Source organism: Panthera leo, chromosome B3 (assembly GCF_018350215.1).
Source record: "Panthera leo isolate Ple1 chromosome B3, P.leo_Ple1_pat1.1, whole genome shotgun sequence".
Classification (NCBI taxonomy): Eukaryota; Metazoa; Chordata; class Mammalia; order Carnivora; family Felidae; genus Panthera; species Panthera leo.
In genome coordinates this window covers 19,704,679-19,826,574 of record NC_056684.1, presented here as the reverse complement: position 1 = coordinate 19,826,574, position 121,896 = coordinate 19,704,679, and the positions used below count along the sequence as shown (strand labels likewise).

General features: G+C 41.7%; 3 protein-coding genes and 1 long non-coding RNA gene across 5 annotated transcripts; all 4 read left to right on the top strand.

Moving 5' to 3' along the window:
• Positions 1 to 938: 938 nt before the first annotated feature.
• On the top strand, positions 939 to 64,261 carry TARS3 (threonyl-tRNA synthetase 3). Its single transcript, XM_042941194.1, has 19 exons — positions 939 to 1,382; positions 2,382 to 2,450; positions 3,082 to 3,278; positions 10,163 to 10,286; positions 15,232 to 15,353; positions 17,242 to 17,359; positions 23,137 to 23,201; positions 26,098 to 26,176; positions 27,040 to 27,186; positions 28,024 to 28,122; positions 43,032 to 43,198; positions 44,067 to 44,229; positions 50,320 to 50,457; positions 53,943 to 54,020; positions 54,105 to 54,205; positions 56,721 to 56,825; positions 60,906 to 60,978; positions 61,955 to 62,069; positions 63,331 to 64,261. Exons 1-19 carry the CDS (start codon positions 1,065 to 1,067, stop codon positions 63,477 to 63,479), a joined length of 2,427 nt encoding a protein of 808 aa, XP_042797128.1. The 5' UTR covers positions 939 to 1,064; the 3' UTR covers positions 63,480 to 64,261.
• On the top strand, positions 19,508 to 19,975 carry LOC122221701 (microtubule-associated proteins 1A/1B light chain 3B-like). The gene has a single exon (XM_042941197.1). It carries the CDS (start codon positions 19,561 to 19,563, stop codon positions 19,933 to 19,935), a length of 375 nt encoding a protein of 124 aa, XP_042797131.1. The 5' UTR covers positions 19,508 to 19,560; the 3' UTR covers positions 19,936 to 19,975.
• Positions 64,262 to 66,246: 1,985 nt separating the features above from the next.
• TM2D3 (TM2 domain containing 3) lies at positions 66,247 to 79,513 on the top strand. 2 transcript variants are annotated; one of them, XM_042941192.1, is made up of 6 exons: positions 66,247 to 66,367; positions 66,807 to 66,899; positions 68,477 to 68,634; positions 74,256 to 74,430; positions 76,365 to 76,440; positions 78,601 to 79,513. In XM_042941192.1, exons 1-6 carry the CDS (start codon positions 66,277 to 66,279, stop codon positions 78,764 to 78,766), a joined length of 759 nt encoding a protein of 252 aa, XP_042797126.1. In that variant the 5' UTR covers positions 66,247 to 66,276; the 3' UTR covers positions 78,767 to 79,513. The 2 variants fall into 2 exon arrangements, with proteins under 2 accessions (XP_042797126.1, XP_042797127.1); XM_042941193.1 differs by lacking the exon at positions 66,807 to 66,899.
• Positions 79,514 to 98,115: 18,602 nt separating this feature from the next.
• Positions 98,116 to 101,620, top strand: LOC122221139. The gene is made up of 3 exons (XR_006203097.1): positions 98,116 to 98,307; positions 98,911 to 99,131; positions 101,191 to 101,620. It is a non-coding gene; the product is annotated as an uncharacterized LOC122221139 (long non-coding RNA).
• Positions 101,621 to 121,896: the final 20,276 nt, after the last annotated feature.

Sequence of the window (121,896 nt, the reverse complement as noted above, 5' to 3'; positions counted from 1 at the left end):
GAGCATGGAATAGTGTATGACACATTCTAAGTCCTAAGAATGTTAATAAAAATCAATTTGTGTCATGGGGCAGCTGGGTGGTTCAGTCAGTTAAGCTCCAACTCTTGATCTCAGCTCAGGTCTTGATCTCAGGGTCGTGAGTTCAAGCCCTGAGTAGGGCTCCGTGCTGGGGGTGAAGCGTACTTAAAAAAAAAATCAATTTGTGTTCCAATTATACTAAGGTTCATGCTCACAGTCACGGGGTATACAGAGTGTCTGTGGCATTTGCCCTGGTCTCCAGCGAGAAGCTAACAATTGCTAGCCGCCTTTTCTTAGAGATCTTCTGTGCCCAGCAGCCTCTGCACTTGGTCAGCCTTGGCTTGAAACCCAATGGCCACTATTCAGAACCTAGATGCAAGTTGGAAGAATAGTGACCGGCAGAATTCCAGAGTAAAGACAGAGCCATGCTGAGAAGTGAGATATTAGCCTTCCCAGGATTTTGGATAACTTGCGTTTCAACCAATGCATGGTGATATGTGGCTAGCTATGAAAAGCACTGTGACCCTATTCAGTCCCCACGCCGCTCTCCAGGCCCTAAACCACCGCGTGTGTCCCCACCCCAGCAGTGTGCCCGGCCTCAACTCCACCCCTGCAGTCGCCCCGCCTACCCACAGCTCCTACAGTCCCAGCCCTGAAGAGAGCCCCGCCCCGCCCCTTCTGCCGCCACTCCCCCCCTCGTCGGCCCTCCCCACCTGTCGCCCCGCCTCCTCGCACCTCCTGTTGTCCCTGCTTGCAGATAGGCCCGCCCCTCTACGTCGCCCCGCCCCTCACCGTAACCCCGCCCCCCGATAGTCCTTCCCCTCCCTGTCGCCCCGCCTCGTCGTAGCTCCTACAGTCCCACCCCACGACCCGCAGAGAGCCCCGCCCCGCCTCTCCCTGTCAGCCCGCCTCTCCCCGTCGCCGCGCTCCCTCAGCTTATATATAAAACGGCCGCTGTCTCGCTCTGCCGGTCTGGGGTATTGCTACCCCCTTGGCCGTAGAGGCTGCACACGGAGCGGCGTCGGTGCGGTGCAGAGCCGGCTGCCATGGCGGCCGAGGCCCTGGCGGCCGAGGCCGTGGCTTCACGCCTGGAGCGGCAGGAGGAGGACATCCGCTGGCTGTGGGCGGAGGTCCAGCGCCTGAGGGACGAGCAGCTGAACGCTCCCGACCGCTGCCCGGTCGAGGGGCCGTGCCTGACGCGGGAGGTGGCGCAGCTCCGGGCCGAGAACCGCGACCTGCGCCACCGCCTGTCCCGCCTGCGGCTGTGCCTGGCCGAGGAGCTGAGCCAGCAGGCAAAGCTGGAGAGCGCGGCGCGGGCGGCGGCGGCGCAGGAGGAGGCCGGGCGCGCGGCTGCTGGCGCGCAGGTAACGGGGCGACAGGGCTCGCTGCGGGGAAGGCGGGCGGGTGCCGCCTAGAGCCCCGGGAGGGCGGTGCCGCGGGCTGCGACGGTGTGCGGGTAGCGACGGTGTGCGGGTAGCGGTGGTCCCGCAGGAAGGACGGGTGCGTTCCCTGCGCGCTGCAGGGCCCGCCCCTCGCGGAGCGCTGCTCTGTGCACCTGCTAAGGCCTGGGAACCAGTGAGTAGCCTGGATACCCTTTGGAGCCCCGGATTTCCAGCAGTCGCCAGACTGACTTAATGGTGTGATTTCGCAGTTCTTCCAGTAAATTGTCACACATTTTCTTCAGTAGCAGAAATAGCATTTTCCTTTGTTTGAAAAAAAAAAATGCTGGAGCGTTTAAAACTCTCTGTTCTTTCCTTGAGCAGGAAGACCAACAGTTACATATATAAACTCTTCCATTCCCTCTAATGAATGGCTGGTTCTGAGCTATTGACGACAGGTGGTTTTGTTGTTCTCTTGGTACGGTCTGTATATTTAACGTTATTATTTAACAATATTTTAATATTTTGTTTCGGTGAAGGACAAATTATCTTCGTGCCACCTAAGTTGAAGTGTTGTGTTGAAAGCTTTCTCAGACTGTTCTCAGGGGTGTTCTTGAGTTATTCACCAAGGGTAACTGTGGTGCACTGGCAACATCTTCCTAAAATAGTGCATTTAAAGTCTGGCGGCAGCTACACAACCATTTTACAGCGACATTATCTGTTGAAAGTTTAGGGGTGAAACTTTCAAGAGCCAAACATATTAAGTGTACTTAGCAAGAGTGTGTGAAAATGCACAGACAGGAAGGATGGAACCCCAGAAAATGATTTGCCCGCTGAGAGTTGTAGGTGGTGGTCAGGGAAGCCCAGCCTGCAACATGGGACACTTGCTGACTGCTGGCATGTGCCTCTCTTCTGCACATTCCAAATGCGTCGCTCTTTCCTGTCATTGCTGTGAGTTATTTATAATTCACCTTTATTTCTCAGCCTCCTTCTAGTCAAAGCCAAGAAAAGAGCACTAAAATGAAGGAGGAGGAAGGTGGGCCTGAGAGTGAGGTAAGCTGTTGCTATGGAAATAATGTAAAATACGACTTGTAATTTAAATATGCTTATACAGTTAATTGCCCAAGATCTTTAATTAAAACATAATTGCTAATTTGGGCCACAGTAGTATATTTAAAACCTTGCTAGCTTTAGATGCAAGTTGTCTTAACTTCGAGATGAGCTAGACAGTCAGCTGTATTCAAGTGCTGTTTTGTCTAAGTTGAGATAGCCCAGCTGTTCTTTTGTGTTAAAGAAATTAGCTACTGTATAAATCATCAAAATAGCATGTTTCCAGCATAAATACTTGGCAAGAGCTAAGGAGGAATACCTGGCCTCGTCTGGTTGAGATCAGACAAACAGGAAGGACAGTAGAGAACAAAGGGGTGTGGTGTATAAATAGGTGCTGAATCAGGGGACTGTGCACACACAGGTGTTAAACATGTAGTGTAGGGAGACATGCTAGTTAGAAAAGGTGGGCTCTGAGCTGGACCCTGAGAGCTAAGAAGGAGGAAAGAAGTGACTGGAAGGAGACTTGGAAATGACCTGTGGTGTGCAGAGTATGGGGTGAGACTTACTGGAGGTTGAACAGTTAGAACAAAGTGGGCTGTGTATGTTCACTTTCTTGTATTCTGATGACTTTCAGGTGAAAAATCAACCAAATTTCATAAAGGAAAGGTTGAAGCTTTTTGAAATATTGAAGAGAGACCATCAGCTCTTATTTGCCATTAATGACAGAAAGGGGAATACAAGCAATGTGATCACAGTGAGAGTGGCTGATGGGAAAACAGTGGAAGGGGAAGTTTGGAAAACAACACCTTATCAAGTAGCTGCTGAAATTAGGTAAACCATAATTTGGAGAAGATATTCTTTATTCAGTATTGTGCCAGCGCTTGGTAACACTGTGTTCTCAGGGGCTGTGAAAAGTGTTTTTTTTCTTACTCAGTTGAATAAATTAATTTTTTTTTTTTTTTTTTTGAGAGAGAGGGAGAGAGAGAGCGTGAGCGAGCAGGGGAGGGGCAGGGGAGACACAGAATCCTAAGGAGGCTCCAGGCTCTGAGCTGTCAACACAGAGCCAGATGCGGGGCCTGAACTCGTGAACCACAAGTTCATGACCTGAGCTGAAGTCGGACGCTTAACCAAATGAGCCACCCAGGCACCCCACTCAGTTGAATAAATTAAATGTCATTAGTTATTTCCCTCTGGCTTCTAAAGAGGGCATTTAAATAAGTAATTGAATATCAGAATAAGACCTCTTCCTCTTTAAAATGTCCACATTTTAAAGTTCTGATAAAAATATACAGTAGAGAAAAACGTTTAATCCTTGACAGGTCCCATTACATTGACGCTGGTCATCAAGATTTTTCCATGAGATTTTACAGATCTTTTGCTGGACTTGACTTCAAGTCAAGTTATTGTCTCACCAGTAAATAACCATGGGTGGTTCTTCAAACTAAGTGGGGCAGATCTATCCAAGCCTGTTTCCTTACATCTTCTGTGGAAATGATACTTTTCCCATTTACCTAATGAGGTTGTTAAAATTAACTGAAATACTGCATATGTAAAATACTCTGAAAATTAAAGTGCCTCCAGAAATGTACAAAATGACTTATATACAGATTGAAGATGTATGTGAGGGTGTATGTATAAACCCTGGAATAAGTACTTTGACTGTCCTAGAAATTAGATACATTAGTGAAGTTATGTTATTTTGAACAATGTTAATTCCTAGCATTAAATATAATTCCATGGAAGCTAAAGCTCAAAACTGCCATGTAAATAAACTTGCTATATAAAAAGCAAGTTTTTTCAACAATTGAAGTACTCAGGTTTCCTTTGAAAACTATGGTTAAGATTGTGTGGTTTTTTGGGTTTGTTTTTTTTTTCCCATCCTATCATATCCTGTACTCTGCAGCCCCCTCCCAACCTGTTCCCATGTTTTTCAGGCTCTCCATGAATAGATGTGCTGGGAAAATGGGCTTTGAGGCTGAGGCAAAATAAGTTTATGTTTCTTCATGAAGAGTCAGTTTTCATGTTAGCATATTGGAGACTGAGAAGTCCTACACTGAAGAAACCAGCTCAAACTTGGGAAACAAAGTTACTTGATTGTAGAAGATGTTCTTTGTTGTAACCTTAATAATATGCATTTCTGCAGGGTACCAGTTTACAACCCCTACAATCAAGTTTCATTGTAGAGGGGTTGTAAGAGTGCCCAAAAGTAAAGTTATCCCAAACTAAAAGATTAAGCAAAGCTTGTATCAGGCAAACCTGGTAAGAAGAAAGCAGTGATCATAATATTACTATCAGACCTCAGAATTTCAGGGCCAAAATCATCACATGGGATACTGGGACTTATTTCCAAAGTAGACAAACAGTATAATCTGTAATAACTATTCGTCATGAACCTTTTTGAGTTACGTAATGTAGCATCAAATCAGAAATAGAAAATTATAGACACTCAGGAATGGTATACTTTTAACCTGCCTTTCTCAGTTCTGAAAAGGTCATGTGTCTGAATAGTAACACTGTAAGGTAGACTTAGTGGTTGCTCACCAGCCGCTGTGGTCTATAGACAGAGGTCTCTCAGACCTGTGGTCATGTTTTTGGTTCCTCAGAACCTTAATAAAAAAATGCAGAAACATACCGTTCACATTCAATGAGTAAAATGAAATCAGTTATGAACTCAGTAAACATTAAATGACAAGGCAAAACAGAATAAAACTTGAAAATTAGAAAGAAAAAAAAAAACCTCTTCAAAATAACTCCCGTGAAACAAACTAAAAACAAGCACAGAATTTTAGAAAGTACTTCTAATGAGGAAAAAATATATATCAGAAATCTGTGGAGTATATCTAAAGTAGTGATCATTCCACAGAAATCTGTGGAATATATCTAAAGTAGTGATTTATAGTGTTGAAGTTTTTTCTGATAAGAATAGAAAGAAACAGACTATGAGTTCAACTCAGGCAGTTAGAAAAAGAACAGTTTAACAAGGAGGGAACTCTAAAAAAGTGAATTAGAGATTAGTATTAACTGAAAAACTATCTGAATACGTAAGGGTTCAGTGAGATGTCTGGATATAAAATAAATGAGAAACTAATAGCTTTATTAAATTATACTGCCTGTTGTCTTGGTTAACTGAGAGTTGATTGCATAGATGACTGTTCCTGCTCTGAGCAAGTGTATGCCTTTCTAAGCATAACATGTAAAGTGAAATCATTAAGGAAAAGATGGAAAGATTCAAACTGCACAAAAAATAAAACAAGAAAAATGGCTATGTGTAAAAAATGACACATAAAACAGAAAATGACAGATGTGAAAAAAATGTACCATATAGAACAAATGATTGTTCTCGAAGTATTTTTCAAATTAATAGGAAAAAGAAGAAAACTTCAACAGAGGAATAGATTATCTGAGAAATGTAAACAAAATTATTATGTGTTACTGATTTGTCCAAGATGTATGAATAGCCGTTAATACTGATACAGTCTTGGGGAAGTGACTCTGGTGTAGGGCAGATAAATAGGTCCAGTCTCTCAGACTTTTAAAGCCTTTAAAAACGTGCAAACCCTAACCCTTGGACCCAGTAATTCTATTCATAGCCATTTATCCTAAGAAAATACCTAGTAGAAAGAAACGGGCAAAAGACAGTTCATAGTAGTTGGTGAAAGAATTCTTTTCAGAATATGGTCCCCTAATCACCAGCACTAGCACCATCTGGGAACTTAGAAGAGCAAATTCTTGGGGCCCTGCTCCATGCCTCTTGAATTAACTAGCAATCTGTATGTTTATGAGCCCCTCCAGGAGTCTCTGATGAAGTCCAGGTTTGCGCACCCCTGAGTTAGGCTAAACTGCTGTGGCAAGAGACTCCCGATGACCATGGCTTAAATGAGGTAGACATCACATTCTCTCACTTGACAGTCCAGAGATGACCAGCCCAGGCTGGTGGAGGATGTCTCTGGGCCATGCAGTCCTTGGTGGACCTGGGTTCCTTCTGTCTTGTCACCTGCCATTCCCTAGGCAGGGTTTGTCCACGGGGAGGGGTGGAAGCTGAGTTCATGGACCCACGGACTCTCCTGCAGGGGGTGGGGGGGGGGGTAGGCGGGGAGGAGCAGCTGAAGAACAATGATGCTTTGAGGCCCAGACCCCTGAGTGGCGCACTTTCATTTCCACTTAACATCCTATTGGCTCACATTTAGTCACATGGCCACCCCTGGCTGTAAGAGAGAATGGAAATGTAGCTCCTGCCTGCCAGCCGCATGTCCAGCTATAAAGCCTTCTCGCCATGGAAGAGAGGAAGCATAGTTTAGGGGACCACATCTGCCACAGTGTGCCCCTGTGACATCCAGAGATCTCTGAGACCCTCTTTTCATCATCCCACATGCTCAGTCCCTCCCCAGGTGAGACAACTCTGGGTCCCATCAGCTGAAAGCACAGGACGTCCAAGTGCGTTGCAGAACACCCCCGTCAGGCTGGCTCCTTACACTCTGGCAGCAAATACACTACTTGACGAGGCCGCCCATCCCGCACGTATACGCAGTGGTGGGGTACTCACAAGGCCATCACAGGGAAGCGTGTTTGGAGGAAAAGAAGGAATAACACAGACAGCAATGTACGGAAGGCATCAGGTCCTGCTGGCAGGGACTGTGAGGCCCACAGCCTGGCAACGGGTAGTGCCGGATCAGCCCACCTGGCCACCCCTTGTTTTCTGCGAGCAGCCCGCTTGTCCACTGTCCTCCAAGGGCCCTGATTTTGCTCTGTGGGAAGGTCCTAGTTGTCCCTCATTCTCATTAGTCACACTGGGGGGCTCAGAGCTCCTCCGAGGAGCTAACAGTCACAGGTGTTTGTAAGCTGGGCTTGTCACTGGGCAGCACAGTTGTCTCCAGTGTGGTAGACTTCCAGTCGGTCTGCTTCTAATCAGTTCCAAGAGAAGTAATCTCCGAGAGTAATCCGAGAGAAATAATCCACAAGAAGGAATTCTTCTAGATGGAGACTTCTCATGCTTTTGTTCCTTGGTTTTTGTGCTTGACTCTTTCCTCTCTCTCCCTCAATTTAATGGACTGAGGTCCTAGGAAACAACAGGCTGTGGGAGGGCAGCACCCTTTAATCCGTGTGGTTGGCCTGGCCCCTCTTGTCTGTCTTGATGTGTGGCTTTTGAGAGGGGTTTTAAGTGCCAGTCCCTCCTGCTGTTTGGGACAATAGACTGTTTTTCCAATCTTGCACAGCCCCACATTTCTGGACTCTTAATCAGTTTGAATTACAGGCCACAGGCACAGCCTCTTGGCGGAGGCCTTGGCCCTTCCATCTCTGCCTGTGAACGGGACAATCCTCCCTGGAGCCTATCTCGGTCTGGTGGTGTTTACAAAAACTGCAGTAGCTACCCAGTGTTTACCAACCTTCTGCCTTTTTGTTACTGCTGCTTTATATGCTCCAGGCATTGTAAGCACATGAGTTTGCCTGCAGGTTGTATCAAATATTTTATCAAATATCTACCAATATTTATATTTTTCAAATATCAGATTATCTGCCAAGCCAGTGCCATGTGTTTTGTTTTTGCTACTTCCAAGTTCTTACTTTTTTTTTTAATTAAACTTAAAAATTTTTAAGCTTATTTGTTTTGAGAGAGACCTCTGTCTTATGCTCTCTAGTGAGCACAAGTGGGGTAGGGGCACAGAGAGAGAGGGGTACAGTTTCTGGAGCGGGCTCCATGCTGATAGCAGAGAACCCGATGAGGGGCTCAAACTCACGAACCGTGAGATCATGACCTGAGCCAAAGTCGGATGCTTAACAGACCGAGCCACCCAGGTGCCCCTTTACTTTTTTGTATTAGTTAAGATAGAAGCTAGGCTGCTGCAACAGCTTCAGTGGCTTAAATATGATCAAAGTCTCTCTCAGGTAGGTAGGTAGCAACCTGGAGGTGCGGGGTCCAGCTTGACAGGGCAGCAATTCTCCATAAGTCATTTGGGGACCAGAATTCCTTATGTTTGGTTGCTGGACCATCTTTATGTACAACGTTGCACTAGTGTGCATGGTCCAGGGAACCCCACCAGCGTGCTGTAGTCCGCAGAAGGCGGGGAGAGGGTGGAAGAGGGCTCTCCACTGCCTTAAGGCTGAGATACGGAAGTGCTACAGGCCACTTTTGCTGGTACCCATTGCTTCCAAACTTCCAGGGGAACCTGGAAAACTATACCAGAAGGAGGGAATGGATTTGAAGAATCCTTAGCAGTCCATCACAGCCAGTAAAAATGAAATAAAATTCTACTTCCTTAATAACAATATCTAACATTTATTAAGTTTGTATTATGAGAGTGCACCTTATTTAATCCTTAGAATAAATGTATGAGGAAGGTTGTATAAATTCCCATTTTACAGATGAGAAACTGAAGCTTAGAATAAATTGCCCAGTGTTCAAGTCCAGGTTGGTCTAACATGAGAGCAGGTGCTCTTAACCACAGCACTGTACTGCTGCTCAAGTTGCTCACAGAAAGGCAAGTTAAAACATTATATTGTAAAGATGACACAGTTTAGTAGTACCTGACGTTGTGAGGACACAGAGAAAAGGTATTCTTGTGCCTTTCCTGGAAGGAAAATTTGGCAGTGTATTCCAGCAAGGTCATTAAAGTGCATTGCCCTTGACCCAGCAGTTTTACTTGACCAATTTTTCCTGGGAAAAAATAATTGGGAACTAAGATGTGTGTTCAAGAATGTTCGCTGCAGTGTTATTTGTTATTGGCAAAGCAAAACAAAACAAAACATTCCTGCCAAGAAATGACCAAAGTGCCTAGCCATGGAGGATCCATTAATCAATTCTTGATTCTGCTGCAGCTATCAACCAGCATGATTTTCAAGTCTGTCTACCATCCGGGAAAATGTGTGACTTACTAAGTTTAAAAAGTACATTACCAAGTAACATATACAGAATGGTACTATTATGATTTTTATATTGGTGTATATATTTACCTAAAAACGTGGAAGAACAGGGGCACCTGGGTGGCTCAGTCAGTTGAGCGTCCAACTTCAGCTCAGGTCATGATCTCACGGTTTGTGAGTTAGAGCCCCACATCGGGCTCTGTGCTGACAGCTCAGAGCCTGGAGCCTGCTTCAGATTCTGTGTCTCCCTCTCTCTCTGCCCCTCCCCTACTCATGCTCTGTCTCTCTCTGTCTCAGAAATAAGTAAACATTAAAAAAATTTAAAAAAAAACATGGAAGGACATACAGAAAAATGTTAACAGTAATTTCTGGGTGGTGGGATTGAAGGTGATATGTTTTTCTTTGCTTTTCTGTGCTTTCTAGGTTTCTTAATGTGTTATTTTTGTCAATAATTTTCAAAAAACTGTAAGTGTGTGTGTGTGTGTAACAGAGAGAGAGAGAGAGAGAGAAGAAGAAGGAGGAAGAGGAGGAGGAGGAAGAGGAGGAGGAGGAGGGGTAGATGTATAAAAAGACTAGAAAGATGTACCAAAATGTTACGATCATTTATTTCAGGGTGGTTTTATTCTTTGTCTTTTTCTGTTTTCCAAGTTCTTCTTTTTTTTTTTTTTACAGTGAATGTGTACTATTTTTTTATTTAAAATAAATGTTACAAAATTTGAAAAACCTGTTCTTTTAGTTTACATTTGTACTTTCTATTCACTCAAAAAAAAGCCCTAAAAATAATTTTAATCTTTTGTTTTAACAAATCATTGCAGCATGTGATAAGGTTAACTCTCACATGACTCTTCTTTTACCAGTCAGGAACTGGCTGAAAGCACAGTGGTAGCCAAAGTCAATGGTGAATTATGGGACTTGGACCGTCCATTGGAAGGGGATTCCACTTTAGAGCTGCTTATGTTTGATAATGAGGAAGCCCAAGCTGTAAGTATTTAAAAAGAATCAACTAAACTTTGGATATTGTGAACTATGTTATGTACAAAGACACACATTGAAGTCAAGAATGATGAGTTTTGTAACCTTCTAGAACTTAAAATTTCTGTATTGGTGTTTAGTAAGTATTTAGTGAATTTTTGTGGAATGAATACATACAAATATATATTAGCTTTTAAAGTAGCCCTTATTTATCATTTCTGAAGATAGTTGTGTCCTTATGCTATAATGCTTTAATTATAAAATCAATGTACATTTGACATGAATTTTTAATAGATTCTTAGAAATGGGTCTACTTTATAATATAATATGTGCAGGAGAATTGGGAAAAGTTATCAAAGCTTAGATATCTTTTTATTTATTTTTTTAAGTTTATTTATTTTGAGAGAGAGAGAGAGAGAGAGAGAGAGGAGGACAAAGCAGGCTCTGTGCTGACAGTAGAAAGCCCTTTGTGGGGCTCAAACTCATGAACCACGAGATCATGACCTGAGCCAAAGAGCCACCCAGGCACCCCTTAGACATCCTTTAAATACTTATTAATGTAATATTCTATAAAATAGATACCACATTTCATGTAGTTCTCTGATATACATTGTTACCTTAACTTTGCAATTTCTCTTCAGGCAGTGTCCATTATCTGCCTAAAACCTAACCTAAGCTTAGCTTAGTTTCTATTAATCGTGACACTTGATTTCTTGATTTGTTAATCCAAACTTATAAGAACCATACTATAATTACTTTCCTGTTTAAAATATGCAAAGCATAACAATTAAGTAGCTAAATAATACAATATTAATAAAATCATGTTGAAAGTGATTCAGAAAGAGCAATTTTTAGGAGAAACACAAAACATATATGTATTATTTAGTTTTTCTTACTAGTTGTTAACAACTGTCGCCTAGCATCATCCCGGATGTCATCCCTAGACTTTACAATTGTATATATTCCCTTAGTCACCTGACCAGCATCTACAGTGCTGGACGCATGTGCCAGACCCTGTAGGGCTGCAGTGGACAGAACATGGAGACTCCTGTTTCAAAGAGTTTACCTCTAGTAGGAGGAGGTATTAAACAAGAAAACAACCAATGAGAGGTTTTCAGATAGTGTCAGTTTCTGGAGAAAGTCAAATAGGGGCTGGAACCAAGAGCAGCCATGATAGTTGGTGGGGCAGTTAGTTTTGATCCTCAACTAAAGGCCCAAATCCTACCCAAAAGCCTTGTGCTTGCCTACACTGGCTGGCTCTTGGTTTGTCTGCAGGTGTTGTTCCTATGACTCTTTTTTAATAGCTGGCTATTGAACTTTTTCAATGTGTCAGGCATTGGGGTGTTCGGGGAATGGGAGAACTACCAAATTTAATGTTCCATGGAGGTGTTGGTATCTTTGGAGTCCTTTCCTCCTGGCATTCAGTAACATCATGAAAAAAGAAACATTCTTTATCATGGGAAATCTTTCTAGAGTGCCTAACCAGTCAGTGTTTGCTTGCCATGCTCGTAACATGGTATCTGACATCAGATTATAGGGCTTTCATAAATATCTGTGGTTGTTGATGAAAATGATAATAGTAATAAACATTTACCAGAGCCAAGCACTGGCCTGGCCCATTATGCGCACATGTATTATCTCCTTGAGTCCCAAGTTACCCTAGCACACAGGTACTGTTTTAATCCCCATTTTACAGATGCAGCAACCAGTATCAAAATAGTTAAGTAACATTTCTAAGCTCTTGATGCTTCTTTTCATGTAACTTAGTAACAAATATTTTTTGTTGTTGTTCCTGGAATTTATTTTCCTGTTACTGTGAATATACTAAGATATTGAACATAAACTAATTTATAATATTTAATACATATCCATGAAAAAGAAACCCTATAGGAAAACAAATTTTGAAAACTCAGATCTAAAACAATGATAAATTGGGTGGGTGGGTGACTTAGTCAGTTAAGGGTCCAACTCTTGATTTCGGCTCAGGTCATGATCTCAGTGTTCGTGAGATCGAGCCCCACGGTGGGCTCCACATTGAGAGCACAGAGTCTGCTTGGGATTCTCACTCCCTCTCTTTCTGCCCTTCTCCTGCTCATATGCACACCCCCCACCCCCCATCCCCCACCCCCCACACACAATCTCTCTTTAAATAAATAAACTTAAAAAGTGATAATGATTTTTTAAAGGTTTTTTTTGCTGTATGGAAACATTCAAGACACCTTTCTATTTTAAAAGGTGATTTTATTTATAAGACTATTTTAGTGCATAATGTAACATACAGAAGAAATACTCTCCACCTTCTAGATAAATTCATGTAGAAAATGACAGGAAGAATATCCACATAAAGCTGACAAACATGCACAACAGAAACAAGGGGAATTTTATAAAGTGACACAGCTTGCAGGTTTAAAATATATCTCATGATATTTCCTTTTGTAAGCCTAACATCTGGTAAAAGAATATACATAGATATATATTCTACTTTAAAGCTTTGGTGAAACCCCGGGGGAAATCAGTGATGTGCTGCGGTGATCTCAGGCTTAAGCAAATGTAGGGCACTTTATTTAGAGGTGAACAAAACAAGCAGATTCATGTAGGAACTGAAGCCGCTAGCTCTGTGCTTGTAGTCCATTCAGTGGTCTCTTCCACTACATCATGGCGTGAGTCAGGTTCACCCCCAATTTCAGTGGCTGCTGCCCCCTGCATCCTGTGTATTATCTCAGCAGTCATGACAGTTAACCACACTCTTCTTTTAAGATTCTTTACGGCACCAGTGTTTTTCTGGCTTTATTCCCACCATTGGATCTTTCTCAGTCTTCTTTGCTGGCGTTTTCTTCATCTTTCTCCAGAGTGAAGAATTCCTCAGTGCTCAGTCATAGTATCCTCTGTATTTATGCTCCTGTTGTAAGCTGTCCTGTCTGCTAACTGTCTGCTGTCAGTTCTTCTGTCTGTAGCTAGACAGGCCTCAGTCTTGTGTACATTACCACCCATGTAATATCTCCATCCAGATATCATACAGGAATCTGTAGTATGTCCACGGTGACAACTCTTGATTCTAGCCCCAGAACTTACTCCTTCCCTGTCTGCCCATCTCAGGGCACAACTCCACCACATACCCAGTTACTCAACCTAGAATCTTGGAGATTGTATGTGATTGCTACCTGTTCCCTCAACTCCAAGTCTCTAATTGGTAAGCCATTACTGTCCTAACATATCTGGAATCTGTCCACTTCTGCTGCCATTACCGAGATTCAACAATGGTGTTATTATAGTACTGCCCAAGAAAATGTCCACCTGCTGTTCCATTCCCCTGAAATCCATTCCTGCTACCAAACGATGTTTTAAAATGTAAATTGAATAATTTCTTTTCTGCCTGAAACCCTTCAGTGCATCTCATTGCATTTGGAATAAAACCCAGATTCCCCCAGAAGGCCCTCAGGGTTACTGGCCCTTTCTTACCTCTGCAACTTTTCTCAAGTTACTTTATCCCTTACATGTTAGCCATACAGGCCTTCCTGACTCCCTGTGAATGCAGAGCCTTCTCTGTTATTTATCATTACAGTGCTCCGTTCATCTCCTTTTACACCTTCTTCTTCTCTCGTGATTACGCACTTACTGGTTTGTTTCTGCCTGTCTCCCTCACAATGTGCGGTAAACTGCATGAGGCCAGTGACTCGTTTCTTTCACTGTTGTATCCTCCGCACCCAACACAGTGTTTGGCTCAACAAACATCTAGGTGCGGACAGTGCGCCAAAGAAGACACTTGGGTTCCTGTTGACAGTTAGCCTACCCTCCTGGCGCCATCCAAAGCAAAGGTCTGTGCCAAGGACGGAGGCTCTGGGGCAGTTTGTGGATCATATCTCTGCTTAATGCTATGGGTTGGGATTGCACGTAGCCTGCTCAGAGGACTCCCTGTGCTTTGACTTATTTGTCAAACAGCTTTCTAATTGTAAGGTTTTTTTATTTAATAAGGGAAAGAAAGGGCTGCCAGGGGGACTCCATTGTCTTGCTTTTCTGGTACCTCTATGTATCCAGTGACTTCAGTTAGTTTTAGTTTATCCATAAACCTTTGATTCCTTAGGAATTCAAAACCAAACTTTCTGAACTTGTAGATGTGATGACCAGCCCTTGGACTATGAATTAACTCATGTGTGTCCTCCTGCCCAGGGGTCTCAGGCAACCAGCAGGCATTCCCAGGCTATACTTTTCTCCCCCCAAAAAGTCATTCTGTCAAAAGCATGTGGAGACTGCTGTGGAGACAGAAAACTACTTCGGCCCTCTGCGTTCAGCTTAGCTGCTGCCTCTGGAGAAAAAGAAAGGAAATCAGTGTCTGTCATGCCTGGCTTCCCTCCACTCTGGGCTGAATTGGGCTTGCATGCTGCTGCTTCCCCCTCAGCGGTCCAAGCCATGGTTGAGGCTGTCACATCTTCTCTACAAGTTAAGATGTGCAGAAGGAAATGGTGTAGGAGCAGCTCAGAGCAGCAGTTTCACGCTAGAACCAAGCATATGGCTCTGGTATAATTGCAAAGCACTCAGAAAATGTTCTCTTCTCAGTGGGCATTGAAGATTTTCTTTTCAAATTGATGTCTTTTTCTTTGTAATGTTTATTTATTTTTGAGAGAGAGAGAGAGAGAGAGAGAGAGAGAGAGAGAGAGAGAGAACGAGCAGGAGAGGGGCAGAGAGAGAGGGAGACACAGAATCTGAAGCAGGCTCCAGGCTCCGAGCTATCAGCACAGAGCCCGATGCAGGACTCAAACTCAGGAACTACAAGATCATGACTTGAGCTGAGGTTGGACACGTAACCAACTGAGCCACCCAGGCACCCCAGTGTTACTCTATGTCTTGATGTTTATACCCTTAAAGTGTATGCACTTGCTTACTTATGTTACCGGACTAATAAGTTTCCATGACATGATTTTGATTGCCTCTGCCCTCTGTGTTTCATGCCCTGCAGGTGTACTGGCACTCCAGTGCTCACATTCTTGGGGAAGCCATGGAGCTTTACTATGGGGGCCACTTGTGCTATGGTCCACCCATTGAAAATGGATTTTATTACGACATGTTCATTGAAGACAGGTAATACCACTGAATATTCACTTCCGGAGGCATGTGTTTACAGTCCGTTGTTTTATGATGGTTACGTATTATTTTACTGAATGTGTGTGTTATATGACATGGCTGTAGATTGGCTGTGTTTGAAAATTAATTTTTTATGAGTTAAGATTCCAGAGCAACGTCTCCAACTTTCTTTTCCTCAGAAGGAAGTGATACAGCATCTATCTGATCCGGGACTTGCTACATCATAGTAGTAAATTAAGACCAGAATCACAGATTTAATCCTTACAGAGCAGTGGGTGCAGTTCTGCTCCACGATAACCGAGGGCGCTATCTGCCTCAGCCAGACATCTCACACAGATAAATACCAGGCAGAGTGGTGCACAGAGGCCTCACATTCGAGAGTTCTGTGCCTAGCCCCAGCCCACCTCCTTCCCTGTACTCCCCATAGTCCTTAAGGACCAGCTGCTAAAACTGAAACCTGAGGGTCCTTCCAATTCCTGTTCCTCACTGTCACCCCACACTATCCAGTCATTCCATCCGGGTCTTCCTGTTCTATCTCCTCAATAGTTCTCCTGTCCTCCCTTCCTCCCTTCCTCCTCTGTTACTTCCGCCTCAGTTTAGACCCATAGCATCTCTTGCTGGATGACTATGGTGCATTCTGTCCTTACCTGTTCCTTCCCCCCACCCTGACTGCTTAAATGGTCTCCCTAACTGAGCATCCGACTCTGTAGCTCCTACGTACAGGCTTGTCCAGCTTTATCTCCTGTTACCACTACCCAGAGAGTCATTCAACAAGAGTTTTTGACTGCTTCTTATGTGTTCTGTGCTTGGTGCTGTTGATTCATAAGTGAGCAGATCAGTCTGTCCCCATGGAGCTAACAGTCTTGCTAGCTTAGACAAAAGCAAACAGCCCTCTGCTGTCAGGTGGTGATGAATGGTGTGAAGGAAAATAAACCAGCTGTGGGGAGGTATGTGCCATGACAGTGGTCATGAACGGGGGAAGTGATGTTGAAGTGGGGACCAGGATGGAGGGAGCAAGTTCTGAGGCAGTTGTGTGTGGGGGTGTATTTTGGGACATTTGGGGGAAACATTCTAGGCCTCTGGGACCTCCCTGGTGTGGGCCTATGCCTGACTTGTTTGAGGAAAGGTAAGGAAGGCCGTGTGCATGGAGGGGAATGAGGGCAAACCAGGGAGTGGCTGAAAGAGGTCAGCTGATGGCTCACAGTGGGCCATTCCCTGTGAGTGCCAGACTGGACTCGGCAGTTCACACTCACAGATCTTTCTCCCAACCTAGATTCAACAGTCAGCGAGGGCCGGGATGTGTGAGCACTTACCACAGCCCTTTTTTTTTTTTTTAAGTTTATTTATTTATTTTGAGAGAGCAAGCAAGCAGGGAGGGGCAGACAGAGAGGAAGAGAGAGACAGAACCCCAAGCAGGCTCCACACTATCAGTGCAGACCCGACATGGGGCTTGAACCCACAAACCATGAGATTATGACCTGAGCCGAAACCAGGAATCAGATGCTTAACCGACTGAACCACCCAGGCACCCCTACTATAGCTCTTTTGAACAAAAAATGTAGATGTGTGATGTGTAAGGTAGACCACACAGAAGAACAGGCCTCAAAGGTGCTTACACTCTAACCAGCGAGTATTTTAACAGGGTTTTCAAATTGCACACTTCATCTCAGAGAAGATTTGTAGGCAAATCACTTCATCTGTTGCTGCCTCCGTTTTCCTCCTTGAGAAGTAAGATTATCGGCCCTGCATATGAATGTATGACTTTCTGAAGTCCGGGTACAATAAGGCACAAATTCCTCAGTTAATGACGAGCGTCCACAAAAAGGAACATACATGCGTGATGTCTGAGAAATCTGTGTTGACTATCACTTGCTCTTCTTTTTAGAGCCGTGTCCAGCACAGAACTGTCGGCCCTGGAGAACATATGTAAGACTATCATAAAAGAAAAGCAACCCTTTGAAAGACTGGAAGTCAGCAAGGAAGTGCTCCTCGAAATGTTTAAGGTAATTTCAGGAAACTCTTTGGAATAAGAAAACGTTTTGCCAGGAATAGTAAAAACAATTAATCAACATAGACAGCTTTTTTTTTTTTTTAAACAAATAATTGGATGTTGCTTGCCACATTGTTCCAGGTTGGCAACCTGTTGTGAGGTTGTCACTAGTCGCTCAATGTGATACTTCCCTACTTTTTCCAGAACATTAAAAAAATTTTTTTTTAAATGTTTATTTACCTTTGAGATAGAGAGAGCAGAGGCAGAGTGTGAGCAGGGAGGGGCAGAGAGAAAGGGACACAGAGAATCTGAAGCAGGCTCCAGGCTCTGAGCTGTCAACACATAGCCCAACATGGGGCTCGAACTCGTGAACTGCGAGATCATGACCTGAGCAGAAGTCGGATGCTTAACCAACTGAGCCACCCAGGTTCCCCATTTCCTGAACATTTTAATGTCAATATATGTAGGTAAATGACCAGGGGAATAGTTTTCATATATGTGTTTATAAATCTGATTCATTCTGAGTATTGTTAATATCCTGACTACTAAATTCAACAATACTTCTGTTTTTTTCTTTATACTGTTTTGACCAATGTATGTAAGCATATGTAAATTTAAGAATGCTTAAATTTAGGGGCGTCTGGATGGCTCAGTTGGTTAAGCGTCCGACGTCAGCTCAGATCATGATCTCACAGTCCATGAGTTTGAGCCCTGCGTTAGGCTCTGTGCTGACAGCTCAGAGCCTAGAGCCTGCTTCGGATTCTGTGTCTCCCTCTCTCTCTGCCCCTCCCCGCTCATGATCTGTCTCTCTCTGTCTCAAAAATAAATAAAAACATTAAAAAAATACTTAAATTTACATTTTAAATCATATCAGAGAAAGCACATAATTTGAACACACAATATTGTTAATTTTGTGAGCTTGAAATAAAAGATAGATTTCGGCTTGGTAAAGTTGCAGCTACTCTTTTTGTGTGTGTGTGTGTGGTAAAATACCCAAAAGGGAAAAAAAAAAATTTATGCTGACCATTTTTTTTTAAGTTTATATATTTATTTTGAGAGAGAAAGAGATGGAATCCCAAGCAGACTCCATGCTGTCAGCTCAGAGCCCGACACAGGGCTAGAATTCCCGAACCATGAGATCATGACCTGAGCCAAAACCAAGAGTCGGACGCTTAACTGACCAAGTTCCTATTATGTCAATCATTTTTAAGTGTATAGTTCTGTAGCATTTGGTGCATTCATATTGGGCAAGCATCACCACCATCCATCTCCAGAGCTTTTTCATCTTCTCCAACTGGAACCCCACACCTAGTAAACACTAATTCCCTGTTCCCACTTCCCCTTTTTCTGTCTCTATGAATTTGATGACTCTAAGAACCATATAAGTGGAATAATACAATATTTGTCCTTTGTGACCTCCTTTATTTTACCAGTGTAATGTGCTCAAGGTTTGTCCATCTTGTAGCAGGTGTCAGAATTTCCTTCTTCTTAAGGCTGAATAATACTTCATGGTGTGTATAGACTGCATTTTGTTTATTCATTCATCTGTGGATGGACACTTGCGTTGTTTCCACCTTTTGACAATTGTGAAAAGTGTTGCTGTGAATGTGGGTGTACAAATATCTGATCGAGTCTCTGCCTCTAATTCTTTTGGGTGTATCTCCAGAAGTTGCATTGCTGGATTATATGGAAATTCTCAGTTTTGTCAACTGCCATACTGTTTGCCACAGCAGCTGTTAGCATTTTACATTCCCATCAGCAGTGCACGAGCATTCCAGCCGCTCCATATCCTTGCCAACACTTGCAGTTTTCTGTTTTCTTGGTAATAGTCATCCTAATGGGTGTGAGATGGCATCTCATTGTGCTTTTGGTTTGCATTTCTCTAATGACTAGTGATATTAAGCATCTTTCCATATACTTATTGGCCATTTGTATATCCGATTGGAAGAAAAGTCTATCCCAGTCCTTTGCCCATTTTTTAATTGGGTTGTTTGTTTTTTGGTGTTGAGTTGTAGGAATTCTTTACATACTCTGGATATTAATCCTTTATTGGATATGTGATTTGCAATTATTTTCTCCTCTTCGTGGGTTGCCTTTTTGCATCTCCTCTTAAGAATTAAACTCAATCAGACAAGGGAAGTTGCTGTCGCCACGGTCGGAGTCTCTGCCACTACCGTCTGGAACAGCCGGACCCTCCGCCTTGCCTCCCGCGCCATGCTGTCGGAGAAGACCTTCAAGCAGCGCCGCACCTTTGAACAAAGAGTAGATGTCCGACTTATCCAAGAGCAGCATCCTACGAAAATCCCAGTGATCACAGAACGATACAAGGGTGAGAAGCAACTTCCTGTACTGGACAAAACCAAGTTCCTTGTACCTGATCACGTCAACATGAGTGAGCTCATCAAGATCATTAGGAGGCGCTTACAGCTCAACGCTAATCAGGAGTTCTTCCTGTTAGTCAATGGACACAGCATGGTGAGTGTGTCCACTCCGATTTCTGAAGTGTATGAACGTGAGAAGGACGAAGATGGGGTCCTGCATATGGTATATGCTTCTCAGGAGACATTTGGAATCAAAGTGTCTGTGTAAGACTAGAAAAATGCATCTGTTCTAGAATTTTTTTAAGCCCTTACCAAGGAAAAAAAGGGGATATAACCAACTGAGATTGATCCATTCATCCAATCACAGACCATCAAAATCAGTAGTGTTCCTGCCTAGGAGTTGTAGGAAGTTGTTTTGTGCTGCAAGCAGAAAAATGGATCTCCACGTGAGCACATTCAGCTTTGGAAAAACCATTACTTAACCTAGGCTGTTTTGTTTTCAAATTTAGAAGTTTAAAAATAAAATACTTTGCATTCTAAGTTGCCGATAAAATAGAACTTCATGTTATTCTAAGGCTCTTTCCCTATGAGGAACTTGCAACATAAGCATTCAGAGAGAAATTCGTTTCCAGGTTCACAGAACCGGCCAACTTTGTGTAGAAGAGTTTCCACTCAACTAGAGAACTCTCTTTAAGAGGATCTTGGAAAGCATAAGTTGTCAGGAGTAGCCCCCTTCCCACCCGCCCACATTGGCCATAATAGTGGGCAAAAAGCAGGAAAAATTGAGGTGGATAAAACTCTGAACTGCTGCTCAAGGTTCTCGACTCCTAGTTTAGTGTGCCCCGAGTCCACGCCTGTGCAGTGCCATTCTGGGGGGGGAGGGGGGGCGGGGTTCATTTGCTTCTCTAGACAGTAAAGCGCCACTGCTCAATAAGAACCTTGAATAACTTAACATTTTGGTCTAGTTTCTCAAAAGGCCCAGGGAAGAAAAATGTGACATTTCTTCTGGTTTGCATATTCTCTGAGAGGTCAAACTGCCATCTGCTTTGGTAGAGAAATGAGCTGTTCAAGCAGTTTTGTTCCTTAGGTCAGTGGTAGAAACTACAGAACGTGGAAAGTAAAGCATTAAAATTCAGATACACTCCCTCTTAAAAAAAAAAAAAAAAAAGAATTAAACTCAATAAAAAAAAACACCTCAAAGTTTGTGAAGAAAAATAATTTTGTTTGAACATAAAAGTATGAGACAGTTCAATCATACATATCTATTTTTTTCTCCCAACAACTATCTTCCTCAAGTAGTTATTTAATATAAAGTACCTGTCTCCAAGGCAATAGTGATGAAAGCAGGAAAGAAAGTGTCTTCTGAGTTTTTAATGTAACAATATGATCATTTATTGTAAACTTAGTTTTTGTTTATGTAAATTAAAAATGCAGCTGTGTACTCAGAATTTTATTTATTTCATGTAGTTCAAATTGCAATCTTCTAACCTAAATGTGAGACCCGAAACCAATAAAATCTAGAAAACTCAGGCAATATCTTCTTTGACATTGGCGGTAGCAACTTCTTTCTAGAGATGTCTCCTGAGGCAAGAGAAATAAGGGCAAAAATAAACTATAGGGATTATATCAAAATAAAAAGCTTTTGCACAGCAAAGGAAGCAATCAGTAAAACTAAAAAGCATCCTATGGAATGGGAGAAGATATTTGCAAATGACATATCCAATAAAGGGTTAGTATCTAAAATATATGAAGAACTTATAAAATTCAACACCTCAAAAATAAATAATCCAATTAAAAAATGGGCAGAAGACATGACATTTTTCCCAAAGAAGACATACTGATGGCCAACAGACAGATGAAAAGAGGCACAACATCATTTATCATCAGGGAAATGCAAGTCAAAACCACCATGAGATACCACCTCTCACCTGTCAGAATGGATAAAATCAACAGCACAAGAAACAATAGGTGTTGGTGGAGAAAGGGGAACCCTCTTGCACTGTTGGTAGGAATGCAAACTGGTGCAGCCTCTCTGAAGGACAATACGGAGGTTCCTCAAAAAATTAAAAATAGAATTACTGTATGATCCAGCAATCGCATTACTAGGTATTTACCCAAAGAATACAAAAATACTAATTCAAAGGGATACCTACACTCCAATGTTTGTAGCAACATTATCTACCATAGCCAAATTATGGAAACAGCCCAAGTGTCCATTGACTGATGAATGAATAAAGAAAAGGTGGTATATATATATATATATATATATATATATATATATATATATATATATATATACACACACAATGGAATATTATCCAGCCATAAGAAATAATGAAATCTTGCCATTGAAGACGTGGATGGAGCTAGAGAGTACTAAGCTAAGAGAAATAAGTCAGAGAAAGACAAATACCATATGATTTCACTCATATGTAGAATTTAAGAAACAAAACAAAGGAGCAAAAGGGGGGGGGGAGAAGGAGCAAGACAAACCAAGAGACAAACTCTTTAAAAAAAATTTTTTTAACATTTATTCATTTTTGAGAGTGAGAGAGACAGAGCATGAGTGGGGGAGGGGCAGAGAGAGAGGGGGGACACAGAATCTGAAGCAGGCTCCAGGCTCTGAGCTGTCAGCACAGGGCCCAACACAGGGCTTGAACTCATGGACCGCGAGATCATGACCTGAACCAAAGTTGGACGCTCAACCAACTGAGCCACCCAGGCACCCCAAGAAACAAACTCTTAACTGTAGAGAACAAACTGATGACTACCAGAGGTAGGTGGGGGTGGGGATGGGTTAAATAGGTGACAGGGATTAAGGAGGGCACTTGTGATGAGTACCTGATATATGGAAGTCATGAATTGCACTATATTGTACACCTGAAATTAGTATTACACTGTATATTAACTAACTGGAATTTAAATAAAAACTTTAAAAAGTACACTCTAAAAATGAGATAAAAAAATTGGAATCTTCTAGAACAGTGCCGTTCAATAAAAATATAATGTGATTCACAAATCTGAGCCACGGGTATAATCTTTTTCTGGTGGCCACATTTTAAAAGTAAAAGAATGGCAAAATTAATTTTTATAATGTCGTATTTAACCCATTATATCAAAAATATCACTGTATCATGTAACCAACATAAAAATAGTTACTAAACTATTGTACATTCTTTCACAGCATGTCTCTGAAATCCAATGTGTTTTGCATTTACACACATCTCATTTCAGACTGGTTCCATTGCAAGTGCTCAATAGCCACACGGGCTTGTGGCTCCTGTTTTGGACAGTACAGCTCTAAGCTATGAGCTCTTGGTATTCCTGGGGTCTCAGCACTAGAACATAGTAGACACCCATTCAGTGTTTGTTGAAAAAAAATAAGTTTTTTTCCTAAAAAGAAAAATTTTTCCTACTTAAGCATTTTACATAATAACATAATAATATGTAAATATGTTTTTCTTTATAGTACAATAAATTTAAATGCCGCATCCTGAATGAGAAGGTTAACACTCCAACTACGACAGTTTACAGGTAAAGTGTGTGTAGACTGTATTTATTTATTTATTTATTTTGAATTTTTAAAAATGTTTATTTATTTTTGAGAGAGAGAGAGACAAAGTGCAAGCATAGGAGGGGCAGAAAGAGAGGGGGACACAGAATCTGAAGCAGGCTCCAGGCTCTGAGCTGTTAGCACAGAGACTGATGCGGGGCTCAAACTCAGGAACCATGAGATCATGACCTGAGCTTAACTGACTGAGCCACCCAGGCACCCCAAAGTGTGTGTAAATTTTAAGTGGTGCTCAGTGGTAAACTTTAAGGCATTAGCAGTAGAAGCAGTTGGTCCTTGGGTGGGTGGTCTCTTTGTCAATTTGCATAGTTGGTATACTATGTTAGCTAGAGACTCCAAAATGTTATCAGCAAAAGGAAATTATTATGTCTTCATTTGTGTTTATCAGTCTGCTGCTGAAACCCGAATTTCATTTTCAAGATGTTAGCTGTAGCAGCATCTTTCCCCATGTGGGTGAGATTGTGTTTGCCCAGTGCTTTACATTTCAAGGGGAGCTCTTTAGGAACGGAATTTTGTTTCATCCTCATATTCTTATTAATGTGGCAGTGGGAGCTGTTAGGGACCATCCCCTCATGCACTGATTTCCTGCCTCCACTATATATACTCCCCGTTTCCTGGAGTCCAAAGGTGTTGTTAGCTTTCATGCGTTAGCAGGATGTTCATGATAAAACAGAAACACAGTGTTAGGAACCGAAGGCAAATCAAGTGATAGGAAGAGGCAAGTGAAATCAATATCACCACAACTCAGTTCTGTTTGTTTAACATCTGGAGCCCCTATTTTATTCGTGTGGTTTTAAAGCTGCCTTGTAGGTAATTGCTGTTCCCCATTTCTGTGTGTTCTGGATGTCTGGCTGATGCTATGACCTTCATGGTCCAATCTTAGGAGATCTGGTATCAGAAAAACCCTCCACAAAGCATTTACTTTCCATGGTCACATAGTTACAGGTCTGTAGTTTCATTGTACTGTAAGAGAAGTCATCTCCCCTTTAAGCAAAGATGTGCTCAGTGCATTTCTTACATTATAATATGAACTCGTTGCCATTTGACATTGAAGTGGGATACCATGCTTGCCTCATCTTTGCTATTCTCCAGTGACCTGATAAGGTTTTATTGGTTATTACTTATAATTCAAATAAATGTTACTGTATGCATTTTGAAGTTTAATACATGAAGAGATAGAAAAGACATGCGAAGTTTTAAAATTCAGGCTCCTAATACTTGAGCTCTTGTGGCTATTTTTTGAACCTTCCTTAGGTCAATATTGACACTTCTTACTCTGTCAATTTAATTTTTAGAAAATGAATTGTATTTTCTTCTACAGGGTTATTTTAAGATGAGCGTATTGAAGTCTTCCATTCTAATTAGGCATTCCTTCCACACCTGTGAGCTTTGATTTACCACTCCCATCTTGGGCAGAGAACAATAAAGCCTGGCCATTCAAATAAATGACATTTTCATATTTAAAGCATATTTATCCACTTTGGTGAATAAACCAGCCCCTTTATGTATTCATTGTAATTTTAACTCTTTAACCAGTGAACTTTAAAAGTATTTAAAATTGGTTGGAATAGTTAAGGAAGAATTTACTTTCTTTACTAAATTTTCCTTAAATTAGTTGATGTTAAGTACCTTCCCTCTGACCAGTGTCATTAGTATTTTAATTTTTTTAAGTGTCTCTGTGCTTGAAAAAAAGTCTGTGCTTATTAAGGTTTGGGGGTCCTTCGTGGTTAGAGGTGCAAGTGAATCAATCCCCAGCAACCGCACCATGTGGTTTTTTTTATTTAATGTTATTTGTTTTGAGAGGGGAGGGGCAGGCAGAGAGAGAGAGAGAGACAGAGAGAGAGAGAATCCCAGCAGGCTCCACACTGTCAGCACAGAACCCAACCCAGGACTCAGGTACTGTGAGATCATGACGTGAGCCAAAACCAAGAGTTAGATGTCAGAAGCTTCACCGACTGAGCCGCCCAGGCACCCCACACTATGTGTTTTAATAATGGTGTCATCTCTGACCTGAACTTGTGCCTGAGAGTTGCACTGAAGTCAGTGTTCCATTTTAGTAAACCAAAAGACAGTTAAGGCTTTTGTCATAACACCAGAGTACCTAAAAACAAATACACAAAAGACCCTTGAAATTTATTTATTTATTTATTTATTTATTTATTTACTTACTTACTTACTTACTTATTTGTTTATTATTTATTGAACAGACCTTATTTCTCAGGGCAGATTTCAGTCCACAGCAAAATTGAGAAGGTACAGAGATTTCGCACATACCCTCTCCCCCACTCGTGCACAGCCTCCGCCACTACCAATGCCCCCCCGTGGAGTGGCTTGTTAGTGACAGTTGATGGACCTGCACTGACCATCATAATCACATAGAGTCCAGAGTTTACATTATGGTTCGCTCTTGTTGGTGTACATTCTATAGGTTTGGTGAAGTTTATTTTTAAAGTATCAAGTTAGCACATTTTATATAAGTTGCAGTTAATTTTGGCTTTGCAGATCAGTGTAGAACAGGGAAATGGCTTTTTGATTTTATGACAGTGGAAGGTTTTCAATAGCCTTGGGACATGACATTGAAAAGTGGTGGGTGACTGCGTGGTTTCTGTCAGAAGATTCTGTAACTTTTTGAATTTGAGCAAAGGAGGCAAGACTGGGATCTGAGGCCAGATAAATTGCCTCTTTCTTCATCCTAAATTAAGAATTAAATTATTTTAAATTGCCCCCCAAGTTAAAAATTGCCTCAAGATGTACGAATAAGTAAGATCCTTCACTTAAAACATATGAAAACATGATTTGTAATGAACGGTCCAAAAAGCTATAACTGTGTCTGGGCATGTCTGAAATATTTCATTATAGGTGTGGTCCACTAATTGACCTTTGCAAAGGGCCCCATGTAAGACACACTGGAAAAATTAAAGCCATAAAAATTTTCAAGGTAAGCATTTATTTTTTTAATACAGCAAACTTAAGATAAACCAGATAATGAGGAATTTTCAATCATATCTTTTATAATCTGAGTATCACAGTATTTTAAAATACCTCATTATTTGATTTTTACAGAAGCTTCTTTTTTTAATGTTTATTTATTTATTTTTGAGAGAGAGGGAAAGAGAGAGAGAGAGAGAGAGTAAGCACACAAATTGGGGAGGGGAAAGAGAGAGAGGGAAACACAGAATCCCAAGCAGGCTCCAGACTCTGAGCTGTCAGCACAGAGCCCAATGAGGAGCTCAAACCTACAAACCATGAGATGACCTGAGCCGAAGTCGGATGCTAAATCAACTGAGTAACCCAGGCACCCCAATTTTTACAGAAGCTTCTAAAAATACTGTAATTTTTGAAAATTAGGACCTTACATGTAGCTTTTAATTGTTTATTATTTAACATTACTATACATGGTACAGTGCCTTTCTTTCTCATATATTTTAAGATACTGTTCTGCACTTGATGACTTCCTTGAATCACCCTAGTAGTGTGAGCAAGAACATTTGGCTGGGATCTTCATGTCTCTGTACTGTATGCTGTTCCTCTCCTCTGTGGTTCAATTACTATTGGCCCCGCCCACCTTCCCCTTCCTTCTCACTATTCATTCCTAGAATCCATGGCAGACTCTACATAATTTTCTGATGTATTTGGGCTGGGGAGGTTTAATTAGAATCAGTTTAAGAGTCTTCCTGGTGCTACAAAAAGTCATCGTAAGCTATGTGGATGGCGTAGTGGAAACTTGTGCACAGATTTAAGAGTGGTTTTATTTATAACCAAATGTTTGGTATGTTTACCCAACTTTTGTTTGATGCTTAGAATTCCTCAACATACTGGGAGGGCAACCCTGAAATGGAAACACTGCAGAGGATCTATGGGATATCCTTTCCTGATAACAAGATGATGAAAACCTGGGAAAAGTTCCAAGAGGAAGCCAGGAACCGTGATCACAGGAAAATCGGAAAGGTACACCTGCATCCTAATCACTAGCAGGATGAGGACATTCTTTGTTGGCCTATGATTTAATTGTTTGGAAAATGGGATCTCTTCTTCCCTTGTCCTATCTTCTGTTTTGCTGGCATTCAGAGTTTGCTATTGCAACCTCATGTTAATACTCCAAATGTCTCCTCATAGCTTTCCTTCTTGTGTCTTTTATTAGATTTTAAAATTACAGCTTTCCGTCACTCATACCATGATGTAAAAATAATGTTGTAAAAAATTGTATGTACTTAACAACATACTTTGTTTTGGGGGAACAGAGCAGAAAGACAGAATGAGATTTAAGAGTGTGTGGACCTGGGTTTGAGTGTCAGTTTGGCCACTTATGAGCTATGTTATATGGTGGGCCATGTGCTCACTTATGGAACTGCACGTGCTCGTCTCTTGCTCGGTGGCGTTGTAGGGCTGATGGGGAGGGCAGATGCTGTATGGTGGCAGCAGCATGGGGCAGGCATTCAGTAGTGACAGCCATGATGATGGCCACCGCCACGTGGAGCCTTCCCCCTGGAGTGAACTTTTCTGATCTTTGGCCATGTTCTCTCCCCATGAGATCCACATTCCAAGATGCCACGTCAGAAATTAGCAGTGAATAAAAGGTGAATGAAGAGCTAAGTAACCATAAATATGAATTGTAATTTTACATGTGGTAGTAATTCTAGTTAGAGGTAAGTATTGAGGGGCTTTAGTTGTTAGAAGATGGAAGTCATAACTGAGTATAAGTCTCATTCCTTCAATGTCATATGCATACAGTAAATATTGATCAATGGCAATGAGATTTGAGATGCAGTTATTGTTTTAATCTAGGAACAAGAACTATTCTTCTTCCACGATCTGAGTCCTGGGAGCTGCTTTTTTCTTCCCAGAGGAGCCTTCATTTATAACACACTTATGAATTTCATACGAGTAAGTTAATTTTTAAAACATTTTTTTATTCAGCTCCATTGTACACTTTATTATTTTCCTACTTTCGTAATAAAATAGCCAAGCATTTTCATTAACTTTATTTTAGTAATATTAATAAGAATTTTGAACTAAAGAGAAATACTGGGTTGTACCTCAAAAAAATTGAAATAATTTCTGTATTTCCTAAATAAAATGCATTCTTGAATTTCAGTAAGTGCACCTATTGTCCATAAAAGTTTCTAGAGCATGAACAATACAAAGATAAGAATTAGACTAAGTGTGGACTCCCTGGGAAGGAGAAGAAAGGAGGAAGTGTCCTATCTGGCACAGAATGCTAAATGATGAACTGTTGATTCTCAAAATGTGGTCCATGGTCTCCCTCCACTGTCCCTGACCCAGGGGTCCATGGTGTCCCTCACTGGTATGACTCCCAGGTAGCTTGGCACCTCCATCCAGAGCAAAGAGTAAAGACAATTAGGTAAAATACCTTCTTGTAATAAAGTCTGTAGATGAGAAAGTCTTAAGTGTTTCTCTCATTTGAACTCCAGATACTGTTCAGTGATGATCCATGTAACTACTAGGATTATGTTTCCTTTCTTGTGTTTTTTTTCTTTCCTGTAACTAGTAATTACGTAAAATTGTCATTTACTCAGTTTTATGTCACTAACTTAGTTCCTATCACCAATTCATCCTCAAACTTTTTCTCAAAACTGCAAAACTCCTTACAGCATATTCTGAGTATTCAGGTAATCTCTCAGTAATTTTTGAAAATTTGGTCCCCTTTTTCCAGAATTAACTTGCTGCAAGGATTCTTGCCAACTGATGTCTCAGTACTTGTTTTCCTCATCATTCTGGCTACTCCCCTCATGTCTCTGCTATGTTGGTTCTCTTCTTCCCTGATCCCATGCCTTACTCTTCTTTCCTTATCCCTCTCCTTTGGGGAAGCACTTTCTTCAGCAACTTCCTGAGAAAAGGTTACTGGCATGAGCTGGTTATTCTCTGTCTGCCTCACCTGTCTCATCTCCATTCCTTCTTTTCTTGTTTTGTGTCCCTGGAGGCTAAGCTCTGTGGACTTTGTCACCTGGGCTACATACCTTCCAGTAGGGATCAGCCAGTGTGAAGCCAAGGGAGCCCAGAGGGCCTGAAGAATCACTGAAGATTATCCGAGACTATAGCAGGTGGTGATGACCATCACAGCTGCTGTTTTGGATAGGCTGTCTGCCAGAAAATCAATATAGCCCCTGGCACCCTGAACTCTCGAGGTTGGTCATTGAGTATATGGAAAATAAACAGAAAGTCTCTGTGGTAGCCTGATAGGAATCTCTTATCTTTATAGATGTAAGACGCACATGGCTGATGATTAGGCCCAAGGCCTGATTGTATGGGCTGCAGAATTGTAAAGCCATTTAAATTCACAACCCCAGTGGTCTCTTATGCTAAGGTAAGGGCACTTTTGGGAAAGAGTGGGTCCTTGAATTTTGGAATAAGAATATTTGGCAGACACGGATGAGGCAGAGGACTTTGAACTCCCAGATACCTTTGTCTGAAGAAACTGGCCTTTCCATGCAAACAAAACAAAACAATAACAACAAAAAAATTCAGAAACTTTGCCTGTTTTTTTCTCTTGGTTTTCAGTTATATGGTCTTGCCTTTCCCATATTTGGTAATTTTTTATTATATGCTAAATACTGTATATAGAAATAACTTCAGAGGCTTTAGATGATGTCATCTCCTACAAGAACATTTACCCTCTGTCAAGATCGAAGCCTAATTAATCCATTCAAAGATGGAGCTGAGTTAGGGCTGGGCTTCCATTTTGATAAGACAGAATCTGCCTCTTATTCATCCCTGTTACTAGGGCATGGCCCTGTGGGGTTTCCAGTTGACAGTCTATGGTTTCTTCAGCTCCAGAAAACTGGAGGAGGTCCAATTCTGCTCTTCAAATGTGTTCTACTGTTGGCTAAGCAAATGATTGCACATCTCATCCAATCACTGCATTGGCTCAAAATCTAATAATATGTCATCTGAATCAGGTCTAGGTATAGATGAGGGTCTTTGGGTGCAAAGTACAGATTACCAAATGCAGTTCTGCTCATCTTAAGATCTGTGAATTAAAGGGACAATTGTCTCTGGGTCAACCCCACCCTAACATTATAAAATGATGATAGAGAAATAGGAGGCAGTACATATTGCCATTCAAAAAGGGGCGCGGGAGAGTAGTTGTCACTGATCTGCAGATACCCTGACAACCTACTTGTTCTTTCTCCCTGGTCAAAAAGTGCACTTTGGGTAGGACTTAGTTTTGTCTCTTCCTGGGTTATGGTTCTGCCCTTTGAATCATCCTTCCTTTACCATGAGCAATAGCCCACGCAGACCTCTGAGTAGCTTTCTCAGTGTTCTCAACCTGTTTCTTTCAGTAGGACTTTGGGCATCCCAAGGCCTCATTTCATTTTGTGCTGTCTCTATCCATTTTACTCTAAGCCAGGACAATTCCTTTAAAAACTTTGTGGGGTCTTTTATATACATTTGTAATCAAGACTTCTATAAAAACCACAGCTGTGCCTCTTTATGAACCAAATTCTTCTCTACTTAAGGCTGCCTGTGAGGCTGCTGCAAGACTATACACTTAAGATTCTTAAAAGCCTTAATGCTTAGCTGACAGAGTCTACAAAGCACCATCTTAAGACTCTCATTCAGATCACTGTAGATACTCATTCAGATCACTGTGAGGTCTTCATAAATGGCACACCTTTATACCCTCAAGAGCTTTACTGTAAGGCCATGCTTTATTGGCTGTACGCTGTATTTTATTTTTGTGCTAAAGCCATTCTTACCTTATGAGTCTTTTGCTGGATGAGTCTGAGGACGCAATAGTTTTATTTTTGAACCCAACAGGTCCTGGCATTTTGATATCTCCTCTCCAAAAATAGTACCCTGTTTAGTTTTTGTCTCTCTTGTATTTTATCGTAGGCAGCTCTAAGTAGTCAGTTGTTCCTTTGTACTTTCTGCCTAGACACATCCCTAGCTACAGTCCGTGAATTCTTTGGGTACTCTTTCTGTTTTTCATTTACCTCAGGTGATGGTGTTACCAGTTTTCTGGCACCACAAGAATCCCCTTTTCTTCATCCTCCAATATATTTTCCTCGCTGCCCTTCAAGTTCCCACAGGCTCTAGCCACACAGCTTCTGCCCACCACCTGGTCCCAAAGCCAAGGCTGCCTGTTTTAGGTTGCTATTATAGCAGCACCCACAACCAGAACAAATTCTGTTCTGGCTGTCTGTCGCAGCATAACAAAATATCCCAAAGCTTAGTGGCTTAAAATGGCCATTTTTTTTTTCATTGTTATCTCTAATGGTTCCAAGTGTTAGACTTAATTGCATGGTTCTTACGTTGAATTCCTTATATGGCCACATTCAGGTGGAAGCTGGTGCCAGAGTTGCTGATTGGAGGTTCAGTTACATTTGTTAAAATGCATAAATCTGAAGCATACAGGTCAATAAATGTTCCCATGTGTGTACATCTACACAGTCACCACCCAGATCAAGACATAGAACAGCTCCATCCTATAAGGTCCTCTTGGGTCTTCCCAGTCAATACCCACCTCCCCTCTTTTCACCTGGGATAATCTTGCTGATTTCTGTCTACCATAGATCAATTGTTCCTGGTCTTCAAAACTTCATGTAAATGGACTCCTACAGTATTAGCTATTTATTGTGTTTCTGGCTTCTTTTGTTCAACTTAATGTCTGAGAGTCATCCAGGTTTTGCATATAATTATTTTTCTATTGTTTGAGGTATTTCATTTTGTGAATATAGTACAGCGTATTTATTTGTTCTCCTGTAGGTATACATTTAAGTTGTTTCCACTTTGGAGCTATTTGACATGAAACTGCTATGAACATTTTTGTACATGTCTTTTGGTGGGCACGAGTACTCACTTCTCTTGGGTATATACGTGGAAGTGGAATTGCTAGGTTGTAGAGTGTTATTGACTAATTTTTTTTAAATTTTTGTTTCAACGTTTATTTATTTTTGAGACAGAGAGAGACAGAGCATGAACAGGGGAGGGGCAGAGAGAGAGGGAGACACAGAATCTGAAACAGGCTCCAGGCTCTGAGCGGTCAGCACAGAGCCCAACACGGGGCTCGAACTCACGGGCCGTGAGATCATGACCTGAGCTGAAGTCGGACGCTTAACTGACCAAGCCACCCAGGTGCCCCTGTTATTGACTAATTTAACAAAATGCTGAAAAGTTTTCATGTGGTTGAACCATTTAATGTTCCTTCTAAAATATATGAGCTGTCACTTACTCTACATTCTCTTCAACACTTGGTATTCAGTTTGTCATTCTGGTTGGTACCGTGGTATTATTCTGCATTTCCCTGGTGAATAATGATGTGACAACCTTTTCATATGCTTGTCGGTCATTTGGAATCCTCTTTTGTGAAGTATTTTGTCAATTAAAAAAATTGGATTGTTAGTCTCTTAATTATTTTTAGGAGTTCTTCTGTATTCTGATATGAATCATTTGCTAAATGTACATATTATGAGTATATTTTTTCAGGCTACAGCTTATTGTTTCACTTTCTTAATGATGTGTTTTAACCAACAGTTCTCGTGTTTAACAAAGTCCTGTTTTGCTTTTTTTTTTTTTTTCCTTTCTGGTTAGTGCTTTCATGCTGTGTTTAAGAAATCTTTGCCTATTTTGGAGTCATGAAAATATTCTTCTTTTTTCCATTCTAGAAGCTTGGTTGAATTTGTTTTCAGACTTAAGGACATGATCTACCTTGAATTCATTTTTAGGTTCTGTGCAGTAGAGGGATCAAGGTTCAATTTTTCCATAGGGTTAGCCAGTAACTTCAATACCATTTATTAATACAGTAGAGTCTTTGTCCTAAACTGTATAATCATATGCATATAATAGTCATTATGTATTTCTGGATATTTATTCTATTCTTTTGTCCCTTTGTTGTCTGTCCTTGCACTAACACCACACTGCTTTGATTACTGTACTTATTTTAACTATATTTTAAGTCTTTTTTTTTTTTTTAATTTTTTTTCCAAGTTTTTTATTTATTTTTGGGACAGAGACAGAGCATGAACGGGGGAGGGGCAGAGAGAGAGGGAGACACAGAATCGGAAACAGGCTCCAGGCTCCGAGCCATCAGCCCAGAGCCTGACGTGGGGCTCGAACTCACGGACCGCGAGATCGTGACCTGGCTGAAGTCGGACGCTCAACCGACTGCGCCACCCAGGCGCCCCTTAAGTCTTAATATCAGTTTAATTTTAAGTTTTTCAGGATTATTTTGGCTATTCAAAATTCTTTGTGTTTCCATATAAATTTTATATGATGCTTATCAAGTTTCTAAAAAATAACTGCTGGAATTTTTATTGGAATGTCCTTCACTCTATAGATTAATTTGTAGATAATTTACATCTTAACCACATTGAGTTATGAACATGGAAATTTTGTCAGTTCATTTAGTTATTTTCCTTCAGCAATGTTTTTTAATTTCTATTTTAGAAGTCTTGCACATTTTTCATCAAGTTTATGCCTAGATATTTGATTTTTTAATAGAAATGGCAGAGAAACAGATAAAAAAAGGTGCTCATCATTATTAGTCATCAAAGAAATGAAAATTAGGGCTGCAGTGAGGTATAATTACATGTGCACTAGAATGTCCCCCTCCACACACACACTCCCCATGGCCAACAAAACAAAACAAAAACAAAAACAAAAAAAACCCTGAAAACACTAGAACTTGGCAAGAATGTGGAGAAATTCTAACTCCCATTGCCTGTATGCAAAATGGTACAGCTACTTTGTAAAAACAGTTTGGCAGTTTCTTACACAGTTAAACATATGCTTAACTGTGTGACCCATCAATTTCACTCCTGGTTATTTACCCAAGAAAAATAAAAACACATGTCTATACAGAGACTTTGAATGTCCATAGAAGCTTTATTTATTGTAGCAAAAAAATGGAAACAACAGAGAGTCTCATCAGCTAGTGAACAGATAAGCATAACCGTGATATGTAATGGACTACTCCTCGGCAATAAAAAGGAATGGAGTACTGATACATGCAACAAGAAGGAATAATCTCAAAGGTTTTATGCTAAACCAAAGAAGTCAGTCAGAGGCCACATGTGGTATGATTCCATTATATGAACTTTTAGACATGGTAAAACTATAGTGATAGGAAAGACAATTAGGGGTCCTGGGGACAGGGATAGGGGGTGACTACAGAGGATCTGGAGGGAACTTTTTGATGTGATGGAAATATCCTATGTGTTGATTATGGTGGAGATTACATGACTGTATACATCTGTCAAAAGTCATTAAGAATCATGTACTCAAAATTGGTGAATTTTATTGCATATAAATTATACCTAAATAAAGCTATTTTGTAGTAAAACATATATAACATAAAATTTACTATTTTAACCCTTTTTAACCGTATGGTTCAGTTGTGTTAAATACATTTATATTGTTTTGCAGTTATCACCACCATCCATTTCCAAAACTCTTCTCATCTTGCAGAACTGAAACTCTCTAGAACCTTTTCATCATTGCATAATGAATCTCTGAACCCCTTAAACAATGACTCCCCGTCCCCACCTCCCCCAGCTTCTGATAACCACCATTTTACTTTCTGTCTCTATGAATTTGGGTATTCTAGGTAACTCATGTAAGTGGAACCATACAGCATTTGACCTTCATCAAGCTAATTTTTTTAAAAGTCTACTTGATATTAATACTGGCAAAACTGCTTTCTTATGTTAGGGCTTGTGTGATATATCTTTTTCTTTCCTTTTATTTTCTGCCTATTTCTGTTTCTATATTGAATGTACATTTCTTGAAAACTAGAATATTGTTGGGTCTTATTTTTTTGTTCAGTCTGATCATTTGTGTCCTTTTTTTTTTTTTTCTGTACCCCTTCTCTGTGTCTCACAGTCCTTCAACAGAGATCCAGTTCTGGTTAATCACCAGGCAGTAGAGGGTGTACATGTGGGGCAGATTCTCATTCACATCAGGCCACCTCAAGGGCCATTGGCCCGTCCAGTGTCAACAGACTGTGGCTTGGTGCCAGGTCCTGTCAACTGTAGCCAGAGTAGTGGGGTAGGTGATACTGAGCATAGTGCAGAAACACTCCATCGTGTGGGGCCATTTTTCTCAGAAATAGAACTGTTGCCTTTCTGTGGAAGGTCATGCAGGAGGGCATATTATTCCCAGTAAGAAGGAAATTCCAAAGTTTCTGAGTCTTTGATTCTGGGGTGAGATGACCTCCACTTACGTTCAAGCTAAGGTGGGTGAACGTTTGGATGTATATTGGTTACTGACTGTATGGAAAACTGATAGTAAATAAATAGGGACATCTTGTTGTTACCCTACTTGAAACTCTTCCCCCTGTATTCAGGAACATGTCTATCAACTGGTTCTCTATCTTTCTTACTTTCCTTAAATTTTTTCATTCTAGAATTTCATACAATAAAACTCATACTTTTTCAACAAATGTGCAGAATTGTATTATCATCACAATATTCAAGATACAGAGCAACTTCATTACCCAAAAAATTTCTGTTATGCTACCTCTTTAGAGTCAAACCCTTTCTCCTTTGATCAAACCATTGATTTGTTCTCCATCCTGAAAATTTTGCCATATAAACAGAATCATCACTGTATATAATCTTTTGAGACTCGTTTCTTTCCCTCAGGCTAATAAGTATATTAATGGTAGTCTCCTTTTATTATTGAGCAGTATTCCATTGTATGGACATAACACAGATTCCTTAGCTGAGGGACATTTGGATTGCTTCCAAATTTAGAAAATTATGAATAAAGCTGTTATAAATGTTTATGTACAGGTTTTTGTATGAATATAGGTTTTCAGGTTTTCATTTTACTTGGGTAAATATGTAGGAGTGTAATTTCAGGGTCATATGGTAAATTTATGTTTATCTTTAGAAGAAAAATCATGGAGTAGAAGGGAGTGGCTTCTCTTGCTTTTTATTCTAATAACCCATTTGGAGAACTTGTGCTTCCTGTTGCCACAACCTTGGATTCAGTGGATTTCCAAACCAAACTTGTCTTTGCAGACATATAAGATATCAAAACATTTAGCCCTGTGCAGGGAGAGTCCTGACAGTGCACTCAAAGGATTTAACTCTAGGGAATCTAGAGAAGAAAATATTTGCAGAGGTGTGGGTCCAGTTGAGGTAACTAAGAAGGTAATGTAGAGTACCCAGGGATTACCAACATCAGGCTCCCTTACCTTCCACCCCTAGGCCCAAACAGGTGAGGAGAAAGTGTTCCAGAACTTAGAGAGAGCTTGAAGTGTGAAAGAGAGGCTGTAACTGGAGATTACAGCCAGAGACAGAATAAACCCAAGGCAAGGAAGAAGTAGGAAAGGAGGGAGTAAATACCCTGACCACTCTCTTCTCCTACCCTTGGGATCCTTTTGGAACCTCTCCTTGGTCAAACCCAACTAGAACTCAAGGCAAGTAAGCCTGGTGATGGAGTCCATAGAAGTCAACTTTGGGGAACACAGAGCAGAGCAGAGAAGGGAGGCAGATATCCCAGGATGGGGTGGCTCGGGTTTGTAAATGGAGAAAAACCAACACAGCCCAATCCCTTTGCTACTGGTGTCCACTTTTGTCCTTTGCTTGCATGAAGTTATTTATTTCCTCACACAAAGTCCCATCAGCCAATGTGTCATTTATATCAGTTCAGTCTCAGCAAAAATTAAAATGTGACATTAGCCACCATCAGTGTTCTTCATGTATTCAGAGAAAAGAAATAATTCAGTGTAATAGTTCCAGCCCTAGGCTCTGTAGATGGACACAAGGCCTAAGTTAATAAATCAGAGCTTCCTTCCTCCACCACCCATTCCATATTCTCCTTGTCCCGCCAATATCTCAGATGGACAGAGCATTTCATTTGGTGAATGCATTAGTTTCACAGAGTGCCTAACAAAGCACTGTAACAGAGTGGCTTAAAACAACAGACATGTATTGTCTTGCAGTTCTGGAGGCCAGACGTGTAAATTAAGGCATTGGTGAGCTATGCTCCCTCTGGAACCTGTGGGTGAGTCCTTCTTCCACTCTTCCCAGCTAGCAGTGGTTTGTCAACCATTGCTGGTGATGCTCAGCTTGTTGATGCCTCCACCCCAGCCCTCACATGGCCTTCTCCCTGTGTGGCTTTGCATCATCTTCCTTCTATATGTGTCTGTTTCTGTCCAAATTCCCCCCTTTTATAAGAACACCAGTCATATTGGATTAGAGCCCACTCTAATGACCAAATCTTAAGATGATCACCTCTGTAAAGGCCCCGTTTCCCCAAAAGTCCGCATTCTGGTGTCCTGGGGTTAGGACTTCAGTGTGCCTTTCTTGAGGGACACCATTCAACCCATAACAGTGGATGACCCAAATTGTCTTCCCACAGGATCCAAGCTCTTCATGATCCTCTCTTATTTAGGTTACCAGGGTTTCCCCACTGACTATCACTGTTAGATGTGGAAATGCTTAAGGCTCCTCACTGATTCCAGACACAGCCCTTATTCCGTTGTTTAACAGTAGCACAATCCTCCTCAATAATTTGAGTCAGTCATCCTGGCCAGAAGAGCAAGTCATTCTTTGCCTTTTGGTTAACTAGCATAGGGGACCCCAAATGGGCCAGGGACAGTTGCAAATCCCAACAGAAGTATGTCTGGGATTTTTGGTGAAAGCATTCTTTCCTTGGGAACTAAGGTACCTTACTGAGAGATTCCAAAACTTTATGGATAAAGAAAAGATCCTACGTCTCCTGAGAGAGAAAGCCATAGACATAGGACTAGGTATCAGAATGGAATGACATTTTCAATGGAACACTAAAAAACAGAAGACAAAACAATGCCTTAAAAATATTAAGCCTAAATGGGGCTCCTGGGTGGCTCAGTCAATTAAATGTCTGATTCTTGATTTCAGCTCCGGTCATGATCTCATGGTTTGTGGGATCAAGCCCCTCATCAGACTCCATGCTGGCAATGCAGAGGTTCTTGGGGTTCTCACTCTCTTCCTGTCTCTCCCCTGCTCTCTTTCTCAAAATAAACAAACTTAAAAAAAAAAAAGGGAAACCTAGAAATCTATACCCAGCTAAAGCAGACTTGCTTCTGGGATTCTCCCATTCAGTTTTCAGCTTCCCCAGGTCTGCCAAGGCAATTGTTCATCTACTTTACAGATTCTTAACTATATAGCTTTCATCTCTCCTCCTTTCCCCTTGACCTTGTAGATTTTTGCTTTTATAAAAATTCTGTTATTTTAGTGTGGCTTGGGGAAGGAGTCATTTAAGTGGAATTTCTGTAGTTTTTATGATGAAAATTGCTGGGAAGCATTGCTCTGTGGCCCTGATATTTAGGTGCTTTCAGGTAGCCAGATCACCAGGTGCAGGTAGAGATTCAGTACCTTCAATGGCCTGAAACTAGTATTTCAGGATGAAATATGATTTTTTTAAATCAAAACTTTATTTTTAAAACAGCTTTAGGTTTGCAGCAAAATTGAGAGGGAGGTACAGATTTCACATATACTTCCGGCCCCTACACATGCATAGTGTGCCCCATCACAACAGCCCCCCACCCCCAGAGTGATGTATTTGTTACATCGATGAGCCAATATTGACACATCACAGTCACCCAAAGTCCCTCATTTACATTAGGGTTCTCTCTTGGTGATATATATTCTATGGGTTGGGCAAATGTATAATGACATGTGTTCAGCATTATGATATCATACAGGATTATTTCCATTGCCTTAAAAATATTCTTTACATAAGGAATTAATTTTAAAATTAGGACTGTTTTGTTAACATGGAAATATACTAAAATTTGATTCCTTAGTTCCAAACTAAAAGTTTTCTTCACTTCCTTTTCCCACTTTATGTCAGACAAATGTACCAATGTTTCACTTATTAAGTGGCCTCCCTTGATATAACATATTTAAGCTTCTCTGAAAGCTCAAAAAGGGTCAAATGATTATAGTATTTTCATCATCACATCATTCCTTGCTCCATTTCTCACCCCACCCTCCCCCACCATCCGTGTCTCTTTTATGTTAGGGAGATAATTTCCAGTGTGCCATTTTATGTGCTCTGTCGTGACATGTATTACAATTTTGACTGAAAAACTCAATGTGGAACCAACAAAGTGGACATAGAGACGCTTTAGATAGCAACTTCTACCTCTCCTATGCAGGCCCTCATTAAACTCTAATAATGGAATTGTATCTTTTTTCATCTGTCCCCCACCAGAGGACAATGGTGAACTGTCCCTATGGATGGCACAGATAGGATTGTTTTGCTCACTCTTGCTACCCTGGCAACAATGCCAGACCACAGTGGAAACTCAATCAGTGAATAAGCTGCTATTTGAGACTTTGTCTTTGAGTAGTATAGTTGACACACAATGTGACATTAGTTTCAGGTGTACTACATAGTGATTGCACAAGTTTAGACTTCATGCTAAGCTCACCACAAGGGTGGCTACCATCTAGCCAATACATTGTTATTACAATATCATTGACTATATTCCTTAATGGTGCATCTTATTCCTATGACTTATTCATTCCACAACTTGAAGCCTGTATCTCTCATTCCCCTTCATCCATTTTGCTGTTTGTGAGATTTTTATACAGGCATTCTGAACAGCGCAAGTGTGTCTCTTTGGCCAGCATTCTGATTGCCTGGTCAGGACCTGGGGGAGGCAGGGTGCCATCACTGGCCATGAGCTACTCTCCCTATAGTGAGGAGGCCACATTCAGTTACTGCTTTCTCACAGATAATGGAAGTTTCCCTTAGAGGCCTGAAGTAAGTCAAAGACATGAAACATTTTTAAGCTGGAAGAAATCATGATCTACATTGGCTACATAAAGCAGCAGCTGAGTATAGGGCTTCCTTCTTTTTTTAAAATTATTTATTTATTTTTAATTTTATTTTTTATTTTTCAAAAGTTACATCCAAATTAGTTAGCATATAGTGCAACAATTATTTCAGAGTACATTCCTTAGTGCCCCTTACCCATTTAGCCCTTCCCCCCTCCCACAACCCCTCCAGTAACCCTCAGTTTGTTCTCCATATTTATGAGTCTCTTCTGTTTTGTCCCCCTCCCTTCTTTTATATTATTTTTGTTTCCCTTCCCTTATGTTCATCTGTTTTGTTTCTTAAAGTCCTCATATGAGTGAGGTCATATGATTTTTGTCTTTCTCTGACTAATTTCACTTAGCATTATACCGTCCAGTTCCATCCACACAGTTGCAAATGGCAAGATTTCATTCTTTTTGATTGCTGAGTAATATACTCCATTGTATATATATGCCACATCTTCTTTATCCATTCATCCATTGATGGACATTTGGGCTCTTTCCATACTTTGGCTATTGTTGATAGTGCTGCTATAAACATGGGGGTGCATGTGTCCTTTTGAAACACCTGTATGCTGTGGATAAATGCCTGGTAGTATAATTGCTGGGTCGTAGGGTAGTTCTATTTTTAGTTTTTTGAGGAACTCCATACTTTTTTCCAGAGTGGTTGCACCAGCTTGCATTTCCATGGATGAAATATGATTTTTAATCTTCAGAATAAGCGATCAGGGTTTCTTCAGGAGACCAGACTGAGCTGTAGACTTCTCAACCAGCATGGCTGTATTCTTTGCCAGCACTTGATATTCTTTACTCTTTAGAGAAATAAATTGATGAAATGGTATGAGATATATTTTTCCCCAACTTTTTCTTTTGAAAAATTCAAATCTACAGAAAGTTAAAGTGCAGTACACTGAACATCCATGTATCTTTCATCTAGATTCATCAATTTTTAACATTTTGCCAGTTTGCTTTATCTTTCTCTTACATGTATGCATGTGTGTATAAGAAAGACAAAACAATACATATATTACATGTGTATGTTATAATATATAGAGATGAGGCATGTAGATGGTAGTAATAATTGGTTTTTGCTAAACTAAGTAAGCAGTAGACATAATGACATTCCCTTCATAGGACATAGTTAAAAATTTTTTTTTTAAATGTTTACTTATTATTGAGAGACAGAGACAGAGCATGAGCGTGGGAGGGGCAGAGAGAGGAGGAGACACAGAATCCGAAGCAGGCTCCAGGCTCTGAGCTGTCAGCACAGAGCCCAACGCAGGGCTCAAACTCACAAACTGCGAGATCATGACCTAAGCCGAAGTTGGACTCTTAACCAACTGAGCCACCCAGGCACCCCTAAGACATACTTTAAAATCATTCCCAAATACATGAATTGTGAACATGAGTAGCAATTGTACCCAGAGTGGTTTAAAAGTCGATTGATCATCATCTCTGAGCCAAGCTTTAAACCAGTCTCTAGTAAAAACAAATAAGCAAACACACCAACAGTTCTTCAATTTTGGGGACCTTGTTTAATCTGAATATATAGAGGTATCTGACATAGCCACAAAATAATTAGTGCTATTTGTTATAACCTATACTTTTGTTAAAACTTTCTCATTTAGTAAAAATGAAGGCTAGGTAAAGCAGCTTACTGAATGGCTGACACCCAGCTATCCACGAGTGGCTGAAAAGATGCTCTGCCAAAGAGTAACAAATAGCATCCTTTTAAGTGTTAGTAATTTTAAAATGTCATGTTTTAGACTTTTTTAATTGTGAAAAATATTTTTTTTTACTTCATTAAAATATGGTGGTCTAGATTTGTACCAAGTATTTCTTAAGTGATTAACGGATGGTAAGAACCTAGGAAACCAGCAACAAAGGTCATCTGATTGCTATCCGGAAGAAAAAAAAAATTAAAATAAGTACTTCAGCTGACTCTCTTTTCCTGTCCTCAGTGATTGAAGTAGGGAAGCCATTTACAGGGAGGGAGGGAGAAAAGCCAGTTCATGACTTTATAGATTTCAACCACTTCATGTGATAAAAATTAAAATTCTCAGCTTCATTTCTATTTAAAACTAAATAGATCAGAGGCACCTGTGTGACTCAGTCAGTTAAGCATCCAATCTGAATTTCAGCTCAGGTTATGATCTCAGTTTGTGGGATCAAGCCCTGTGTTGGGCTCTGCCCTGACAGCCTGGAACCTGCTTGGGATTCTCTCTCTCTCTGCTCCTCCCCTGCTCATTCTCTCTCTCTCTCTCAAAATAAGTAAATAAACTTTAAAAAATAATGATAAAACTAAATAGATCAAAAGTAAATTTTCATGCAATGTAGCATTCAGGCTTATTGAGTTATGAAATTATTTTACCTCTTCAGTATAGAAAAAATCCTGCTGTTTATCTAGAATGTAGCAGGATTTGGGAGTTTGTAGTTATAGAAAGCTTATATATACATAATAATATAATATATAATAGTATATAATACATATAATAGATGTTATATGTAATTATATATAATTTCAATTACTAATTTTCAAAGAATTAAAACATGGACTATGTGCAGTTTTATAATATAAAATAAAGATACTTAATATGAAAATTATACTGAGAGTACATTAATCTAACCTTCATGACCCAGAGAGTACGACACCTAAAACTGAGGGCACCTTAACCAGGAATTAATATAAGATGCAATCCCAGGGGTGCCTGGGTGGCTCAGTCAGTTGAGCATCTGGCTTTGGCTCAGGTCGTGATCTCATGGTTCGTGAGTTCGAGCCCCACTCGGGCTCTGTGCTGACAGCTGGGAGCCTGGAGCCTGCTTTGGATTCTGTATCTCCCTCTCTCTCTTTGCCCTCCCCAGCTTGCACTCTGCCTCTCCCTCTCTCAAAAATAAATAATAAACATTAAAAAAAAAAGGATGTAATCCTAAGTTAAAAATATTTGCATCTAGTGTTACTTCGCGTGGAATTGTGATCTGTTGTGCCACATTTTAACATTCAACGCATTTATCTTAAAGGAGGAATATCACCAACGTAACTTCACAGAGGTGCTCTCTCCCAACATGTACAACAGCAGGCTCTGGGAAACCTCAGGCCACTGGCAGCATTACAGTGAGAACATGTTTACCTTTGATATTGAAAAGGACACTTTTGCCCTTAAGCCCATGAACTGTCCAGGGCATTGGTGAGTATTAAAAGTGAAGCAAATCTGGGGCGCCTGGGTGGCTTAGTCGGTTAAGCATCTGACTTCGGCTCAGGTCATGATCTCACGGTTCATGGGTTCGAGTTCCGCATCAGGCTCTGTGCTCACAGCTCAGAGCCTGGAGCCTGCTTTGGATTCTGTGTCTCCGTCTCTCTCTCTCTGCCCCTCCCCTGCTCGCACTCTGTCTCTCTCTGTCTCTCAAAAATAAATAAAAATGTTGAAAAAACAATTAGGTTCAGTGCCAAAATAATGGCACATTCCAGGTGTTCTTGGAGCCTGAGGGCAGACTGCCCAGCCCTGCCTACGGAGGTGTCCGAGAGGGCTTCACTTAAGAAGTAGACTTTGAGGGGGCGCCTGGGTGGCTCAGTCGGTTGAACATCCCACTTTGGCTCTCATGTTTTGTGAGAGGTCATGCTCTCATGTTTTGTGAGTTTGAGCCCTGCATTGGGCTCCACACTGACAGTGCGGAGCTTGCTTGGGATTCTCTCTCTCCCTCTCTCTCTCTGCCCCTTCCCCACTCACTCTCTTTGTCTTTCTCCACATGAATAAACTTACACACAAAAAAGTAGACTTTGAAGTAAATTGTACACAGTAAGTGGAAATTCATTGGGTGAATAAGAATATGGAACAGAATTTCTGGAAGAGAGGACGGACAGGGTCCTTTCTCAGAGTACTGCAGTAATATAAATTCAAGGTTCAATAATTCCTAGAATTTGTTTTTAAGCTGGTGATCTAAGAACCAGAATAAGGTGTTTACAAGTCTTGAGGCTTCATTGTAACTTATTATTTAGATAATTACTTAATCTTTGCTGTGCTAAGTACAAGCTATGTGTCGTTGCATCTTTTCTAGTTTAATGTTTGCCCATCGTCCACGATCATGGAGGGAAATGCCTATAAGATTTGCTGATTTTGGAGTTCTTCATAGGAATGAATTGTCGGGAACTTTAAGTGGCTTGACTCGAGTTAGACGCTTCCAGCAGGATGATGCCCACATCTTCTGCACAGTAGAGCAGGTAAACAGTAATACAGGATGAAGCATGGTTGGCATAAATTCAGTGTGTTGCCTTGGACACATCTCTTAGTTTCAGAGTTGCTGTAAAATAAGATCTTTGGTCTTGTCTCTGAAGTGTCCTTCAGATCTAACATTTTGTGATCCTCTAATTTGGGTAACAGATCAGTAATCTCTAGTCATGAAATGTATTATTTTTTTCTTTAAAGTTTCCTCCAGTTTTATTAACTTAAATACACTAAGTGAAATATTTTAAGGGATTTGGTAGAATTTTGTGGTTTTTTGTTTGTTTTTCAACATTGTGTAGAAGTGAGAGTTTACTTTTTCAGGTTTTCAGGTCACTTCAAATAAAAATTGTCATGAAAAAGGCACTATCAAATGATTTGACCTAATTGACATTCATAGAACACTTCAACCAATAACAGCAGAGTATACATTCTTTGAAAGTGCACACAAATTACCAAGATAGACCATATTCTGGGACTTAATAAATTCTCAACAAATTTAAAGGGATTCAATTCACACAAAATATGTTCTCTGGTCACGGGAGAATTAAAGTAGACATCAGTAACAGAGAGCTATCTGGAAAATCCTCAAATATTTAGAAAGTAAATAACACACTTCTAAATAATACATGGATCAAAGAAGAGATCAAAGAGGAAATTAGAAAGTATTATATATCAAATGAAATGAAACACAATACATCAAAATTTATGGGATGCCATTAAAATGATACTTGGAGGGACATTTGTAGCACTAAATGTCTATATCAGAAATGTGTATATCAATGACATCAGCTTCCACTTAATAAACTAAAAAAAAAAAAAAAAAAAAAAAATCCCAAATTACATCAGAAGTAAATATTAGAAAATAACACAGAAATCAGTGAAGTATAAAAAAAGAAAAACAATGAAAATATCAGTAAAAACCAAAGTCTATTTCTCAGAGAAGATCAATAAAATTTATAAACTTTTAGACTGATCAGAAGAAAAAGAGAAGGTACAAATTAAAAATACTAGAAATGAGAGACATGGCATTATTTCAGGTTCTATAGATAGTAAAAGAATACCAAGTCAATATTATGAACAATTTTATACCAGTAAATTTGACAACTTAGATAAAATGGACAAATTTCCTTGAAAGACAAACTACCAAACTTCATTCAAGAAGTAGATAATCTGACTAGCCCTGTGTCTATTAAAGAAGTTGAATTGGAACTGAACAGCCTTTGCACAAAGAAAACTTCAAGCCATTATGGAATCACTGGTGAATTCTACCAAGCACTGGAAGAAAAAATAATACCTATTCTTCACATTCTTGCTGGACGTTAACAAAGACCTCCCACATACCTTATAGTATCAGTGGAGTATCATGTGGGCATAGACTTCCACCCTCATCTGGCAGTAACAAGGTGCCTCCCTGCTTGAGTGGTGTCAGGGAAGGTCTAGTGGAAAGATAGGACTTTTACTACCACCCCACAGTAATGAGGCCACGAACTCAATGTGGTCAGTAATGGCCACAGTAACAAGATACTCCTCCCTGACAAGGTGTTATCAGAGGAAACCTAGTGGAGTACCAGAAATCCTACTGTCACCAGCAGTCATGGCCCCCCAGTGGGAAACCTAGACCATCTATTCCCACTTTGCAGTAACCAGGAAGTATTTCATCCTCTAGTTGGAGTGAAGTCTGTGGAAGCCAGCTAAAACAGAAGGTTTAAATAAAATTAAAGGTCTTATACTGCCCAAACTTTAAATTTTATAAATCAAAAGTCAAACATCATGCCAAGAACTAGGAAAATCTCAACTTAATGAAAATGGACAATCTATGAACACTAATGTGGAGATGACAAGGATATTAGCATTATCTTACTAAAATATCTCATTTAAAGGAGCCATCATAAGAATGCCTTAGCAAGCAATTACAGACACACTTGAAACAAATGAAAAAAAAAGTTTCAAAAAAGAAATAGAAAATCTCAGGAAAGAAATAAGAGATCTAAAGAAGAACCAAATGGAAATCTTAGAAGTGAAAAATATAATAACTGAAATAAAATAGTAGATGGATTCATGAGCAGAATAGAGGGGACAGAGAAAAAAAAATCCGTGAACTTGAAGACAATCATGGAAATTACCTAGTTTGAACAACAAAGAGAAGAGGCTGAAATAAAAATGAACAAAATTTCAGAGACTGGTGGAACTAAAACAAAATGCCTAATATTTATGTTACCAGAGTTCTGGAAGAAGAGGGGAATAAGGATGTAGGTGAAATGTACTCAAAGACATAATGGCTGAAACTTCCAACTTTGGCAAAAGACATAAGCCTACAGATTCAGGAAGCTGAGAAAACTCCCAAAAAGATAAACCCAAAGAAATCCACACCAGGGCACATCATAGCCAAATTTCTGAAAACTAATGATAAAGAAAATGTTTGAAAGCAATGGGAGAGAGATCAACATTATCTTTAAGAAAAATTTTTTTTGCACAAGAGGAAATTTTTTATCAAAAACCATGGATGTTAGAAGGAAGTGAACAACACTTTTTAAATGCTGAAAGAACTGTCAACCCAGAATTCTGTATCCATAAAAAATATCCTTCAGGAATGAAGGGGAAATCAAAACCTACCTTAAAATAATGGCTCCAGGAAGTACTCTAAGAAAGATAAATATATTTCCCTTTGCCTTTTGAGGTTTCTAAATTATGCTTGATGGTTGAAGCAAAGATTATAACACTGTCTGATATGGTTCTCAGCATATATATGAAGAAACATCTAAGAAAATTATACTATAAATGGAGTAAAGGGATGTAAGATTTCTGTACTTGAAGTGATAAAATGATGACATCAGTAAACTGTTATGTAATATCTAGAGAAACCACTGGGGAAAAAATACACACAGATAGATATATGCTAAAAATAGATAAATAAAAATGGAATTCTAAAAAATACTAAATTAGATGATAGAAAGGCAGGAAAAAGAAAAGAAAAATGAATAATAAGACAGTACAAGAAGGAAACAATATAAACAACAAAAAAGACAAAGTTAAGTCCTAACATATTATATTAAATGTAGATGGTTAAAATAATCTATTAAAATGGAAATATAATTTCAAAATTTGTGGGGCACAGCAAAAGCAGTACTAAAAAGTTAATAGCATTAAATACATGTATTATAAAAGAAGAAAAGTCTCAAATCAATATCTAGACTCCCACTGCAAGACCTAGAAAAAAGGAAGGGCAAAATAAACCCAAAATAATAAGAAGGAAGAAATCAATAAAGACAAGAGCAGAAATCAATGAAATTGAAAACAGAAAAACAATGGAAAAATTAATGAGTTAAAAACTTTTTTTTAAAAGATTAACAAAATTGGCAAACTTCCTTCAAGACAAAGAGAGAAAAAAACTGGGAAGACAGAAATTACCAGCATCAGGAATCAATAGGGGATATCACTAAAGACCTTGAAGACATCAAAAGCATAATAAATGAATGTAATAAACTACTCTACATAAATCAGCTCGACAACATAGTTCAAATGAGCTTACTGCTTAAAAAGTACCAACTACCATAAAATCACCTGATAGAAATAGATCATTTGAAAAGCTTTGTCACTATTAAAGAAATTGAATTTATAATTTTAAAACTTCCCCAAAAGAAATCTCTAGGCTCAGATTTTTTCACTGAATGCTATTGAACATTTAAAGAAGAATTAGTACCAATTCTGTATACTCTGTTCTGAAATAGAAGAGAAAATACTTCCTGGTTAATTTTATGAAGCTACTTTTAACCAATACCAAAACCAGACAAAACTACAGACCAGTATCCCACATGGATACAGATGTAAAAGCCCTTAACATAATATTAGCAAATAGAATTCAACAATATATAAAAATAATTCCACATCATGAGCAGTTGAGGTTTAGCCTCCAGGGATGTGAGGCTGATTCAGTGTCACAACACCTGTCAATGTAATCCACCATATGACAGGCCTATTCATAGGAATGTAAAATGGTACAATCACTTTCAAAAACAGTTCACTAGTTTCTTAAAAAGTTATGGGGCGCCTGGGTGGCTCAGTCGGTTGAGTGTCCGACTTCAGCTCAGGTCACGATCTCACGGTCCGTGAGTTCGAGCCCCGCGTCGGGGTCTGGGCTGATGGCCCAGAGCCTGGAGCCTGCTTCCGATTCTGTGTCTCCCTCTCTCTCTGCTCCTCCCCCGTTCATGCTCTGTCTCTTTCTGTCTCAAAAATAAATAAACGTTAAAAAAAAAAATTAAAAAAAAAAAAAAGTTAAATGCACACCTCCTGTATGACCCAACCATCTCACTCCTTTTTTTTTTCCCCAAGAGAAAAAGAAAGCACACATCCCTACAAAGACTTGAGCACAAACATTTATTGTAGCTTTATCTGAAATAGCCACAATATAGGAATAACCCTAATGCCCAATAACAGGTGGAAATAAAAAGAAACTGTGGTACAATGGAAAACTACTAAACAAGAAGGAATGATGTAGGGGCACCTGGGTGACTCAGTCAGTTAAGCATCTGGCTCTTGATTTTGGCTCAGGTCATTGTCTCATTGTTCCTGAGATTCAGCCCTGCATTGGGCTCTGTGCTGACAACAGAGCCTGCTTGGGATATTCCCTCCCTCTCTCTCTCTGTCTCTCTCAAAATAAATCAATAAACTTAAAAAAAAAAAAAAGGAATGATTTATTGATACTTATAACACAAGTGTATCTATCTCCAAATAATTATTCTGAGTGAAAAAAAGCCAGACAAAAATAGAGCATCTACTGCATGATTCCATGGATAAAACATCTGAAAAATTCAAACTGATCCATAGTGACAAAACGCAGATCCTTGCCTGTCTCCTCTCTCCTAAATGTGTCTGGTTTTGGGGGCAGCTATCCCGTTTGCATTTAAATGTGCCCTCCTTTCCCCACACCCTCACAGCCCCTAGCTCTGATCTCACCACACTCTCTGGGGCCTCAGTTACTTCGTAGGCTCAGCTAGCTGCCAGTTTCACCTGCATCTCAGCTGTCCCTCTGGAGCTCCAGATCTCAATCTGACAGGGCCTGGTAGACGTGTCTCCCTGGCCATCACAAGCATCCTCACATTTGCCATGTGTAAAATCAGTCCCCGCTTTTGCCTTCACACCACTGCCTCACCCTTCCCTGGTCACTCATTCAGCGGATGCACCAACGTCCTGTCCACTGCCCAGGCCAGGAATCCGGGTGCCCTTTACTTTTTACTCCTCATGTCCAATTAACCATAAGCCCTATTGATAGCTCTCCCTAAATGTATTGTTAATTCCTGAATAATTTTGTTCATCCATTCCTGAATTTCCAGCACTTGGCACAAATTCCTTGCATTCCAGCTGCTTCTCTTTGGTTCAAACTACCATCATCTCCCTCCTAAATGACCCTGCCAGCTTCCCAATGTGCCTGGCTTCTAGTCTTGCCAGTCCACTTCCCATGAAAGGAACTGATGGGATTGTGTGTGTCTCTTGCTGAAGAACCCTTCATTGGTTTCCCATTGCTCTCAGGGTAAAAAGTGCAGACACTACCCTGACTTTGAAGATCCTTAATTTTCTCTGGTCCCTGTCTGCCCCTAGACTGATCACCTACCAACTTCCCTTCTGTGCCGCTCTTCCGTCTCATACACAACGTGGTTCCACAGCAGCTTCCTGGAGCTGCCCTGCCCTAGCCTGCCCCTCTCTCCTGTAGGCCCTCACTCTTAGCATTTCCTCTGCTCCAGAAGCTCCTCCCCTCGCTTTCCATGGAGAACTCTTACTTATCCTGTTGTCGCATCAGCTTGGCTATCACTCCCTCTGTACAGCCACTCTTCCCCCTTTTGTGTGGCATTGCTCATGGTGAGGTAGCCTTGTCTGGACTGGGAGCTGCTGGTTGCCTGGTCACGCCTGGAGTGTGGTGGACATTTCTTGAGTATTTGAGTAAGGAATGGATAAACAACCAAAACAGTGTCATCAGCTGTGTAGTAAAAACATGCCTTATTTCTATCTGACACGGAGAATTCTTTTAAATGCCAGAAATTGATTTGATTTGGTGTTAACTAGTTAGAACATGTCATTTGCTCTCATTTCAGATTGAAGAAGAAATAAAGGGGTGTTTGCAGTTTTTGCAATCTGTTTACTCAACGTTTGGCTTCTCCTTTGAATTAAATTTGTCAACAAGGCCTGAAAACTTCCTAGGAGAAGTAGAGATATGGGATGAAGCTGAAAAGGTAGGGAGAGACAAAGTGCGCCCCTTCATTTACGTGAGCATGGAAACCACCCGAGTTTCTGCAGGTACCCTGCATGAGGAGGTAACAGTGCTTTGCAACAGAAATGTTTAAATTGGAAGTTACAGGATATGAAGATTGTCCAGTTTTCTTTGTAACAGTGATAATAACAATACCTCACGTTTGCTTCAAACACTTTTTATTTGTGCTCTTTCAATGTCAGTCACTAATACCAGTTTCCCGTGTTTTTAAAGGAATCCTCTGCTTTGCAGGCACTCTTGGTGTGTGTGCAGCTTATTTTAAGCTATTGCTTGTTGGTCCATCTTAGTGTGACTCATAGATGTAGATGCACACACCCAATGCTTGAATCCCCTGCAAAGTCACAGCCTCTAGTGCCGTCCTCTAGTGCTTCGAGAGGCACCCAGAGACTCACATATCACATCTCAGCTTTGGAAAACAAAGATTAAGGAGCTCACCATGCTGCTTATTTTTTCTCACCAAACTTGAAAAGGCTATAGTGTATCTCCTGTGTCAGATTTTACTAGAAATGAATACGGTATTATGGCCAGACACCCCAGGAATGCCTAATCCCTGACCAGCCTTTTGGTCCACCTCTTCATGGAATACTCATAAATGCTTATCACACAAATCTTTAAGGAATAAGAATCAGAGGAGCACTGTATGATAGTGTAACAATTAGTTTTCTATTAGGCACTGAGGCAGGCAGAGACTGGGTAGAAGCATTTTAGGCATGAGATCTGATTAGACCCTTCTTCTCCCCACTGCCCCATGCCCATCCTAAATAGACCTTTTTCCATGTCTTTTGCATGGAGGAAGAAAGTCAAATTAGACACCCTGCCCCAGGATGCTGACTCAGTTTACCTGCCTAGCCACATGGAAGTAGGAAGAGGAAATGAGGCCACAAAGCTTGGCTCTGGACCCTTTTTTGCCTAGTTTCAGAGGTTAGCTCCATGAGTAAATTATAGAAATCTTGAAGCATTAAGGTCTGTGAAATGGTGATGATGATTATGATGATGATGATGATAATGGTGATAACACCTACTTCATAAGGTTATGATGGGCTTAAGTGAAATAATTTATATGAGAAGTTTGTCATAGTGCCAGCCACATGTAGGTGTTCAGTAAATGTTAGATGTTCGTTTTATTAATTGTAGTAGTAGTATCATCATCATCATCACTCCATTCATGGAGTGCAGGGGGCTAAAAGATGGATGGACCAGGTGTGGGCCTGGCACAGGGAGAATGGGTGGGCAGTTCCACCATTGTTTTGCTCTTTTAGCTGACTGATTGTTCCCTTAGGAGATGAGAATCCTTCCACTCTGGGGGAATTTCTCTCATGATGTCTACCCCTGATCTGGGAATCAGTGAGATGAATATATACTTATATATATATTCATATATATATTTGTCTTCAGAAGTCTCTAAAATGCTTTGAAAGAGACATTAGTTAAGTCAGCCCCAAGGCCAAATTGTTCCTGGGTCAGCAATTCACCATTACCTTATTTTCTGTCTCAGATTGTGTGTAGTTATGGAACCCAGCAAAGATCACTAGGGAGCTATATAGCATGACCATCAGATGAAAGCTTGCCCAAATAACCAAAATATAGGAGCAAAAAATATCCTAGATTTAAATGATGTGAGTCCTGCTTCCTATTAAGTTTCATCAAGAAATCTGTGACCTAAAGGAAATCAACTTTTTCTTGTGGAAATTAAAATCCAAAAGAAATGGGAATTGAATGTTCTATCTCCAAATTTTTAATTTAACCTAAATTCAGCTGTAGAGTTCCCACTCAGATAAGTCTGAAGGGAGTCTGGGCTGATGCTTCAGCAGACCTGGTCTGGCCTCTGCTACTGGAACTTATGTAAATCTACAAGCTCCGGGGAGCTAGAACCACTCCAGATCTCTCCTGCATCCCACTTTTCCAGAGTTTCCAGGGTCATTAAGATCCTTAAGAACATTACAAGCCCACATCACAGTTCCAAACAAATCAGTATGTGCAGAGCCCAGCACCATACCACAGTGTATCGGGAGCCAGAGACTTGGTTTACCTGGAAAAGGAGAATAGAGAGCCATCAAGAGAGAGAAGGAGATCTTGATTTTTCCTCTGCCAGGGTGCAGTCAGTGTCCACATATGTGAATTACAATGGTTCAGTCTCCTCTCAGACAGACACTCCCTCCCATACCTTGCATAAACAGAAAGCTTTCTTAGCCTTGGCTATTCCTGTCAGGCCTTATGATTACTGTGTCCTCAGAGGCTCACCGAGGATCAGTGCCACCTGCTTTATGCTCTTCCCCAAAACCTGGCCTTTCTTTCTCCTCCCTGGGAGCTCCCTAACTTCTCCCCATCACTTAGTTGCCTGCTGTAGCAGGGCCTCATTTTTTCTGGGAGGATATTCCAGTGTCTGTTCTCCTTTCAGAAACAGAGTAAGGCTGAGGCTGGCTTGCCAGCCTGTGAAGTGCGTCTGTGGTGGTATCCCTCTCCAGTCCAAAGTAGAATGCAAGCTGCTGTGGTAGGATCAGGCCCTTGAGGGAGCCTCCTGGGATCTCAGCCAAGACCAGCTCCTGATGCACTCTGACTGAGATCCTGGGGAAGCCTGCTGGGACCCCAGGAGTCAGCTTTGTTGATTACTCTGGCTTTAGCCCCCCAGCATCACCACTGCTTTGACTTCTCTCAGCAGCATTTTACTCCCAGATGTTACCCCCTTCATGGGCACCAATATCTCAAGGTGTTGACAGGACTTTGGGTAGTGGTTTGGTGGTATGCTGGGCAGGGACTTAGGAATGCACAGGTGCTTCTCAAGGAGGCTGGCATAGGGAATATCCAGAAGACCCAAAGACACTTTTATTAATACTTACATGTATACCCAATCACCCATAAGTACTGAGGGTCTTCACTACAAGCTACAGTGAAAGAACATATGTGTCAGGCTGAAGATCCAAGTGGGCCTCCTGCTCCCACCCCTGCATAAATCATAAAGGATGCCTGTCCCCAGCCACACATATGGAGGTAGAAGAAAAGCAAGACACCAGTGGAAGGCCCTTTCCTTTGGCCTTTTTATCCACCTAAACACAGAGCGGATGAAGGAGAAAGATTAAAGCTTTCATGCCTTTTAATGTGTGGAGGACTCACCTACAAAGAGCTGGGAAGTGTGTGGGCGGGGTGGGCTGCACTGGCAGGAGGGTGAAGTAATCCCTCCCTAAACACTTGCCTGGAACAACTTAGTACATTATCTTTTAATTTTCCCAGTTACAGTGTGTATAAGAGCAAGTACCAACTTAATCGTCTTTATGTAGTCCTTGCTCAGTAGTTTATTGGATATAAAACATGCCCAATAAATATATGTTGAGCTAAAATAGAATATAATTAAAATTTGCAATAACTTACTTTTTTGAGCTATGTGGCCAAAAAAAATGTACAATGAAATGGAAGTTTTAAATGTTCTCTTCTTTAAAAAAAAAAAAATAGCAACTACAAAACAGCTTGGTGGAATTTGGAAAACCATGGAAGATGAACCCTGGAGATGGAGCATTTTATGGCCCTAAAGTAAGTAGACTCTATGCCTCAAAAAGAGTAAAATTTAAAGGAAAAGTAAAAGCTGTCTTTAAGTAAACACCATTTAATTTACAGATTGATATAAAAATCAAGGATGCTATTGGCAGATACCATCAATGTGCTACAATTCAGCTGGACTTCCAACTACCAATGAGATTTAATCTTACATATGTTAGGTGAGTAATTGAATATGATAAATAATGTAGTACTAATATGCTAATTATTTGTCATTTGAATATTAGCAATATAAAAATAAACATTAATATACAGGCTAGTGAATGTCTAGTAGTATATCTGCAATATACTCATTTTTTAAAATTATTTTTTAAGTTTTAAAGTCCAGTTAATTAACATAAATGTAATATTAACTTCAGGTGTACAATATGGTGATTCAACACTTCCATACACCTGGTGCTCGTCACAAGTGCCCTCAATCCCCCTCACCTATTTAACCCATCCACACTCTTCCTTCTGGTAACCATCAGTTTGTTCTCTATAGTTGAGAGTATGTTTCTTGATTTGCCTCTCTCTCTTTCCCCCACCTTTGTTCATTTGTTTTGTTTTTTAAATTCTGCATATGAGTGAAATCATATGGCATTTGTCTTTCTCTGACTGACTTATTTTGCTTAGCATAATACTCTCCAGCTCCATCCATGTCATTGCAAATGGCAAGATTTCATTCTTTTTTATGGATGAATAATATTCTATTGTGTGATTTTTTTTTTTTCTTTATCCATTCATTGATTGATGGACACTTGGGCTGTTTCCATAATTTGGCTATTGTAGGTAATGCTGCTGTAAATGTCAGGTTGCATGTATCCCTTTGAATTAGTATTTTTGTCTTTTTGGGGTAAATACCTAGTAGTCTGATTGCTGGATTGTAGAGTAGTTCTATTTTTACCTTTTTGAAGAAACTCCGTACTGTTTGCCAGAGTGGCTGTACTAGTTTTCATTCCCACCAACAGTACAAGAGGGTTCCCTTTTCTCCACATCACCAACACCAATTGTTTCCTGTGTTATTGATTTTACCCATTCTGACAGGTGTGAGGTGATATCTCATTGTAGTTTTGATTTGCATTTCCCTGATGGTAAGTGATGTTGAGCATCTTTTTATGTATCTGTTTGCCATCTGGATGTCTTCTTTTGGAAAAATGCCCATTCATGTCTTCTGCCCATTTTTAAACTGGATTATTTGGGGAGTTTTTTGTGTTGAGTTTTAGAAGTTCTTTATATATTTTGGGTACTAACCCTTTATTGGATATGTCATTTACAAATATCTTCTCTCATTCTGTAGGTTGTCTTGTAGTTTTGTTGATTGTTTCTTTCACTGTGTAGAAGCTTTTTATTTTGATGTTGTCCCAATACTTTATTTTTGCTTTCATTTCCCTTGCCACAGGAGACCTATCTAGTAAAAAGTCTAATACCAATGTCACAGAAGTTACTGACTGTGTTCCCTTCTAGGATTTTTATGGTTTCAGGTCTCACATTTAGGTTTTTAATCTGTTTTGAATTTATTTTTGTGTATAGTGTAAGAAAGCAGTCCAGTTTCACTCTTTTGCATGTAGCTGTCCAGTTTTCCCAATACCATTTGTTGAAAAGACTGTCTTTTTCCCATTGGATGTTATTTCCAGCTTTGTTGAAAATTAATTGACCATATAATTGTGGGTTCATTTCTGGGTTTTCTGTTATGTTCTGTTAATCTGTGTGTCTATTTTTGTGCCGGTACCATACTGTTTTGAATATTACAGTTTTGTGATAAAACTTAAAGTCTGGAACTGTGATGCCACCGGCTTTGCTTTTCTTTTTCAAGATTGCATTGGCTATTCAGGGTCTTTTGTGGTTCCATACAATTTTAGGATTGTTTTTCTAGCTCTGTGAAAAATCCTGTTGGCATTTTGACAGAGAGTGCATTAAATGTGCAGACTGCTTTGGAAGAACAGTATTTGTTCTTCCAATCCATGATCGTGGAATGTCTTTGCATTTCTTTGTGTCTTCTTCAGTTTCTTTCATCAGTATTTTATAGTTTTAAGAGTACAGGTCTTTCACCTCTTTGGTTAAGTTTATTCTTAGGTATCTTATTGTTTTTGATGCAATTGTAAATGGGGCTGATACCTTAATTTCTCTTTCTGCTGCTTCATTATTGATGTATAGAAATGCAACAGATATCTGTACATTGATTTTGTATCCTGTGACTTTACTAAATATATTATCAGTTTTTACTATTAATATTATCAGTTCTAGCAGGTTTTTGGTGGTGTCTTTCAGGTCTATATATAATATGTCAACTGTAGAAATCCATTTTCCTTATTTCTTCAGTGTCTTTGACAACTGTTCAATATAGTACTGGTGGAGTAAGCCATGGTTCAAAATCAAGTTAATTTTTAAAAATTATGATTTGCAAGATTGCTTGTAAACTGACATCAGCCAGTAGTTTAGAATAAAAATAATAAGTTGACTTATAATGGAAATAGTGATCTATTATAATTTTGCTTTTTCCTACATAATGTACTTCATTTCCCTTTGGTTTGTATTATTATTTCTAATAAGTGGCACATTATAGGCTTAAAGATGATTTATGAGGAAATCGTTGTTTTACCTAGTTCAGGAAAATAACTTTTAAATATAAGATAAGAAGATAAAGTTATTACTGAATCTTAAGAAAATACATAAATGTATAATTTTCATTTTTAGTAAGGATGGAGATGATAAGAAGAACCCTGTGATCATTCATCGAGCCATTTTGGGATCAGTGGAAAGAATGATAGCCATTCTCTCAGAAAACTATGGGGGGAAATGGTAAGTGATATGGAGAAAAAAGCTATATGTCTATTATTCTTTTTTTAAAAAGTTTATTTATTTTGCGAGAGGCAGAGATTGTGAGGGGGTAGGAGCAGAGAGAGAGGAAGAGAGAATCCCAAGCAGGCTCCGCACTGCCAGCACAGAGCCTGAGACACAGGGCTCGAAGTCACAAAACCGTGAGATCATGACCTGAACTGAAACCAAGAGTCAGACACTTAACCGACTGAGCTACTCAGGCGCCTTTTATTCTTAAATATCATGTCTAACAAGATAAGATTACTATGAAAAAAATGGTGGCTCCTGCCTTATAATTAGCAAGTATCCAAACAGCAAATAATCAATTCTTATTGAATCTTCCAGATCAGGAAACCAAAACAAAGAAAACAAAGGCACAATGACTTAAAACTGCATCATTTGCCTTTTTGGGAACTCGGTACAATTAAAGAGTTATCTTTATCAATTCCAAGCCCTTCAAAGATCTAGTTGCATCTGGACACTGAGAGTACCACCTCTTGCTGTACGACCATCCCTCCTTCAGTCCATGTTGTTTACCTAATGGGGGCGCCCAGTCAACGTTAGAAGAAAAACATTTAAACCTGGTTCACAAATGGCTCTGAACAATACTTTGGCACACACCTAATAAGGCCAGACAGCTACTGTAGCACGGTGCCACTTAGGGATGACATGTGGAAGGGAAATGCCCTCAAGTGCAGGAATTTGAGTGGTACATCTCTTAGTCCTCTTCCTCTGGAAGGAAAAATGGCCAGAGGTATAGGTTTCCACTGATGCATGGGCTCTGGTTACTGCTCTGGCCACAAGCTCAGAGACTTAGAAGTAATTGGATTGGAAAATAGATGACAAGTAGATTTAGGGGAGAGGAATGTGGATATTTGCTCAGAATAGGCCATGAAGTTGGTGGTGCCCAGTCCAAACCTGAGGAGTTTAATATTCAAATATAGGAGGACCCATTCTGTGGTTACCATCAGCTTCCATCTTCCCCTAGTGACCACTCAGTGGTTCATGAATGAAGCGGCCACTAGGGGATATGGGTTCAACAACACGAGCCTCACCAAGTTCCGTCTGGCTATGCCTCTTCCGAGGATTCAATCTGCCATCAGTAGTGATCAATCCTGATCGCCGGTATGGAACCATAACCCAGGGGAAAAGTCAGCTTTCTGGATCCTTTTCATCATGCAAGGACCAGTGACTTCTCCTTGCTGGCAAAGATACCAACTCTGGATTTTGCTTAGCTCTTCTTTCCTGCCATACCTCTGACAACAGCACCATATAAATACTTACTGAGCCTTGACTGTCAGAAACACAATAATCCTTCTGACCATGGAAGTAATTTTTTAGCAAAAGAAGTAAGTCACGGAGCTGAATTGTGGGATTCGCTACTAGGGAATTGCCATATCAGCAGTCAAGGCACCAGCTGGCAGACGACATGTCTTGTGATGGCATGTCCTATGGCATGTGGAAATGCTACAGCCCAGCAACCACATGGGACATCTTTGCCTCCCATCTATGTTTAAGAAATTAGGGGCACCTGGGTGGATCAGTCAGTTAAGCATCTGACTTCAGCTCAGGTTATGGTCTCACAATTCATGAGTTCAAGCCCCACATCCAGCTCTCTACTCTCAGTGCAGAGCCCACTTCGGATCCTCGGTCCCCTTCTATCTGCACCTCCTCCACGCTCTCTCTCTCTCTCTCTCTCTCAAAAATAAATAAACTTAAAAAAAAAAAAGAAATTGAGATCTGCTGTTAGTGCTTAGTTCTATTTTAGTCCTGTTCTGCTGTCGCTGGGCACAGTCCCTGCAGCTCCCACCATTGACACTGGGCCCTGGATGCTACTGCTGGCGTCACTGCCTCAGGTCCCTCCCAAAGCTCCATGTCTCTGCATCACCCTTGCCAGAACTGATTCCCTATAGTACCTCCCTCCATGTGCCACTCTGTCCCAAATCAACATGCCATGCCTGCACATGCCAGGTCACAGGCCTGGACTCTAACATGTCTAGGGAAGCTGGGAAAGCAAATTTCTGAGCAGGCAATACAAGGTGGGAAATTCTCCAAGCAGAGGGCTCATCCAAAGGTCCTGGGAAGCCAGAGTCTCTATATATCCCTGAGGTTTTATTTGTGACCTTAGAGAAATGTACTCAGGTATCATGGGGTGTCCAAGCTGTTGAAGTTACAGATAAGCCAAAAACATAGATGTGAGTATGCACGCTACCTAAGTATGAGTTAACATGTCGATATTTCTTTCCAGTTGATTGTTTTAAATAGTTTTAATGTAGGTGGGAGATGGTGGTGTCTTGCTCTCAAGTAGTGGTGGTGAAAAGAACTAGTGGAATCAGGAGATGGTGCCATGCACTCAGTGTGCTGTCCTGCATTGCCCAGACTCAGGGCACAGGCTCTTCAGCTCATCAGTCAAGAGTTCAAGACACGTGCCAGAGTTGCGGTGAAAACCTCCCCAAGATCTCACAATAGCAATGGTTAAAATGTGGCTCCCCTGGGGATGGGGTGGGGACAGAGCTGTCTTTCTGTGTTTTATCATGTGTATTATTATTGCTTTATCATGCATGTTACTTTGCTTTTGTAATTTAAGAATAAATATATAAATGTGTATGTTCATAAAGTGCCACCGGCTAATAGTCCCCACTGCATTTACTTTCACCTTCAAACAAAATACTGATGAAGAAATATTTCCCACAATAAACAATACTTAGGGGCGCCTGGGTGGCTCAGTCGGTTAAGCATCCGACTTCAGCTCAGGTCATGATCTCGCGGTCCGCGAGTTTGAGCCCTGCATCAGGCTCTGTGCTGACAGCTCAGAGCCTGGAGCCTGTTTCAGATCCTGTGTCTCCCTCTCTTTCTGACCCTCCCCCATTCATGCTGTCTCTCCCTGTCTCAAAAAAAATAAATGTTAAAAAAAAAAAAAAAACCAACAATACTTATACCCAACTTCCTATATACATATACACACACACACACACACACACACACACATGTATATATGTGTATATATATGTATATATATGTGTGTGTGTATATATATATGTACACATACACATACACATACACATATATGTATAATATATATATTTTTATTTCACTTTGAGATCATTATAGATTTATAGGTAGTGGTAAGAAGTAATAAGAAAGGTCCAGCATACCCTTTCCCCAGTTTCCCCAATGGTAACATCTTACAAAACTGTACAGTATCATGACCAGGAAATTGACTTTGATGCAGTCCACCAGCCTTATTTAGTTATTTAGGTCTTCCCAGTTTATGTGCATTTCTGTGTATGTGTGTGTTTAGTTCTATAAAATTTTATCAGGGTACCCAGCATCAGTCAAGATATAAGACAATTCTGTTATTTATGAGGATTCCTTGTGCTACCAATTTATTGTTCCATACCTTCTCCCCCACCCCCTTCATCATCCTGTGACAGCCACTCATCTGTTCTCCAAAATCTCCATGATTTTGTCATTCCAAGAATGTTACATAAATGGAATCATACAGTGTGCAAACATGTTGGGTTGGCTTTATTCATGCACTGGAGTTCCCTTGAGATCCATCCAACTTGTTTCAAGTATCAGTGGTTGGTCCCCTTTTATTGCTGGTAGTGTTCCATGGTGTGGAGGCACCCATGTGACCATTCATCCACTGAAAGAAATTTGGAGTGTTTCCAGTTTGGGGCTATTCTAAGCAAAATTGCCATGAACTAATATTAGTGGGAAGGTTTCTGGGTGAACATGTTTCCATTTCTCTTGGGTGAGGGCCTGGGAGTGCAGGCCCTCTAGTGTAACCAGTGGTACAATAAGTGATGGTTAGTCCTTCCTCCCAGCTGCTCCCCTGTTCTTCCCTCCCTGTCCTACCATAATCCCTAGCTTCTCCTCTTGTCTATGCTGTTCCTTTTTAGCTCTCTGTATAGAGGTTTAGTTTACTTCCATATCACTCTACTGAATCTGCTCTCTTGTGAAGTCTTACTTATAAAGAAAATCTTTGGTTATTTTTTAAATCACATAATAGATGATCATCATTAGATTTTGAAAATATATATTTTATATATTTTTCAGGCCTTTCTGGCTATCTCCTCGTCAGGTAATGGTCATCCCTGTGGGGCCAACTTGTGAAAACTATGCACTTCAGGTAAAATCAGAGACAATATAAAGTACATAATAATCTCGGCATGTAGTCTGTGAAGGTTATTGACTTGGAATATTTTTCATACCTTAAAATACTGCATAACTAATACATTACTTTAACCACCCACATTTTCAGTAATTGAAAGTAACATCTGAATCATGTCTGTGTAGCTGGATTAAAACTATTTTATTTCTTAATGTTTTTGAGATTGGGATTTTATTTTTATTTTTGTGTTTTTGAGAGAGACAGAGGGTGAGCACGTGGGGTGGGGGGAGGGGCAGAGGAAGAGAGAATCTTAAGCGGGCTACATGCCCAGCACAGATCCTGACTCGGGGCTCAATCTCATGACCATGAGATCATGATCTGAGCTGAAATCAAGAGTCAGATGCTCAACCAAGCCACCCAGGCACCCCAAGAAATTGGGATTTTAATACATCTCTCATACTTAAATTATTCTTTTCCACATGGCTCTGTTAAGGAAGATACTTATGTTATCTATTGCCACATAAGTTAATTCCAAACCTTAGCAGCCTGAGACAATATTTATTATCTCATAGTTTCTGAGAGTCAGAACCTGGGAGCAGCTTCACTGGGCGATTCTGGCTCAGTGCCCCTCACAAGGATGCCAGTGGTGCTGTCAGCCAGCCAGGGCTGCAGCCTTGTGGCTCAATCACATCATTGTTGGAGGCTTCAGTTCCTCACCACATGGGCTTTTCCAAAGGTTTCCTGAATGTCCTCCCAAAATGGCAGCTGGTTTCCCCAGAGGGAGTGATGTTAAAGACGTGGGAGCTGAAGTCTTTTAATCTCCAAAGTGACACACCCTCACTTCTGCCCTTCTCTGTGGTCACATCGAGCAACCTGGTACAAGGTGGAGGAGGTGACGCAAGGTGTGAATGCAAAACGCGAGGATCCCATGGGTCCTCTCGGAGGCTGGCTACCACAAATATTGTAATAATGAAAGTGTTTCATTTTCTTGTAGGTATCCAATGCATTTTTTGAAGAAGGATTCATGGCTGACGTTGACTTAGATCATAGTTGTACACTAAATAAGAAAATACGAAATGCACAGCTGGCTCAGTATAATTTCATTTTGGGTAACTTAAGTTTAAATTTTATCAAATGCTTGTTTTTTCACTCTAATTCTAAAAAACAATATGGTATAACTATGTGAATATAGTATAACTACATGAGTATGGTATAACTATGTGATTAAGACAATTTGATTGTTACGTATGCACCAAGAACAGTCCATGGTGTTCTTGGTTAGTTGTTAGTATTACTAGCAGTAGTTAATATCGCAAACCAACAACAAAAAAACGTGAAAATGATTGCATCAGTAGAATTACGCTCTTTGTGTGTCAGCCATGTGACAGGCCTCAAATATTCTCCTTTGCTTTTCTGATTTATTACAAATCTTTGGGATTAAACTAATGAGTGGGAGAGAGTCCAAATTTAAGATGATCAAAAGAAAAGAATTTAAGTGAAAAAGTGTCCTGAAGGCATATGAGTACTTGGATGAACATCTAAAATTTTGACTTTAAAATGAGTCAGAAATCAAGAGAAACTGATACCGTATTCCTCCAGGCATGATACTGTTATCTCAAGTTGAAAGATTCTATAGAAGGTAAAGTAAATACACATAGTGTTGTCCTATCAGCCATTTGTCATTGAAAGTATTTGTGTATTAGGTATTGTGATGTTTCAGTCAGGCTCCTTCTGGTGACAGAACTCTCACAATGACTTAGACAAAGACAGAATTTATTTGGAAGTGTAATGAAGTACCTCATGACATGGAAGGTAGAATTAAATAGCCAAACCATTAGAAGACTAATTGGAGCAAGCTGGTCAACTAAATCTCTTCATTTCTGGCCCCTACTTTGCTCTGGGTCTTTATGTTTTTCTTGAATATCTACTTTATTCCCCTTAACTGGTGACCTATTTCTTCCTTCTACATGACAAGAAACATGCCAGCAGATTCTGGCATCATCCCACTAAGGGGCACTAGAGAGAAATTATTTTTACCTACATTTCTGAAAATTCTGGTTGTCTGGTTGGGCATGGGTCTGGTGCCTCCCCAGATGCCATATGGAGTCAGGGGGTCTGTAAGATCTCCCTGTTCTGATTTGTACCCTAAGACCACAATATATGTTCTTGCAAGTGGACAATAAGGAGAAGGGGTTAGAAGTCATTCCTCTTTGAAGGGTTTACTATCAGACAATGACCTCATGGTCATTAGACTGATAATTAGTGATTAATACTGAAGAAGAACTCAATAAGATGTGTCATGTGACTGTTGACTTAATATTTATTATATCATTTATTTAAAATAGGTTTATTTCCCTTTCTTTTCCACAGTGGTTGGAGAAAAGGAAAAGACGAATAATGCTGTAAATGTTCGAACAAGAGACAACAAAATTCATGGAGAGATTTCTGTAACTTCTGCCATTGATAAATTGAAGACTCTCAAGAAATCACGTACACTAAATGCTGAGGAAGACTTTTGAAATTCTTCCTTGTTCTTGCTTCTATGTAACCTTGTTTTGAACCCTAAAAATGCATTTTTCTTAATTATCTTTAGTACTTCTGAGAACTTTTGACCCACTGATGGGCTCAGTGAGAAAGGAGACAATGAATGAGTAGCTGATATTAAAAGTTTAATTCTTTAATGTCTCTGAAGCTAGTAAGAGGACAAGCTTGGGAAATTCTTAATTTCCTAAATGCCTTGAAAGACTTAAATGGGAAAATATTATTCATTGAAAGAGGGGAAATACTGGGATATGAAGATTATGAGATATTATTACTGAGACTGGGTTTTCAAACAATAGGCTTCAAATAAAAATCTGCAAAGCTTTTTTAAATATAAGGGATAATCTTATTTTCTAGTAACATTACACCTCAGGTATTTTTATGGTTGTCTTACTAAAGTTCACATTGAAACTTTATCTCCAAAATTGGAATCATCACTTAACTAACCAACAACCTTAAAACAAGAAGCTAGTACTAAATACTGGATTACTGACCAAGGACTCTGAACCTCAAATTCAGTGTTGTGGAATCTACTGTTGTTTGCAGTATAGGTTAAGAGTTGCTGTTTGAATGCTTCTAATTGAAAATCGAGCCTTATTCATCTGTAGAAAAAATAAATTCCTATATAGAATGCAGCACACAGTGTTTCCAGTATTTCAGCCATTGGCTTATAAGTAAGCAGCTCCCCTAGAGTTAAATTGCTTTTTTGATGAGATGATGTATTACTGATTAACACATTCGGTTAACCTTAAAAATAAAACTGTCGGTTATTTTTTATAAGTTTTTTTTTTTTAACGTTTATTTATTTTTGAGAGAGAGAGAGAGACAGAGTGCAAGCAGTGGGGGGAGGGACAGAGAGAGAGGGAGACACAGAATCCGAAGTGGGCTCCAGGTTCTGAGCTTTCAGCACAGAGCCTGAGGCGGGGCTCGAACTCAACGGAGTGCGAGATCATGACCTGAGCCCAAGTCGGACGCTTAACTGACTGAGTCATCCAGGTGCCCCAAAACTGTCAGCTATTTTATCAGCAGAAATGGATTCTTTCGGGAATAGCAGATAATTATAATTTGGGACATTTTGCTATGGCAAAACCATACACAGGAGAGAGGGCTGTTTTTTTATAGAGCAAAGGTGGGAGGCGGAATTGGGAAGGACTGCTATAATCAAAAAGTCCATTGGAGTAAACTGGGAGCTTCAACTGTAGTGGCTTTTCTTTAGTGAGTTGTGACTGCTTCTCATTGGTGGGGCTGTTGCAGCAAAGAGAAAATCTTCCTCTTGCTGGGGTAGCAAAGTATAGGTTCTTCCTGTTGGGAATGCAAGGTGCCTCTCTTGCAGTTGGGTGTGTAGTCCATTAGGAGTGGTAGGGCATAAGAGCTGGCCCTTCTGGCCTCCTGACTCCATCTTAAATACAGTTCCCTTTAGTCAGTTTCACAATGTAAATGGAGTTTTGCTTTTAACTGAGAGGAATACCTTACTGCTCAGAACAGGATTGAAATAGCTTTATGCCAATAGAGAATTTAGCTACCAATCAAGAAGTATTTATTGGGTGCTTATTTGGCTAGGTGCTGTGCAATTCAAAATAAATTGAAGACATGCTCTCTCTTCTCAACACATTTATTATTTAGCATCCTGAACAGTTAAAAAACAAAACTGCAATTTATATCAAACCTGTATAGTGCTGAAAGGTGTGCAAATTGTGTGATATAGTTTTTAGGGTAATATTTATTAAGGTCTTATTGTGTGCCAGCCACCATTCAATATACTCTTTTCATTCATCGAAACTGGCTAGTGAGGAAATGGGGAGTCAGAAGGCCCCCAAAAGAATCTCGTGCCAGGTGGGTAGAAAAGGGGAACGCAGGTCAGCAACACAGGACAAAGAAGGCTGTGACAAAAATAGGTACAGTCTGCCTTATGAGCACGCAGGGAGCCAAAGTCCTGGGGTGCAGCTCCCCTCCCCAAGGCTGGCCTTCACCAGGGAGGGGCTCATGCTTTGGACCCTCCTTTCACATCCCAGGGTTCTTGTCCCAGTGCTTCTGGACCTGAATCCTTGACAGGTATACTTACTGTCCTCTCCCAGGCTCTGAGGAACTTCCTGGAAGTAATGTATGTCTTTAAGGAGTTGGCTAGTGATGAAACCAACAGCTGACCAGAGAGAGATGCTAGCTGGGCACTGATCAGGTCGGCAACACAGGGAATGGGGGTCCTTTTGGGGCTGCCTGCCACACCCTGGGGGTCACTTCCCCAACTGGGTTTGTGCCACAGTTTCTTCATCTGTCAATAAGTACCTTTTCAGTATGAAATCAAACATGTCATCAAAACCTTCGCAGAGTACCGAGCACAAAGCAGTTTTCAACCTCACAGCCAGCCCATATAAATGGTGGTCAACTTCCCAAATTTGCCCGCCTCTGATTGCAGCCGCTTCAGGTTGAATTTCGGTCCCGGGTGACGTTCGCCAGTCGCTAGCCAAGGAAGGCGAAGCGAGCGCCTCGTCCAGCGGGCATGGGGAAGCAAACAACCTCTAGGCTTCGCGACCTTATCCCACCTCCACCCCAGCCCCGGGAACCCTCTGCCCAGTCCGCCGCGGGACACGGAAGTCCGCGCGCACCGGCCAGACGCCAGCTGCCGGGCCCAGCCGAACCCACGCAACGCCCGCCGCGCGCCTGCGCCTTTGGGTCTCCGAGGCCGCGCTCGCACACGCCCCTACGGCGCCCGCGCCGGCGCCCCGCCCCTCTGTCCAGTCCCGCCTCGCGGCCCGGAAGTGCGCGCGCACCGGCGAGATGGTGGCGGCGGGCGTCCCGCTGGGGGTCCTGCTCCGCCTCTGCCGCGTGCTGTTGTTCCTCTCCCAGTTCTACATCTTGTCGGGCGGGGGTGAGTTAAAGGCCGGGGTCCACGCGGGGTCCGGCTGAATGGTACCCCGGGAGCGGCGGGAGGTGTCCGCGCTAGGCCCGTGGGCGGAGGGCGAAGGGCGGAGGCTGATCGCTGTAGCTCCGTCTGGCGGGTCCTGGCCGCCCACTCCGCTCCGGGACCCCGGAGGCGCCGAGCTGAGCCAGGGAGCCCTCGAGCAGGAGACCGAGGGCCCGGGTGTTGACCGGGGAAGCGGACCTGGAGCCCGACACCAACGCTTTGTTCCCTAGTTGCCTATTGATCTAAATAGGTGTCGACCCTATTTGGCGTTTCTTTGTTTAGTTTTCTGGGTCGTCAAGCTGTGAGTTTTTCTGAGCAGTTACGGGCCTGGTGTGGACCTTGCGTCTTAAGCACACAAACCAAGGTTTTCATATCCCAGGATAACATGTTTCTCTAATTGTAGGATCCTTAAATTTAGAGCAGTCGCAGCCGCTGGCTCAGTCAATAAAGGATCCGGGCCCAACACGTACTTTCACAGTAGTTCCCAGGGCAGCAGGTACTAGATATTTTCTATTCTAGTAAATGTGTGTATTTATATCTAGTGGTTTATTTCTTTCTCTTTTTAAGATAAAAATCACTTTCCATTTTTTGAACTTTTTATTGTATTTTAGGTTATGTGAACTAAAGACAGCTACCCAGATGTATTCTGTTGACTGTCTTGATATTGCAATTCCTTTTGACATTCCAGCCACATCTCTTTTTCCAGTTCCACATTCCTCATTTCTATCTCTCTATTATTTTGCCACCTCGTTCATCAAGATCACCTTCAACCAATGCTTCTTTCCCTTCAGAAAATTTCTTTTTCTTCTTATACCCCGTTCCTGATGTTGGACATTAAAGGTTCCTCCCAAGGCTGTGTGAAATGGAAGGAACAGAGGGACTAAGACTTGGAGTCTCAGTCTGCTTGGTTGAACTACTGGGAGTTTGAGCAAATTATTTACCCTTCAGGATTCACTTTCCTTGTCTTTAGGGTGGTGAGGTTAGCCTGGCCCTCTAAAGTCTTTTTGGCTTTGTGATTTCTAAGTTTCCAATTCCCAGCCCCAAAAGTAATCGAATAAAAGAAAAGAAAAATGATATTTGTAGAATTGCCCACATAATTCAGTGACTTTAAGTGGGACCAGTTTTAAATGAGTATTAGTGTGTTTTGCTTAACAGAACCTTTGTCTTTATAGGTCATCCCTTTACAGTTCCATTATTTCAATGAATTGAAACTGGCAGAGGTGTTTTACTGATTCTTATTTGGATGTAAAGATCACAACAAGACAGCAGCATTCTTGAATCTAAAATTATAGAGCACAAAATTTTTTTTTATTCTTTTGGATGTTTTTGAAAGCCTCTCTTCCTCCCCAAGAATACTTGCAATTTGATCCTCTCTTAATGATATATTTTACTCCTAGCAAGGTTGGCTGGGGGAAAAATTGCAACCCAGTGAACCAGTTACTAATATAGAGGGCTATGTTCAACTTTGTAATCTGAAACTTAAATTTCCTTATTACCTGCAAATTATGGCTTATTGAAGTACCAATGTGGAATAACGACAGAGAACATTTTCCAAAGTTGGTACCGTTATTGTACTGATTGATTCGCTTAAAGGGTCAGTGGTGTAATTACCAAATTCGTGAATTCAGATGAAAAGAATATTGGATTAGAAACGGGTTTGGGTTGTGGTTCCAATTTTGTCACTCCCTCTGTGATCTTGAACAAACTTTGCCATTGCTAAACTTTTAATTGTTCATCTTGTTAGAGTAGATTTTTCTGAGGCCCTAACTTACACCTAGCTTTGTGTATACATTATATGTTCATAAGCACCTTTGCTTTGCATGCCCATTTGCGGGGGCAGTAATTGAATCCTTTTTACTTAGCTGTTGAACTGTTGTTGCATCAGGTCACACAGCTTGGTTGGCAGAACCTTGCTTGAACTGCAGGTGTCTCCGACTCCCAACTCCGTGCATTTTCCATTCCAGCCCAGTAGTTCATTGCTAGCAGCCATGTCCCTTAACCTTAGGAAACTGTATTCTCCTGGGATTCTGATCAATATTATATGAAAATGAGCTTCTCTCTTACTTTTCACAGAAAGTACTGATATCCCACCTTATGTGATGAAGTGTCCAAGTAATGGTTTGTGTAGCAGACTTCCTGCAGACTGTGTAGAATGCAGGACAAATTTCTCCTGTGTCTATGGGAAGCCTGTCACTTTTGACTGCACAGTCAAACCTTCCGTTACCTGTGTTGTAAGTACTGCAACTTAATTCTTTTTTTTTTTTTTTTTTTTTTTTAATTTTTTTTTTTTCAACGTTTTTTATTTATTTTTGGGACAGAGAGAGACAGAGCATGAACGGGGGAGGGGCAGAGAGAGAGGGAGACACAGAATCGGAAACAGGCTCCAGGCTCCGAGCCATCAGCCCATAGCCTGACGTGGGGCTCGAACTCACGGACCGCGAGATCGTGACCTGGCTGAAGTCGGACGCTTAACCGACTGCGCCACCCAGGCGCCCCGCAACTTAATTCTTTTAAATGAACTCATTGTAAACCTCAAGTTATAAGTACCGTGTAGACGTGACTGTAGGGGAAATCCTGAAAGAAGGTGCTCTGCATTCTACAAGTAATATTTTAGGAACAAAGACAACTTGATCAGAAGACTGAATCTTTCATTGCCACGGAAGGTTTGGTTGCCAGGGTTCAGATGGCAATTAAAAAAAAATTTTTTTTTAATATTTATTTATTTTTGACAGAAACCAAACATGAGTGGGGGAGGGGCAGAGAGAGAGAGGGAGACACAGAATCCGAAGCAGGCGCCAGGCTCCAAGCTGTCAGCACAGAGCCCGATGTGGGGCTCAAACTCACGAACGCGACATCATGACCTGAGCTGAAGTCGGATGCTTAACCGACTGAGCCACCCAGGCGCCCCCAGATGGGAATTTTTTGACAGATTAAATTGGAGTAGTTATCAGACTTCTTAGAGAAAGCCAGAAATAGAAAAGGCCTATTAGAAATGACCCTGTTACAGTCATCACACCTATATCCTGTCTCCTGACATTTTGACAGAGAGAGGAAGGAGCCTAGAAAGGCTCTCCTAGTTAATGTTCCATAGAGTTCTCTGGGGTACCTGCTTCTGAGCTACCTGACTTCGGCTGCCGTTACAATCATTCCTGGAGACAGCCCCAGACCCGCTGAATGTGAGTAGGTTAGGGAGACTCTGGTGTCTGCAGTTTTAACAACTGGACCAGGTAAATTATTGCACACTCCCTTGTTTGGGGCGACAGTCCTCGCGTCTGGGTGAGATGAAGAGTAAAAACGAATAATGAACTAGTGTTTTACTCTCGACCCTGCCGTAACTCGCTGCAGTATTTATTAATCTATTTCTTGTTAAATAAGATGAATGAGCGGGTGGGCCCAGAACAGCTTTTTCTAACATGTGTCCATGGAACCCTGCTTTTGGGAACTTGTTGAGAAGGAAGGAACAGATTCCATACTATGTCCTCTTTTGCAGATCTCTTTTGACCTGGTAGTTCTAGCATTTTTGTCACTTGAGCAGGGTTCCTTCCCGCTCCATTGTTTGGAACTTAGTCTGTGGAGGGCTAGATTGGAAAGTTCCTTCCACCCCTAGACTCTTTCTGTAATTTTCCTGATGAAGTCTAGTATCAGAAAGGGAGTGAGGAAGGCTTCACTTCAAAGGGGAAATGAGATTTTATGCTGTTGTCTGAATTTGTTTTTTTATAAACATGTTACCATTTTGTATACTGTATCAGCACACTTGAAAATTGAGTCAGATAGTCTTGATGACTGCCCTTGAATTATTAGTCTTTGTTACTGTGTCTTAAGTGCAGTGTGGCTAAACTTCTTTATTTGAAGGCTTTAAAGATTTTTATCTCCACCAGACACTAATGTAACATTGTGTGACAACTCTAATCAAATATAAAAAGTACAAAAAAATTTCTGTCTCATGGATCTGACAGATAGTAGCTACTTACTGAAAAATAGAAAGACTCTGATGTAGAAGGGGAACTTGTCTAGAATTAGCCTCCTTTGTTGTTTGCCTCAGCTGCTTTGACTTTCATCTCCGAAAACTGGTTACAGAGTAAGACATACTTCTCAATTTATTTCTTCTTTAGATGTTCCAAAAACAAACGGTTTCATTTAGTAGAAAATGGCAGCAGATAACAAAAAATAACAAAGGTAGAGAAATTATAAAGCTTAGGGAAGTTTCGGAACTCCTTGGTCATGGTGCCTGCTACAGCCCTCACCAGGGCTGGGTGGGATTTTTTTTCTCTCCTTCTCCAGGTGAATTCACATCACCTGCCTCCTCTATTAGCCAATAATAGTGAGTCCTATAAAATTGCAGCTGCCTGGTTGTCAGGTGTAGAATTTGAAGTCTGCCGCCAAGGGAGTTTTTTGGTCTGTTCTGAAAACTAGAGAGCGGTAAAATACACGAATTGACTACCTGGAGACATGAGTGTTAGGACTGCTGTCGCCAGGCTGTCCATGACAAGTCATGTGTTTTTAACTTGTTTGTTAAGATCTGTAGGGTCCCTTCTTGGTAACTGAGTTACTGTTTCAGAAAGAAATAATCCACGACCTTCACCTGCAAATCCTTGTTTTCTCTCACTGGCATGTGCGTGCACTCAGGTGCCTCCTGCACCCTCTTATTTTGAACTTAATGGAAAAAAAAATTAACTCTTCTAGTCCTTCTCCATGCATACTGACTAGGGACTCCCAGGCTAAGGGAATCTCATCTGGATTCTTTTATAGAAATTAATGTAAAAATCCAGCAACTCCTGCCAACCCCTCCTGTTCCAATTATAATGGCAACCGTCAAGCCAGTTGAGGTCAGCTGGAAATGTGCTTGTCAGAAATGTAGTTTTGTATCACTTGGAGAAGTAATCAGTCTGCCAATGTATCTGAAGCAGTATAATTCCTTCTGATGGGTTCTGGATTCTTAGTAATGACAGCTGTTTCACAGAGGTAAAGGTAACAGATAACTTTTCCTATAGATCAGCTTTTGAAGGGGTCCGTTCTTTCCTGAGGAGCAGGTGGGTGCAGTCGGTGCTGGGATGCCTGGGTCACTGTGTGGAAAAAAGTGGAATCCCTATTTTGTTAAAAATAAACTTCAGAAAGATCAGGGATTTAAGGTGATGAAAGGAAACCACGAGGTAGCAGAGAAAGCTTGAGATTGTTTTGTTATCATCTCAAAAGGAATAGTTTCCTAAGTATGAAGTAAAATTTAGAAGCCATAAAAGAACAAATTGATACATTTGACTACTAAAAATGACCTAAAAAAGCATAAAGGCAAAAGATCAATGACAAACTAAGTAAAAAAACCATTTCTAACATGGGTGACAAATAACGCATTAAACATTTCCAGGACGCCTGGATGGCTCAAGTTGGTTAAGCTTCTGACTCTTGATTTCAGTTTAGGTCATGATCTCAGTTTCTTGAGTTCGAGCCCTGCATCAGGGCTCAGTGCTGACAGTGTGGAGCCTGCTTGGGATCCTCTCTCCTCTCTCTCTCTGCTCCTCCCCTACGTGCTCTCTCTCTCAAAATAAACATAAAAGAAAAAAAAAAAAGATTTCCTAAAAGCAAATGAGAAAGAGATGACAGTCCTATAGAAAAATGGTATTAGGACATAAGTAGATAGTTCATAGGAAAGGAAAGGTAAATGGGCTTTCAACACACGAAAAAAACTATTTAATTTTCCTTGTAATTAAAGCAATAAAAATGCATGTTTTTAAACTTACCAGGTTGGCAAGAAAGTAATAAATGTTAGCAACAGTGTGAGTTCGTGAGGATGCCAGGGACACTCCTATCTTGTTAGTGGGTAGGCAGATGGCCAGCTTCTTATGTAGGCACTTGTCATATGTATGAAACGTACAGATATATAGAACTTGTGACCGCAGTTCCCTATCTAGAAATTTATCTTACAGATACTGTACGTGGTTACAAATAAATATGCCTGAGGATATTCTTAGCTGCATTGTTCACCTAGATGGAAGATTTAAAACAAGCTAAATGTCCAAGAGAGAACTGTTTATGACTCACTATGAAATGAAATAAATAGCAGCTACTAAAAAGAATGAAGCAGATCTTGAGCTATTTACTGATAGCTACAGAATTAAGTGAAAAGTAAATATCAGTGGAAACTTAAATTTAAAAAATAAAGAAATATATGTGACATAAACATGCTCATGCGTAGAATAGATTCCCTGGAAGGCCAGAGGCTAAGCAGCACTTGCTGCTGGAGAGGGCAGTGGCTGCTGATGGCTGGGCTGGACTAGCTTCCTCCTCACTCCTGTCCTGTCTGGGAGTTTGTACCACATACATGTATTGCCTAGTTGTTGGGGTTTTTTTTAATTCTTTTTTTAATCTTTATTTATTTTTGAGAGAGAGAGAGAGAGACAAGAGTGCAAGCGGGGGAGGAACAGAGAGAGAGGGAGACACAGAATCTGAAGCAGGCTCCAGGCTCCGAGCTGTCAGCACAGATGCCAACGCGGGGCTCAAACTCACGAACTGTGAGATCATGACCTGAGCTGAAGTCAGACGCCTAACCAACTGAGCCACCCAAGCGCCCCCATGTATTGCCTAGTTTTTAAAAAAACAATTGATAAAGGGGCACCTGGGTGGCTCAGTTAGTTAGGTGTCTGACTTTGGTTCAGGTCATGGTCTCGGGGTTTGAGAATTCAAGCCCCACATCAGTCTCTGTGCTGACAGTCCAGAGACTAGAGCCTGCTTTGGATTCTGTGGGCTCCCTCTCTCTCTGCCCCTCCCCTGCTCACTCTCTGTCAAAAATAGCATTAAAAATAAATAAATAAATATAAATAACAGTAGATAAGCATGTGTTATCACTGTATCACTAGATACATAAAACAATATTGCCTAAGTCAAGTGGTGCCTTACCCAGTTTTGGATGCTATTCACAAAAGCAGTTTTGCGTTGATGAAAAAAATTAATAAATTGATACCTCCAGAGGTGATTGAGCATTTAAAAATGATTTTGAAAATTATATATTGCAGTGTAATGTCAAGTGGGGGGAAAAGGATACGAAATGATTTCAGTATAATTGCACTTACATAAATCTATATTACCAGAAGAAATAAGGAAAGATTAAAAGTGGTTCACTCTGGGGAGGTTACAGGTTTTTTCTTGTAAGTTCCAAATGTGCAACACACATAGTGCATGCCTACTCTTACAAGCAGAAAACAAAATAATGATTTTTTTAAAATCAAAGTGAAAAACCCTCTGGTCTTAAAAGCTTAGCACCAACAGTGAACCTTTGTTGAGTGTGGTTCTGAGTTGAGTGCTTACCCAGTAGAGATGTGAGCAGTGGTAACAGCCCTTTGGTACTGGGCCATAGTGGAGATTTGAGACTCGGTAGCCAATCTGTGTTGTACTCCTGGGAGCATCGGACTGGAGTTGGGGAACATGGGTTCTACACATCACTTGCAGCTCAGTGACCTTGAACAGATGTACTCATCCATCCTTCCAGCTCTCTGTGACTCTGGCTTGATAAAATACACCCCCCCCCCTTTTTGTTGTATTACAAAAGTACACATGCTCATTATGAAAAATGATACAAGTGAAAGTGGTAAAATAATCTTACCATCCTGGAATGACTGTTGTTATTTTGATGTAACTTTATGTAGATTTTTTTCCCTTAGGTATATATTTTGGGGTGTATATTTTCATGACTATAGGATCATACCATATACATTTGTTTTGCACACATATTGGTTTGTACCTGTTTTTCTGCACTTTCTACCAGGAGGAGAAGTCTTTTAGAAGCTTTGTGCCTTGTATTTTTATTGGCATATTAACTGCTATATGATGATTGATTCATTCTACGTCCTTGGGCATTTAGGATCAAGACTTCAAATCCCAAAAGAACTTTGTCATCAACATGACTTGCAGGTTTTGCTGGCAGCTTCCAGAAACCGATTATGAGTGTTCCAACTCCACCAGCTGCATGACAGTGTCCTGTCCTCGGCAACGCTACACTGCCAACTGCACGGTGCGGGACCACATTCACTGCTTGGGTAAGTGGGGTTCAGCGAAGTTTGTGAGCAGAAGACTTTCCTTTAAGCTTGCATGTGGAACTTCAATTAGCAATTAGAGAATTCAGTTGTCTAATCAGAAACATTTATTAGTTACACCAAGCCTCACTAATAATAAACTCAGTGGTGACAGACGGTAGTTACGCTTGTGGTGAGAACAGCTTAACAGATCGTTGTTGAATTACTGATACAGCATCATATGTCAACTGAAAAATAAAAAAATAAACTCAACGAACTAAAAAAAAACCTAGAAAACTTGTAATTTAATCTTTTAAAATGTAATATTTGAACAAACAAGAAAAAAAGGTGTAAGGTATTAAGCCTGATGTATAGTAATAGCATTTCACCCAAATTAACAACTAAAGCAGTCTGATGCCACTGAAACTACCTGAGTGCTTTTCCTGCACCCAGTGCCCTACCTTCTCTCAAGAGGTGACCGCCCTGGTGAATTTTCTTTTCATCATCATCCCACTTCCTTTTCTTTACATTTTGTATAGTTCTGTCACTTGTATATAACAAAATATAGTATGATATATTATTCAATGGTGCAGGTTTTAGACTTTTGTAAAATAATAGTCTGTTTATGATTTTCTTGTACTTTTTTCCTCTCAGCATCATGTCTCTAAGATTCATCCATGTGTCTTATCTATTTATTTTCTTCTGTATAATATCCACTGTGAAATTGTATCATAGTTTATCCATTCTCCTGTGTATTTGGATTATTTACAGTTTTTTGCTCTCACGGATTGTGGTGCTTTTAAAGTGTTTGTACGAATCCTCTCCTGGTTGCAGGTGTGCACGAGTTTGTGTAGCATATACTCTCTAGCATGTACTATTTTCCAAAATGGTTTCAACATTTACATTCCCACTATTGGTACATAACTGTTCCTTTTTTTTTTTTAAGTTTATGTATTTATTTTGAGAGAGAGGGCAAAGGAGGGGCAGAGAGAGGGGGAGAGAGAATCCCAAGCAGAGTCTGCGCTGTCAGCGCAGAGCCTGACGGGCTCAGCTTGAACCCATGAACCTTGAGATCATGACCTGAGCCGAAATCAAGACTCAGATGCTTAACCCACTGAGCCAGCCAGATGCCCTGGTACATAACTATTCGTAATCGACATATTCTCCAGTACTTACTGTTCATAAGTTTTGTCTTTTTCTTAAAAATTTCTGTAAATTCTTTTATATTTTGGATAATAACCTTTTGGTGTTCCTAAAATCCTTTCCCAGATTTTTAGTTTTTCCACTTTTTGTGTGTGTGTGTCTTTTGAATAGAACTTGACTTTACTTGACTTTTTTTTAGTAGAACTTGAAAATTTTAGTTAGTTGAAGTTATTAGCCTTTCATAGTTAGCCCTTTTTTTCCCTATATTTTCTTTTGAAAGTTGGAAGTTTGGCCTTTCACATATAGGTCTGTAATCCACCTGGAATTGGTGTTGGGAATGTGGTGTGAAGTAGATGCAGGTTTACTTTTCTCCCCACGTGGATAGCCAGTTGTCTCCCGAGTGTCCAGGCCAGTCTGCGTGTGCCCTGTCTCCCACAGGAAGAGAGTGTGTGTGTGTGTGTGTGTGTGTGTGTGTGTGTGTGTTTGTCGGGGAGGGGGGCGGGGACACTGGGCTCTCTCCTTTTCCCATTGCTTGATTTGTCTGTTTCAGTACCACACTGTCTGACCCTAAACTTCGATGAAGGCTTGATAGCTGGTAGGGCGTTTCACATACTTCAAACTGTAATCCTTCCTTCTCTGATTAAATATTAAATGTAAGCTTAGAGATGGTAAGGACTTTCTACCATTGACCGTAGCAAACTTTAATTACCATAAAGAGTTGATTTTTAGGTTTCACATTACAAGACCATTAGTCTCTGTGTAAGAGTATTTGTTTATCCATGTTTCTAATGTAGAGTATTTTCCCTTTTTTTAAGGTAACCGTACTTTTCCAAAAATGCTATACTGCAACTGGACTGGAGGTTATAAGTGGTCTACTGCTCTGGCTCTGAGGTAAGCGTGGCTACTGGTAAGTTGAGGGTGCCATTTGGGTTCCATTGGGATCAGTGGAATCTTCCATACATTGAACTCAGCCGAGTTCCTCCTTCACTCAAATTCTTTCACATTTGTTGGCTAGGCCCAGGCAATGAAGCTGCATGGGGTTAGTGAGATGATCAGACCAGTCCCTTTATGGAATTTAATGGCAGGATGTTAGCCTTTCTCCCAGGATGCCTGCATACTTTTTGAGATGACTTACCTAATCATTATTATAGATTATTAGAACCAGTCATGGTTTCCCCATCCTGAATGTATTGTGATTCAGCAAAAATGCTATATACTATTTCGGATGGATAGGTTTATGATTCATAGTGTTAATTTTTAGTAACTTCCTCCTTTATTATAAAAACTGATACCTACCCAGTACTCGGTTTTTAGTAAAACTGGAAAAATTGAAAATGACCAAATAAAACACTAAAAATCACCTGTAATTCCACCATCCAGAGATAAGCACGGACTTACAATTTTAACATTAAAATGTGCTTGAATTTGTTAAACTTTTCAACAGCTTTGGGGGAAAAAAATTGTACCAATTCTTTCCCTCAGTGGGAAGGCAGGTGGGATGCTGGTTAAACAATTCACTAATTAAAAGTCGGGGCACCTACAGTTGAAGGTTTAGCATTAAAGCTTGAGACCCTGTGGCCTGTGTGATGTGGGCTAGGTTTCTGACCCTCATCACTGTTGACTTTCGGCCACATAATTCTTTGTTGTGGCACCGTCCTGTGCACAGTAGGGTGGTTAGCATCTCTGAACTCCACCTACTAGATGCCAGTAGCACTCCTGTGTCTCTAGATACTGCTAAGTTGCCCCTCAGCAAAGCCCCTTGCTTTGTGAGAACCACTGCTTTAGGGTTTGGGCTGAGGAGAGACCAGATCCTGCCTGGCAGGAAGTCACAGCTGGAAAGTAAAAGTCCAAAATAGAAAATTAGATGCAACAAAAACGAGATTTGTTAACTGGCCAGGGTCTTTGTCAGCAGTGGTTCAAATGAAAACTGACAATTGACTTTTTGTTTAAGTAAATGTTTTATTTTGGAATGACTTCAGACTTCCAGAAAAGTTACAGTGATTGTTCCCTGTCCCCCTCTCAACTGGTTGCCCCAAGATTGTTAACATCTTAAATTACCATGGTACATTTAACAGCTTGACTTTTAAAATGTAAGAATAGTTTTCTGCTCAGAGCTCAGCATCATTTCTTTCAGAATATTCCCTGAATGGGAGAATATCCAGGGTTTACCTCAAAGTACTCCAATGTGGGGGGGTGGGGGGGGGTTGGTGGGGGGGAGTACGGGTGAAACGGGGTTGACCACATGCTGAGAATTGTTGGAGCTGGGTCATGGGTACTGCTCTCTTCTCTTCTTACTCTTACATGGCTTGAAATTTTCCATGATGAAACATTTAAAAGAAGTACAACGAGAAGTTGTCTGAATAGCATTAGATCTTAGAATTTGGAGGAACCTTAAAGTCATTTATTCTCGACACTCATTGCTTGGAGATGAGTGACAGAGCTCAGGCGACTTGATCTGGGACAGTCAGGAGGTGTTGGGCTGCTTCATGACGACACCACCTCCTGACTCTGTCCGTGTACTTCCTGTTGGACTGGCTCCCTGCTTTGTTCTGGATATGCCATTTTCTAGATGAAAAAGCAATGAGACAGATTACTTTTCTTCAGAAGATGAACTTCAGATTCAGTATAGCTAAAAATTTTTTTACTTTTTGGCTTTTTAAAAAATTCTTTTAATGTTTATTATTTTGAGAGAGAGAGTGCACGTGCACCCGCGAGCAGGGAGGGGCAGAGAGAGAGGGAGATACAGAATCCAAAGCAGGCTTCAGGCTCTGAGCTGTCAGCATACAGCCCAACATGGGGCTCGAACTCCTGGACCATGAGATGATGACCTTAGTGAGCTGCTGTCGGATGTTTAACCGACTGAGCCACCCAGGCGCCCCTACTTTTGACATTAAAACAGTCTTCTGGCCCATGGTTATTTGACGTTGTATGTTTGTGTTCTCATCAGGGGTTGTGATCATTTGAGGCCCTTTTACAAGTGCGACTCCATGCCATTTTTGAGCTACCCTGGGGGGTATGGCTGATGGACCCCCTTCCTGTTTGCTGTTGCAGCATCACCCTCGGGGGGTTTGGCGCTGACCGTTTCTACCTGGGTCAGTGGCGGGAAGGCCTTGGCAAGCTCTTCAGCTTCGGCGGCCTGGGGATATGGACGCTGATAGACGTCTTGCTGATTGGCGTTGGCTACGTGGGACCAGCAGATGGCTCCTTGTACATTTAGCTGCGGCTCCGAGCTTCAGAGGAGCAGTGCTTCCCAGTCTCTTTGCCTGTAGGAGTTGATGTGCTGTGAGTAATGTATTTGTATGTTTTTAATGTACAGCATCTGTACTTTGCCTGCCTTGATAAAGGTAAAATAATAAAAAAAAAAAAAACACCGAACCATGTTTATCTGGAATTTGTTTTTATTTGCCTGAAATCTGTTTCTTTCTATGAAAAAATTTAAACTGACTTAAACTAGAACAAATGCAGTGATTGAGAATCTACTGAATTCCCATGACTTTAGTTTCAGATTGTTTAAGTCCATACATCCTTGGATCTCCTTGAAAAGCTTTTTCAGCTGTGATTGCAGAAAGTGGAACGTGTTTTTGTTCTTTAGCTAATAAAGTTGTCTAACCTAAACTTCACCTATAAGTTTTGCAGTGTATATCTATGTAGTTTGGTTCTTTATATACAGATGCTTGAAGTAAACCACAGAACTCTTATGTGTAGTTGCTGTGGTTTGAATTTTGTTAGTCACGTATTTGCAAGAGCACCAAAAAATTAAAATAATTACAAGTTACTTTAAGAAGCATGTAGAACTGTTTTCTGTATTAAGATACGATCTTAAGTAATCATAACAACTGTTGTTGAGGTAAAATATTTCTTTTCCAGAGCCTTACTCCATTTCAACAGATATATTCATAATTGGCTGGTTTATTGACACAGTGGAAGTGTTAAAAAGTGTTTTCGAGTCTTTATAAATCTGTTTGTAGACCCTTTAGTGGAAAGAAAAAGTTATTGCAAATGCATTTTATTCAGGGTTTCCTTTGAAACATTAAAAAATTCTTAGCATTTTTTCCTTTCAAACTTGAGTATCTGAGTATTACTTTTTAAACATTTATGTTAATAGCTAGAAGATAGATAACCAGCCTATCTGATCTAGAAGCTATAAAATATTTTTCAGAATGTCTCCATAAATCTCATGAGGAAAAAAAAAACATTTTCTTCACAAGATTATTAATTATAGTTTACCTATAAAATACAGGGGTATTGAATCGCTTTGGTGTGATAACCTGCCAGGTAAGAATGGGCTTCTTTGGAAGCTCAGAATCTTCAGCCAAGGTGGATTTTTTGTTTTGGGGTTTTTTTTGAAAAGTAGCAGTTCCATCTGTGGTCACTAGGTGGCGCATTTCCATTATGTTTCCAGAAACAGCAGATGTTAACTTCTTTCCTAGGACCACAGAGCTTGGTGCAGTGCTTCCAGATGGAATTAGCGCAGTTTGCATGGACCTTTCTTTTCTGGGGAAACCCACTTTCTTATCTGTCATGGGTATATGAGACTCTTGGTTGAGCCAGTATTTCTTTAGTAGAGGTTCTGTCCCTATAAGGAAACAGCCCCTTTGCTAACTATTAAAAATTCCCCCTGGGGCACCCGGGTGGCCCATTTAAGTGTGGACTCTTGATTTCAGCTCAAGTTATCTCACAGTTTATGAGTTCAAGCCCCAAGTTGGCCTGTGCGCTGACACTACAAAGCCTACTTGGGATCCTCTCTCTCCCTCTCTCTCTGCCCCTTCCCCACTCACTCTCTGTCTCTCCCTCCCTCCCTCCCTCGCTCCCTCTCTCCCTCCCTCCCTCCCTCCCTCTCAAAAAATAGATAAACTTAAAAAAGAAAAGAGGGACTAATATATTAGTCCTATTACAAAAAATTCCCCCTGAGTCTCCTCCAGAGTAGCTCTATGTGGAAGAGACTCTCTGGCATTTCCCTGTTGAGCGACCACACGAGGAGCCAGGGAACTACCAGGAGTGGCTGGCTGTGCACCGTGCTCATGGAGAAAGTAGGCAGCAGCTGCTTTGACAGTTGACCATCTTTATGGCTTTGGGGCCTGAGTTAAATTATGAAGTTCCAGTGTCTGAAAGATGAAAACTGAAAGCTGCAGAATCCACGAAAGGAGACGTACAAATGAAATTGTTCTAAAGTCCTAAGAAACCTTGACAAGAGGATACTTCGGGACCTAAAAAATATAAGTAAATCTGGGATGCCTCCTACCCAGGATCTGGTGGAGCCGAGGGCCTCTGAGATCTACAACTAGCAGGAAAATGAGATTTCCAAATACAGTTTAAACAAATTTATGAATGATGAACTCATGTGGCCCATAAAAAAAAAAAAAAAACTAATAAAATTACTTTCAAAGGATACCACAGAGGGTGGGTGTGATCTCTAGAAAATTCCATGGGCCTCTGCTAGCAGCAAAAAGGTCATTTGGATCTGACCTTCAGGCTGTAGTCATGTGTGCTGTGAGCTCTGTCAAGGAGCTATTAAGGAAGCTTTACATGGGTGGAGACCCTGTCAGTCCTCATCCTCTATTGAGGGTTCTCTGGAAATCTAGAATTTATCACTGCAGCATGCCATGTCGCTACCTTGTCTTAAGAATCTCTCCCTTGCTTTGTCCGGGCTCTCCCACTCGCCTTAGTAATTCCTCCTGGGCAGGTGCTGTGTTATTTATTTCTATCTCCCCCATTGTCCTGAGCACAATGTCTTGCACAGTGGTTCATATATTTGCTGAGTTAATGCCATGGGTGTGTTAGAGGTATTGAAACACTTGAGGTGTTACAGAGACTGCAGTTGAGGTGGCTGCAGGGAGGTAATGCACAGAAATTGGCTTTTAGTAAATATTGGCTGTAGCACCGTGTTCATCTGGTTTCTGCAAATTGCTGATGAACAGCTCTGGTTCATGGTGCTTATAAAAAGATTTTTTTAAGATCTTAATACTTGCAAGATTTTAAAATGTCTTCTCTTTGCCCCAAGTCTTTAATACTTTCTGCCAGAATTGCTTTTATTTTTGGCATATCATCAACTAAGGAATTTGCAAATGATTTCAATCCATCCCACAAGCAAAGAGTGGAACACGAGCTGTATCTGATGCAGCTTTTCAAATATAACAATCAGGTGCTTAAAAATGAAGGGCAGATTCCTTCACTTCTGCTCTGAAGCTTCCTTTCTGACCATGCCATATTTGCTGGAAGTGTCACAGAACGTTAGGGGGTATGTGAGTTAATTTTATAACCTGGGTGAATTTGGTATAAATCCTTAGATTTCAAAAATTGAAATTGTTTTCTACAAACACAATTTTATGCAAAATAAGGATGTTTTGGTGGAGACACTTGGGCATAATTTACTAAGAGTCTCCACAATGGCAGGGCTCTGGTTCTGTGCAATAGCTCCACTTAGAGATCCCTGCTTGGCACACAGTAGGTGCACAGGGACTGTTTGTTCAAAAAGTGGATAATGGGGAATCTCCAGCAGTAAGCTTAAATACCTAAAAGTATTGCTAAGACTGCATAAAGTGGTGGAGTGCAGCTGGGTTACAACACATCCCTTTCAAATGCCTGATGACACAAACACAATACAGTAAAAACTGGCACTTCCTTCCTGCGAAAAACAACCCATCAGCAAACAAGGAAAAAGAGCTAACCAAATGTCAAAAATGTCAAAAACTGGTAAGAGAAGAAAAAGTACATTGCTCAAGTGCCAGGCTACTCATGCAAATGGTCTTGGTGAGTCAGCAAAATTCAGGAACCCACTCGCAAGAGGAACAGACTGATTGGGGGCAAGGGGAATACCCTTATCTTTCCCCGGTTACTGTGAGAGGGCAGTGGAAAGGATTTCTGGAAAGAGATGGAGGGGGGAACTTGTGAACAACCAGGACTGATTTTCTGCTGGATCTGAGGGTTCTGCACTGAACCAGAGAAAGGCTCCAAAGCCCAAGGTGACCTCCATGGGTCATGAAATGCACTAAGTAACTAGGGGAAGAAAAAACATTTAGCAAATCTCAATGAAGAGACCAGTTTAGCAAAGATAGTTTCAGCTGAGTTTTCCCTGCCTTACCTCTCGCTGTCACACCACAAAACATTGAATAGAACACACAATACGACTTTCAAACTGCTCAGAGAGAAAAAAATAAATAGGAATTTATTCACATGATCTCATGAAGTTGCCCACATTACACAGGAACACAAGAAATGACACACCGCTTCACACCCACTAGAAGGACTATAATAAAAAGGACAATAACGGGCATCAGTGAGGAGGTGGAGAAATTGGAACCCTCTTACATTGCTGATGGAAATGTAAAATGATTGCAGCCACTTTTGAAAACAGTCTGGAAGTTCTTTAAAAAAAATTTTTTTAATGTTTATTTACTTTTGAGAGAACGTGAGCAGGCGAGGGGCAGAGAGAGAGAAAGGGAAGTATAGAGACTGACATGGGGCTCAAACCCATGAACCGTGAGATCATGACCTGAGCCGAAGTTAGATGCTTAACCAACTGAGCCACCCAGGTACCCCTGGAAGTACCCCTTAAATTTTTAAAACAGAGTTACCACGTGATTCAGCAATTCTCCTAAGTATATGCACAAGAAAAATGAAAATATGTGCACATACAAAAACTTGTTCCTAGCAGCATTATTCATAATAGTCAAAAAATGGAAACAACCCAAGTATCCATCACCTGAGAATAATGGCAGAAGTAAATGTGGTATATCCATACAATGGAATGTTACTCAGTCTTAGAAAAGAGTGGGGTACTGATACATGTTTTAACATGGACATACCTCAAAAACACTGTGCTAAAGTGAAAAAGAGCCAGTTATATTTAAGCTGGTAGACTTTATGATATATGAATTACATCTCAATATAAAAGCTATTTTATATAAATAAAATATATTATAAAAAGCTATTTTTAAAAAACAAATGGCAATTTCCTGTAGTGTATATATAGACACATTGTGGATATGAGTTTGCCTCCCGTAATCTTGTTTACTGCTTCACACAAAATTGCTTCTGATCAAGGAACTCATTTCACGGCAAAAAAAAAAATGTGGCAGCAAATGTGAGTTCACATCGAGAAGGGGAAAAAGGTAGTAACCAGTACTACATTTAGTAGCTAGACTGTAATTTTAGCCTCTAAATATAAAAAAATACATAGAATACAAGCAATACTCCCCGACTTTTTTCTAGTTTTCCTAAGGTGGAAGTTTGGACCATTGATTCAAGACACTTCTTTTCTTTTCTTTTCTTTTCTTTTCTTTTCTTTTCTTTTCTTTTTTTCTTTTCTTTTCTTTTCTTTTCAAGTTTATTTATTTTGAGAGAGCAAGCAGGGTAGGGGCAGAGAAAACGGGAGAGAGAGAATCCCAAGCCAGCGTGGAGCCCCATGTGGGGTTTGAACTCACGAACCATGAGAGCATGACCTGAGATGAAATCAAGAGTCGGATTCTTAACCAACTGAGCCACCCAGGTGCCCCATTTCTCATTTCCTAATATAAGTATTTAATGTTGTAAATTCCACCCCCCCCCCAAACTTTGGGTATATCTCACTAATTCTGTTATGTCCAATTAAAAGTATTTTGTAAGTCGTCATTTGGTTTCCCTCTTTGACCCAAGGGTTATTTTAAAATGTACTATTTAATTTCCAAATATATGAGAATTTTCAAGACACCATTTTTAAATTTCTAGTTGAATTTCATTGTGGTCAGGGAATAAAATTTGTATTAATTGTTTTAAATTCATTGGTTTGCTTTATGGCTCAAAATATCATCTGTAATGATAATGTTAAATACATACTTAAAAAGAATGTATTATTCTTCTCCAATTAATTGTTTTATTAATGTCCATTAGGTCAAGTTGATTGATAGTACTTTTTTAGGATTTCTACATTCTTGCCAATATTCTACCTACTTACTTTATCAATTATTGACAGAGGAGTATTGTCATCTCCAACTATAATGGCGGATTTATGTATTTTTCTTTTTAGTTCTGTCAACTGTTACTCTCTTGTTAAGCATACACATTTAAGATTGTGATGACTTTTTTGTTTTTCAGTTGTAAAATTTATATAACAAAATTTACCATTTTAAAAAATATTTATTTATTTTGAGAGAGAGGGAGAGTGTGCACATGAGTGGGGGGTGGCAGAGAGAGGGAGACAGAGAATACCAAGCAGGATCCTCACTGCCAGCCCACAGCCTGATACAGGGCCCAAACCCAGGAACCGTGAGATCATGACCTGAGCTGAAATCAAGAGTTGGACACTCAACCAACTGAGCAAACCGGGCACCCCACACCATTTTGACCTTCTTATGTGCTTAATTCAGTGGGATTAAGTACATTCACATTGTTGTAGAGCCATCATTACCATCCATCTCCAGAAGTTTTTCATCTTCCCAACTGAAACTCTGTACCCATTAAACAATTCCTTATTCGAATACCCCTCCCCCAGTGCCTGGCAACCATCATTCTGCTTTCTGTCTCTATGAATTTGATGACTCTAGGTACCTCTTATAAGTGGAACTGTACAATATTTGTTTTTTTGTGTGTCACTTAGCATAATATCTTTGAGGCTTACCCATATTGTAGCATGTGTCAGAATTATATTCCTTTGTAAATATGAATAACATACCATTATTTGTGTATACCACATTTTGTTTATTCATTCATCTGTTGATAGAAATTTGGGCTGCTTCTACATTTGGCTATTGTGAATAATGCTGTTATGAACATGGTTATACAAATATTCGTTTGAATCCCTGCTTTCAATTACTTTGGGTATATAACCAGAGTAGGTTGCTGAATCATGTGGTAATTCTATGTTTCAGTTTTTGAGAACCTGTGATATCTTCTCAATGGATTGACCCCTTTATTATCATGATGTGTCTCTGCTAATATTCCTTGTTCTGAAGTCTACTTTGTCTGATATTAGTATAAACACCTCTCATTTTATTTTATTAGTATTTGTTGGGTATATCTTTTTTCATCCTTTTACTTTTGTAACCTATGTTTGTATATTTTCTTTTAGACAGCATATATTTGGCTGTATAAATCCCCCAATTAAACACCTTAGACAATCTCTGCTGTTTAATTGGGGGGTTTTAGACCATTTACATTTAACATCACTAGCAATATGGTTGGATTTAACTCTGCCATCATGTTAGTTGTTTTCTATTTGTTCCATTCTTTCCCCTCTTTTCCTGCTTGCTTTTAGATTTGTTGAATTTTTAAAAATGATTTTTAACCATTTTTCTTCATTTTTTCAACCCCATACACTTTCTCCTCTTCTAAGACTCTAACGATGCAAATGTTAGATTTTATTTTATTATTGTCCCATAGGTTCTTGAGGCACTGTTCTTTTTAAACATTTCTTTAGTCTGTTTCCTCAGGTTGTTCATATTGGAAATTTCTATTGATCTGTTTTTTGAGTTTACTGATTCTTTCCTCACTCATCTCAAATCTGCTATTGAGCCTGTCTAGTGAGGTTTTAGTTTAAATTATTGAAGTTTTAGTTCTATAATTTCCCTTTGGTTCTTTTTTTATCTTCAGTTTATTTGCTGAGATTTTGCATTTTTTAATTTGTTTTCAGAGTATTCATAATTGAAGCATTTTTCTTATTGCTGCTTTAAAATCCCTGTCAGATAATTCCAACATCTGAGTCATCTCAGTGTTGGCACCTTAGGATTATCTTTTCTCACTCAAGTTGTGATCACCCTCATTATTATATGACAGGTGATTTTTTTAATTGTATCTTGGGCATTTTGAGTATTGTGTTGTGAGACCTGTTTGGTCTTCTTTCTTTTTTTTTCAAACCCTTCTGTTTAGGTGTAGTGTGTAGGTACAAGTTGGGGAGCATGTTCAGCTCCCTGCTAGGCTTCATTGACTTCACCCTGACAAAAGTGGACCACTTTTGGCAGTGATTGACATTGCCTTGTTGCAGGTGGCTGTAACCTAATCACAGGAGTCCTTGAAGAAGTGAGTTGCTATGAGATGAACATATTTGGAGGGCCATATGGCCAGGAACTGGACTCTTAGGAGCTGAGGGCTTCAATCCTATAACTGCAAGGAAGTGAATTCTTCCAACAGCCATGGGAGCTTGGAAGAAGACCCCAAGATCCAGAAGGAGCACCCTTACTGGTACTTGGATTGCAGCCTGGTGAGACCCTGAAGCAGAGAAGCCAACTAAATCATCCCAGACTCCTGATCCCACATGTGTTGTTCTAAGCTTCCCAGTTTCTGATGATTAGTTGTATAGCAATAGAAAACTAATACAACCTTTACATAGCTCTTTCATTCCTAACATCATTCCAGGTTTCCTTTCTGTCTGAAGAACTTTCCTTAGAATTTTTTTTTTGGAGGGCACCTGGGTGGCTCAGTTGGTTAAATGTCCAACTTTGGCTCAGGTCATGATCTCACAGTTTGTGAGTTCAAGCCCCGTGTCAGGCTATGTGCTGACAGCTTAGAGCCTGGAGCCTTCTTCAGATTCTGTCTCTCTCTATTATCTCTCTCTGCCTCTCCTCCCCTCTAGAATAAATAAACATAAAAAAAATTCAATAATTTTTTTAAGTGCAAGTCTTCTGATGAAAAATTTTCTTACTTTTTTTTTATATGAGGATACTTTTATTTTACCTTCATCTCTGAAAGATAGTTTTGCTGGATACAAAATTCTGGATGACAGGTTTTTTTCTTTCAGCACTTGAATATGTCATGACACTTTCTTCTGGCCTTTATAATTTCTGATGAGAAATGTGCTGTCATTTGAGTAGTTTACTGCTGCAGGTAATACATTTTTTTCTGGCTTTTTCAAGATTTTTTCTTTGTCTTTAGTTTTGAGAAATTTGGTTATGATATACCTAGGCATGGATTTCTTTGAGTTTATCCTCTTTAGGGTTTGCTCAACTTATTGAATCTGTAAGTTTGTCTTTTGCCAAATTTGGGAAGTCTTCACTCATTATTTATGTTCAGCACCATATTCTTACTGAATTTCTGATGATATGAATGTCAGATTTTTTTGTTATTGTCCCACGTTTCTGAGATTCTTGTCATTTAAAAATCTATTCTCAATCTGTTCAAATTAGATAATTTCTATCATTCTTTAATTTGTTTAATGCTTATTTTTGAGAGAGAGAGAGAGAGAGAGAGAGAGAAAGAGACAGCACACGTTGGGGAGGGGTGGAGAGAGAGGGAGACACAGAGTCCGAAGCAGGCTCCAGGCTCTGAGCTGTTAACACAGAGCCTGACGCAGGGCTCAAACCCACAAACTGTGAGATCATGACCTGAGCCGAAGTTGGTCACTGAACCTACTGAGCCAGCCAGGTGCCCCAATAATTTCTATTATTCTATCTTCAGGTTCATCAATTCCTTCTAATCTCATCTCCATCTGCTATTCAGCCCATTCGGTGAGTTTTAAAATTTCACTTACCTCATTTTTCAGTTCTCAGTTTTTTATTGGGTTCTTCTTAAGTCTTCATCTTCTTTGCTTACTAAGGTTTGTATTTGTTCTTTTTTTTCCCTCAGAGTGTTAGTACTTGTTTTTCAGAACATTTTTGTGGGTGATCCTTTAAAATCCTTGTCGCATAGTCATAGCATCTGTATCATCTTGGTATTCATGTCTGTTGATTGTCTTTTCCCATTCAAGTTGAGACTCTCCTGGTCTTAGTATGATGAGTAATTGTGGGTAACCAGGACATTCTGAGTGTTGTTACGAGATTCTGGTTTCTATTTAAATCTTTCTCAGCAGGCAGTCAACCTGTTTAGGTCCAGAGTGCATGTTCTGACACACTTTTGTGGGCTGTGGTTCAAATGCCAAGTTAGTTTGCAGTGCCGTTTTGGTGTGTCCAGCTTGTGTGCCACTCAGAGGCCAATCTGCAATGAGAGCAGTGTTTGACATTATAGTCAAGTTTTCCATTCTCTTGATGTATTCATTCTGGTTGCTCATGCATGGGCTGGACTGCTTTGGGGTCTGTCCAGGACTTCCTACACAGATGTAAAGTATCCTTGTCTTAGTTTTTCTTTTTCCTATAAACTGCCCCCCACCCCTCACTCACTTTCTGATTTGGAGGAAAGGGGTGGTGCCTTCTTATTGCTGCTTGCTTAGTGCACGGGGGAATGGTCATTGTCTCTGAAGCTGATATACCAGTGGGTGGTGGAAGAGCACCACCTTTTGCTGATATTTGCTTAGTAGGGCAGAGATGGTAGACAGGGATCCTCCACAGTCTCTGCAGTGCTAGAAAGGGAGGGGGAGGGGTGCCACCTATGCTCATGTTAGTGTAGGATCAGAAAGGTTATTGGGGGGCGCCTGGGTGGCTCAGTCGGTTGAGTGTTTGACTTCGGCTCAGGTCATGATCTCACAGCTTGTGAGTTCGAGCCCCATGTCGGGCTCTGTGCTGACAGCACAGAGCCTGGAGCCTGCTTCGGACTCTGTGTCTCCCTCTCTCTCTGCCCCTAACCCACTCACATTCTGTCTCTGTCTCTCTCAAAAATAAATAAATATTAAAAAAAAATTTTTTTAAAGAAAGGTTATTGGGATTTCACCCCAAAGTCTGCCCCAAATCCCAGTGTGGACGAGGTGGATTTCCTCATTAGTGCTGGGCAAGCATGGTCAGTAGGTCTCTGCCTACAATCCTCATTGCCATCCTCCCAATGGGAGGAAGGAGGCTGCCTCCTCGTCAGTATAGGGCAGGGTGGTTGATGGCTCTGCCTCCACTCCCTGCAGCTGCAGGTTGGATGGGGGTGGGGTAGAATTTTGTGCAGAGTTCCATCTGGAATAGAGTGGGTTCCATCCTGCAGGGCTTCCCTTTGTCAAAGCTTTTGGCCAGAGAGAAGAAGCTTTCTTTGGAGCTTTTATTTTTTTGGTCTGTTTCTTGACATTTCTGGGTTTTAGGTGTCTCTAGTGTTCAGACAAGGATATGTAGGGGGCTAAAATACCCCCCCCCACACACACACACACATACAAACCACACACACACACACACACACACACACACACACACACACAAACAAAACACAAAACCCTGAAGGAAATCACTGCCTGGTTTTCCCTCAAATCCCAAGGTCCTTGGGCAGCCCAACTTTTCATTTCCATCTCTCAGAGCCTTCTAATGGTTGCTTTATGTATTTTTTAAAATTTATTTTGAGAGGGTGTGGGGGAGGGAGAGAGAAAGAGAAACCCAAGCAGGCTCCACACTGATTGCACAGAGCCTGACGTGGGACTCAATCTCGTAAGATCGTGACTTGAGCCAAAATCAAGAGTCAAGATGCTTAACTGAGCCACCCAGGTGCCCCTTTATGTGTTTTGTTCAGAGTTTTGGATGCAAACAGTGGGGGCAATAAGGTGAAATGCGATTACTCCAATTTGTCTGGAACCAGAAGCTGTGAATTATCTGTTACTGTGATTAAAAATAATGCTCTTTATTTCTGTATAGATCCAAGTTTCCACCTGCCATTATACTACATGTAATAAAGAATAAGATTCCACTTTTGATGTTGGACCACTTACAGCTTGCAAGCCCCACTCCTTCTTCTGTTTTTGCCCCACATCTGGGGCAAAAGCCAATAGAAAGCTGGTCCTGAAAGAAATCCTGTACATTCCTTCTGATGGTGCCAACAGGAAGTTCAAACCACACAAACTCCAGCCTGAGTGCCTGAATCCTTTCCTTGGCCCCACCCTCAGCCACAGTGTAAGCCAGAGTCACTGACCCCACTTTGCTCTTGTCATTTGGACTGGTTTGTGCCTTCTCTCCTCTCCTCAGGAAATTCCATGAATAATAAATCTTTCCATATCTTCTTGGTGTATGTGGCACTCATTATCAGTCTCAACATCTCAACTATTCCAGGATGGTGGTGGGGGAGGGTTCATCCTGCCCTGCTTGGGGTGACTATCACTCCTGCTTCAAGAAGTCTTTTAACAGTTCTTATTATGCAGGTGTGCGGCCAGTGAATTCTCTCAGCTTTTGTTTGTTTGAAAATGTCTGTGTTTTACCTTAACTTTGAAAGGTATTTTCACGGAGTACAGAATTCTGAGTTGACAGATTTTTTTTTTTCTTTCAGCATTTCTAAAGATGCCATTCTATTGTATTTGAGCTCACATAGTTTCTGATTAGAAGTGCTCTGTAACTCTTTCTTCACTCTTCTGTGTGTAACTTCCCTCTCTTTTCTGGCTGCCTTGAAACTTTCATCTTCCACTTTGAGCAGTTTGACAATGATGTGTATAGGGGTGTGTGTGTATTTTTTTGTTGGTGGTGGTTTGGTGTTTTTTTTCTTTTTCTTTCTCTTTCTTTTTGCTATTTTGCTTGGAGTGCTCTGAATTCTGGCTCTGTGGTTGGATGTCCATTATTATTTTTGGAAAACTCTTGACTATTATCCTCAAATATTTCTTCACTTCAAATTACCTTAAAATTCTCTCTTACCCATCTATGACTTTAATTACCTGTGTGTTAGGCCATCTGATGATGTCCTACCTACAGTTTTTGGAGCTCTGATTTGGTTTCACCACTTTTTTCTCCTTGTGTTTCAGTTCACATCATTTCTATTGACCTATCTTCAAGTTTGTTGATTTTTCCAAAGCTATATTCATTTTCCTTACATGCCAGTCACAAGAATTCTTCATCTATGATATCATGTATTTTATTTCTAGCATTTCTATTTTACTCCTTGTTATAGTTGGTATCTTTCTGGTGAAATTCTCCATCTGTTCATGCTTGTTGCCCGCCCCTTTCCACTGATGCATTAACATATTACTTATTTTTAAATCCCTAATAGTTCCAACTATCTGGGTCATCAAATCTTTTCTGCTGATTGCTTTATCTTTAGATTGTTTTCTCTTTTTTTAAAAAAATGTAATTTTTTATTGTATGCTAGACATTATGTGTAGAAGAACAATGCAGACTGAAGTACATGATATTGACACCTGCAGATTAGCATGCCTCTTATGTCTGGATTTTTGTATTAGAGGTTCAGTCCATCCAGTTAGGCATTGGACCAGGTTTGGGTTTTGTTGTTGCTATTGGTACCTGCTGCACAGGTGAGGCTTCCAATTTCTTGAAATATGGCATGCTTTTACCCATGCTGACAGGGGGGACCGGGGTACCAGACAGTTTCTCTTGGTGTTTCTGATAATCCCTTCAACTTTCAGCCTTTTCTGAATGCCTCTGCTACTGCAGGGCTCTTCCTATACTCTTGCCTCTCTATCAAGAGTTATGCTATGACTTGTTTCTTGACACTAGACCTGTGGTGAGAGGGGCTCCTCTGTTATCCTGGTCCAGCCTCACTGTTAGGCAGATCTTGAACTTCAGCGTGGGCTTTCTCAACATTCCTCCCCTCCTTCCCATGGCAACTCAGTTCTGCCTTGTCACTAAATTCTGATTTTACATGCGAGTTTCCTGTCCCTCCCCACTCATGGGTAGCAGACCTCTGCCTTTTTGGTATCATTTCTTGGGCCCCAAATGATTTCTTGCCTCTCCCTCCCATCATAGAAATGGGCTTTTCCCTATGTCCTTGGGGCAACAGGTTTCCTACCTCTCTCCCAGAGGCAAATGGGTTTTTCTTCTACTCTTTCTTCAAAAGCAGTGGGTTTTTACCTGTGCCCCTCCCTCAGTGTCTCAGGATCTTGCTTCCTAGTGGGGATGGATCTGGGGAAGGGGCAAGGCCTTGTGCCTGCCCTCCAACAGCAGCTTGCCTCCTGCATCTTCACATGCCTGTCTCTCCCCAGTCTCCTGCTCAGCTTCTCCCAAGAACACTCAGAGATCTGCAAGTGAGTGCCAACTCCCCTGAGTCTGCATTCCTCAGCTATTCCAACCTTACATCTGGGCCCACACTTGGCTTTCAATGATTTGCTGAAATGTAAGCTGATGTCTTCATACCTCCTGGAGGTGATGTCTCCATGCTTCTCCTGGGCTTGGCTGAAGGGGAAACCGGCTGTGTGCTCCATTTCCCTTTGTAGGAGGGTCTGCTTCTTTGGAATTCAGCGTATTTGGTTCCTTTGTAACCTTATATTTCTGATAGATTCGAGAAAAATTGGACATTCCTAATTTGTAGACTTTCCAGATTTTTCTCATTGTTCTTCACAGCTTTCTATATCCTATATGGAAGCAGAAATTGGATGTTTTCAATTAAAATTTCTAACTCACTTTAATTTGCCTATAGAGTGTTCTATCAAGAACACTTTGTGAATGTTTTTTTTTTCAGTTATATCCTTCTATATTTATAAAATGGCTTTAAAAGAATTTCCTAGCCATATTTAAAGCTAAGAGCTGTGAATGACCTGCTTTTATTCTTATTTTGTAACCAAAGTCATTAATGAATATCCAGTTAAACTTTTTTCCCTTTGAAAAAATCTGAATCAACAACAAAATCAGTGGGTTAATTTTTTTCTTTTTCCTTTGGAAGTTCTTGAATTACCTTCTTTCAAACTTACATAAGCTCTCTACAACCAGTTTGAACAGTATCTCCTGTGGATTTTAAGAGACCTTACAATCTAGCTTATTTTTCTTTTGTGTTAGGTTTGTGAACCTGGGTGGTTAGTTCTGGAGTGTGCACATGATGACAGAACATTTTTGTGGTTACTTATATGTTTGAATTTCCACAGACGTAAAACAAATTACCTCAGACCTTAGTGGTATAAGGCAACCACTTACCTCACAGATACTGTGGATCAGAGATTTGGACATGGCAAGGCAGAATGGGGTGTTGTGTCCTGTGATAACTGGGACGCAGCTGGGAAGCTCCAAGAATGGGGCCAGAATCACCTGATGGCTCATTCTTCGCATGCCTGGTGCTTCCTTCCCATATAAACCCCTCCATGGGTCTCTGCATGGGTCTGGTTGGGTGTCCTCACAGCACGGTGGTTGGCTACATGTGGAAGCTGGACTTCCTATTCTAGCCCAGCTCTGGAAATTATCGTAGCATTGCTTCTACCCCAGCCTATCCATAAATCAGTTACAAAGTCCCGTTCAAGCTCAAGGGGAAAGGACATAAGCTCTATCTCCTACTGGGGGAGTAGGTAGACTCAGGAAAAACATAGGAAATGAGAGATATTGCAGTGAACATTTTTAGAAAAATACAATCTATTGCAATTAATTTCCAAAGTCTTTCATGTGGTGGAACAAAAGGGAAGAGAGTGGGGAAAGAAGAGGAGAAGGAACTGGCTATACTCTACCTTGGAGCCACTTCAGAATACCAATCAGAACTTTCAAGTTCCTATTTCTTTATGGCTAGGGTGACAGCATTAATTGCCAGCTACTCTTTTGTTTGAAAAATTGATAAGTGGCCCTGCTAGCAGAGTTTCTACTTTGTGTTTTTAAGGATTTGTCAGCCTTGTGTCCCTTTTAGGGTCATGCAGGCTAGTAGGTTCTCACATCCAAGGCTTTGCATCTCCTGGCCCAACCACAGATGGACTGGCTGGCAGGGTGGGGGGTGGTCAGAAAAGCCTGGGATGTTTGTGCCAAGTATGAGCCTGAATTCATCACTGAACTTTTTCCTTTCTCACCTGGGATTTAGGAGATCTTCTAGGTAGACAATTTTAGAATTACAATTGAGTTTAGAGATCCCCTCATGTCAAGTAAAAAGTGTAAGCCATTGGATATTCAGGATTGTTGTTTTTCTGTGTTTTCAGATGTCAGTCAAAATAGCAATCTTGTCCACATCAAAAGCACCTGGGTGGCTCAGTCGGTTAAGCAGCCAACTCTTGATTTTGGCTCAAATCATGATCTCGTGTCCTGAGATCAAGCCCCACGTCAGGCTCTGTGCTGACAGCATGGAGTCTGCTTAGGATTCTCTGTCTCCCCCTTTTTCTGTCCCTCCCCCATTTGCTTGCTCTCTGCCTCAAAATAAATAAACATTTAAACAAATTTTTAAAAAAGTTACCCAAAGTGGCCACTGTGACTTCACGTTGTCCTCAGGGAAATAATGACATTTACATGAGTAAGACTTGTAATGTGGAAATATGGAAGAACAGGTATTTGGCCTGGTAGGGGCCCAGAATTGGACCGAGATGATCCCTCCAGAATTATGGTGAAGGAATGATGTGGATGCAATCTAGTGTCTCCAGAACCTGGCCCAGAGCCAGCTGTCCTCAACTGTGGAGCCAAGGACCCTCCTCTTACCTGTTGGCTTGACTGCGCCCTTAGTGTTGTTCGCCTGTAAGAAGACATGTATAGAACAAGGGCAGACACAGTCCTTGGGGCTGGCTTGAGGAGGGAACTTCTAGACCTACATCTGCCCTCTCCCTGTAGATAGCCCCTTATAGACAAACAACACTCAGTTCATTCAGGGCTTAGTGAAACATTTGGAGCTGACACTTACCTTGGTGTCGCAGGCAGGATGTGGCCTCTGACAGATGGTAACTCAAGGGGTCTCGGATGTGCATGCCATCACCGCATCAAGGACCTGGTGTGCGGGACTGAGGGTCTTGGCTGAATCACGGTGGGCCCTCCGCTTGTCACTGCGCACTAACCTAAGACCACCAGGATCACATCAGTGGCCAGAAAAGTTAAAGCTTATTTAGCTTGCTGCTGCAAGGGAGAAACCATTCCTGCTGCATCTGAATCCTCAGTAGTTGTGACTTTACTAGGTTGCTGTAATTTTCCACAAACTGCACAGAATTTCTGCTTGCGTGTGTGCTCCATTGCTGTGCAGCGGAATACAAGTCCGCCTCTGCTTCCTCAGGCCCTCCCAGGGTCAGCCCTGCTGCTCCCTTGGAGGTTATGGCACAACCCTCTTCTGAGCTGCTGCTTGTGGCCCTACCACGTGTCTCCTCTGTCCCCCAGCCCCAGGGGCAATGCTGCTTGGGGCGGCTAAGGTGTCACGGCTACCTGGGCGTCTGTGTTTGCTCTTTTCCCTCTTTCCACCTGCCAGCTCTCTGTGTCAGCCTCCTTTAGATTGATACCCCAAGTGTAGTTTCTGGATGTTTTGTTTTTTGGGTTGAACCCTGACAAACACTACTCCCTAAGAATGAGCCTGTGTCCTGTCTGCCTGCTTTTTTAGCTCTTTCTACTGGCTGGGACCAGGATGCAATGACCTTCGTGACAGAGCCCCACACCGAGGAAGGCAGAGCCAAAAGATGTCAGGTCCCTGAGGACACAGGGGAGCTTCCACCCTAACTCTGCCTTCATTTCCAGGAGAAAGAAACAAAATGTTCCTTTGTTTACATCTGTCAACTGCTCGCTACAAGGGCTACTCCTAAGTGACCTGCCCCTATAGGATCTGATATGGCATCCAATGGAAAGGGGAACAGTTGATGTCTGGGCTGCATAAGGAAGGAAAATATCTGAAGAAACAAATAAGTCAGCTAATTTTTTTATGTGATATCATGAGGACATTTGGAAGTAGATGATGAAACCAGACATCAAAAAAACCTTTGCTGGTCTGCAACACTCAGGAGGGAGGCAGGCAATGTCCAGGGGGCCGGTCATCACTCTGTCCCTCTCTCTCCTGAACCAGAGTACAAGTGATGTGACAGAAATGGTGAGGCAGTTAGACCTCATGAGGCAAGCAGCAAAGTTGTGGAAAGCTTAGGCTGTGGAGCTCTCGAATACCTCGGTGTGGTCTTTGACTGCTCAAGTCCTCAGTTTCTTCATCTATAAAATGGGAGTATTATTAGTTGCTACCTCATTGTGTTGATGTGAACACCAGATGAGACAATCTATATAAAACAGTCATATAAATCTATATAAAACAGCATTATGCATGATCTTAACATTTGACATTTACAATAGACTCTAGGGGCACCTGGTTGGCTCAGTTGGTTGAGCACTTGACTCTTGACCAAGCCCCAGGCAGAACCTCCCTCCTGAGTTTTATCTCAGATGCAGCTGTGTTTCCTGACCCCTTACTTCTGAGGGACTGTGGCTGTGACCCATTCTGCCCCTCTGCGGGAGGCTCTCACGGAGCGATGGCCGGGTGCGGGCTGCACCCAGGAATGTTTGCAGGACCGTGCTGCTGCCAATGCCCGGAGACTGTGGCCAGGTGCCCACCCGCCCCAGAAAAAGTTCACGTGATTGTGTAGCAGCAGCATTTCAGGGATTATGGCAAATCACAACATGCATCTGGCACCAGGCTTCACCCTTAACGACCTTGTCCCAGCACCAGCAAATGTGGTTGTTCTCCCAGGTCCACTGGGGCCTTTTCCCTGGGGGACCCACAGAGCCTCTACCAGGTGTCCTCCCAGCAGGGGAACCGCCTGTCCCCGTGTGGCCTGAAGAGCCTCAGACTCCACTCAGCTCCTGGGGCTTCGCCCTTCCCACCAGAGCACCGCCAGGTATCGAGCTGTGGAGTTTCAGACTCTGTGCCCCCCCTGTTTATAGTCTTACTGGAATTTAAACCCTCTCCTTTCTCCCTTTTTAGTTCAGTCCCTGTGGCTGTTTCCACTTTCTCTCCAGCTGCTTTAGAGGGGATGCTTTTCCCATATTCTCCCGCCCCCCCCCACCCCATCTCTGTCCTCTCCCCACACACAAAAACAGCTCCCTGCCCTCCATGGCTTCTCTCTACCCCAGTTCACCTCTCTGCCCCGCATACCTGCTGAGTTCTGTGGTTCAGGTTGTGCAAATTGTTGTGTTAATCCTCAGATCAGTTTTCTAGGTGTGCAGGATGGTTCATTGTTGATCTGGCTGAGCTCTTGATTTCAGCTCAGGTTATAATTCCAGGGTTGTGGGATCGAGTCCTGTGTCGGGGTCCTCACTGAGTGTGGACCTACTTGAGATTCTCTCTCTCTCTCTCTCTCTCTCTCCCCCTCTTTTTCTCTCTGTCTCCCTCTGCCCCTCTCCCCCGCTCACTCTCTAAATAAATAAATAAATAAATAAATAAAATTTATAGAATCCACTCTAACTTCCAAACCAAAAGATTGCAAACTTTTATTTACTTTTACTGTTATCAGTTGCAATGGCCTATGACTGTTCTCACAGCTCACCTTCTAGGGTGACAGTCACCATGAGCCAGGGTTTGGTCCTCAGCTATGTAGCTCCTGGCCCTCAGTTTAGTCAAGGCCCTTAGAAGGGTACTGGGGGCTGGAAGGAGGACTGAGTCAGCCAGCAAACTCCTGGAGACTTGCAGAAACAAACAACGCACCGTGCTGGTGTTCCCACAGAGAACGACCCACCTGCAGCCAGGCACCCCTTCCCTGAAAGCAGCAGATGGTGGGCAGAGGGTCCAAGCTCAGGGTGACAAGTGGTTGCCACCTCAAGTCCTCCATGGAGCATGGCGGGGTAAAAGCCAACCAGTAACAACAGGGCCCGATGGTTTCGAGGGCTGTGGTGTATAAACTGCCAGAGTTTGAGGATCGGCCCCAGGCACAGACCTGCACCTGGCCAGGGTACCCTGGGCGCTCACTCCCAACTCCCTGGGGTTATGAGATGGGTACGTGTGGCTGCTTCCCTGAACCCCAGCTCCAGCCTCTCTGCCCCTCGGCAAAGTCTAGATGGATTATGATGCAATCCATTATGTTTTAGCTCAGCCAGAGCATTTCAATTGATTATGATGTTGTTAACCCCAGCCATTTTGCTGTAATTGATCCCTATGGGCCTTTGTCAATTGCTTCAGCCACACTATAGATGCAAAGCCAAAAGGTGCAGTGACTTGGGGCCCTAGTCTGCAGGGCCAAACGGTCACCCTTACTGCTAAAGCTATCCTGAGCACAGCCTGCAGAATGACCCGTCTTCCACAGGCGGCCCTGAGTTACCAGACGAAGATTAAATTGTGGTTGGAATACTTCGGTTAAAGATAGCAATGTTTCTGATAAGATGCTAATTTGTAAGTTTGAGTGATTACAGGGGTAACCCAAGTTATCTGGAAAAATTAGATTTCATTGTTTCCTGCCAGGGCTGAATTAATGAGATGTCACCACCGTGAACTCACTCTTTTATCAAGATCTCCTTTATGATGTATAATCTGAGGCTGACGGACCTACAATGCCCACAGCCATTCATCCTACAATTAACACATTTGTCTGTGTTTCTACAAATCATGCATCTTCTGATACAGATAAGAGGCCATCGTGCCATCACCAAATACACACTCACACACACCCCAGCACACACTGACTCACACATCACACCTCCCCTGGGTTGTAAATTCAATTTTATTTTGCTCACCTACTGGTGACTGATCAGATACACATGTTATGCACATGTACATGTTTGTTTTGCAAGCCACTGCCTGCTGTTTAGACAATGACACTGGCACAAGTTTGTAAAGCAGCGGGGAAGTAAATAAAGGGCAGGGAAAGAAAAGGGACATGAGGGGTGCGGGTGGGGGGTAGAATGCCTTTAAATGAGACCAGATTACCAGATTCCTGATGGGAAGGAGGGGCCGTTGCTCCTCCCTGAGTGACTTAACCATGACTTCGGGTTGTAGCTCGTGTGTCCCACATGGGATGTTTGATTCAGTTCTGTGATACTACCTGGGGCCTCTTGCATGGCTGCTTACATCAGTTTCAAACGCTAAATGGTGAAGTTTGGCACACATCTGTTTCACATCTGGCTTCCCGATGCAACGCCTGCCTTGTGCTGCCTGCTTTGAGGTCGGAACATAATCATGGTGGGCACCCCCAAGTGGGTGAGAAAAGGGCACTTCTGGTGAGTTGTCTGTTCCATATGCGGTAATTTACATAACTATTGATCTCTAGCAATAATGCTGATTTTGCCCCTGAGTCCCCTTTATAAATCTTCATTGGGTGGTCCCAGCAAAGACTCAAGGCTGGAAGAAGTGAAATCACTTGCTCTGTGAGTGGCAGAACCCTGAGTCCTCATCTTGTGTCCTCCTGCCTCTATGGGTGGCATTTGTCAAGTCCTCTCCACATCAAGGGGGGGGTCACCTCCCTGAGACCCCCACACTCCACCCATTCAGCTCTGTAGTGTCAGCATGTGGCCCAAACCCTCTTTCAGTTTCTTGCCCCTGAAGGCTGTGACCATGCCTCTTCCCAAGCCCCCTGGAAGTCATGTCCACTGCCCTCACTGTGCTGTCTTGGTGGCAGAGTGGGAACCTGTCTGCTTGGTGGCCTCCTCAAGACTGCTCTGTTTACCAGAACCCTGCCCCAAAGGTGGCATCAGGGACCAAATGGCTTGGATGCCCTGATGTATTCTATTGAAACTACATGAGACCTGGGAAGATCTGAGCTAGGGTGGGGGGAAGCCAGACTCGGGGCTTGGGGAGGGCTGAGTTACCCCAGGCAGGATCTTGGCTAGGTGAGAGTGCTAGGTGGGTAGAGAAGTTTTCCAGGAAGTTGGAAGCTTAGGAAGGACACAGGAACAGGAAATACCACCTTCAGGGGGTAACAGAGGGCACCTGTCTGCTTGTGAGGGTTCTAACCAAAGACCAAATAGCTCCTTCCTTTCCCAGACTTTGGTGAGATGGTACTTAGGATCTTGCATGACCAGGACCCATGCCGTGGTCATCTGGTACAATTAAGACCTCTTAGGAAGTGTTTGCTATGTGGGATGGGGTGGGGAATAAAGGCCAGCCTGAGGGTTGTGAGCCCATGAGAGCCATGACCTGAGGGCCCAAAGGACCCAGACACCACGGGGCTGCCTATCACCTCCTATGTGTCCCTCCCTCGACATCAGCCATTTCCTCTGCCTCCTCCACCACCCAATCACGACCATCCTGGACCCGCCTGCTTGCGAGGAGTCTCTGAAATTTGCAGGTCACCTCCATGGCTCTCAGGATGAAGTTCAAAATTCCTGATGGAGCCAGCATGCTCTGCCCTCTGGTCCTACCCATCCACTCAGGAGTCTCTGCCACTCTGGGCCTCCCTCCATGGTCAGCTCTGCTGTAACCGCAAGTAGTGGGACCTGGGACTCCTGCCCGAGCACCCAGACGTGCCCACTCCCCAGGACCTTCCTTCATGAGGTTGTGTGTTACTGGTGTGGTGGCCTGGGTGTGCTGCCTCCCACCTGCCTGTGAGCCCACTCAGGCAGGGACCATATCTGCCCCGTTCACTAGCTGATTCTCAATGGCTGCCACCATGTTGTTCACAGTAGGTGCTCAATTGTTGGATGGCTGTTGGAGCCCAGGGAGGACGCTTCCAGGTGACCATGGTCCTTCTTAATTGTCACAGTGGTGGACACACAGTGAGTGTGCACAATGTGACCACAGCAGCATCACCTTCTTTCTAGAGTGGACGAAGCCCTCGCCATGGCCATAATCAAGATGGTGTGGGTGTATCTTGGGGCAATGAGAAGGGTGAAACTGAGGAAAGGGCAGAAATGGTGGCCCTGGAACCCAGCAGCATCTCCCTGTGGCCAAGGCAGCATTTCCCAAGCCGGGTGCCTGGGGTCCCACTACAGCACAGTGAGATGACTTCTTTCTGGGGAGCTCACTTCAGCCTGCAGGCAGTCCGGAAGCCGAGTACCATGGGATCAGAGAGGATGTTTCCATCCCCCATTCCATTCCAGGTCTGCCCCCCTCCCCCCCCCAGGTGGTATCCTGGACCACACATGGGTTCTCGCCCCTGAGTCTCTGCTGGGGCAAGGAACCGGCTCTACGGAAGCTGCAGCCCTTGGTGGATGTTCTCGGCATTTCCTCTCCTGAGCCAGGTGGGGCGGGCCCAGCACTATGCTGCTTTAGTCTTTGTTAATTCACTGCCATCTTGTTGATACCTTCAAATGAAAACCTCCCATGTTGTCTGATTTTCAGAGACCCCATGTATCAGAAGCAGCTCTGAATCCTGAGAGTTGAAAATTCCCTCCCAGACGAATGAGGGGTGTTGAGGAAGTAGCCGCTTGTCAGCCATCATCAGCGACAGACACTTCACCCTGAACTACAGCAGGGCCCCGGGCATGCCTGGGACCTCAGGGGGCCCAGGCCACTGTCATCAGGGGAGAGTTGGCTCCGAGCTGACTCCAAGGAACCCCCACCCCACCTCGACCTTCTCTCCTCCTCTGAACCCCACCCCATACCTGGCACACACACCTGTCCCCGCACCTGTCTCCAGCTCTCACGGGCATCAACTTGACGTTACCTATGATGGCGCCGCTCTCGTTGGTGGCTCAAGTAGTTGGTTCCAAACACTGATTCTGATCTGGCTGCTGTCCTGTGGCCAGCTCCAACTCTCCCCATCCCCAGGACCTTAGCCTAATGGAGGAAGCCTATGAATTCCAGGTGACCTCATTACTACCTGGGGATGTTGGGCAAAGGAATGCTCTTCTGTGCACCCAGTGTCCTCCTCTCTCAAATGTACCTTGGTGCCTCATCTCTCACTCACACTGATGAGACGTTCTTTGCCAGGCTGCAGGACAAGATGGAGCTTGGCACTACAGAGGGCAGACGGACCAGTGAGGATAGAGGCTATTGGCAGAAGTACATATCTCCAGCTATGTGGGGATGGTGGGGATGGTGGGGACAGAGAGGGCAGAGATACTGGCTGTGCCTGGAAGCAGGATGCTCTCAGGTCGGCCCTGTCCCCACCTGCCTGCTTTGGGTTCTGTGTTTCCTAGGGCTAGTGCTTGATTTGACCCCCCCCCCCCCTTGGGGCCAGATCCTTCATCAGGGCTCCTTGGGCCAACGTAGTGCTCACACTGCCCTGTGAGCCAGCACCACGCTCTCCACACTCCAGCTGGTGCCCTTGGGGACATCTTGTTGTGAGCCCAGGCACCAGCCCAGCCAGGGCTTCAAGGGGCCTGGACTGGTACCTCATCCCTGCTGGGCCTCTGTCCCCCAGGCTCCAGGCTCCCCCAGGGGGAATGGGACAGCCTTCACCTGCCAGCCAATTCTTGCCCCACACTTAACCTTCCAGCCACATCCTTCCCATAAAACAAGGCCACCAACACTAGGAACGTGTGGAAAATCACACCATCCCAGCTAAGTTGTTACAATGATGATGTCACCCAGGCTCTGCCTGTGTGGCTGCTGGGGACACTGCCTTCAAGTCTTGGCCTGCAATATGCAGGAGCAGCTCAGCTGGGGGCATGGCGGCCTCTGCACCCAGAAACCCAAGCCCCTGCAGGCACAGCCGAGCCTCAGCAAGGACTCCCTGACCAACACTGTGCTCCCCGGGACGGCCTTCGCCTTGGCCCCCAAAGGCATGGGTGGTGGCCCTGAGCTTGAGGCTTATGTTTTGGTCAGCCGGCTCAGTATTTTACCCAAATTGGAATTGGTTGCCCACATTTAACAACTGGCAGCATTTAAAATCAAACCTGGGGGGCACCTGGGTAGCTCAGTCAGTTAAGCGTCTGACTCTTGATTTCTGCTCAGGTCATGATCTCACAGTTCGTGAGTTCAGGCCCCTCAACGTGCTCTGTGCTGAGAGCCTGGAGCCTGCTTGGGACTCTCTTTCTCTCTCTGCCCCTCCCCTGCTTGCTCTCTCTCTCTCTCTCTCTCTCTCTCAAAATAAAGTAACTTAAAAAAAAGATCAAACCTAGATTTTCAGTCATTGTTGTACCTGTCACTCTCCTATCCCTTACCCCCTCCCCCATCACTGCACCCTCTAGCCCTACATGGTTGTTTTGCATTAATCCCCCCACACCCCTACATCCCTAATCCCTGGGCTCCCGCTGTTTATGTCCCTGCATCCCTACACCTGCTTTCCTCAACATGGCATCCCTCCTCCCTCCATCTCTCAGACCTGCATTCTGTATCCCTTAGCTGTGCAACCCCACAGCTCAAATTCTGCCTCCCAGCTTTGTTCACGCCCTTGTCCCCAATCCTTGCTTCCTGCATGACCTTTGCGGCTCCTACATCCCCTCCCTCCTGCACCCTTGAGTCCTTCATCCTTGGATCCCTCCATTCCTGCATCCCTCCCTCCCATCTCACATCCCCACCTTCCACCTCTTCCTCTTTCTCCTCCTCTTCCTCCGCGGGCTTCTCCACTCATTAGGCCTTCCTCAGCTCCTCCATGGAGGACACAGGTATTGTAGGGGCTCTTTGGGGACCCTTTCCTGCATCCTGTGGCACATATAACCTCCTGTGGATGACCCCCACCCCTACAGGTCATTTCTTGAGCAGAGTCTGGTCAAGATGGCCTGAACTCAGACCCCTTCTGCATCATCTCCCTTGTCCTGCTAAGGTGGACAAGTAAGTTGTCCACATTGTCTGCCAACTAACTCTGGCAAAGGGCCAAGGTGTAGTCCATGTGCTCAGATTCCAGGGTCCCCCTGCGCTTCCTGAGTCCCTCTCCATGCTCTGCTCCTGCCCTGGGTGCCAGGGCCCTCAGAGCCTCTACTTTGGGCTTGAGGTGGGACAAGAGTGTCAGCTTTCTTCCCAACTTCCCGTGGTGGGAGCAGGGACACATCACAGAGCTCTGGCCAAACTGTCCCCAAAGCTCTCTGACCAGACACCCTCCCTTCTCAGCCTCCGTGATCAAACAGCCTTCTAGAAGGGCTGAGTGGTTTGAGGACCTCTTGGCAAGTCTGCCTGGAAAGGGTAGCCCCCCCGTAGGGTCTGACACCCATAGGCCATGTGCTGGGGTGTACGACCCGGCATCCTTGGGGAGTGGGGCCCTCAGCTCTTCTCATTGTCAGGGTGGCAGCCTCAGGGGGTGGCACTGTGTCCTGCTGGACACACCATAAGCACTTTCATGAGTCTCATTTCTGAAGCGTGATCAGTCTCAGAGACCATCCACTAGTGAGTGTCTCACCATGTGCTTTGTGTTTTCATGGCTGTGCAGGGCTCCACGGCATTGTTCACGAGTTCCCAAACCAGTCCATCCCCCAATGGCATGTGCCTTTGCTGCCAAATTCACTGGAATGAGAACCCTGTGCCTCCACCTTTGTGCCCAGGTGTGAAGAGACCTGAAGGAGACAGTCGTGAAAGTGGGTCCTTATTTCACTTGTGCCCCACAAGTCACGTGCAGTCCACATCCACGTCACTGGCCTGTGCTTGTGAATTAGTGACCCTTGGTGGCCCGATGCTCCAGCTCTCTACCCTGCTCCCTGGGCTCCAGTGGAGTCCTCTGAAAGAGGGTGATTGTCACTCACTTGGTCGTAATCACATTGGACAAGGCCAGTCTGAGGAGTCGGAAGAAGGCTATCAGGAAGAAATGTGAAGGCTGATAAAGGATGATGCGGTCGCTTGGGTCGACCTGGCTGAGCCAAAGTCACAGATGCTCCCAGGAAGGGGGAAGGGGGATTAACATATGGTGCTGCCCTCAGGGAGCATGGCTGCTGCTCTGCCTTCTCTTGCAAACATGTTTGTGCAGCAATGGACTCAGACTCCCAATTCTAAATAATTGCCAAGAGCACAGAAGGAGAGTCAGAACCTTGGTGGGTGGCTCCCCTAAGATGGAGGAGGAATGGGGCCGAGGCATGTGTGGACCAGGGCACCTTGCCTGGAGCAGAGCATTTGTTGGGACATCTAAGTCTTCCATCGGTACTTTCCCCCACCCCGCACCGATATTTCTGGGCATCCCCTGGCATTCCCACAACACATAGGAGCTAGTCTGCCCCCCTCCCACTGCCCCCCATCCCTCACCACTGTGCTCTGCAGGAATGTCTCTCCCTGAGAACTGCTGTGGCACTCTGTGGCTTAGGGGGTGCATGATGGTGTGGATGGCTGTCCCCTCACTCATGTGCTCTGTTGGGTGGCTCTCCAGCTGTACTGGTCATGCTTCCATGTCCCTCTGGAATCTCCAGTGCAAGAGCCCTTTCAGTTTCCCTCCCCCAGTGACCTGACTGTCTAGATAGATCTAGCTGGCCAAGCCTGACATCTCTGTCCTAGCAGATGCCTCTGTCTTTATGCAGGTAGGCAGAGACACCATTAGCACATATGGTACCTCCATGTGAATTAGGAACAGGTGTCCCTATTGGGTAGATAACAATGCCAAAGGTGCACCTTCTGTCGGGCAGGGCAGAGCTCCAGGGCTGGGCATCTGTACCTCGGTCCCCTCCACTGGGAGCCCTGGTGTCTGATGGCCACAAGCAGGCATGTCTGCTTCTTGGCTGGGATGTGCCGAGAGATTGGGCGGCACGGGCCCCTCCAGCTGAAGCTCCAGATTTTTTTGGACACAAGGTGGGGAGGAAGTGGGGCCAGCATCTCTTTAAAGCTGGTTCCCTGCTCCAGACACATGTGGGTGGTTTCTGGGCCTATTGGCTGCTGAAGAAGCCTGGAGAGAGCCAGGAATGGTTGGAATGTTGTGCACACCAGAAACACCCACAGGGAGATGCCACCGTGCCTAGGAAATGCACTGGAAGGAGCCAAGAAGGAGATCCCGTGGCTCTGAGAGTCCCGGACTGTGAGATGGCCACTCCAGTGGGCAGGAACGGCCGCCCTCTGCACAGAGGGGCACCCACAGACCCATGGGTGTGCGTCCCTAGAAGAGGGAATGGGATGGGGTGGCCATGCTGAGGCCTCAGTACCTCTGCCAGCCCCTGCGACCAGCAGGCCCAGTCTGACTTTGGAAATGGGGCCTGGGATGTGTCACCCACATTAGCGACTGGTTATCTGAAGCTCATCCAACATCAACCGCTTTAAAGACGTGGACTCTGAGAAAGCTTCCCAGGGCCACAGTGAGGGAGCAGTGAGGACAGGGACCCCACTGTGGGGGAAGAGCTGAGTTCTGTAGAGACCACTCTGGCTGCTCTGATTGGAGAGAGCATGTGGGTCCCATAAAGCATTCTGGTGCCAATGCTGAAAAGCGGGGGATCCAAGGTCTAGTTGGGAGAGACAACTGAGAAAAGCCGGGTGATGGATGGGCATGCGGTGAGAGAGGCCATGTCCAGCTTCTGGCTGACAATGAAAAGACGATCATGTGAGGCTAGCTAGATCCCAGGCAGGTGTCAAGCAGGGGCTGAGTCTCTGGATCTGGAGCCCAGGAGCAGTCGGGCCAGCCGTACAAGCCAAGCAAGGGTCCTTAGTATCTCGTGGTGACTGAAGCCATGGGGGTAGCCAGCATTGCTCAGCAAGAGAACAGTAAGATGACAAGACAAGAGTCACCTATTCTGCCACAAGGGGTGTGAAAACCAGGATGTTCAGCCTCCTGTCCTGGCACCCGCTTCCTTCTGCCTGCCTCATGTGATGGGCACTCACCTCACTGGGCTGCCTGTCCTGAGGGTAGAATGTTCTCTTTGGGAGGGCACTGCCAGGCCCTGGAACAGATGACTGGTCAGGTTGAGCCTTGTGCATTTATAATAGCTGCTACACACACACACACACACACACACACACAGGTTCCTATATATGTGTGTGTGTGCACACACAGGTAAACATACATATATGCATATATACATGTTAGACATATAGTATATACAGTGTTTATATGTATTGATGTATATATTTATTTATAATTCCATCTATCTCTTTCCGTCTGTCTGCCTCTCTCCAGAATAACCTTCTAGTCCATTAAACTCTTTCCTGTTTCATTGACCTCTCACTAGTGAGGCCAGGAAAAGGAGCACATGGATGCCAGCCTGCTAGACGCACCTGTGAGCTCCGTGACAGTGATGCTCTGTATACACAAAGGGAGGCCCGACTCCAGGTGGGCGGAGGGTGTGGTGTGCAGGCCAGACTCCTTGGAAGGGATCTGCGCAGCCTGGGCCCATCCTGCACCCCAGTTGGCAGATTTTCTTGGACTAGGTCAGACCTTGGAAGCTGTTTCAGGGAAGAAAGGGCGACCTGAAGGAGAGTCTTTGGTTGAAGCACAGGTGAGGGAGTAGAGGGGCAAGTGGCCTGAGACAAGCAAATAAAAGAGGGGGATGGGGAGGGTCTGGTGGGGGTGGCTAATGAGGGCTGTGGGAGCCGTCAGGTCAAAGAGAGCCTTTTCTAAGAGAGCTCTTCGGGCACTGGTTTTGAGTTGCCAGAGTAAAATCTCTCCAAGAATGCAACAGGGAGCTTTGCCAAGGCCCTGATGGCTGGACCTGGGGCCCTGGCCTGAGCAGGAAGGAGTGTGCAGATGGGAAATGCAGGAAGGGAAGGTGTGCAGCTGTTGGCCAGGAGATCTATAGGCTGGATCCTGGGTGGGGATCTTTCTGTGTCTGCCCTTTGACCCTTGAGGCACCTGGCATCACCATTTCAGGATTTCCTTTTAGCCCCTTAATTGTGGGGATTGTTGGTCTTCTCTGATATTCCTTATGGTGACCACCTCCCCAGCTTGTCCCCCACTTTGATGCCTTACTGCATGGGCTCCAGGAAACTCGTCCAGACCTTGACCCAGCCAGCCCAGCTGAGCCCCTTGGTGAAGAGCTCTCAGGTCTCCCTTTCAAGCCTGGCATTACCCCAGCTGCAGAGACAGTTTTATCTCTGGGGAGGGTCTGTCTCCGCTGGGTGTTGTTATGGAGACTTTGGTCCCTGGAAAAATGGAAAAGGAAGATCATATATCTTGCCCATGTTTTGATTTCTCTGGATGAAGCCTGAGCTATCTGACAGCAGGTCCTGTGACCAGGGCCCTCAGCCAGTTCCCAGGGATAAAGTTTCCTAGCAGGACCGCGGCACCTGTGGATGCTGCTGCAGCTCTCAGAAACTGTGGAGGTCCACACATCATCCCGCCATCAAGGTGGACCTGAAGCAACGCTTTGTCCTGGAGCTGGGGGAGAGCTCATGCCCACCCTCACTGAGGCACACATCAGGCCTGGCGGTGTGAGCAGTTGGCCCAAGTCCCTCGACCAGCCAGTGGTGACATCAGAACCAGACCCTTGGCTCCTGGACCCACGTGCCCTACATCACTTCTGCAGGGGCCCCTTCAGTAATTGAGAGTAAAGTAGCAGCAGCCATGGTGAGGACAACTTTCTGATACATGGAGAATGGTGGGTCTGACCAAGGGGTAGGGCCTCAGCCTTCACATTCAGGGCATGGAAATGAGGAGTGGTCACATTCAGGGCATGGAAATGAGGAGTGGTCATGTCAGGAGCAATGGGGAGGCAGTGAGTGAGACCCTACAGCAGAGAAATTCCTGCCCGCACCTCCGCCCATGCAGGGCCCACTGCTAGAGGCCACGCCCAGATCCTGTCCTGATCGCTGCAGGTACCAGTCCCAGCCCCAAGAATCCTCAGCACCCATGGCTTCTTGATGGGGCCCTTAATCACAGGGCTGTGCTGGAGCTGGTGTGTTCCACTCCATGAGAGCCAGCTAGAGAATGTGCTGGAACTTTGTGAGGCGGTCATGAAAGACAGGTGTCAGTAACAATTAATGAACTGGTAAGGAAATGTTATATTAAAACAAACAAAAACTCCTCCCAATGATTTTACTACATTTTGCTATTTTCTGTGCTTGCGGGTTATTTACATCTATACAGCAGAAACACTACATTAATGGTGGCTACTGGCTGTCTCTTCCCAGTGGTACAGTCTGTGATGTCATGTTGGCAGCCTGAAATTGGCTAGCGTGCGAATAAAGTTGTTAGGGGTTCTGACTTTATTGGAGGTGTGGTTCCACCACAGATACCAGAGACATTCTCTAGTTTAGCCAGGACAGAGCTGATCTCAAGTTGTTGGACAGACAGCAGGCCACCCTCCAGAGCGCAGGCAGGTTGTAGGTGGTAAGCTAGCAATGATGTGTGTGTGCAGTGGGAATCTGAGCACCCAGGGGGGCAGAAAGCCCTCAGAGTGCTTGGGTCACAGGGGGTGGGGTGGGGAGGTTGCAGAGTGAGCTGTCACTCTGGATGGGTCCCTCCCCTTCCCATTCGGCATGGTCCCCCTTCCCCCTTAGGCGGGGTCTTGATGGGGGTGGGGCTGGTTTCTGTGTTGAGAGGATTGTAGACAGTCATCACCAAGAAAGGTCACAGAGGGATAGCCTTCTGGGGCTGGTGCTCCAAGACCACCAGATGTCCTCACACCCACAGGGGACCCTTCCTCCAGCCAGCTTGGAAACTGCGGAAAGCCAGGTTCTCTGGCAGTGAACCTCCAGTGCCCTCTTCTGAAATAGGGTAAGCTTATGCTCACTTTAAAGAAGAAATACTGACAAGATGTGAGGTGGTATCTCATTGTGGTTTTGCTTTGTATTTCTGTGATGATGAGTGATGTTGAGCATCTTTTCATGTGTCTGTTAGCTATCTGGATGTCTTCTTTGAAAAAGTGTCCATGTCTCCTAAAATTAACAACTCAGGAAACAACAGATGTTGGTGAGGATGCAAAGAAAGGGGAAGCCTATTGCCCTGCTGGTGGGATTGCAAACTGGTACAGCCACTCTGGAAAACAGTATGGAGTTTCCTCAAAGAATAAAAATAGAACTACCCTATGACCTAGCAATTGCACTACCTGGAATTTATCCAAAGGTTACAAAATTGCTGATTCGAATTTATCCAAAGGATACAAAATTGCTGAACATGAACCCCAATGTTTATAGCAGTGCTATCAACAATAGCTAAATTACAGAAAGAGCCCAAATGTCCATCTACTGATGAATGGATAAAGAAGATATGGTATATGTATGTGTGTGTGTATGTATGTATATACATATATATACATACATATATACATATATATACATACATACATACACACACATACACAATGGAATACTACTCAGCAATCAAAAAGAACAAAATATTGCTATTTGCAACAACGTGGATGGAACTAGGGTGTATTATGCTAAGCGAAGTAAGTCGGAGAAAGACAGATATCCTATGATTTCACTCATGTGTGGAATTTGAGAAACACAACAAATGAACCATAGGAGAACGGAAGGAAAAATAAGATAAAAACAGAGAGAGAGGCAAACCATAAAAACAGAGGGTTGCTGGAGAAGAGGTGGATGGAGAGATGGGCTAAATGGGTGATGGGCATTAAGGAGGACACTTGTTGGCATGAGCACTGGGCATTACATGGAACTGATGAATCACTGGGTTCTTCTCCTGAAACCATTACTACACTATATGGTAACTACCTCTAATTTAAATAAATAAATTTTTAAAAAAATACAGAAGAAATACTGGGCCTCTTTTTTTGTCATAAAGCCTTTACTAAAGGGTGCATTCAGGGGCACCTGGGTGGCTCAGTCTGTTGAGTGTCCAACTCTTGGTTTGGGTTCAGGTCATGATCTCATGGTTTGTGGGTTTAGGGTCCCGCGTTGAGCTCAGAAATATAGCGCAGAGCCTGCTTGGGATCCTCTTTCTCTGCCCATCCCCTGCTCGCTCTCTCTCCCAAAATAAATAAATAAACTTAAAAAAATTAAAAGGCTCATTCAGAGCCAAGACACAATACATTGATAACTATCAGTTTTCTATGGCTGCTGCAACTAAATACCACGAACTTGGAGGCATAAAGCAACACATTTATTCTCTTAATTTTAGAGGTCAGAAGTGTGAAATCAGTTTCACTGGGCTAAAATCAAGGTGTCAGCAAGGCCACCCTCCCCCTGCAGGCTTTAGGGGAGAATCCATTTCCTTGTGTCTTCTAGCTTCTAGAAGCTGGCTTCCCTTGGCTCATGGTCCCTTCCTCCACCTCCAAAGCCAGTAGCTTAGCATTTTCAAGTCTTTCTCTGCTTTGTATTCACAATGCCTTGTCTTCTTGTCAAATGTCCCTCTGCACCTCTCTTATGAGGACACATTCCAAGATAAGGTCCTCATCTCAAGACCTTTAACTTGGTCACATCTGCAAAGTCCTTTTTGCCATATAAGGCAACTTCTGCAGGTTTTATGAATTAGCACCTGGATATGTTTAGAGGCCATCGCTTAGCTTACCACACTGACATGCCATTACATTGCACCTAGCGCAAAAATACAAGAAAATGCTCTTCCAGGGTTTGAACACAATTACCTGATACAGCAACAAGATTACTTGCGACATTAGTGCATAAGCGAAGTTCCGGCATTTATCTTTGTTGCCTCATTTTTGTCTTACTCATTAGCCTAAATGAAATATCAACCAACTGTCATATCTGAAGCACATTTAATCATCAAACATCGGCCACCCATACAAGAGTTTGGGGAAACTGAATATAGAAATTCTATGAGAATCAATGGACTATCTAGAATTTATGATAGGACATAGTATGTTTTATTATTATTTACAATTTATGTGCTACACATTCTTATATCAGTAAAATTGATAATAAATGTGTGTGTATCTCTTTATATCTATCTACATATACATTTAAATATATATTTGATTCATACACAAATATATATATTTATTTATTTATATTTATATATTCCTGAAAGTCAGTGATTAAGTATTAGCCCACAACTACTTAGTGCCCATTTCCAAGAGGAAAGGGAACAGGGGGAGCCTGAGGCCCCTGCAATGGGAGGGACATGTCCTTTGCACCCTGGGGTGAAGTTTGTAGCACCTGCACCCATTTTATATTGAGTTTGATGATGGTCACCTTCTCTTGTTCACAGAGCATTAAAAGGATCTGAGACAACTATCCCCAAGTGTGACTGTGTTTCAGTAGAGGAGGCTTTGAGTTTTCTGTATTTATTTTTTTAAGTTTATTTATTTATTTTTGAGAGAGAGAGAGAGAGAGAGAGAGAGAGAGAGAAAGAGATGGCCAGAGAGGGAGCTAGAGAGAGAATCTCAAGCAGGCTCAGCATGGAACCCCACGCAGGGCTCTGTCTCACAAACAGGGAGATCATGATTTGAGCTGAAATCAAGAGTCAGATGCTTAACCAACGGAGCCACCCAGACATCCCAAGGTGTCTGTATTTATTTTGAATGCGACCATCGATGATCTGTGGCTGACTCCTATACCAAGTTACTACCTTCCCTCAGGTTCCACCCAGCACAGCCCTCAGCTTTTTGCCTGACTTCCTGGACCATGAGTTTGTCCGAGTCAGCTCTACCTTTCTACCTGCTTCTGTCTGTGGGAGTCTCTCCTTGCAGTCTTTATATTTGAAATAATCACTGTTGCCTATCTCCAAGGTTCCTTCTTTCCCCATCCTGGATTACAGAAGCAGTGTTCTTAACAAATGTTCTATCTTTCTTCTGCTGGAGGATTGTATTTTGAAATATTAGTTATCCTTGCATTTGTTGATCCTGTAGATACATACAAATTTAGAATCTCTGAATGAACACCTTAATTTATATTCTGTGACTATGTGGGTGAGGGAAGAACAGGCTGTTTGGTATACATTATATTTTTAGATTTTAGAACCCCCCTTCTTTTTTCACATGTGTGATGGGATGTAACATTCATCAGCAACTGAGAATTCCTGAGGCAGCAGCAACAATAGTAAGACATTCTAAGCTGCTGATTGCCTGTCACGGTGCCCTGGAGGTCATCTCTTGGCTCTGCTCCCTCTGGATCAACCAGTTAGAAGATTTGTCTAAGTCAGTAGCCCTCCCTTGTTAGAAAACAGTCTGAGAATTGTGAAAGGCGCCTGTGGCCAGAGCCATTGTGCTATTCTTTGGAGTGTCTGGGCATGAGTCTCTCTCCCCCATGCTCCTGGGAGTCCTGGAAGTCAGGACCGTGTCTTATTTACCTATCTACACCTGAACCTCGTGGATTTTTGTCTTGCAGTAGGTGTAACGGACATTGGTCACTGGAGTTGCTTGTAATCTCTTCAACACCCTCCAGATATTTTCACAGCCTCCTGCACTGTGACTCCTGACTTCCAAACTGACTTCCTTTCCCAGCCTGGTTTGGTGACTGCCCATGAGACATAATGTGAGTGTGACTTAGAAGGAGCTTGTGAAGCATCAGGCAGGCAGACATCCATGTAGAGCATGCCGAGGGCAGCTGAAGTGGTCGTTCCAGAGTCAGTGGCAGTGGAGGCATCAGCCCCAGCGTGGTGGAAGTGGGTTGGTATTGAGCTCAGCAAGCCAAGCTCTGTGGTTCTGTGGTTCTGGAAACTCAGCCAGAGCCAAGACCTTCAATCTTCCTGATGGTGCTGTGAGACTTCTCATACACATCAATAAATCCCCTCCTGACTAAACCAAACTATGTGGTTCTGTGGGTGTTCACAAGTTGGAAGAATGGCCTCCTCCGGGCAGATTGAGGTTCATGGGGCTCAAAGTTTATATAATTGGGAGGCTTTTTAAAAAAGAACATAAAATGATGCAAATAAAACTAAGTACTACATAAAAAGTGAATATCTATTTAATGAGAAAAGAAATCATAAGAAATTACAACTTTTAAACAACAAATATCACAACATTCTGAAAAATAATGCACTTTTAAAAATGACTCTTCTAACCTAACTTATCTCTAGGTATCTCTTTCTTATATTTTTGGATGATAATTTTGCAATGGTATTTTCCACGTAGAGAATTAAAAAATAAATGAAGCTTTCTTTTAGCGATGCTGATTACATTTGATTTCCTTATTGATAGGTTAGAAAAGTTATTTTCAGCTTCACAACTTCATGGTCTGAAATGTCTGAATTCAGTAATGTCATTACCAAATGTCATTACTTGATTATTTCTACTTTGGGGAAAATCTTATCAAGTTTCTTCTGCAGTGGCCAATCTGAAATATTCCTTCAACTGATTAAATCTTTTATTCAGTTAGTCTGCAGTCTTTTCTTGTAACCTGCTAAGAGTGTCAACACAATGGGCAGTAAGCAAATTTTTGGAAGCCATTCTATATCAGATAGCTTCCAATAATTTAACTAGACACTGAAGTAACTATGAATCATATAAATATATCCCACTGAACTCAAATTAAGTGTATTCCCCAACTCACTTCCTCTTAACAGATCTGCAGCCACCCCAAAATAACCCAACAACAGGGAACATGTAATGGAGAGGAAATCAGAGTGGAAACAAAGTGATCACAAGAAAATACAATTTACATCCCTATTGTTGTAAGTTTCATAAAAATATGCAACCATGGAGAGCACTGCCAGGGTCCCTCATAAAGACTCAGAAGTACCTATGCAACTTGGGGGTAGGAGGTTGTCTGGCTAGATGGCATGACTGACTTCACTAATTCTGTCTCAGTCTCCAATAGTAACAGAAATGAAATAAACAAATAGATAAATAAATAAACAAATGAATAAATTTGGTCTCACATTTATATATAAAAGCCAACCTACAAAAAAGTGAATTAGTATCCTGAAATCCTTGGTAAATTGTCTGAACATTTCCATGAGCTTTACACCATTGTGCTACATCTTAACACTACAGTAGAATTAGGACAGTTTTTGTTCTACAAATTTGCCTCAGAAGCAAAGCATTATAATGTGGTCTCAGAGATTTACAAAATATTTAAGGGATATTCATTCTGTACTGTGATAAATCAACTCAGGTTCCTGATCTTGAGCAAATGAAGGAAAATTGACATTTAAAAATGCACATTGCCCAGGAAGGTGGCATCCACATACTTCTGCTATTTCTCTCACTTAATATAATTTAAACACTGGGAATTATATATTAAAGCAATATAAGAAGCCTCTGAAAGTTTGAGAGAAGAAGGAAGACTAACTGGGGTCTGCAGGACCCAAGAAACAACATGGCAACGAGTTCTCTGAGTTCTTTTTGCTCCACATACCGAGGCATGGAGCTGAAGAAGCAGGTGACCTAAAAACACCAAGTGCAAACAAAAAAAGTCCCAACTAAAACTTGTTACCTCTAGACAAAGGACCAGAAAGGGAATAGCTTAGTAAGATAGAAAACTTTTAGTCAGTAACTGCTGTAGTCCAGCCAAACACCCCAGGAAAAATATGGCACCATCCCTACCCATGCCAGGCAGGGGAGCCTAGACTTCTACCCTTCTCAGGTTGTAAAGCAAAGCACTCCAACTTCCTTGATGAAATGGTTTCATAGAAGCCTGTGTAGAGAACTGGGATTTTAATCCACACCAGGCAGTTATGAGGCACAACACTTCCTGACATATGGTGTCAGAAGAAACCATGAGGAAAACAGTAGTGAAGCACTGCTGCTTCTCCCAGAAAGGTCTACTAGGGAGCCAGAATTTCCACCCCTGTCAGCAGCAACAAGGAATTCTTCCTCTCCCTGGTGCCAATGGAAGCTGAGTGATGAGCCTGGACTTCTATCCCCACCTGGCAATATCAAGGCAGTAACTTCTGTTTAACTGCTAGAGAGTGGTGTCACAGAAGCCTTCTAAAACAGAAGATTTAAATAATATGCAGAGTCTCATAAATAATACCCAAGTGTCCTGGTTTCTACTGAAATCATTCATTATACCAAGAACTTGGGAAAATCTTAACCTGAATGAAAAAAACAGTCAATACATGATAACACTGAGATGACAGAGATAATAGAATTATATGACAATAACTTTATTTGACAGTCTTTTGTATTATATATTTTATATATTAAGTGGTGGGGTTGTGGAGTGGTAAAGGTCCAGAGCCTAGGCTAAGAAAGAATTCTTGAGACGTCTTTGGTGCAAAAAGTGGTTTTATTCAAGCACAGAGACAGGATCCATGGGCAGAAAAAGCTGCTTATGACAATAACTTTGAAGCAAGCATGACAAAAATGTTTCAATGAGAAATTAGAAATACATTTTAAACAAATGAAAAGTGTAAAGTCTCAGAAGAGAAATACCGGATATAAAGAAGAAAATGGGACTTTTAGAACTGAAAAATATGGCAATGGAAATAAAAAGCTCAGTGGGTAAGCTCAACAGCAGAATGGAAGGGAAAGAAGAAAGAATCAGTGAACTTGAATACAGAAGAATAACAATTACCCAATCTAAACTACAGAGGCAAAATAGACTGAAAACAACCAGCAATCTCAGATATCTGTGGGGGTATAAGAGATCTAACATTTGGGTCATTGGAGTCCCAGAAAGAGAGGGGCAAAGGGCAGGACTTGAAGAAATAATAGCTGAAAACACTCGAAATTTGGCAAAAGACCAATGTAGAAATGTACAAATTCAAGATGTTTATTTCCAAATAGGATGACTCTAATGAAGTTCATTCCAACACTTCATAATTGAAGTCTGGAAACTAAAGACAAAGTAAAACTCTTGACAGCAAAAGAAAAACAATACATCACTTACAGGGAAGAAATCAATTCAAATGACAGCAAATTTCCTCTTTAGAAACTAGGGAGGAAACTATGGAAGGAAGTGGCACAAGTGCTGACAGTAAATAACTTTCAACCTAGAATTCTTTATCCAGAGAAAATATTCTTCAGAAATAAAGGAGGAAACCAAACTGTTCTTAGATGAAGTAAAACTAAGGGAATTTGTTGTCAGCAGGTTTATCCTAAAAGAACAGCTAATGGATGTTCTATAAGAGGAAGAAAATAATAAAAGGACTCTTGAAACATTGGAAAGAGTAATGAATGAGTAAAGATAAGGTTGAACATAATACAAATATAATACATTTTACTTCACCTATTGCATTTCTTATTTTTGAAAGATGTAATATAAATTACAATACTGTGATGAAGTTCTAAATGTAGAAAAATATTTCAGAAAATTATACTATAAACATTAGAAGGAAAAGGGATGTAAGGGAAGGTAAGATTCCTGTGCTTCATGCAAACTGGTACAACGTTCATATGAGTAGACTGATATATTACATATATATAATTTATAACCACTAAAAATGCTATACAAGGAGATTTACTGAAAAACACTCTATATAAAACAGAATTTAAAAAAAAAAATGTTCAAGTAACCCACAGGAAAGCAGGAAAAAGAAAACAAAGATGACAGAAAACAAAGTAAAATCACCAACCTAACCCCTAACATAGCAACAATCATATTAAATGTAAATGATATACACACATTGCTTAAAACACAGAAATTTGGAGCATGTTAGAAAACATGACCCAACTATATGCTAACAGAAATTCATTTCAAATATAACTATATAGGTAGGGTAAAAGTTAAAGGATGGGAAAAAATATTACATGTAACACTAGTAAATAGAAAGAACAAGTAACTATATTAATATCAGATAAAATAGCCTTCAGAGAAAAGAAAATTACTAAGTAGAGATAAATTATATAGTGATAAATAGGTCAATCCATCAATAAGACATAGCATATTAAATGTGCATGTGCCAAACAACAGAGCTCTAAAAATATGTGAAGCAAAACTAATAGAACTTAAAGCAGAAATAGACAAATTCACATTATAGTTGGAGACTTCACCACCCCTCTCTCAACAATTGATAGGACTAGAGAGCAAATGAAGAAGAATATAGAACTCAACACCATTAACCAGCAGAACTGACATGTAGAGAACACTCCACCCAACAACATATGGTACACACTCTTGCTAATGCCCAAAGGACATACACCACCACAGATCATATCCTGACCCATTAAATAAAAAACAAATTTAAAAAATTGAAACCATACAGGGGCTCCTGAGTGGCTCAGTCGGTTAAGCATCTGACTTTGGCTCAGGTCATGAACTCACGATTCGTGAGTTCAAGCCCCATGCTAGGCTCTGTGCTGACAGCTCAGAGCTTGGAGCCCGCTTCGGATTCTGTGTCTCCCTCTCTCTCTGCCCCTCCCCCACTTGTGCTCTGTCTCTCAGAAATAAATAAACGTTAAAACATTTTTTAAAATTGAAACCATACAGTGTTTTCTCCATCTGTAATGTAATTAAACTAGAAATTGACAAAAGAAAGAAAATGAGAAAATCTCTAGACACTTGAAACTGAACAGCATATGTTTAAATAATCTTAGTCATAGAGGAAGTTACTAGGGACATTTAAAAAATACTTTGAACTAAAGGAAAATGAAAATACAACATCAAAATTTATGATATGTAACTAAATCAGTACTTTAAGGCCAATATATAGCACTGAATACTTACATTAGAAAAGAGGAAAGTGTCAAATTTGTCACCTAAGCTCTCACTTCAGAATCTAGAAAAAGAAGAGCAAAATGAAGCTAAAGCATGTAAAAGAAAGGAAATAATAAAGACAAAGAAGAAATAAACAAAATTGAAAATAGAAAAAGAATAAAAAAATAAACAAAAAGCTTGTTTTTTAAAAGATAAAAAATGCATTTTTTCAAAGAATCAATAATACTAACAATAAAATTAATCCAAAATTCAATAAAAGACCAATAAAATTGACAAAACTTCAGCAAGACTGGCAAAAAAAAAAAAAGACACACATTACCAATATCAGGAATCAAACAGTGGATATTACCACAGGCTTTGTTAGATATCAAAACAATTTTTTTTAAATACTACAAACACATAACTTTGACAGATAAAAAGAAACAGATCAATTTCTTGAAATGTACCAACTACCACAATTTGCCAATATTAATTAGATAACTTGAATAGCCTTATAGCAATTAGGGAGATTAAATTTTTAAAAATTAATAGACTTGCATTTTTAGAGCAGTTTTACGTTTTTAAGTTTATTTATTTATTTTGAAAGAGAGAAAGAAAGAGTGAGGGAGGGGCAAAGGGAGAGAGGGAGAATCTCAAATGGACTCTGTGCTGTCAACTCAGACAGCACATGGGGCTCAATCCCATGAACAGTGAGAGCATGACCTGAGCTGAAATCAAGAGGGGGACACTCAATGAACTGAGCCACCCAGGCGCCCCTTGAGCAGTTTTAGGTTTATGAAAATCTGAGCAGAAAGCACAGAGATTTTCCCTACAGTCTGCTTCCAGGTTCCCCCATTACTGATATTATTGCATTAATGTAGTACATATGTTACAATTGGTGAACCAATATTGATATATTGTTATTGACTAAATTTCATAATTTACGTTAGGGTCACTCATCTGTACAGTTCTACAGATTTTTTAAAACAGACTTTCAGTTTTAGAGCAATTTTAGGTTAACAGAAGAATTGAGCAGGAAGTACAGAAAGTTTCCATATACTGTCGGCTCCAATGCACTCACAGTTTCCTCCACTATCAACATCCCACACTAGAGCATATTTGTTGTACTTGATTAATCTACACTGACATATCCTTATCATCCAAAGTCCATAGCTTACATTAGGATTCACTCTTGCTGTTGTACATTCTATGAGTTTGGACAAATGCATAAAGACATGTATCCACCATTATAGTATCATGCAGAATAGTTTCATTGCCCTAAAAATCCTCTGTGTTCTGCCTATTTATCCCTATTTTTCCCCAGCCACCCCCCCCCACACTGATCTTTGTAACATCTCCATAGTTTTGCCTTTTCCAAAATGTCATATAGTTGGAATTGTATAGTGTGAGGATTTTCAGATTAGCTTCTTTCACTCAATAATTTGCATTTAAGATTCCTCCATATCTTTTCATGGCTTCATAGTTCACTTCCTTTTTGTTGCTGAATAATATTCCATTATATGTACGTACCACAATTTATATATCCATCAACACAATAATATATCCATTGACATATCTTGGTTGTTTCCAAGTTTTGGAAATTATAAATGAAACTGCTATAGACACGTGTGTGTGTGTTTTTGTGTGGACGTAATCTTTCAATTCATTTGGGTAAATACCAAGAATTGCAATTGGATTGAGTAGTAAAACTATATTCAACTTTGTAAGAAATTGCAAAACTGTGTCCCAAAGTGGCTATACCATTTTGTATATCTACCACTAATAAATGAGAGTTTCCTTTGCTTCACATACCAGCATTTGGTATTGTCAGTATTTTGGATTTTGGTCATTCTAATAGGTATATAGTGGTACCTTATTGCTGTTTTAACTTGAAATTAATTAATAATATGTCATGTTTTGCAACTTCCCATATGCTTATTTGTCATAAGCGTATCTTCTTTGGTGAGATGCCTATTTAGATTTTTGCCAACTTTTTAATTGGGTTGTTTGTTTTCTTATTATTGACTTTGAAGAGTTCATTGCACATTTTGTATACAATTCCCTTATTGGTTATGTGTTTTGCAAATATTTCATTGTAGTCTATGACTTATCTTTTCATTCTCTTAAAAGTGTCATTCATAGAACAGAAGTTTATTTTATTTTAATGAAATACATCTTATCAATATTTTCATTGTGCTTTTGGTGTATCTAAAAAGTCATTGCAAAACCCAAAGTCATCTAGGTTTTTCTCTTATGTTATAGCCTATAAGTGTTACAGTTTTTTGTTGTACATTTAGATCTATGATCCATTTTGAGTTAATTTTTGTGAAAGACATAAGGTCTGTGTTTGAATTACTTGGTATATGTTTGTTTAGTTTCTCTAGCATCATGCCCTGAAAAGACTTTCCTTTCTCCATTGAATTGCTTTTGCTGCCCTTTGTCAAAGAGCAGTTGACTATACTTGTGGGTGTCAATTTCTGAGTTATCTGTTCTGTTCCATTTGTCTATTCTTTCACAAAAACCATACTTCCTTGATTACTGTATCTTCACAGTAAATATTGAAACTGGATAGTCTCAGTCCTCTGACTTCATTCTTTTTCTTCAAGATTGTATTGAATATTCTGGGTCCTTTGCCTTCCATATTAACTTTAGAATCAGTTAATTTGTGTCCAAAAAATACCTTGGATTTTTATTAAGATTGTGTTGAATCTATACACCAACAATAGTTGGGAAGAAGTAAAATCTTAACAACATTAAGTCTTCCTATGTATGAACATGGAATACATCTCCATTTGGTTAGTTTTCTTTAAATTCTTTCATCAAAGCTTTATGGCTTTCTATAAATGTTTTGTACATATTATGTTATATTTATGCTTAAGTATTTCATTTTTTGGTGCTAATGTAAGTGGTGCTATGTTTTCAATTCAAATTATTATTGTTCATTTCTAGTTTATAGAAAATCAATTGATAATTTTTATATTACCCTGTATATCACAACCTTCCTCTTATCAGTTATTAGTTTCAGAGATTTTTGTTTGTTTAAAAATTCCCAAGAAAGAATAACCAGGAACAGATGGCTTCCCCAAGCATTTAAAGCATATTTAAAACCCATTCTACACAATCTTTCCAAATATGGAAGAGGGGGGAACACATTCCAATTCATTTTATGAAGCTAATATTATCCTAATGCAAACCCAGACAAAGATAGTACAAAAAAGTTAAACCACAGACAATATCCCACTTTAATATAGATACAAAAGTTCTTAACACAGTATTAGAAAACCCAATTCAGGAATATATCTTTAAAAAGCCAACAATGAATTGTGCCAAGTAGGATTATTTCCAAGAATGCAAGCCTGATTCAATATTCAAAAATCAATCAATATAACCCAATCTTAATCCTGTTTAGACTAAGAAAGAAAAAATCATATAATTGTATCACTTGATACAGAAAAGCATTCAACATAATTTAATGCACATTAATGATTTAAAATTTCTCGGGAACCTAGGAGTAGAGGAGAACTTTCTCTACTGGACAAAGGACATCTACAAAACACTTAAAACTAACATTATACTCAATACTTAACTGAAAAACTGAATGTTTTCCCTCTAAATTTGAGAATAAGACAAAGATGCCCATTCTCATCACTCACCCAACATAGTAGAGAAGTTCTAACTAGTGAAATAAGGTAATAAAAGGAAGTAAAAATTATACAAATCACAAAGGAAGAACTAAAAGTATCCCTATTTGCAGATTATATGATTGTTTATGGAGAAAATCCCAAGGAATCTACCCCCCAAAATGCTGAACTAGGCAAGGACACA

Bases quoted from the DNA above. Each gene is read 5' to 3' on its own strand.
- TARS3 (XM_042941194.1), top strand. From the start codon at position 1,065: ATGGCGGCCGAGGCCCTGGCGGCCGAGGCCGTGGCTTCACGCCTGGAG. The intron at 44,230-50,319 runs GTAAACAGTAAT...CTCTCATTTCAG, and splicing joins TCTTCTGCACAGTAGAGCAG to ATTGAAGAAGAAATAAAGGG. The intron at 56,826-60,905 runs GTAAGTGATATG...TATATTTTTCAG, and splicing joins GAAAACTATGGGGGGAAATG to GCCTTTCTGGCTATCTCCTC.
- LOC122221701 (XM_042941197.1), top strand. From the start codon at position 19,561: ATGCTGTCGGAGAAGACCTTCAAGCAGCGCCGCACCTTTGAACAAAGA.
- TM2D3 (XM_042941192.1), top strand. From the start codon at position 66,277: ATGGTGGCGGCGGGCGTCCCGCTGGGGGTCCTGCTCCGCCTCTGCCGC. The intron at 66,900-68,476 runs GTACTAGATATT...TACTTTTCACAG, and splicing joins AGTAGTTCCCAGGGCAGCAG to AAAGTACTGATATCCCACCT. The intron at 74,431-76,364 runs GTAAGTGGGGTT...CCTTTTTTTAAG, and splicing joins GGACCACATTCACTGCTTGG to GTAACCGTACTTTTCCAAAA.